The sequence below is a fragment of the Hakea prostrata genome, chromosome 3 (assembly GCF_041222555.1).
Source record: "Hakea prostrata isolate BN-2017 chromosome 3, UWA_Hpros_2, whole genome shotgun sequence".
NCBI lineage: Eukaryota > Viridiplantae > Streptophyta > Magnoliopsida > Proteales > Proteaceae > Hakea > Hakea prostrata.
In genome coordinates, this window is record NC_142602.1 from 24,986,411 (window position 1) to 25,097,907 (window position 111,497).

At 37.7% G+C, this 111,497-nt stretch overlaps 7 protein-coding genes and 1 pseudogene across 8 annotated transcripts; 6 read left to right on the forward strand and 2 right to left on the reverse strand.

Moving 5' to 3' along the window:
• Positions 1 to 4,032: 4,032 nt before the first annotated feature.
• On the reverse strand, positions 4,033 to 5,875 carry LOC149021837 (uncharacterized). The gene is made up of 3 exons (XM_089147198.1): positions 5,617 to 5,875; positions 5,350 to 5,479; positions 4,033 to 5,137 (listed from the first exon to the last, which is right to left on the reverse strand). The coding sequence occupies exons 1-3, from the start codon at positions 5,750 to 5,752 to the stop codon at positions 4,315 to 4,317; spliced, it is 1,089 nt and encodes a 362-aa protein (XP_089003324.1). The 5' UTR covers positions 5,753 to 5,875; the 3' UTR covers positions 4,033 to 4,314.
• Positions 5,876 to 30,627: 24,752 nt separating this feature from the next.
• On the forward strand, positions 30,628 to 49,811 carry LOC149021838 (5'-AMP-activated protein kinase-like protein). Its single transcript, XM_089150015.1, has 13 exons — positions 30,628 to 30,987; positions 31,078 to 31,197; positions 32,988 to 33,130; positions 33,219 to 33,410; positions 34,454 to 34,685; positions 35,484 to 35,535; positions 35,744 to 35,821; positions 35,931 to 35,984; positions 42,564 to 42,683; positions 44,667 to 44,791; positions 46,981 to 47,032; positions 49,029 to 49,173; positions 49,335 to 49,811. The coding sequence occupies exons 1-12, from the start codon at positions 30,809 to 30,811 to the stop codon at positions 49,125 to 49,127; spliced, it is 1,446 nt and encodes a 481-aa protein (XP_089006141.1). The 5' UTR covers positions 30,628 to 30,808; the 3' UTR covers positions 49,128 to 49,173; positions 49,335 to 49,811.
• A 1,210-nt stretch (positions 49,812 to 51,021) lies between these two features.
• On the forward strand, positions 51,022 to 54,961 carry FLD (protein FLOWERING locus D-like protein). Its single transcript, XM_089150016.1, has 4 exons — positions 51,022 to 53,140; positions 53,223 to 53,981; positions 54,081 to 54,126; positions 54,231 to 54,961. Exons 1-4 carry the CDS (start codon positions 51,334 to 51,336, stop codon positions 54,877 to 54,879), a joined length of 3,261 nt encoding a protein of 1,086 aa, XP_089006142.1. The 5' UTR covers positions 51,022 to 51,333; the 3' UTR covers positions 54,880 to 54,961.
• Positions 54,962 to 55,496: 535 nt separating this feature from the next.
• Positions 55,497 to 60,102, forward strand: LOC149021840 (homeobox-leucine zipper protein GLABRA 2-like). Its single transcript, XM_089150017.1, has 4 exons — positions 55,497 to 56,255; positions 56,379 to 56,679; positions 59,118 to 59,204; positions 59,302 to 60,102. The coding sequence occupies exons 2-4, from the start codon at positions 56,632 to 56,634 to the stop codon at positions 59,605 to 59,607; spliced, it is 441 nt and encodes a 146-aa protein (XP_089006143.1). The 5' UTR covers positions 55,497 to 56,255; positions 56,379 to 56,631; the 3' UTR covers positions 59,608 to 60,102.
• Positions 60,103 to 61,449: 1,347 nt separating this feature from the next.
• Positions 61,450 to 68,224, reverse strand: LOC149021841 (S-adenosyl-L-methionine-dependent methyltransferases superfamily protein). 2 transcript variants are annotated; one of them, XM_089150019.1, is made up of 9 exons: positions 68,110 to 68,224; positions 67,879 to 67,945; positions 67,233 to 67,298; positions 66,796 to 66,889; positions 66,462 to 66,578; positions 66,050 to 66,150; positions 62,423 to 62,497; positions 62,243 to 62,335; positions 61,452 to 62,156 (listed from the first exon to the last, which is right to left on the reverse strand). In XM_089150019.1, exons 1-9 carry the CDS (start codon positions 68,121 to 68,123, stop codon positions 61,842 to 61,844), a joined length of 942 nt encoding a protein of 313 aa, XP_089006145.1. In that variant the 5' UTR covers positions 68,124 to 68,224; the 3' UTR covers positions 61,452 to 61,841. The 2 variants fall into 2 exon arrangements, with proteins under 2 accessions (XP_089006144.1, XP_089006145.1); XM_089150018.1 differs by lacking the exon at positions 68,110 to 68,224 and having other exon boundaries at positions 61,450 to 62,156; positions 67,879 to 68,102.
• Positions 68,225 to 75,412: 7,188 nt separating this feature from the next.
• LOC149021842 (S-adenosylmethionine synthase 1-like) lies at positions 75,413 to 77,712 on the forward strand. Its single transcript, XM_089150020.1, has 2 exons — positions 75,413 to 75,529; positions 76,215 to 77,712. The coding sequence occupies exon 2, from the start codon at positions 76,217 to 76,219 to the stop codon at positions 77,390 to 77,392; it is 1,176 nt and encodes a 391-aa protein (XP_089006146.1). The 5' UTR covers positions 75,413 to 75,529; positions 76,215 to 76,216; the 3' UTR covers positions 77,393 to 77,712.
• Positions 77,713 to 80,376: 2,664 nt separating this feature from the next.
• LOC149021843 (1,4-dihydroxy-2-naphthoyl-CoA thioesterase 1-like) lies at positions 80,377 to 91,959 on the forward strand. The gene is made up of 3 exons (XM_089150021.1): positions 80,377 to 80,810; positions 80,905 to 81,096; positions 91,300 to 91,959. Exons 1-3 carry the CDS (start codon positions 80,670 to 80,672, stop codon positions 91,453 to 91,455), a joined length of 489 nt encoding a protein of 162 aa, XP_089006147.1. The 5' UTR covers positions 80,377 to 80,669; the 3' UTR covers positions 91,456 to 91,959.
• Positions 91,960 to 98,816: 6,857 nt separating this feature from the next.
• LOC149021844 (S-adenosylmethionine synthase 3-like) lies at positions 98,817 to 107,417 on the forward strand (annotated as a pseudogene).
• Positions 107,418 to 111,497: the final 4,080 nt, after the last annotated feature.

The window sequence follows — 111,497 nt, forward strand, 5'->3', positions numbered from 1 at the left end:
TCGCACACTATGAATTTGTCCTCTTTACCTGTTAATTCAAATCTTATTTGTTTGAATTCTGGAAACACTCAAACCTGTAAAGTTGTAGATTGTTTTTTTATCTTTCCATAGCATCTTGAATCACCTCAGCTTGAGTTCAAACAAGAGAGTTATGCTCAAAATACTCAAGGTGAGTCTAGTTGCAAGATTTTCAAATCTTGCTACCAATTTTCTTCATTGGACCTTCACCTATTTTCAATTTGGCTAATATTCGTGCTCTCCTTACATTAATTAAATTGGATATCAGTATTCACAATTTCTTGGGCAGCAAGAATTGAATCCCGTGATTTTATTTTGATTAAAATCTTCCAATATCTAATATATTTGTCAATATATTTATCTGTAATAACTAAAATTGCCTTATTCCTGAAAAAGACATAAAGATATTTAATTGACTCTCTTCTATTTAAATAAGTATGAGAAATTAAATCAAATAAATAATGATAAATACATGTTTATTAAAACCGTGTTCCATTAAAAAGGTGAAAAGCGGTTGATTTTATTCTTGATATTCTTTTAAGTTTCTTTTAAATGCAAAGGTGGTAATATCTTGGTTGATGCAATTTCACCTACAAGGTGGGAGAGTCCTGCAAACTATGATTCCTTGGTGAATGCATATTACTTTTATCATTATGGGTTCTGTGATCAAATTGTTATCATTCATACAAGTCAACCCATTGATTCTCTTGGGTTGGGGGAGGTGGGGAACTGTAGATCCACATAAGGAGAAATGAAGATTAAATAATAAAATGATATGAGAAATGATAAACTAAATAATAAATTTAAAAAAAAAAAAAAAAATCTGCCATATAGTGTCAACAACATGGATAATTGTCGTCCAACAGTTCCAATGGAGGACATACTTAGTAGAAGACCTAGACTATGATTGTTGTTCCTAGCTTCTTCATAAGAACTGGACCCAAGGATGGCTTGACCAGTTCAATTATGGCAAAATGTAGTCCTCTAGAACGAACCAAACACCTCATTGGAACTTGTTCCTTGATTTTCTGGTTCAGTCAGTCTCACTGACAAGGATACATACATTAGTGATGATCAAAGCATTTGTCAAACTGGAAGACACCAGGCTCAGACGAGATGAATGTACTGCTCCAGTGCTCCTCACTCCTAGATCAATTATGGGTCAAGAAATTCAAAATGATCTGAAAGTACCAAATCTGTCCTCTTGGTTCAGAAGTTGTCAAGTTCATTCCAATTCTCAACTCTCAAGACACTAAAATCAAAACATAAACCCATTACTAGTACTGTAACCTGAATGTAGAACCGTCAAAATTCAGAACCATTTCAGAAAAAAGTCTCAACCTTTTGCATAAAATAATAAAATGATAAAAACTTGCAAAGGAAAATTCAGCCTTTTGACCTTTGCTCTCTGTTAGAAAAGACATTCCTACAAGTTACCTTTCCCAATGACTGATGCCCTTGCACCAAAAAAAACAATGAGTGATGCCCTGGAGACCTCTTAAGTTAATGTTCTTTCTGTTTCTTCAGGGAAAAAAAAGAGTAAAAAAAACTCTTTTCCCATGCCCCTCCCCTCTCCATGGTGTTTTGTTTATATCCACTAGTATATTGTAATAGATGGCAAAGCATATTCATTTAAGTCTTCATTTGGTGAAGCTGGTTTGGAAATTGGGAAGGGAGGGACCAGTAACACATACAATAATAAAACCCAAAAAATCAGTGCCCGTTCTTTGAGGCACAAAATCCTGTGTTCATACACCTTCCATTTCCTTCCATTTTTTTTTCTTTCATATTTTGCAACCCAAGTGGGATTCTGGGAACAGTTCTCCAATCATTTTCAGGAAAAAAAACTAGAGTATCTCTTACGCTTAAATAGGGTGAAATCATTACCTACCTTTTATCCAAAATAAAAATGCTATTCACACCAATGCTCCTGTGTGTTTCCACTAGCCCATGTTGATGCAAAAGCAATTTTAAACGGGGAAAACTTCTCCCTTGGACTTTATAACAAATTAATTTTCAACCCAACTTTATGCTGCAACTTTCAATGTTCAGCAATAAAATCCATACTTCGAATTATAAAATCTATTTGTCTATGTGATTAAGGTTTTCTTTAATCATATGCTTAATGAAAAATGCTTTATTGTTTATCCTTCAAAGTACCAAAGTTAGTCTATCAGATTGATGACTAGAGAAGCTTGTCATTGGTACAATTTCATCATGAAATGATTAAAAAAATATTCACGGAAACCACAATGGTTCTTCTCTAGATGCAACAACAGGGACCTTGCACACGGCATTTCTAGTATTATAAAAGGCATAGTTTCCAAAAAAAAAACCAATATATAATAAGTTTTGCCCGAACTAAATGGGGTTAGTCATATAAATTTTAGCCCTCCAATCAGTTCTGTCTGAGGCCATACTACATACTAAGGCTTCGCTATACCTATCTTTTCTCACCACTTTCCTTAAGGTTATCTTAGGTTTCCCCTTAATTCTCCAATTCCTTCAATGTAAATTAAATCACTTCTCTGTACAAGGGTATTTACAAGCTTCCGTTAAACGTTGTCGTGCTACCTCGAATGACTTTTTCGTAGCTTATTGCTCGTAGAAGTTACTCCCATTCATTCTAACATCATCATTCTTATCTTATCATTCCTCTTTTTGCTACTCATACATCTTAACATATGCATTTCGGTTACGCTGAGTTTATCAATATGAAGTTTTTTTACAGCACAACACTCTGCACTATGAATCATAACGAATCATATGACGATCTTAAAGACATAATGACACCTAAATGACCTAGGAAAATAGTTTTCATTTGAGTGTGTCTTTTTCTCCTCCTCAAAACAAAGATGTTTTCTCATATTCAAAAGAAAGAGGGACTAATATTATGTCCATTTCTGACAAGGAAATAGATGTGTGACATATGTTCCAACATTACATCAAAAGGTTGAATTCCATTTACAAGTCACATCATTTTTTTTTTCAATCATAACTCTGTGATGTGACTTATAAATGGATTTCAACCATTTGATGTGATGTTGGGACAAATGTCATACATCTAAAAAAAAAATAGCAAAGTATACCGTCACCCCAAAATGAAGGCCTTAAAACACTGATACCCCACTTTATGTTTAAAAAAATACAAATACCCAAAATTAGATTTTTATTGGATATATTTGTCCAATTTTATCACTGAAAGCAGTTGAATCAGTGTTTATTTTGTTTCAATTCTAAAAATATCCATATGATAAACCGTTTCTGGACTGTTTCTGTGATAAATTAAATAAATATATCCAATGAAAATTCAATTTTGGGGTCTTTGTGATTTTTAAACATAAAATGGAATGTCCATGCTTTAAGACTTCCATTTTGGGGTACTATTGCAATTTGTTCAAAAATAAATGATTCATTTCTAACAAGGAAATGAACTAGATAAATTTCCAAGAAACATATGCATACGCGGATTATGGTAACCCACCCTCATAAAGAGGATTGTCTTTCCCTTGAAATTATTAGATTTAATTTTCAAACATATATAAATTATAGTAACCTTTTATCTCATGCATGACATCATAGGCTCTCTCTTTCCTCTTTGACAACACAGTTAACATTCTTTCTCCTCTGCCTCCTACCGACGAAGCCAATATTGTGCCACCTATTTTTGAAACCTTCCCTAAACTATGGTAGTAAAGAAGACTGCGATAAGGATTCACATTTAAATATAAAACTGATGGATTGTCAATTAAGGAAATCTCTTTTAAACAATATTTAATTTTTTTTTAATTAATATTTAATATAATAAAGAAAATTCATTTTTTAAATTTGAAGTTCCACCAAGTCCAAAACTTCCAGCAATACCAGACAGCTTGGCTAGCTAGATCCATAAAATAATGTTGATCATAACAGAGAGGGAGAGAGAGAGATTAAATAACAAAATGAGATATATGGAAAATAAATGAGAAACAGTAGCAAGGTTGGATTTGATTCTTGAATTGAATGGTAATGCATTCTCCAGTTTCCAGGACTAATAATTTCTGAATTCTGATAGATGGTTCAGAGAAACCATACTAACACACAAGACTTCTCCAAAAAGAAATGCACAAAGGAAGTTTTTACCAATGTGCCGTAAAGAAGTGTCTGATAGAAAAACCAAAGAGGAACCTTCTTCCCTCTTCTCTTTCTAGTCAATATATCTCCAGTTCCCACTTGCTCAATCTGGCCAGTTGAAATCAATCCAGATCATTTTTTCCTTGCCTGATTTTACATTACAGTCAATGTCAGTTTCAACTTTCAATAGTAGTACATGGTGGCCCTCCCTGCTTGTGTCTTGTTTTCATCAACATAGAAGCTGTTACAACCACCATTAATGTTCATCAGATGCTTGATCTCCTCTAATCCGTACTCTAATGGAACTCCCTCCCACAGCCCATTTGGCTTCTCAGTCCACCCGTCAATCAGATGACCTCCATTGTTTCCATCCAACAAGAATTTCTGCTTGTTCTCTTCAACATCATTATAGAGATGACTCCCCAGACCCATTTGCTGCTGCGGCTGCAGCTGCTGCTGTGCACCATTGACAGCACCACCTCCTCCTCCTTCACCACCACCACCACCACCACCATATTCAAATTCAATCTCTTTGCCATAGCTGATATGATTGCTGCAGCTCCCATCAGAAGAGCTGCAGCTTGGTTCTGTGCCTCCAAACATGAGGAGATTGTCTTTAACTTGGAAGTTGTACAAGGGACTAACTAAGCTCTCGTGGGCTTGGAGAAGAGAAGGAGCGGTGACAAAAGAAATGTTGGTGCTGCCCGGAAGATTTGTCATTGGGATCGAAATGGGCTCTGCAGGGCTCGTGAATGACTCAGTCGGAGTACTGTAGTAGTAAGTGGTACGACTATTACCTTTATATGATGACGAAGATGAGAGAGTAGTTTCAAGATGATGATTGTGAAATAGGAAGGATTGTTGCTGAGAGGGTTTTCTCTGATGATGAGATGAAGTAGAAGTTGGAGAAACAAAACCCATGAGTTTCTTCTTGAGTTTGGTGTTCCAGTAGTTCTTTATATCGTTGTCTGTCCTGCCTGGCAACTGTGAAGCTATTATTGACCACCTGCACTTGTTTGAAATAAGAAATTTCATTAAGACAAAACCCAACAAAAGCTGAAAAAGGAAGATAAATTTCTCAGAACTCTCTGATCAAGTACTGAAAGATCTAAAATTGTCTTGGTATGCAGAAGAGTTATCCAAAAATGCCAGATTAATTATAAAGGTTAGGCAGGTTTATCCTATCTTCATCAGCTGAGATACATTATTGAAGGTTACCTGCTTCCAATGCTAGCAAAGAGACTACAGATTATCCTATCTTCATCAGCTGAGAATTCTCCATGCTTTATGTTGGGCCTTAGATAGTTAAGCCATCTCAATCTGCAACTCTTCCCACATCTCTTCAGACCTGAGAGAACCAACCCATTCAGATTTACAAACAGGAACACACAAACAAGATCGGAAGACGGAAGATTTTTCCCAAAATGGAGAAAAGAGAAGGAAGAAAAAGAAAGAGAACCCAGAAATCAAAATATGTTCTTGTACCTGCTTTGTGTGGAAGAGCAATCCAATTGCCACCAGTCCCATACTTCTCGATGAACTCCTTGAGCTTGGTATCTTCTTCTGGTGACCATGGTCCCTTCTTCACGTTGGCCTTGTCACAACAAGGAGCCCTCCCCATTTCCTAACACTTTTCCTTTGATCTTTTTCTTCTTCTTCGAAATTCTTGGAAAGACTAGAACCCTTTTAAAAGAAGCTATCAATCTCTCTCTAGTCTTCAAACGGGCTAGGGTGTTGTGGTGGTGAAGCCTTTACTAAGACTTGTGGGTTCTGGAGTTTGGAAAGCCATAGATATATTTATTGAGAGATACAAAAGTCAAAGCATAGTTTCTCCCTTATTGCAATCACTTCTGCTTCTTCTGACTTCCTTTTGTATGGATTAGCTAACAGCTAGCCAATATTGGAACTTCTTCCCATCATGAATAAGCCCGTTCTATAAATCAATCAAAACTTCAAGAGTCACAAGTAGCTATATACTGTAACACAACGTGGTGAAATGAAATGAGAAATTGACAAAGAAGGCTTTGTGGGCCTCCCAAGAATGACTTGTCCAAATGAAAAACTACATAGACCAAGTCATAGGAAAACTGTTCTTGATTTTCTTTCCCATGAGAACAACAACCAGATAACTATGGACCTGCCTACATCCATTACAATCACAAGTACTAACATAGTTACAGTCAAAGCAAAATATTCAACAGTAATAATCCACGCATATCAAGTATCAATACAGTTATCAAGAATTGCTATGAAATTTGCATGAAATGTATCCAGAGGTTTTGATCTAATGTTTTGGTACCCAACTTCCAGAAAGGCTTGAGTCATTTACCTTTGTATTGTGTAAGCTAACATCAATCTCCTTCCTTAACAACAAGACCTCCTTGAACTTCTTTCCAGACCATGAAATATGGACCACAGGAGGACCACTATATATGTAATTTGATTTTCTGTGTCTTTTGCATGGATAAAACTGAATCTAATGAAAATATTTAGATGTTTCCTATCGGTGGATCACTGTATGTCACATCAATTCTTGTATACAAGAAGGATAACCAATGAACCTAAGCAGCCATTCATGGTCCTTGTACATTGTATTTTCTCTTTCTCTTCTCTAGTTGGCTCTTTCCTTCCTTTTTTCTTTTCTTTTTTTTTTTTTTTTTTAACTTGGTACATTAATACATTACTTATCAGAACAAACCCAAGTTGTCCCAAAACAAAAAATAAAATAAAAAGTAGTCTTCCACAGGACTAATTAATTAGATCAACACTGGAAATAGTGAGAAAGTGTTTTTACTTAGAAAACCCATCTTTCACTGCAACCACCTAGATGTGGTGATGGTATGTGTGTTCGGAATATATTCTGGATATAGAACACAATCTGAAGTGAGAAACAAAGAAGTAAGTTTTAAAATATATCATAGACACAATCTATACTAAGACATGCCATGTTAGGACCGAATCCTAGAAGCAATCACACAATGGGAGAGAAGAAGAAAACATGAACATAGAGATTCAAGATTTTTACTGGATAAACTCCTCGAGGGGAAGAAAACTGATGGCCGCCAACAAACCACTACTCTAAATTATCAAAAATCAATTGTAGAGAGAGAAGAGTTACATATTTATATAAAAATCCTAATTCAAGATATAATCAATGGCGTCATACATCTCTCTGGGTAATGTAGGTCGCTAGATAATGAATCTAAATGCAATGTTGGCTCCGTTCCCACAAGAAGCTACCACCCCTACATTCAAGCAGAATCAGGCCCACATATATAACATGTTAAACAGACAGTCTCCATACTTGATGGCCAAAAGCTTTCTCCAAACTTGAGAAATAAAGAGAAAACTTGAAATGCGTTTAGACTTGGGATGAGACACATCATTCATTATTAAACAAATGTTATGGAAATAAATATTCAGACCTTGATTTGGTTAAGCTTGTGAATATCATTTTGTGATTTAAAGTAAATGTTGAAACTTCTAGGTTAGGTCATATCCTTAAACATAGAAGAATCCTTCATATAATATAATTGATATTTTAATTATATAATTAGTCTACTAATTAATTATATTTACTTGTGAGTTAGGGTAAAGAGAATTATGTAGAGATATTATAAGCTTAAAAACAATTGATAAATTTGGATACTAAATTGGAATCAATTAAATTAAATATTATGTATGTTTATTCTCTCATTTCAGTTATAAGGGTTCAATTTATGGGGTTTTGTTTACCCAAAAAAAAGTCTGGGGTTTGAACATCATTTAATTGCTTGAAAGGGAAAACCAATCAATCAGAATTCGTGATGGATTCCTCCTATCACTGTTGATGATGAAAGATTTAAACGGATTCCTCCTATTACTGTTGATGATGAAAGATTTCATTGGGGTTTAATTAATTAATGTATGGTGGGGCTTAAGTTTTTGCTATTTCTCTGGCCAAAGCAATTACCATGATAGGGAGATCATGAGAGAGAGAGAGAGAGAGGGTCCATTAATCTCGGGTTGTATCCAATAACTTGAACATACATTAAAGAATGGAGAAGCTGATGGACCTAGAGCTTAACTTGTGATTATGATACAGAAAAGACATCACTTTGAATAAGAAATTAGAAGAAATTAGTCACAAAGTTTGTCTTGCCATAAGACTTTTAATGTATATAAATTATATATAAAATATGAGAATTAATATTCAATTTCTATCCCAAGACATGTCTGGTACCTACGAACACATAGAGTTGCACTATTGACAGTATATTTTAGTATATTCCTGTGGTTGATGGGTTGCTCCGTTGCTATTAAAAAATGACTCTCTCTTGTTTAACCCTGAAAATAATTGGTTGCTAGTCATATTTCTAAAGCAAAGTTTGATACTTAGATCTTGACAATCAAGAAGGCCTATGCTTGAGTGGAAATTCACTCTTCCCTTTTCCCTCAAAATCTTCTTGAAAGAGAGTGCATGGTGCCTTCAAGAAAACATACATAGACAGTGCATGGTAGTGTACAGTTCGTTTCGTGTCATAAAAAATTGTTAAACCCTGCGATGAACTCAACCTTCGTATTTAATTACCATTGTTGAGTTTGGAAACCCTAAAGATAAACTGCTGATGGTAAGATGATCAAATTCCTCTATTTCATGTAGCTTTCAATGATTACGGGCTTCTATCATTGCCAATTTCCAGGAGATACGGAATCTGATGCTAACCCTAATGCTAATTATGCTTTGTCAACTCTTGCTTCATTTTCTCTCTCCTCAAATGAATGAAAAGAAAGGTGATGATATTGCCCAGATACACTATATAATACACATTAAAGATGAATAAAATAAAAATTGTCTTCTCAACCACTAATGATTTACGTGGCGTTTTAAGAACCAGAATTTTTGGAAAGGTTTCTTTTTCATTGAGATCAGGAGAGATGCTCATAAGAGTGATTAATAAAGTGTTAATGGATCACAGGTAAGCAAAGAAGGAAATCTAAAGGAAGAAGAGAAAGCGAGCCCTTGACAATTAGGATTCAGAAAATATAAATAAGAAAATAGTGAAAGACCATTGACCTCCAAAATCTAAGATGAGAAGAAATTAAGATTACGTAAAACTACTCTTTAAGTGTTGATTTGAAGGAATTAGGTTTCATGATTCAAGAAATTCGAACCTGTATCTTGTCTCTTCTCCCACCACCCTCAACCAAGTTCCAATTTATGTCTCATTCACATGGTACGTGATGCCAGGAATAGAAGCTAAACTCTATACAGTTCATGTGTTCTACTATTCAAGTGGGGTTCAGATTTATAGCTCTTTCTTTGTTTTTTCCATGGCGATGAAGGAAAACTTTCTTAAAGAAGACAAAGGTTAGAAAACAGTAAAAAGGTTTTGTTTAAATACATTATGAAGAAACGTAACAAACAAACATGGCTTTTAAGTCAGGTTTCTTTGACTTACAGGATTATAAATTGAAGTTGAATGATCATGAGGCTTTGTTTTGATCAACTCATTTGTACTCAAAGGGTATATGTTTGGTTTTTTGTTGTAGACAAGTTTCAATAAGTTGTAGGAAGAAGATTGGTGAAAAGAATCTCATTACCTACTTAAATATTGGATAAAATGTAAAGTTAATTTAATAATTTAACATTAAAATGGTAATTTGATCATTTTATATTAAGAGTTAACCGGAAAGTAACTGAAACTGTTAAATTATGGTGTTGGCGTAATTTATACGACAGAAAAGAGGCAACTAGAATTTTGTTTCATCTCTAGTGAAAATAATCTCTAAAGAAAAAACTTGGGTCATGCGCATGACTGTTAAGCCGAGATTTTGGCCATCGAATCTAAAATCTCGGTCGAGATTTTGATCTCAGCCTTTAAATTTCGACCGAAATCTCGTTCTGAGTGTCTCAAATGCATGGCTTGACGAATGCGCAGTGCAGTGTCCAAGCAAGACCCCTACTATTACCATGTCATATCAGGGATTCACGTGAGTTGGGCCCACGGATCTGGCTAGATTTGCCAGCTTGACTCCCACGTCAGCTTCTAGCATTAAAAGCCTTGAATGACCGAATCAATCAATCAATCAACACTGAACTACAACGTCATCAACACCACGGGAGTGTGGCTGTAGCCTGTAGTGTTGAAATCTACTTCTACATTTTTTTACCCCTTTTTTAAGTAATTACATTTGTGTTTTTACTTTTTTACCGCGTGACAATACCTAATAGATACTATATTACATATTTATATTTTGGGTAAATACTAACACTACATATCAGTAAGTTTACAAAAATGGCGTCATGAACTACGTAACAGAGGCCGGCCAAGACTGTGACAGGCATGAAAGGAGAAATAGAGACAAGATTTTTAGTGTTTGCTTGAGGTTTATTTGCTGAGTTCTTGGGGACCCTTGAACCCTTCTTAACATAACTTTTAACCAAAATAAAGAAAAATTCAATGTTTGATTGCTTGAAAGTAAAGACTTCACTAATGCATGATTAAAAAAAAAAAAAAACTAGAAATTCGTTTGTGCTTAGTATAGTAACAGCGTGTAACTCATAGCAGGGGGACCGCCCGGGCCGATTTCCGATGGGGGTGGGGGGCTGCCTCCCTTTGCCCTCGTTCCCGGTGTCTGGTCCTTGGGCCTGGCGGTCCCCCCCCCCTCGGCCGGCGGGGCCGTCCGGGGTTGCCGCGCCCCCTTGCCCGCCCCCCAGGGGTTTGTGTGTTGTGTTGTTGTTGTATAGTAATACGTCCATCGCCAACGCAGAGTTGTTCTAGTGGTTGAAACCAACACCTTTTAGTTGATTCATACCACTAGAACAGCTCTGCGTTGGCTTATCTTTTGCTGCATTTTTATTTGTTTTGAGTCAATTTTCATAGACTCAGTGCTACCTAGTTTAGTTGTATCTTATGTATTTCCAACACCGTGTTATTAAGTATATTCAAACTCTCACACCTCTCAAAGAAGGAGAAAAATGACAAAATTCTGAAGTTGGTGATCCATTTTCTTACAAGCACCATAATTAAGGAGAAAAACTCATACTCCTAATGAGTTACATGCTAAATTTGGTGGTCCAAGTTCATACTATATATAAATACATGAGTGATCGATGTGGTGACCTTCTAATGAGTTATTCTGATCAGCCTCTATTATTCTATTTAGTGTCATATAGAGTAATTAAATATCTGAATGTAATTCTAATTATAACTTATAGTTTGATTTTTTTTATTACATACACGAAGAATATGTATATATTTTTATGCTAAACAAATATAAATACATGTATTTAGCTTAATTAAGATTATAATTTTCAACATCCAATTGTTAATTAGACAAATGAGAGTTGTTTCAATCAATACGACAAAGACATTTTTTGAATTTAATATATATGAAGAATTCATAAATATGTATTATAATGTTAAATTTATTATATTAGCATGAATTTTGGAATTTGTAGGGACTTTGTTCCCCAATCTTTGGATATTAAATAGATTTTTTGATAAAGAAAAATGGACTCAAAGACAAATGCTATGGTTTTAAGATCTAATATGTTTTTAATTACGTTTTAGGTATTTTATCTAATAATCAAAATAAATGCATAACCACCTACATCTGCCCACGATCAATATTTTTATTATCCTATAACCATTTTTATTTTTGCCTTCTTGCTTCTTTTTTTTCAACAATTTTATTGTATTAATTCTATTTTGTTTATTTACCGAATAAATTTTAGTTTTCATTAGAAAACATTTTTGATATTGATTTCTTTTCATGTAGCGAAAATGAAAACGAAATTTGATATAAAAAATAGCCTTAGTTATGCAACTCTAGAATAAGATAATTGATTAATTTCACTATTATTTTCTAAAAAATAAAATAATAATTAGAACAACTACTTGTTATCAATTAGTGCTCTCTAACTATTTATATTCTCACATGAAATATATGGAAGGCATATTGATTAATTATTTATATAATAATGGTAGTAATGATGATAATAGTAATATTATAAAAAAATATTTAAAAATGCATGCTATATAATAAAAGCACGCCTAAATATGAAAGCGTCCTTCTGTGACTAAGACAGAAAAAAGAGAACAATCATTGCATTATGAATAAATTTTACCACTCGAAACTAAGTGGTCTTGTTAATAAATGAATTCACTATTACAACTGTAAAACAAATTACAATCCAACTGCCTCTAGACCTTTGTTTCACACTTTACTTAGACAATTGAAGTCAACTAGTCTCAAGATTTCGAAAAATACAAAAATATATAAGCATACATGATAAGAAATATGAGTGAACCAATTACTTCAATCTTTTTACGCTCATGACTTTAATTATAACCAAATTGGTGGCATTTAGTGCATTTTTCCATCAAATGTGAACAACAAATTTGTCGGTGGTTTTCTATCAATTAGTTCAACAATTACATTTTGATCTGGCATTTTAACATGTAACGGGACAAATCCTACCTTAATGGTACAAGTTGTTGAACAAGACATATTGAAAGTTAGAAGAAAAGCAAAAAAGAGAGATCATTTTCCTCACCTTAATCCTTTTACATGACATTTTCTCTAGGGTACTTCACTGATATAGATAGGATTGACTTTTCTCTAACACTTGTTTTCATGAAATGTTTTGGTCTTCGTTAGAGATCAAACACATGATTATTTTATTAGTTATCTTCTTTGTCACTGTAACTAGTTAAATATGATACGGCACGTCATTATTTTTTGAACTTTAGAAATAATATTAAAAAAGAGCATTACACCCCTATCTTAATTTACTTATTACATTTACACCCCTTGTGTTTTTGAATTATATAATAATTGTAACCATATTGTTATAATAATAGAGAAGTGATGAGTACCAGTATATTCAAATCATAGAACTTTAAAGATTTTCATATTTAAACACGACATTTTGAATCCTTGATAAAAACAATTTTCTTTTAAAACAGTTTCATAAAAGATCTCCTAAAAAAATTGAATGACATTTACATATACTTTAAAAAAAGAGAGAAAAACTTAGGTTAACACTCAATAGGGATACAAATGTTTTTTTATGTTTACAACTAATAGTATTAGCATAAAATGATATCATAAGCATAACATTTCCCAATAGAGGAGATATAAATGTAATTTTCTCTGAAAAAAAAATGAACTTTTACTACATATAGATTAGAGAGGTGTCTTGGATTGACTTTCTGCATTTAACATCTCAAAAGTGATGAATATTTTTGAAATATATAGTTTTTCCTTATGGAAGGAAAGTTCCAAATAAGTCTTATGATCTTAATTTAATACATAATTAATCATGATAATGTTTCAAATCGAATGTGTGTCACATTTTGTTGTTAGGTGCTGATTTTTCAAACTATCATTCAAACTACACTCGTCTACATTTGTCAACTATAGAGTAGATGAACTAAATAAGAAATCCTTACAAAGAAATTTCCCACTTCTCAAAGTAATTTGTAAAACAGATGTTATTTTGGTAATTTTATATAAATTTTATTCATTTTTTTTCTTTTTTAACTTTGAATTAAAATTTAATCATTCAGATGGATTTGGGGTTTTGTCATCTGTTTAACATCTTCAAAGGTTGTAGATGGTGAACTAATATACTTCATTAACTATAACGACACTTGGAATGACCCAAAAGATTAATTCAAACTTCATGCAAAGTTCTTAAGTCTTGATTTTGTCTGAAGATGCAAAGGATCATGCATAGCTTATTGGTATGATTGATTCAAAACACTTCTAAAACTTGAAAGTATTTTAACACATAAATACAAGAGAGAAAAAACACCGATAAGTTGATCAACTATGCAAATATATTTTGGTGCAAGAGTTCTAAGGTGACAACAACCATAAAAAAAATTAAAAATTACTTAGAAAACCTCTAACAAATTTGATTATTAATAATTTTTCAATTCCAGAGGCATGGGTGTGGGATATACTGATCTTGATTCGTATATGGTGGTTTGTTTAGAGCAAGGTGTGAATTTTGTGATCTAATTTTTGCTCCCACGTCTTTTTTTTTTTTTTTTTTTTTTTCTCAAAATATAAAATAAATTCAAGATTTTCTAATATAAAATCAAAACAAAAGTGTAGATGTTGGGTAAGCATTATTCATAAATGCAATGCAAAATACTAAACAATCATATAATTCTAAATTTTAAAAAACATATATAATTTTAATTTAAAATACAATGTTATCTTGATCATAGTTACACTGAGTGCCCATTGAGGATTCCACCTCTATTGTATAGGTGTCTTACCATCTTACAACTCTATGTTTAAACATGTTTCCTTGTCATGTCCTAGAAAAAGACAAATGAAAATTTCTAAATAATAATTATCTCTTAAGAAACTATTCTTAATAGACCTCAAAGTAGTTTAAGATAATGAAAGTAATCAAGCTTTGAGTTCATAATTCATTCCATTAGAAGAAAAAAAATCATTTTCACAATGAGGGTGAATTCTCTTTGTATATTAAAGAATTGAAATATTAATTTTTTATGTCAAAACAAAGAAAGTAGAAGAATAATTATTGCTGCCTGTGAAGTGTTATTAAATAAACTTTTTTTGATAAACCTACAAAAATACTAATCTTCATTACTTTAACTTCTTAATGAAAAAGAGTGAACAAAATTTTAGTTTTCTTTTTAAATTATGATATAGAACTACGTGTAACTATGTAAGTATAAATTTTATGTCATTTCGCTATCCATGTGGCAGATACAGAAGCTGTCTTACAAGCATTGGTGGCATTATTAATCGTGCAATCCATCTCCATATGAAATATTTATTTATTTTATAAAAAAAATTCAAAAGTATAAAATGTTAAGAATTTTGAATTTGAGAAAAAAAAAATCCTTTGGATTCTCACACTAGCATAACAATGTTGTGGAGAAATTTATAATTCTTCAAATATAAGAGAAATGAAGATTTATACTATTATTATTATTTTTTTATTATTGTTACTATTATTTGTATTAAAATAAAAAAAATCTAAAAATAATTGAAAAAAAAGTGGTCACACACACCACATACCAATCCCAAAGATTAGTTAGTTTTTATTCATTCATGCATTGTAATGTCTGATGTCACTATGCTATTTTAACAATTTTAACAAGGCATGTTTTAATTGCAAATTTGTTTAGAAATATGAAAACTTGTAAATTGCAAACATAGGCACTATAAGTGGGAATCATTTAAAAATATCACTCTTATATTGGTTTCCTTACTAGGAGACATGGCTCGAAGTTGAATAACAAAACTAGTATATTTGTAATTGATCCTTTTGGTTGGTGAAAAAATCTATTTATATATACCTCTATAAATAGAAATAAGGTTTACTTTACTTTTGGGTATTTTAGTCATAAAATAATTCATAAAATAATTTGAGATATTTTGATCCCTCTAGATTTGAATTTTGAATATACTTAATGGCAACTAATGGCGTTAGTTTGGTTGGGACCCACATGCAATATATTGCACCAAAGGGACCCACACATAAAAAACTCTAAATGTAATTATAATCATGGTACAACATTTCGGCAAATGTTGCCCTCTTCAGTGAGTAGTGAACTGAAAGACTTTCTAAAAAATCGAATTAATCAATGTCCTCGAAAAATTGCAAAAAATAGCCCAACTTGAGAAATTTTGTGGGAGACGATACAAGATACACCCTTAATTTTGCAGAAATCATTACAAAAATATTAACGACTTACTATGCAACATGACATCCATCATACAAAGCAACCAGCACTCAAAATTTCAAATTCCGAAAATGCAACCAAGAATCAAAAGGGGAAAAATGATCTTTATTTCAATCACTTGACGGTTCTGCTTCTTGCAATCACATTACCAAGAGATGACAATCACATTACCAAGAGATGACAATCTTGAATGGTGATTTAAGAACATATTTGCTCACCGTCGCCAGAGAGGAAGTTTGCGAAAATACTAGTTTACTATTTGAAGGCAAGACATCGATTGAGTGTTCCAACACTCCCCGACTTTTTGATTTTGAAAATAGGATTATAAAGGTAAATATGATAGATTAAACTTTAAAGGTACTTCAAGTTGTAAATTGAATAATTCTAAGTAGAGCATATACAATTGCATTTTCTCTCCAAGCTAGCAAGTGACCCAGATCTGTTGTGTTACGTGTTTGTCTTTGCCTATTCGGTTCGATCGACCAAGACATAGAATAGAACTTATGTGTTCTTGAAGCAGCTCATCTCTGTGTTGAGCTCGATGGTGAAGTCCAAATCGTTAGCTTTAAAGTTTGAAGAACAAAATGAGTGCCATCAAGAGTCTCTCATAATCGTCTCTAATGATCTAAAAAATAAATGACTCTTCTCACCTATCATTACCCAAGTGAAAAAGATGAGTTAGGTTTGGCATTTCTGAAAAGGATGGGTTATGTTTGGCATCTGTTGTCATACACGTGGTACTGGTAGAATTGTAGAACTGTAGAACAAAAAAAAAAAAAAAAAAAAAAGGTAAAAAATGACTTTGACATTTAACAATAACTTGACTATTATCTTAATGTTTTTTTCAACTTTGGACGAAATTTTACAAGATATGTCGGTGAAATCTCGCCGAGACTTGGTACCTTGATTATAATTAGATTCCGGTTTCACGGTATATCTAACAATGTCTTCAGTTTTTTGAGAAAGTAACTTGTATTAATATAAGAATAAATAAAAAGAATTTATAATTTGTAACATAATTTTTAATACGATTTATTTTGAATTTGCAAATGGAGGGAACCTCAGATGTCCAATTTCTGTAGCAAACACTGTGTGAAAATAATTGACTTGAAAGTTGAAATGACATAAAACAGTTTTACTTGTCTACTTTTAAGCACTTGGATAGGAGTCCGGATCAGCTACCCGTCTTTGTGCTCCCCGACAACTTTACCACCATAAATATAGGAGGACCCAGGGGTTGGGTGATGGGAGGGTTTTTTTATTTATTTATTTTATTATTTTTTACCGGTAGGTCCCACCAAATTTGTGGTGGTAAACTCGTCGGGAAGCACAAAGTGCTCCCCGTCGGGGTGATGATCCGGATTCCTTGGATAGGATCTATGCTTGGGTGGAACTCTATCCCAAGTCTCTAACTCCCAAATTGCAATTCAAGTTTCAACATATCAAGTGGAAGGAAGAAATGATTTTCACATTGATTTTTGAAATGTAAGACTATAAAAGAAAATAATTAGAGTATCATAAGAATCAATGGACATAAAGATTGTTTCAGTGTGTAAATAATCTTTATGTGAAAATAGGGTAAGAAGGACCCACAAATGTAAAGAGGACAGAGATATAGAAAAGATTCTAGATGTAATGTGTTTATTGATTAAGAATCTTTCTTTAAAAAAAATTGAGTTTTTAATTTTATAATATGAAAAAAGATTACATTTTTGCATACATTTTCTTGTATCTAGAGTTCTAGACTTCTAGTGTGGTCCTCCCCCTGTCTTTTCTTATTAAAAGCCCTACTGTTGAACGATTTGATCTCTCACCACCTCATGAGAGAAAAATTCCACTCTAACCTAATACAAATCTTTGTCCATTCTTTAAATTAATATAAATTGCACTCTATATCATATCCATTGCAATATTCTAAATCTTGTGACTAAAATAGTTCGATCCAATGTCAACTAAAATATAACTGTCCACAGTGGAGAAGTCATCGGTTCGACCCTTGCAGATAGCGTCTCTCCCCCGAGGATATAATCAAGGTATGCGCAAGCTAACCCAAATGAACCTCAGCTTTCAAAAGAAAAGAAAAACCTCTTCAGTTTCTTTAGGGTTGAACTCGATGAAGCCCAACTAGAGTTAAAGAGGCCCACAACTAAATTAGAACCTGATTAAGAGTTGATTAAGATAAGCAATTAAAGCCCAAGAGCAACTGAAACCTGTGAGTTGATACTCCTGCCTACAACAGTACAACCCAGCTGCATCACAATTAATTTTGCTGCAGCTGTTGGGAGAAGACGAAACAGAATGCTGCTGTAATGAGTTGGTTTGCTAACCCACCCGTGAGAACTGAAGTACGGGTTTGCTAAACGTTTTCATTATGGGAGACAAGTTCATGTGTAAATCCATCTTTGCTTGTTTTTCTACTTAAAGGACTATTTCTTGTTTGAAAAGAAACATTTGATAAACTCGTATTGGCAATATTTCTCAGTTAGGCCCATAATATGAAAATTCTTGTTTTTAGCAAAGGTGCAAGTTAGGGGATTTTTATTTGCGTCACATCAGCGAACTTTAAATGTATGGTTGAGATTATTTATAAATGTTAATTTTTTCTTTCACATTTTAAGATTAAATTTTCTTAATTTACAAACCAAGTCCCTCGATCACCGATTACCCAAAACCCTCTCTCTCTCATTGTGTCTTTAACCTCCAAAGCTTTCAGCTGTCCAGTCCCTTTATCCATCGTTCTTTAGCTCTGCAAAAAAATTCTGAGATATCTCACACCAACACTCACCCAAGAAAGGAATCAAGTAAAGGAACAATCAGTTAAGCGAAGATGATGAACGCTCTGGCTTTGGTTTCTTGTTCTGTCATCGCTTACAACAGCTATCATATGGTCGAAACCACCTGCGGCATTGGAAACAGAGAGAAAGAAAACAAGAGAAGAAGAATCGGTTGTCAAAGAAGGGCATCGGTTAATCGTGGTTGAGTACGAGAAAGAAATTCCTTTACACCCCAAAGCTTCATCCCAAGAATCAGGTCTTTCTCATAAACTTCCAGGTGGCGACAATTTTTCCAATGAGGCAGAGGAGGAGCCCGAAGAAGAAAAAGAAGGACGAGGTGGTTCAGATTAGAGCGTTGGAGATAAGTTGAAGGAGAAGGCAAAAGAAGCCGCCTCCGTTCTTCCAAATCTCGGCCAAGGTCTTTCCACGCCAACACAATCGCCACCAGAAGCACCACCGTGCTGATGCTTGGGCCAGGCCAAACCACAGACGTTCTCATCACCGCCGACCAACCCGCCGCCCGCTACTACACCGCCGCTCGTGCTTACAACAGTGCTCAAGGTGCACCATTCGACAACACCACCACCACCACCGTCATTCTTCAATACAAATCTGCGCCATGTTGCTCCACTTCACCAGTCTTGCCTTCCTTACCTGCTTACAACAACACCAACACCGCCACCAATTTTGCCATCAATTTCAGAAGCCGCATCAAGGTCAATGTTCCCATCGACATCGGTTCCTCCTCTTCTCTCCCATCTCTTTTCCCCTTTTTAGTTAGGGTAAATACATGAGTGTTTCTCACCGTCATCACCCACCTTCGAAGCTCAGGCATTCCGGTGACGGGGTTATGTCACCGGAGTGCCTGATTTCTCGTGAGAATGACAAAATGAGAGAGAGAGGGGGTTTTGGGTAATCGATGAATGAGGGACTTGGTTTGTAAATTAAGAAAATTTAATCTTAAAATGTAAAAGAAAAAAATTAATATTTACATATAAATATTCCTTGTTTGAATCTCAATCATACATTTAAAATTAGCTGACGTGGTGAAATCACAGCCGTTGGCAGCTGCTGCAGCACTGCTGCCGCAAATAAAAATCCCAAGTTAGGAGAACAAGGTGGATGAGGGTTTGTGAACATAACTAGGAGTGGTCTCAGAGACCTTCACCATGAAGACCATTTTCTCAAGTTTTTTTTTCCTCGAAAGAATAACTCCCAATACCACCTCCCTCAAGAGAGAGAGAGGAAGAAAAAAAAAAAAAAAAACCTAACTAATTCTCTACATGCATTCTCAAAATCATAGATCCTATACATATATCTCATACTAATGCCATAGTCATTGTATTGGTATCAATAAGTTTAACATAAAAAGTGCAAAATCTAATTGCACAAGTGCTCTCATTTTTTTTGGCACAAGTGCTCTCATTGGCTCCTACATATATATATACCATCACTTGTTGTGGACGTGTTTTCGGTATAGTGTTATCAATTTCTTATATAGAAGCAGTAAGACCAAGAAGGTCTTGCGTTTGAACCTTTGTCCCTCCAAAATGTTTCTCACCCCTCCATCCCTAGGCCTATTGGATCCCCAGTTCTTGTGACTAGTTTGATGATGACCAATGGAGTAGCTTGGTATGGAGGACCTTATCTATGCAAACATATGCATTAAGAGAGAAATTAGTAGCAGATTGGATAGTAGTATAGAAGAAAGTTGCTCTTAAAGGATAAGAAGGACTTCAAACCGTTGGTTACCTGATGCAATTTCCTATGTTGGCACTCGTGAAAAGGGTGAATCGAAGCGTGGTTTAATAGGATCACCACTTCACCAATGGAATTGTACAAAGAGCTTGCCGCATGTGGATGGAATTCTTGAATGTAACTAACCTAGCCCTTAATAGTTACCAACTTTCCTCAAATCAACAGTCTGCAGAAGAGCAATGGAGTAGGCCAACCCCCGTCCATTAAACTAAATATTGATGCCTCTTGGATTCAAGGAAGATAAATAAAGGGGGTGGGCTATATTTTTAGTAACTCAGATGGAGAGATCTTAGTTATTGTGTTGAAGCCCATGCTATTTACATTACTTCTACAAGAAGAAGCTTTGACAGTGTGATAAGGGTTTATGCAAGCGACTGTGGAAAGACTAGAGAGACTCCAATTCCCAAGTGACAAACCCAAAATACATTAGGAGGGCAATGTCAATTGAATGTAAGACATGGCCCATATTTTTGTCTTTGCTTGTATTGAAGTAATATGTGCCCAGAAACCATTTTTGTATAATAAGATGGAGTTGACACTCTTTTCCTCTCGTCCTTTCCTACTCATCCTTATCTCTATCTTAATTGCTCTCTCTTGCCTTTTCTTTTTCCAAATAAGTTTGTTGTCTTCTTCTTTTCTCTTGCAGGTTAAGGATCCCATTGGGGGGCATGAGGACGTGATAAGTCATCAATGTTTTGATAATGGAATCTTTGGTTTTACGATAGTTTTGAGAATAATATCACAAGTGTGGGACTGCAACCACATTTTCTTCCCATATTTATTTACACCTCAACCAACTCTTTACCCAAGTTGAATATGACAACACTGAACATGCCTCTTTGTCCCACATCCTTTTTACCTTACCCCTCTTCCTCTCCTATCATTTTCAGTATCTCCACTTGCTTTTCTCCCTTTTTCAGCATGAGAAGGCAATATCTACGTGCTCCCTCTCATCCTCGATCTCTGCCCTCGACCCGGTGGTTTCTTAGGATCACAAAACTCAAGCATCTCTAAACACCAGACAAAAACGATTGATCCTCGTCGAGGTGCTAGCTGTGACTCCTAGAAGGCAGTGGAACCTTCAGGAGTCCCTAGTCGTTCAATTGGCTTGCTCTTTCAAGATGATGCATCTATAGATAGGGTGTTGCAGGGTTTGCTCTTGGCTTCCCAAGAGAACTTGTCACCACCACCTGCAAAAGAATGACAGAGGACTGGTCACACCTTGGGGCCACCTCTATAACCGGTGTTGGGAGGAGAAAATTTCAAGGTTGTTTTCATCTCTGAGTTCCATTGGAATACTATCCTCTCAATGTCTCCATGGTGGATAGGAGACTACATCCTCCACTTGGCTTTGAACCCATTACCTGAAAACAAAGAAGAAAACCAAGCTTCCACCGATCTAGATCTAGATTCAACTATGGGGCATTCTCTTTAACAACATTTCATATGAAGGAATCCTTATGGCTGCATCTAAGATGGGCAAGGTGATTGACATTCAGATGAATCCCAAAGAAATAGGGATCCCAAATCCCAAGTGACATTGCAAGAATCAAAATCATTTTTGACATCAATAAACTAGTGCTTCGTCAAACCTTCATAAAAAATCTGAAAAATGAATGGTGCCCCATTAATGTTAAGTATGAAGTTAATGTTCTTAGTGTCAAATGCGGGAAGATAATGAGTTGGATGATCCTTTGCATATCAATAGTGATGCGTCTCAGTTAAACTTCTGGATTGACTGAGCCTCCTCTCGTATTCGGGATGATGAGTCTTACAAGAAAGGTTAGATGCGGGCCGGCTCGTGTGCCGGGCAGCCGCCTCCGATGGCTAAGTTAGATGATGAGCAAGAAGAATTCTTATGTAAAAGCAACACAAGATAATGCTCAGAGTGTATTCGATCCTTACCGGAGGGGTATGTCCCTCTTTTTATACTATAAGTATTACCTTTTACGTACTTTGTAAGTTTACCCGACGGAGGCTGTCGTTTCTCCTAAGATTATGCCTCCATGTCGTTGGTCCTACTCAATCAGTGATTGAGTTGACCTTCCCAATTGAGAACGGTTGCTATATACGTTACGCCTTGGTCGAGGTCGTCGGCATATGTCCCGACTAACTAGCATGTGGAGCCCCATCCGCGTTAGACCCGGTCGGGTAGGAATCTTTCGTATCATAAGGCCCCTATCCCAGACGTTGTTTACATCGTGCGGGATAGCAAGGAAGATTAAAAAAGTGCAAGACCTTAAGGAAGGTGCAAGATGACCGGGATTGACCCGAATCAAATTATTGCCTTAAAAAATTGCAAGACCTTAAGGAAGGTGCAAGATGACTGGGATTGACCCGATTCAAATTATTGCCTCAAAAAAGTGCAAGACCTTAAGGAAGGTGCAAGATGACCGGATTGACCCAATCAAATTATTGCCTAAAAAGTGCAGACTTAGGGGTGCAGATGACGCCCGATTCAAATTATTGCCTCAAAAAAGTGCAAGACCTTAAGGAAGGTGCAAGATGACTGGGATTGACCCGATTCAAATTATTGCCTCAAAAAAAGTGCAAGGTCTTAAGGAAGGTGCAAGATGACCGAGATTGACCCGATTCAAATTATTGCCTAAAAAAAGTGCAAGACCTTAAGGAAGGTGCAAGTTGACCAAGATTGACCCGATCCAAATTATTGCCTTAAAAAAATGCAAGACCTTAAGGAAGGTGCAAGATGACCGGGATTGACCCGATTCAAATTATTGCCTTAAAAAAGTGCAAGACCTTAAGGAAGGTGCAAGTTGACCGGGATTGACCCGATTCAAATTATTGCCCTAAAAAAGTGCAAGACCTTAAGGAAGGTGCAAGTTGACCGGGATTGACCCGATTCAAATTATTGCCTTAAAAACACTGGCTTCGTAAACACTGGGCTTGTTTTTGGCACTTACGTAACAGTGTCCCGTATGTCTTGGGCTTATCTGTTAGTAAGACTTCCAAAAGTCTCTGGTGTGTAATGCCACTCCAAAGTGCGTTGTACGCCACCTGATCATCAAGATCCTCGATCTCAATGGTTACTTCATCGAAACGTTTCAGGAAATCCCAAATGGACTCATTCCGCCCTTGCCTTATAGCAAATAAGCTATCAGACGTTTTCTTGCTTCCAATCGCACTTCTGAATCGGGCTATGAACTTTGGGGCAAGTTCCCTGAAGTTGTGGATGGATCCCGGCTGCAGGCTGCTAAACCACTTAATGGCCGGGTCTTTTAATGAAGTCGGGAACGTTCTGCAGAGTAATTCGTCTTCTCGTCCAAGGATAGTCATCACCAATTTGAAGTAGCTTATGTGGTCCTTTGGGTTTGTCTTTCCTTCGAATGGAGTGAGAGTTGGCATGATGAAATTTTGGGGAAGAGGTATGTCCATGATTTCATTCAAGAATGGTTCCCGATCAACCACATCTAGATCTTCATCATGGTCTCGATCCTCCAACTTGCACTCGACCTCAACCATCCTTCTTCTAAGGCGATTTTGCCTAACTCCATTCCCGCCTGACTCAGGTCTTCCTTTCGGGATCCTCCCTCTTGGCCGGGATCTTCTTGCATTTTGGAAGGCTCTCAGTAGCCTTCCCATCTGAGTGTTACGCCTTGGTCCTTGCTCAACTCCAACTTGATGGACCAAGCCCCGCAACACCCCCTGTATCTCAATCATTCCCTTGCGGAGCTCATCCATATCTGCTGCCGTAGCATACCCCTGAGGGCCTCGGGATGTGCCTTGCCCGTTTGGATTTTCAACTACTAGGTTCCCCTCGGGAGGATCCTATTCCACTCGGGTTGAGTGGACTCCATCGTCTTGATGTGTTTGATCTTTGGGAATTTGATTCCCGCCAGCATTTTCTATTTGAGAACGTCCATTATTTCCTCCTCGTCTTGCCATGACTTGAAGATTTGTCGTTCCCACAGACGGCGCCAAACTGATGCGTCTCAGTTAAAATTCTGGATTGACTGAGCCTCCTCTCGTATTCGGGACGATGAGTCCTGCAAGAAAGGTTAGATGTGGGCCGACTCGTGTGGCAGGCAACCGCCTCCGATGGCTAAGTCATATGATGAGCAAGAAGAATTCTTATGTAAAAGCAACACAAGATAATGCTCAGAGTGTATTCGATCCTTACCGGAGGGGTATGTCCCTCTTTTTATACTGTAAGTATTACCTTTTACGTACTTGGTAAGTTTACCCGACGGAGGCAGTTGTTTCTCCTAAGATTATGCCTCCATGTCGTTGGTCCTGCTCAATCAGTGATTGAGTTGACCTTCCCCATTGAGAACGGTTGCTATATACGTTACGCCTTGGTCGGGGGGGGGTCGGCATATGTCCCAACTAACTAGCATGTGGAGCCCCATCCGCGTCAGACCCGGTCGGGTAGGAATCTTCCATATCAAACAGCACTTTGCAATCCTTTGACAATTTAACAGTAGATCACTTACCTATTGGATTCTAAGGACTTCCCCTACTAGTGAGCTATGAACATTGTTGTCCTTCCCTTTGACAACCAATTCAAGTCAAGCAAATCAAGCAAATGAAGAGGAAGAAGAGGGCGAATTCTTAGATGCTCAACTAAAATCAGGTCTCAAAGACATTGAAGATTTTGCAATTTTATTCCTAGGGGCTGAATCAAATAGAAGGAATGTTCTTGAAGTAAAAAATCCGTCTGAAAAATATGCCGAAGGAAGAGAAAGCTTCTCAAGCAATCCGCAATGCACGAATGCAACAACAGAAAAAGAAAAGGAAAAGCATAAAGAAAAAAGATAAAGGAAAGAAGGTTTTAGAGGCTGCTAATGATGATGCTACTCATACAAATTTCAAGGAACTTCTAGATAGACAACTACATCTTGAAGATTTGATGAAGCAACAACATTACACTACTCAACAATGATTGCAGGAAGTAAAGGATTTCCCAAAATCTAGAGTCTCCAAAGATGTAATCACAAAAATCCTTGATCACATTGAAAAACTAGAGGATATTGCTCATCGTTCTTTACCTGATCCAACTCGTGGTGTTTCAAATTGCCTAGATGATGATTCAATTCCTGAACAAGTAGGGATGGCGGTAGGAGGAGCAGGGGCTAGTGATGCCGGACTTCAACTAAAGAAAAGAAGGAGGATTGCTGAACCGAACCTCAATCTCACCCCATTGGCCTCACTAATTCTCAATCTTGATGCTATTCTCAATGCTTGTGTTGAACTGCTCATTGTTTTCTTCCTTTTCTTTAACAAAATGGAAGCTTGTAAAGGCATATACCTTTATCTTCTCAACCTCCATTACAACAACAACCTTGCCATGGTTGAAGGTGAACACGCTTATGATGCATCTCCAATCACTCAAGTTGCCACACAACCATCTTCCACTAATCCTGCAGAGATGACAAACAAAGATCTGAATGCCCCCTAAGTACCCCTCCATACTTTAAATCTGAAGTTATTTTCTGTTTTCTTCTACTATTGTATTATCATTGGATAGATCTTTTGTATTTTCTTTAGAATATCTAAAAATCCCAAATCTTACAATCACTTCTCTACATGACCGAATTTCTAATTAACCTTGTACTTGTCTATGCTTTGCTTCTCAGCTTTTTCTTTCTTGCTTGATATATTTTTTTTCATTGCCTTTACATTCCATAAATTTGTATATTACAAACTTTACTTTTTCTCTCTTTCAATTTCCAATCTTTTTAGCATTTTGTCCTTTATCCTGTTATATTCTATGTGCTGCAACACCATCAAAAGGGACAGGGTTTTTGACCTTGTTTGACAACAAATTATGAAATTTCTATCTTGGAATGTTAGAGGGTTAAATGGGAATTTCACCTTGCAATGCATTGCTAAAATCCTCAAGAAACATAAACCTGATCTAGTTTTTTTTGTGAGATGAAATGCTTTTCTTATCCCTCACTCTTTAAAGAGAAGAAATTGATTTTTAAGGGGTATGAAACTGTTGCATTAGTGGATAGTCAAGGATCCTGAGGTCTTAAAGGTGGCTTATGGGCCCTAAAATCAACTGAGTAAAATCAATTTTGACCTGCTTAATCTTGATCACCAATTCATGGCTATCAATTGTCTCCTGATGGGAAATAATGGGTCTCAATCTTAATCTATGCCCCCCTATGGTTATAGAAAGGAAAGAATTTTGGGGTTGTCTTCAGAATTTTCTCCTAACCCTATCCAAACCATTTGTAATTGTAGGGGATTTTAATGAGGTTATTTCACAGGAGGAGAAATTGGGAGGCCCCTTTAAACCTTCCACGGCTCTACCCCTGCTTCGATCCCTTTGCTTTAGCCTTGGCCTCCAAAAAATTACTTTGCCCTCTTGATCTTTCACTCGGTCTAATAGGCATAAACCACCAACCCTGGTAAAAGAAAAACTTGATAGAGCCTTTGCTTGTCCATCCTGGATAACCCTCTTCCCAAATGCAACCTTAAAAAACTACTTGCTACTGGATCTGATCACAATCCTATTCTTCTCACCCCATAAATCACACCAATGCATGGCTATAAACTCTTTCATTTTCAAAATGCCTGGCAATTCCATTTGCAATATTTGTCCGCTGTAAAATTAGCATGGGTAAGTGAAGGTAATGTATCTTTTAATTGCAAGCTCTCTAATCTCTCTTGATTCCTTCAACATTGGAATAGATCAACATTTGGCAATATTGATAATTTATTCCATAATACATCCATTGAAATTGAGTATCTAGAAAGCTTGCCTGATCTGAATTGGGATCTCATCGCTTCCAAGAAGCAAATCCTATCATGGCCTTTGATGGCAGAAGAGCAGTTTTGGCTTCAAAAATCTTAAAGCCAATACATTGCTAACGGGACAAAAATGCAAGGTTCTATCATTTATCCTCTAAAATCCACATCCACAAGAGAAAAATAAAATCTTTGGAGTATAATGGGAAGTCTATCTCTTCCTCCTTTGAAATTGCTTATGTTTTCTCTAAATTCATGCAAAATTTATTTTCCTCCTCTAACCCATTAGATCCCTCTTTTATTGAATGCTTGTTTCCACGTTTACCCACAAGTGAACTGTTGGCAGGGATCTCTATTCCCCCATCCATGGAGGAACTAAAAAAAGTGGTTTTCTCACTTGGACCGCATAAAGCTCCTGGCTTTGATGACTTTACTGCTTGGTTATATAAAAAACATTGGGACCTAATCAATAATGATCTCTATGAATTTTATTCTCTCTTTTTCTCCACCTGTACACTACCCTTTGAAGTCAACCACACCCTTCTATGTTTTATTCCAAAAAAAGATCAACCCAAGAATGTGACTGATTTTAGGGCAATTAGCTTATGCAATGTCAATTACAAAATTGTGGCCAAACTTTTGGCCTCTAGATTGAAACCCCTACTAAGAGACTTCATCTCTCCTTGCCTAGGAGCTTTTGTGCCCAATAGACAAATTTCTGATAACATTTTGTTGGCACAAGAGATTTTCCATTTTATGGGGAAAACTAGAGGTAAAACTAGCTACAGTAGCTTTTAAACTTGACATGTCAAAGACTTTTAATAGGGTTGAATGGGGAGTTTTAATCAAATTGTTCCAATTTTTAGGCTTCAACAAAAAATGGTGCGATCTTATCCACTCCCTAATCTCGACTTTTTCTTTCTCTATTGAGCTCAACGGCAGCCCATACCTTTGATTCTCTGGCTCACGTGGTCTACGACAAGGCTACCCTCTCAGCCCATACATTTTCCTCATGATAATGAAATCCCATCAAGGTTGTTGAATGAGTACAAAACCTTTAACCACTTTACAGGGATTAAGGTAGCTAGAAGGGCCTTTGAAATTTCCCATCTTTTCTTCACTGACAACACTTTCCTATTCTGTTGTGCAGAGAAAGAAGATATGCTGACTTTAAAAGCGATTTTAGATTTATTCTTTGATATTATAGGGTAGGAAATAAACTTTGACAAAAGTAAAGCTTTCTTCAATAAAAATGTTTCACAGCAAAACAAATAATCAATCCTATCCTCTGTTGGCATCAAGGAGATGAAGAAAGATGCGATCTACTTAGGAACGAATATTTTTCATGGAAGAGTAAAAATGAAAACTTTGCAATTCATTCTTCACAAAATGAGAAAGAAGATGGCATCTTGAAAAGTGACGAATTTGTCATATGCTGAAAGGGGAGTGTTAATTCAATTAGTTCTCCACACACAATCCTTCTATCATATGCAAAATTTCAAATTCCCAATTACTTTTTGCAAGAAAATTGACTCCCTAATCCAAAAATTTTGGCTCGGGAATCTTGACAAGCATAAACAACTTATTCTTATATCTTGGAATAAATGTTGCCTCCAAAGAATATAGTGGTTTGGGTTTTAAAAAAATGGAGGATGTCAATACGGCGCTTCTTCTGAAACAAGGATGGAGAATGCTCACAAATTCTGAAGCTTTTGGGTCCAAACTCTTTAAGGCAAGATATTCCCAATACTACCCCTTTTGATTCGAAGGTTCAGCTAAAGAAGGGGTCATGGACATGGAACATCATTTCCAGTATCATCCCCATACTAAGGAAAATGGTGGCAAGGAAAATAAGCAATGGAAGAGAAACATCTTTCTAGCTCGACCCATGGATACAACTTCATGGCAACCGGCAAACTTTTACTCAAATCTAGGAATCACATAACTATAAAGTTTGGACGAGAAATGCCACGATAACAAAAGTAGCAAACTCGAACATGCTAGGGAGTATATTCTCATCCACAATCAATATCACATTGATTTTCTCAACAACTCTATATCTTTCCTTGAGCAATGACTCTTGGCAATCTCTAATATCCAATAATGGAAGTTTCACAGTCAAACTAGCAGCACAAGAGCTGTTAAAGTCAAGAATTCATGTACGAGATGCCACTCATTGTTCATGGTGGAAGTACTTCTAAAAGTTACCACTTCATCCTAAATTCAAAACTTTCTTTTGGCGACTCTTACATGAAGGACTTCCAATCAATACAATATTTGCACAATGGACAACATCACAACCCGAATTTTCTCTTTGTGAAAATGATGTAGAGTCAGTCATCTTGGCACATCTTCATTTCTTGTGAATGGACCAAAAGAATTTGGGCTACAAACCCATTAGGATTGCAAATGGATGAATTTACACCAGAGTCCTTTTTACAATTATGCACCACCTTCCTATCTCTTCCCACCATTGATAAGACTTCAAAACAATGGTTGATTTTCTATGTTCATATCTAGTTACATGTTATTATGCGTGGCAGGAGAGAAATAAAAAACTTTTCAATAATCACACACCCAACCCCTTAAAAATCATACATTGCATCTCCTACTGGAGTGGCATCCTTTACCAAGTGACAAGAAGAACTATTGAGCCCCCCACAACCCATAATGACACAATGGATGTTATGACCACCACATCCATTTGTTTTTGTCAAAATATGTGTTTCACAAATGTATTTCAATCTCCCATCTTATTATGTGGAAGGGTACTTAACTCACAACTAAGCTTTGTAGATGGAGTGTGGGTTTATTTTTGGGGAGGACAACTGCAATATAATAGCATGGGTAGCTTAGAGAACGGTGACATCATCGAAGCTGCTATCATTAGACTTCGTATATGAATAGATCAAGCCCACTTCTCTAGTCAACTTAGCAAACATCTGGTGCAACTTGCAAGAAATCGTTGACATTTTTCGACACTCGAAGCACAATCAATGGTCAATGGCAATTGCTTATGTCCTTGTTTTGGCACATCTCGCTTTTTGTATAAACCATATAAACATTTGTGTTTTTTTGAACCCCAACTTGCAATTGTGGTTCTTTTTTTTTTTTTTTTATCAATCCTCAATCAGTTCATAAAAAAAGAGTGTAAGCTTGGACTCATAATAGACCATCAACCATGAATAAAGGTGGAGATTGTCCTTCCTAGTAATATAGTTTTTATTTCTCTAAAAAAACATTGCAATTGTGCCGTTACACTTCTTAGGACATCAATCCATCAATAGCTCGAAATTAAAATACTTGGACTATAATAGACCTGACCTAACTAAATTATGTAATTGTCCTTCCTAGTAATATAGCTTTTATATTAGGTTTTTATTTATCGGAATGGTTTGAATTGCCCTAATTGGGATGGACCGGACTAGGGGAGCGAAACCCAAATTGGACCAAGTAAATAGAAGCTTGCGGTTTTGGATTCTTCCGGTTCATCCTTCAGATTTGTTGCCTCTAGTGCGAAAGGAAGTCAAGAACAGTTCATGGGGAATTCACGGACACGAGCTTGCGGTTTGCGGCCTCGTTAGCAAATAACTAAGCAATTTTGTCTGAAGCGTCTGCTTATAAGGGAACTCCAATTCCCAAGAGACAAACTCGAAATCTACGAGAAGATTCTGGAAACCTCAATGCTGCAAATTCTCTCTGAGAGCTCTGATGGCTACTCTTTGCCATCTGTCTAGCTTCTTTGCTTGCAATCCTCTTAAGCACCGCGCTTCTCATCGTTCCCTCTCGTTTCAGCTACATGATCCATTTCTTGAACTGCAAACTCGTCAATGCTCATCTTCTTTCCCGAATAAATCACTTGTCTCTGCTTGTTCTGTCAAGAAACCAAGGTTTTTGTCCTCCCGGTTTTCTACTTCTTCTTCTTTGTTTCACTGCAAGTTTTTGTTGTTTGTTTTGTTTGATTTCTTTTGTTAATGCAGGATAAGAAAGAAGGCGAAGAGCAATGAAGAAATCTGCAACGAAATTCGGGAGTTTATTTCTATGGTTGGATTTCCCCAAGGTCACGTGCCGTCTTTCAAGGAGCTTTCACAGCATGGAAGGTTAATTGATCACTCTTTTTCTTTGCTTCTACTTTTCCTTTCTTTACTTCTTCCTTTTTTTTTCTCTTCGAGCAATCTTTCTTGTTATTTTTACTGGATTGTTTTCTAATCTTTTCTTTGAAGAATTTGTGCTTAGAAGATTGTATACCGAATGAGAACTAGATTCTACTGTACCAGTTCTTGTGCATTTAGATTCATTCTTCTTTATGCATGAGACATTTTTTTCAACTTTTGTTTATGACAGAACGTTCTCACATTTCCTGCTAATCAGTTGTGGATGGATCCAAAATAGTGACTCAGTGTACGATAGCATAGGGTTTAAAGTTCTTAGTCTGAAGTACGTGGTATTGGTGGTGGGAAGATAGAATAAGACAACTGGACAAGTCAGGTTATGGGAATTGGGAATATTGACAATGCTGTAGCACATTTGGTTCTGGAATTTTATCTAACGGTAATGGGTTCAATTGAACTGAGAATCTAAGTTACAGCATCATTGTGTTTGTCTAAAAATTGACTTAAATAAAAGATTAATGGACGGGGATTTGAATGTCAGAATTGAATTAAGATTAGAATGTAAGAAGGTAATTCGGATGGATGACTATTGGTGGGAATATGAATAGGGGGCTTGGGGCTGAGATTGGGTTTTCTGGAATGCTATTCTATTTCTGACCCCATCTTAATCTCCTAAAAAGGCAGACATGGATCACTCCCTGCCTGTCATGGTTTTGAAAATAAACACCCATTACAGAACATCCACCCAGTCCCCACCCTATTTCCTTCCATGGTACTGTGCAGTGTAGTGACTGTAGCACATCCATGTCAGATGCTACTTAGATAAAGGAAAGGAGGGTCGTGAAACACAATTAAGGATTTCTAATTATAATAGTGTTGTGACTTGTGTGAAACACAAAAATGGGTTTGTAATTCTACCTCTTTCAAATAATAAAGCTTTTGGTTTTGTCCCTTTTCTGTTCCAAACGAAAACAGGGAAGTATGTTAATTTTTGGGACATAACGAAAACAATGAAGTATGTTAGTTTTTGGGACATCGAAACAGCCTTTTAGCAAAAATTGCTGGGGTAAGGCTGCAGAAAAAAACTGCCCCCCCCCCCCCCCCCCAAAAAAAAAAAAAAAAAAAAATCTGCTTGTGTGGATGCCTTCGGGACTGGTTTTGCCCTTCATGTTTAGTTTTTGGAAATTCAACTATGTAGCAATGGGTTTGAGTGTTTTTGTTGCTTTTTTCACAAGATGTTGTAATTCCAGCCTAATCTGAACTAGCCTGATCAAACTAATCAGCTTCAGTAAGGAAATCTGTGTACTAAACTCAGTTAGGCTGATCATTCATTTCATCACAGCGCCTAGGTTGTGGATTTGTGACAATGTCCCAGTTAATAAAATAGACACTAGGTTCCTTGTTTTACCTGATTTGTGAGAGTATTCTGATCAAATGAAAAATGTAGCAGAAAAGATATCTTGTACTGGGAGCAACAATTAACCCATGTTGTTACTTATTGAGTTGGAACAATATCATACCTTCATTAGAGAGTTTAATATTGCATTGTACTTTTATCTGTAGAGCAATAACATGTTAATTATCCACCTTCTTTGGACTATGGTTGGTAGCTGAAAGCAATTTCAGGAAATGCCTACCATCTATTGGAATCCAATTATGAATTGACTTTTGTATATTTCTTGAGAGCCAAGTCATTGTCAGTTGACATTCAATTAAAAATATCTTTTCTTTTTATGCACTACGTTTCTCTCAATAGTTGTTTTTTACAATTTTTGTAGGCAAGACCTTGCATACATTGTTAGGCGGAGAGGGTATAAGCTAATTAAAGAACTTCTCATGTACTCATCAAATGTAGAATCCAACATGGAGATTAGTTCATGTGAAAATCAGAATGATACTGATCTATGTGAAAGTGAAACAGGTCCAGATTTTTTTATGGTTATAAATAAATTGAAATTTGATTTTGCCATGGCCTTCACTTCTCTGACAGCCATATATACTTCTACTAGGTCTGTGTGAGAAAGTGAATGAGTCAGATGCAGGTGGGCCACTTTTGGAAAGTCGGGATGAAAATCAAAATTGTGTTCCAGTTGTCAATGCTGCTGTACAAATTTGGGGATCTGGGGAATCTTCAACAGTATCATCTTTGCAGGAAAAGGCAGCAAACTTTATCCAGAATGGGGAGCTGGATACAATAGAAAGTAAGTTTGTAATACACAATATTGCATTCATTTTAGCGGTCATTACCATTTCTCTGTATTTTGGGTACAATTTTTAGTTTCAATCATGGATGCTGTCAGCACTCATATAATCAATAATTTATAAACAAGTTATATCAGGCACCCAATATATTGAGACTACTAGTTTGTTCTATGGTTTCCAACACGCATTTTATGGCATTTGTTTGATAATATTTGAGGAAAGATATTTTTAGATGTCGTATGTCAAGAACAAGAAAGCCACCATCTATCCACCAATTTGGACAGATGGGCCTAATCAATTTTGATAACTAGTCTTTGATCGATTGTCCTACATTACTTCTCAAGTTATTAAATATTGACGAAAAAAATGTGTTGTATCCGTCATTCACTTATTATCTTCCGAAGTTGTGAATGTTTTCATATGTCCGATTGTCCTACGTTACTTCTCAAGTTATTGAATAATGAAGGGAAAAAAAAATGGGCTGTATTTGTCATTTACTTATTATCAGTTTTCTGAAGTTGTGAATGTTTTCTTATGTTTGACTGTTTTGTTATCCTCAACTCTGTTTCCAACTTCCAAGGATGGTGTTGCATGGTTGATGTTCTTTTGTTATTATCTTTCTAATTTCTAGCAGTTCGTACAAAATAGTGAAAAGGGATGGGCAATTGTTATCTAATGTTTCAGGTCCAAATTCCTTCTCAGTATCATGACACAAATAAAAAAGTTTGTCTGGATTGGACCACATCTGATTGTGTGGGTGATGTTTGGAGTGTATCAGGCAGAGGTCTGGAGCTGAAATGCATCAAGAGATTGTACTGCTACTCTTATTTGCCAGGGTTGCATTAGGCTTGTACAGAAAACATAATATCTAGGGTTCAATCCCCACTTTCATTCTTATACAGAGACCTTGATATCTGGGATCCAATCCCAAATTCCCAACTTATAAACCTTGCAATATTTTATGGTCACTTTGTGTAATTACTCTATTAGGCTTGATATGTTTTTGGACTGATGTTGGAATTTCTTTATGGTGCTTCTGAAGTTGAAGATATGGAGCTGCTTACTGAGTCTCATATGGGACACAACATCTTGAGCAGGAGCGCTACTGATAAAGGAAAAACATGTGGAATGGAAAACAACTTGGGTGTTCAACCAACTGCCTCAATTGAGGAAAGTTCTGAAAAGGCTAATGGAAGTAGTGTCACATCAGTATCAAGTGGAAGTACCATGAAATCTCAGGGTGCTCCTCCCACAGCAGAAACAGATCTACACAGGTCAGTGCTTTCATGGCAAGTTTAAGCTAATAGTTCTGATTGAAAGTTCGAAGCTTTTTGAATGTTGAAAAACCATTTGGTTGTTTTTTAAAAATTACAATGGATATTGTGGCAGTTTCCATTATTTTGATCCTATCTGAAGCTGATATTTGCTTTGAAACAAGAGCAAGACTGAAAGTCAAACATGAATAGTTTCTGCTATTTTTTTTTATATTCTTATAAATGAGGCCTTAAACCTGCTCATTTATTTTCTCAAAATAGTAAGGTTCTTATTTGATTCATTTGTTTCAATATATTTACAATTTTCCTCTGTTTCTAATGTCCATGTCACTTCAGTTACTTTCTCCAATGTTTTTGGTTCCTTTCTTCATTTTTTCTAGTTTTACCATGCATCCACCTCAACATCCTTGTCTCAGTTACTCTCTCTCTTTTTTTTTTTATATATATTTTTATGTCATTTCTTTATTGCCCAACATTCTGGTTCATACATCATTTCCCGATCAAAAGAGTCGTAACTATCCTATTACATTTTCATTTCAGTTAAAGTGAATTTATTTATCATATTACACTCTGGACACACCTCTCTATGTCTTCCATCCTATTTTAATTATTTGTTTAACAGCATTCTCTATTTCATCTCCTTAATTTAAGTTCAGGTACCTGAAATATTAACTTTATGGTATCTTCCTTTCATTTCATGTTAGGATTGCACTCATTTTACTCTTAGATAGCATATTATTAGGATTGCACTTTTTCTAATTTAAATTGATTTCTTTTATTTCTTGGAATCATTTGTAGGACTGATCTTTTGCCAACTGAAGGACTGAAAGACTCAGGCTTGGATGTTGAGGTCATTTTCTCATCATTGTACTAAAAACAGATTGTGCTAAATTAGATGGGTGGTGATTCGAAATTAGCCAGTTGTTCTTGGGTGTGTGTGTGTGTGTGTGTGTATATATATAATTATATATTTCTTTTTTCTTTTTCTTTTCCCTTTTGAGTTCAAGGCATACAAAATGGACAATGAAGTTGCTATCAACCGCTTGAATGTATTGCAGGACAATGAGGTTGAAATCAACGGCTTAAATGTATTGCGAGACGATGAAGCTGAAGTCAACAGCTTGAATGTATTCCTGGTACAAAATTGTACTACATATCCAAGTCAACCCCCTTTTGGTTCTGCCTGTTCATGGGATATCTATTTTTTGAGCTGAACTTTTTGTTTGATGATCTGAATGTTCTTAGCATCAGAAGCAGTTGGAATTGACTCTATTGAAAGAGCAGATTGAGAAGGACCAGGTATTTGAACAACTCATATTCCATTCATTCTTTTCTGAACCATTACTCGTAAGTTATATTTGAACACTTCTTCAAGGTTAGTTAGACTGGTCTTCATCTCCACTAATTTTGCATACTATATATTTTAATGATTGAAAAGACATGATATTTGTTGGGGGGTTTTTTAGAGAATCATGACTAATCTTTAATGACACACTGTTAGGCAGTTCTCTGTCTTATTTCTATCAGTATTTTAACCAATTTGATGTGCACTTATTTAATATGGATGTTCTCGGATTGAGCTTCAGAACCATGAGGAACAAGAAAATGCTAGTAACTGAAATTAGGGCTGGGACATTTAACTAGTTGAACCACCGGTGGCTCATGAATCAATTCCAAGTTTCCTATCCATCCTCTTCCATAGATAAGAAAAAGAATGTATCCGTCATGTTGTGGGCACCTGAGTTCAGGGTTACTGAAAATATCCAGGTTTTTTACCAGGCTCATTCACCTTCAACCAGCCAAAATGGTTCAAGAACTAGGTTGAGTCCTACAGAGCATAGATAAATAACCTGTTAATTGGAGATCAGAGAACAAGAGGAAGAAGGGTTAAAAAAATTGGGGGAGAAAAGATTAGCGGAGGCTGCCAAAGATTGAGCAGAGTTGATTATCAATGGCAGTCTAATTGTATGTTAAATAGAAAATTATTACACAGCTAGAAGCTTCCCTAGTCCTAGATGTAGGTGAATTCTAACTAGGAAACAAAAGATACAAGTAATCAATTGACTAAACTTACTGCTAGAGACATAAGTTCAACATGGTGATAACCCAAACATGGGAAAACTAGGAATTCAACAGGTAACAAATACAGCAAGCAGAAAACTGAGAGATCAGTGTTAAAGGAAATCGTAGGATTTATTGGGTAAATAATAGGCAATAAATTGAATTACACTGCATCTGGTTTACATGATTCTTTATGATTTTTCAGAATCATGATTCTCCAATTAAAAATCATTTGGTTAAAGTCTGTTTCTTTAACCGACAGCTGATTCATCATGTACACAAAAATCATGATCCTCTGATCTCCATGTACACAAAAATCATGATCCTCTGATCTCCAGAGAATCGTATTCTTAAACATACTGAAATTGGAGAAGTTATAAATATTAAAAGTGGAAAAATAAATTTATAAACCAAAACCGGGAAAGGAATTTAATTTTTTTTGGAAAAATACTTTTAAAAATCAAAATTGGAAAAATAATTAAAAACTAAATTAAAGAAACAAAAACATAAATTTAAAATGTTAAAATTAGAGAATTAGATTAAAAATAATGAAGTTGGAAGTTGGAAATTTATTTTAAAACCAAATAACAAAAATCAAACATTAAAAATCAAAATTGAAAAAAATAAACTTAAAATATTGAAATTGAATAGAGTAGAATAACATAATTACATGCAATATCTTATGGAAATCTAGAGTTGATTACATATCTGTATCAAGTATCTTAACTAAAGTTTAATAAAGTCAATTACATATCCGTGCCAAGCATCTCAAATAAAGTTCAATTACATGACCCAAATACGTATAAAAGGACTACTGCCCACGCATGTATAACAGCCATGCTCTAGATGCAAGCCATATGAGCAAGAGTAAAATGCACACAATGCGTTGTGCTCAGTATCTGGAGGCTTGGTGGTCTCTATGTCACCGGTATTCTCATATATGTGTGCCTCCTGTCCCTTGGGGACCCCTATACTTGTCCCATCATCTAAAAAGGAGAACCTTCATGGGATGAGTCCCACCGAACTTGTGAGAGAACACAGTCAAAGTAATGAATGATTACTTACAACCTACATACCACACGAGATGCACATGTAATAAGTACATAGGTCCTCTAGCTGCTTGTCGTGTAAGCAATGTTGTGAGCCAATGCTCACAGATCCTGCCTCGGCTTTGGGGCTAGCCCCATCTTATTAATCCTACCAAACCATTGGACACCCCTCATTGATTTGGCCTTTGCTTTGGACCATGTAATGCCTCAGTTCAGTGAATGACATATTGTTGTTGGCTTGTGGCTCTCACAAATTGGTCCTCGCTTTGGATACCCACAACCAATAAGACAAGTGTCTTCACCCTAACACTTAGCACTCAATCACCATGGATTACCCACCTCCTCTGCCCCAGCTGGGTAGGGCCATGCCATGGGTAATACCTAGCCATGCAAGTCCTATACTCATCATGCTATTCAAGCTGTGGGACACTAGCCTGTATGGGTTCGGCCTTCACTTTGGGGCTAGCACCCCCCACAAGCCCTATTAGAGTGCCTCAGGGCCATTCAAGTCTTGCTTTGGGGATCCCACAATTAACACTGTACTCATCATCTCCCATCACTTAAACAAAAACAGAAATCTATACCATTGGTTGACCAATCCATAACCCCAGTTGATAGGGCTGTAGCATGTCTGAGATCACCTAACCATGCATTCTAAGTGATGCCATGCATGCAATATGTCATCTATGTGAAACATACTAGCACCATACCCCCACTATTTGCATACAGCCCTCCATGTGAATACATATCTCTTATGATCTCGCCAGATTTATATTTCAAATTTACTGCCATAATCATATACATAAATTAATTTCTGAATTTAATAATTACAAGGATGCAATGCAATATTTATACTCAAGGACCCCTTCATGACCTCCCCTTTGACAGAACCATTTGGCTCCCCTCTGGTACTTTCTCTACAGTCTCCACCTAGAACCTAGACTGCATCCCCAACCATAATGTCCCTTGGTTTGGTTTAAAGGTCACATCCCTCACTAGTCCCCTACCCTGTGGAGGTCCCTCAACCTTTGCGTTCCCACCCAAACTTTCCTTATTCACCGCCATATCCCCACCAATCCAACTGTATCCTTTGTTGTAACAGCATTGAAAACCTGAATCATCTCTTCTTCACTCTTGTCCCTTCTCTGCTCTCTTTAGGAGAAAGCCTATAGCTTCCATTTGGTCCCACTCATTTGGATTTACTTGGGATAGGGTTTGGATTTTGAGATCCTTCTTTAGCCCTTCTATTTGTGATCTTGTTGGTGAGCTAGTTTTCGAAGCCATTGTGTATCAATTGTTGTGGGAACGTAATCTTAGGAGTGGACTTCCAACTCCAGGTCCTTGGACTCGATTTGGAAAGCCATCTATTTGGACGTTTCCTCTAAGCTTTAGTTTGTCCCCCACCCCAGTGGACTCCCCAAGTAACAAGCTTATTGTTGTTACTTGGGGATTAAGCTGCACTATAGAACCTAGTAATTAAAAGTTGTCCCTCCCTATCCCCTCCTATGTACATTCTTCTTCTCCCCTTTGGGGCTTTTGGTACTGATTATTTTCATCCCCCGCCCCCCCCTCCCGCAAAAGAAAAAAAAGAAAAAAAAAAATCATAGTCAAGGTCATACCCCAAACCATGACCCAAATCTCACAATCATGGTCCCAATGGAATGCATGACATGTAAATGATGAATAGTGATGCACAATCATTCAAGTCATGTATACATTTCAACATAATGAGATAAGAAGTGCAATTCTTAGGACGTAGCTTACAATCCCCTCACCTTAGTATCGGGATGAACTTACTTGATTTGATGTGTAGCTCCTTGTAAGGTCCCTCCAATCTAGTGTGCCAACCCCTAGACATGGTATCAAAGAGTTAGAAAACATGTTAGAGCCCTTCCCCCTGCCCTACACATTATATTTCTATGACTGATTGACAGCAATAGCCGGTTGATTGCTTGGGGGATTTGACTGACCAATCAGCCACCTTGCTTGCTGTCCAGATTTGAATCCGGAAGTTGGGGGGTTTTGCTCTCCAAGCTCCAATGTGGTTTCCTTTGATCTATACAACATTTTTCCTGGTTCCTAAGCATATTTACCATCGCCAATAAATAAAAATCTATAGATTTAGATAATTTACAATTTCTAGCAATTCACCACCTTATTTGAGTTGAGACTCAAGTCTACCAACCTATAATATCTGGGGCTAGATTCCATAGCTAGAATCATCCTAATGTTAGAAAATTGGTATGGGGTTTTAGAGGACAGCTAGGATTACCTAAATCCAATGGTTGTTGGTTGGTTTCCAGCAGACCTTGATGCTCCTCCAGCAAAGTTCCAGCTTACCTGGTCTCTAGCCTCCCCTTTCCCCTCTTTTTGCTTCCATATGTCTAATTAGAATGTGGGTTTAGGTGGGTGTAGAGTAGTCAATAAAGGGCACTTTAGGATATTCAAAATCCACCTTTCAAGCAATATTCCCAATCAACTTGTTAAGTGGGGTGGTCGATTGGCAATTGACTGGTTGGGGTCCAATTGACCACCCCCTATTTTGCCAGCAGCTGGAATTGACCCATGCTCACTCGTTGGGTCATAACTCAACTCAATACAAAACCAAATGGCCTGATTTTTTGCATTGTTTTCTAAACTTAGAGGGCTTCATTCCTTAAGGACACAAGACTCAATTCTGACTCCAGCCTGCCCTAATCTGCCTTGGAACTTGGCTGAACTGCAGTCAGCAGTATACTGAGCATATTACATTACCTGATCATGAGCCTCATTGGTTTGCGTTCCTTGTAAGTATGCAGCCCACCTTCCCAAGCCCATTGTGTTGGAGTTGGGACCCTTCCTCCTCTCTGATTCAACCACAGCCGCATCAGAGGAGTCCCCTCCACTCTCCGGAGATCTAGATTACAGTACGTTGATGTCCACCCGGATGGACTACAACATATTCACGCTTGACCTCTCGGGCTTGGGTCCAACAACATGCTAGTAGGTTTGGGATCTGGGGGGGAATTACAAAGAAAGTAATAAATGAAACTTCTATTTATTGGTAATGATGAATTTAATATTATTCTGGAAAAAATAAAAACAGAAGCCATAGTTAAGATGCAAATGGGTTCCATGGGACTGGTCTTCTGGGATAATCTTACATTCTTACCCTGTTGATATGTGCAGAATTATGGGTGGGTTTACCTTAAGGTTATGGGAGTTCATTTAGAGTGCAATGGACTGAAGGAGTTATAGAAGTGTGGCTAGAAAATCTTTGTTCACAATGATGGGGAAATTGCAGAGATTGCTGGATCCAAGGTTAAAAGATGAAAGGTAAGGGCATTTAGGGGTTCAACTTAGTATAGGGTTATAAGGGAGGGCATTTTGAGGTTTTTCTTAAAATATAACCAGATTTCGTATCACTTAAAGTGGGGAGGAATATGTCATAAGCATATTAAAAGAAAAGGGGTTGGGGTGGTGGTTGTGTGGGGCGATGTCTTTTGGCCTATGAAGGGAAAAGTACTTGCCAAATATCCAATTTAGCCCTTTATTTTATTATTAGTCATTCTCCCTACTTGCTTACGACTTTTTATCTGTATGCTGTTTTTTATGGTCTCTCACGAGATCTTCTCTTTAATCTCCTACTTAATTTCTCAATTTTAATTACACTGTCCATCTCTTATTTAATCTTCTTTCCTGCATTTTTTTCTCCTACCACTCCTCTCTTATTCTTTCATGACTCATAACTTCTAACTCGTCTTACACTCTCTCATGACTTCTAATTCTTCTGCTAGAGTCTCTCATGTTTTTGACTTATAATCTATCCCATATTACCTTGAACCTCTTGATAATTTAGTCTTGAGTCTCAGCTACTAGGCTAGGTACACTTCCAGTTTTGTTTATTAAGGGTCTTTTTGGTATCAATTCTCATTCTCTATTATGCCTATTTAAAAGAAATAAGTACAAGAATTCATTATTGGTCAAGAATGAAAAATGATTTGGTGAATTTTGTCGAAAATAAATTATGGAATGAAAAATACAAAATTTGGTGTCAAAATAAAAATTGTTTGAAAATGATAGTGAACAAGTGAGAAAAGAAGAAAAAAGTATTATAAAAAAATGTGTATTGACTATTTTACCCTCATCTTAACTATAACATGTTAACTAAACATGCACATAAATGAAGAGAATGAAATTCTCACCATAATCCAAAATAGACAAAAAGTCTATTATGAATTTTGGAGGTTTTTCTATTATTTAAATAAAAATAAAACTGATAATGGATGGCAAACAATTTAAAATAATGAAAAGTTCTCATAATTGAGAATGATAATTGATACCAAAAAGAGCCTAAGTTCACCCATACTATTTAAATAAATGGACTAAGATACACTCTAATTTATAAGTATCTATTTATCATTATAACCCCAAGTACTCCCTCCTAATGGTATCAAGGAAAATCATTTAAGAAATTACAGATCTACCACAGTGGTGTCAAAATTACAAAAATACCCTGTGATGTAAATTGCAAAGATACCCCTATGGTGTATAATTACAAAAATGCCCTTGATTTGTAAAATTTTGACAATGCCCCTAAGTTTTGGAATTAAAAAATACCCTAAGGTGAAAAATTAATTATATTACAAAACATTTTCCAACTGGGGCATTACAAATGCCATAATACGTAACATGTTGTAAGAGTCATTATGCTGTTATTTCATCTTTAGCATGTTGCAAAAAATTCAAAGCTAACTCTTCATTTATCCTTCTACCTTTTGGTTTTCAGAGAGCCTTGTCCATTTTGCAGATCAAGGCTAATACAGATATCAGCAAAGCTCAAAAATTTGTTTCAGAGAAAGAAGCAGAGTTACAAGCTGCTGAGGAAAGCTTGTTGGGTCTGAAAGAGGTGTTAACTTGCTTCTGTCATCAGAAACGTTTCATGCAAATGATCAACTAACCCTTCTCTGTTATTCTTATGCATTTCCTTTCCTTATCCTCTCTTCCCTTCCCCCCCCCCCCCCCTAAAAAAAAAACTTTTTCATGGAAGTAGATCTAGATGATTCAACGATATCCCAATCTGACTTAAAAAAATGTCAGATTCTGGAAATTTTAAATTGGATTTTGAATCTCTATTCACTTCAAATATTATATCCCTTTAGCTATGGCAATGGGATCTCTTGCTATCATATTTTTCCACTTTTGGTGAAGAGTCACTATGGGGGGAAAAGACAAGCACAAGTCCAACTGAAAAATTAAAATAATTCTAAAGAAAAGAAGTTACCAATCTGAGAAATGAAACAGATATCTGAAGTGGGGGAAAAGAGAAAATACTTTGATACATAAACAATCAGCACATAGAATTGATTCCTTGGTAATAAAAGGGGGTAAGTTGCTTTTAGAGGCTTCAAGTGACAGTAACCATTGTTGGAGCTTCTTTGTTCTCCCCCCCCCCTTTTGGTGGGGAGTGAGGGATGAGAGTAGCATGTGAGAACTGAGAATTGAGATAACTGGCATCAATTTATGCATCTGCATTGTAATTTACGTTTGGATTATAGACATAGGAAATGCTAATCAAGGAGGAAGATTTGAGTTCAAATCACCTGTTTCCAATGAATACAAAGATTAACTGATTTGTACTTGGATTGGTAAATAAGAAACTCTCCCCCCATCCCAAGTGTTTTTCCTGCTTTTCCCCCTGATATCAACATCCCCCAACTTGAAAGCACAGTATTGATTAGGATCTTTCTGTGGTAAGAGGTTATTATTTGGTTCACTTGGATAAGAAAACCCCCTCTGATGGTTTAAATATTGCAACCTAATCAAGCAATTTAGCAAAAGGCTAGTAATTTGGAAGATTTCGGTGTGTAGTCTATGCTTCATTGTTTGCCTGATAATCCTATCAAAAGGCTAATGCTTACCAGACCTGCAATTCTGCAAACTCATTTGAAAACATGAAAACAAGCACAGTGAAAAATGCAAAGGAGAAGGGAAAACCCAACAGAACCCTGTGTCTAGATTTACAAAATAAACCAAAAGTAAATAAATGTGCCATTGGGACCTTGCCAGTCAAAGGGGGAGGAGAGGGAGATGATCCTTGCTGCTGGTGTGGCAGATTCTGTGCCTTGAAGAGGAACATGCCTTGCCAGAGGCTCAATTTGGTGGTTGTTGTGTGTTTCCGTTTGTGAGCGAACACTATTGGGTATTGACAGTATCTATACTTCCGCCATGTGGAGAGGAGACTGAAGAGGGCCTTGGTGTCATATTGTTTTGTCTTTGTCCATCTCTGGATGAGGGAAAGGTGATAAGAGACGAAGGGGAGGGTGTTTTTTGAAGGTGAGGCAGGAAGAAATTCAGGAGGGTGTTTTTTGGGTGGTGGACTAACTGAATCATTTTGAGTATGAAGCTGTTTTCCTTATAGTCAGCAATAAAAGGCCCTGCGACATATGTCACAGCTTATTTGAATTCTGTTGGATTCTATTAGGAGTTCAATTAGAGTTTGTATATGAGTTAAATTAGAGTTGGTATTCATGTAAAATTTTATTCCTTGTAATAGTGTACTTTCCACTTAATTATAAATAGAGGGCTTGAGATCATGGATCGATAAGCCATTCTACCAATTCTGTGTTTATCAACAAATTCCTTATACAATTAATATTCACCTCAAACAAGTCATTTCTAGCTGTAATTGCTGTACAGATCATAGTAAACCAGAGCTTAGTTTGATTGATAAGGCAGATCTTAACTGTTGAATTGCATGATTACCATATCTATTTATAACTTGATCCTCTTTAATCTTGTCAGTTTGGGATCATGATTCAACTTATTAACTGGGCATGTGTGGGTGTTGCAAGTAAACATTTATACTAACTGGAGTTACTTGATTTAATAGGTTGAGGTTGAGTACTGGGTGTTTGGAGACACTGTGGAGATGGCAGGTAGTTTCAATGGGTGGGATCATCGAATCACAATGGAACTACATTCTTCATCTAGTCTGTTATACTCCCCCAAATCAAGGTTCTTGAAATTTCATTACTTACTTCCAGTATGTCGTAAAGTTGCCTTTCCTTTTTGTTTATTCATCTCTTAGTTTCTGTTTTCTCCATTATGCCTGATAGGTATTATGGATATCAAGCAGAATCCCTTAAGCCTCTTTTGTGGTATGGAAATTCAACAGCATCCAAATGAAATTTAGCCATTTAGGCAGTGCCCATGTGTTCTGTGCTTGATCATGTTGAAGTGGCTTACTTAATTTGTTTCTACCCCCCAAAAAAAATTCTGACTTAATTTGTTTTTTTTATGTATACACTTATGGGAGCACTTTAAGCACTTTACTGGGAGTGCAAAGCTTGGAATTAGGGCTGTAAATGGAAGATACAAGCCAGATGTTGCTGTATGCCTGTATCTATATCTTTATCTGGCCTAAGAATTGTATGAGATGTCTGCTAAATATGCCATGAAAATTTAACACATGATCAATATATAATTTGAAAAAGTGTATCATATAGATATTATTAACCATTAAACAAAAAGAATGCAAATTACTTAATTTAGAAGAAAATCTAAAGAATATAATGTATTAACTCTGCAAAAATCAAAACAAAAATATCTAAATTGAATAGTCTAAAATATTATATACCCCAAATGCCCTTACATGCATTCGGCTGTCTTTTAGTTCACATGTATTTAAATCATATATTTATGTATTGAAAAGATTTGGGTCTTGCCAGGTTTGGTAATGCTAGTTTCAATATTTAATCTGATTATTAGTCAATACCTCCCCCCCTCCTCCTCCCATTTAATGTATATTATTGTCTGTATTGGAATATCAGAAAATTGGGGGGGGGGTTCTGTGGCCCGGGGAGGGAGGGGGAGGAATTTGGGGTTTCTGGGGGGAGGACAGGCTGCAATTCACAATAAATTCACCTTAGGCTGTCAGGGTAATTTGATCCACATTTGGTAGTTTCTGATGGTTGAATTGTGCAATAGAGACTTTATCTTTGTTTGGGGGGGGGGGGGGGGGGTGGGGGGGGCTCGTTGGTTTCTTTTTTTTTTTTTTTTTTTTTTTTTGGGGGGGATCCCAAGAAGAAACGGCATAGGAATTAATGTCCTGTATGTCGAAATTTTACTGTAATTGTATGCTTCCCACCCAAACATACCTTATCTTTTTGTCGTTCGTTCTCAACCAAAAAAAGCACACAAACTCAGTGAGATCTTGATCCAACTTGTTTTTGACTGACTGAGTTGGTCTCTGAAACTTGTTTTTCAACTTATTATTGTTGAAGATCTTAAATAGTGTGAACGATCAAAGATGCTTTTGGGAGGAATAAAACAGAAGAAAATACATCTGGTTTGGGATATCAACCACATATGCATTGCTCAAGAACACCAAAACTCTTAAAAGAAAGTCAATACTCTTTACTTAATTCATGTCTAACTGATGGGGATTTATTATATGTATTTCCTAAAATTTTTAATTTTTACTCTTAAAAAAGGATTATTACTGAATGAGCCAAAAAAGAACTAGTACTCAAACTCAAGCTAGGACCCCTAACCAGGATTTACTGAATCACTGTCAAATCCTAATTAAGATTTGGACCGCAAAATATGATTTAGAACAAAAGACTAAGTAAATTCCCTTCTGCTCCTGACCCAGGCACAGGACCCTCACGACTAAGCAGTGACCTTTTTACCTTAGGTATATTAACTTTATGCACTCACACCTGATATCTGGATTTAGAAGTAGTTTTAGCCTTTCTGGCACAATTTGGTAAATTCAAGATTTTTCCAAAGCTGCCCTACCACTTATCCTATGACATGCATAATAGGCATCCCTAGTACATGAGGGTATGCTTGTGAATCAGATATCCATTTCTTAAGTAATCATGTTTGAAGGGAGCATTAATATGCAACCATTCTGTGGTATATCTCTTACACTGCCTGTCTGATTAGGGACGAAGATTTGAAATGATCATATGACTGCATATAGGTCATTGTATACAGGGCATGCTTAGTAATTCTGAGTCTTAAACAGTGTTTTTTTTTGCTCATTTGCCCTATGTTTTCAATTTTTCTGTCATGAATTGGATTCTGCATACTTAGATTTTGTGGCCTTTTCTTCGTTCCAACCCCTTTCTTTTTGCAGTTATTAAACATATTATTTATTAGAATTTCTAACTCTTTTTTCTTTCTTTACGTGCTCTCAGGCAATCCAGACTATGGTCAACAGTGTTATGGCTTTATCCTGGGGTTTATGAGGTGTGGACATCAATCCTCAATGTTGTGCATTCATAATTTTATCAAAATTTATGTCTAAGCAAACATTAGCAATAACTGTATTTTCATTTTTCTCTGTGAAACTTTCCTGAATAGAATTGCTGCATTTCTTTAGACCTCTGGCTTTCATCTCACATAAGATTCAGCTAAGTTATATGTGGCGACATGATAAAACAAAGAATGGAAAATCCAGGCCTACCAAGAGAGTGCATGGGGCTGGAGGGGTTGCATGGATATATAAGGGAGATGTGCCATAGAAAACTAAATGATTGAATGATTGAATTTGAGGATGAAATTTGGCATGTGATCAGTTCAGACCATTTCCTATATATCCAATGGTCAGAATCATCACATCACCCTTCAATTTGCAGCAGGAAAAATCGCACCCACTCCCAATTGTTTTTTTGGATTGCTGAGCACATTGTGTGGAGTTTATGTTTTGAGTTATTTTATGAGTGATTTTATCATCACTTTGTTTCTGTCCCCCCCCCCCCTTCTCTTTTCTTTTTTCCTTTGCTCCCCCTGCACCTTACATCCTGGTGATACCCCTCTTCGTCATCGTAATTAGTGCCCTTTGACTTTTGACAGAGATTGCTGTTGGGTTTGTGACAGCTTTTAAGTGGGTCGACTATCGGTGGCATCTTAGGGAAGCTGGTCTTCAAAGCCACCATGTCCCACATCTGGTCTGAGCACAATCTTTGCAGATGGACTACCAATTTCCATTCTATAGGTTTGATTTGGCAATCCATCTGTAAGGACGTTAACAACAAGCTCTTCTTGCTCTCCCCAAAACCCCTAGTTGATATCCCTATGAACAGATTCATTGGTGTAACCTAGGGCCTAAGACTTCTTTGTGCGCCCCCACAATAACTTAAATCTCTAGTCCATCCGGACCTTTTTCCTTTTTCTTTGTGCCTCTTGTGTCTGTTCGGGTCCTGCCCTTTGGAGGGTGCTTCTGTGTGTGTGTATATATGTATACATACATATACATACATACATATAGACGTATATACTTTATTGCCCTATATATCTCCTGCTCCAGCTTTTGGTTATTTCCTGGAGTGTCGAACCAGTGGACCAATAATCCATGTTCCTGGTGGGTACTTATTGGATGAAAGCTAGGAAGCAATCAACAGGCTATTCATTATTTCATGGAATTCCAAGGAAACACAGTGCTTGCTCTCTTTAAGCCCCAGTTCAACTGACCAATAGTTGTTTCATACCTAAGTTACCAGTGGATAGGCTACTAAAAAAGTCCTAACTCACTAGTTGGGTTAGAAACCGCAGGAGCAGCTTTCCCATCCCGTCTAGTATAGTATCTGCTGTCCCTATACCATTTTGGAGAAAAAGTGGGTCCCCTATATCAATTTTGATGATTGATGCGCTCTAAGTCCCTCTTATCTGTAGGCCATGACATTTCCATTGCTGGACCCCTTTAGATTGTCAGTTAAAAGGATGTCCACTTCATCATGATGTGTAAAATGGTTGTCTTCTTATTATCTTCTGTACCATCACTGGTCCAATTATGTGTAATGGTTATCAATTTCCTAGGTCCAGTACCACACTTAGGTAGGTACTTGCTCATCTGTATATGTTAAACCATTCAGCAGTACTGAGAAAAGCTTTTCCAGGTTGCATGTAAAAGTTTTCTTGTCGGTACTTGAAGTCTATGTTTAGGTGATGAATGGGAATAAGATTTTTGGTGATGAATCAAAATGAGATATTGTTACTTGGATTCAGGACATGGAACCTGGAATCGGACAATAAAAAGCTTGCTGTTTGGGCTCTGATTTTCCCATGATTCACCCCTCAAAAACCTTTGATTTCAATAGCTCCTAGATTTGGTGAACATGAGAGATTAAATTCTGTATTCGGTTCATTACTTTCTCAAATTTAGGTGATAAATTCTTTTATTGATTGAGATTGTTGCCAATGCAGATAAGCTTTTGATTATGAAGAATTTATTGTGGTACTGCAGATAAAATTCATTGTTGATGGCTATTGGATGATTGATCCAGGGAGAGAGTGCACTACCGTAGGTAACATTACAAACAACATCCTTAGAGTTGATAGATAATAAACAGATAGATGGATACTCGCAATGATACGTTCCTTCATATGAGGTAATTCCTGTTTGTCTGAGCAAACACCTTCACTTTTTCCTGGCAACTTTTCTTTTCATACTTTGCAGTTAAATGCTTGGCATGTTTGTAAAAGTGGGTAGTCTAAATAATCACACGCCACAGGCACACATTCAAATTATTTGTGGAATTTCTGTAAACAGGTTAGAAGAATGGATATGCTCTGTGCTGCTGATATTCAAAAGATGAAGCTCAATTTCCGAGATGCATGAACACATCATCCATTGTGTAGTGTGAAGACGGTCACCACGACTGCAGGACCTTGTACAGACCACAGAAAATGGATCCGAAATAAGCTTGCCCTGTACACAGAAGAAAATGAATTTGAGAATGAGTTTGTCCCCTTTTAGTGGAAACATTTCATTTGCATGTTTCATTTCCATGCTCTCTTCTGTGTATTCTATTGCATTATTTCCCACTCCTTGGGTAGTAATGTACAGTTTTTCTCACAGTCCTAAGCTGTGGTTACTCAATTGTAAATCTTAGTGCACGATGTTTTCTGTTCTTACATTTGATATTTTGAGTATAAGTGGGCAATTTTCAGTTTACATCGAAACCAACCAATGAAATTCTCATACAAGAAAATTCCTCAAAGTGCTGATTCAGATTGTACGTGGCCATAATTAAATGTAAGTGGGGAGTTCAATACTTCAACAAGCCTACGGGCTACAACAGGATGTTGTATCTACAACACTACCAACACGAGTTGACGAGTGCCCTTCAACAATTTTTGGCTGGGAAAATCAGGTGAAATGTGAGTACAGTCCGGTAGAGGGTTCAGTTAAACAGGAATTACCCACAAAAGGAACCATCCTACGCTCCTTGACCACAAATATCAGTGGGGCCTACGGTGAAAAACACTTTTTATCAAATGCACAAAGCTTTAATCACTTGCTTTTATTCAAAATATAAGGAAAACCCGACGCGAGAATCCGCATCTTATCCCCTCGCCTAGCTTATGATCCTTATCTGCACAGGCTTATCCTTCTTTTATTCAAAATATAAGGAAAAAACACATCAGCCATTATCCCCTCGCCTTGCTTTGTCGTAAGCTTATGTTTTTCTTGTTCACTTAAGGGTTAATGGATGGTACAATGTACTCTTGTATCATCATTAACATGTACAATTTAAGTTATCTTTTACTAGGTTTTCTTTTCCTGACATGTAAAATTCCCATGGAGCACATCATGTAAGAACAAATACCAAAGAAATCACAATCAACAATATTGGCGATATAGTTTTAACATGTTACACACATCGAACGCAAATTGTACAACTAAAACAAAACTTTAGGACTATGTCTTAGAACCCTAGTTGTCAACTGATTCTATGAATTCTACCAAAAAAAAAAAAAAAAAAACTGATTCTATGAATTTAATGGGCGTAACCGATGACCATGTGATATAAGTGTTCCTATGACACCACCTTGACTAATCTTTGGGAAAACTTATATACATTTGCCTCAAGGAGGCATGAGACCTTGACCTCTTAATAAGGTGCTTGCCTTTGCTAGTTGAACCAACCCCTTGAGGTTTTGTCTTAGAGTTTTTTTGTCATCAACTAAAGCTGCAACATAGTTGATTGGGTCTAGCTGTTTAAAAGAGTCCAAATCATCTGGAAGTGTTGTTCAGCCGTCGGGGTGGGAGAGGTAATATACACTTAAAACCCTGATACTAAATCTTGACAAGCATAAAAACCTGAGTGTGGACCATGTACTCCCTTCACATCATTTTTTTTTTTTTTTTTTTTTTTTGGGCTTTTGAGCAAAGCCCAAGTCAATTTAAGAAAGGTCAGATTGGATTTGGGCCCATGTCTCTGGCATGGGCAAAAATTAAACTCGGCCAAGAACAGATCGAAGCCTGGGACGATTGAACCCACGCCAACAGGGAGAGAATACATCCCGTAATTTAACAAAAGGCCAGCGAGAACCGTCGTTCCCACTGCAAGTCTGCAACTAGATTCCTCCACAAAAACTCTGTCACCGCCGGTCTACCGGCAACACACCCCCTCCACCGTCACTACCACCACCACCACCACCACCACCACCATTGTCAACTTTTATTTTCTGCATTTCTTAAAACTGGATCAGATGTGTCTTCAATAAGCAATCGTTGCAGGGGAAGCATAGAAAAGAAGAGAAAGATGAAGCCATCAAGTTCGAATCAGATGTCGGAGCAGTTTCAGTCAGTTCTTCCCGCTCCGGTGGAAAACAGTTTCCAGATCATCGGTTCACAACCAAACCCTAATCATCATAATTCGGATCCGTTTCCTGCTTCCACCCCAAACCCTAATTTGGGTCTACCAGACTCACTTTCAATCCCCAGAAAGCGAAAGCGAGGTAGGGTTACTCGGAAGCCTTCCTCTCTCGTCTTCCATAACCCTGCGTTCCCGCCATTTTCCCTTCTCAATGGCAACAACTTCAACGGTAATAACGAACTCGTTTCTTATTCTTCTTCTTCTTCTTCATCTGCTAACGTCAAACCCTTGCCCACTGCTGTGGTGGAGAACTCGACGGCTTCTCAAGCGCCTTCTGTCGCTCCAGATATCTCGGAGGAGATCATCTTCATTAACAAAGAAGCGACCGCTGAAGCTCTCATCGCTCTTTCCGCGGGTTTCCCCGCCGATTCGCTGACCGACGAGGAAATCGAAGCTGGCGTCGTCTCTGTCATCGGAGGGATTGAACAGGTTAATTACATACTAATCCGGAACCATATCCTTGCTAGATGGAGAGAAAACGTGACTAATTGGCTCACTAAAGAGTCCCTCTCCGGTGCTATACCTCAGCACTGTGATACCCTTCTAAATTCTGCTTATAACTACTTGCTTTCTCATGGATATATCAATTTTGGGGTCGCTCCGACCATCAAAGAGAAGATTCCGGCAGCTGCGACCAAGCCAAATGTGATTGTCATTGGAGCTGGGCTGGCTGGTTTGGCCGCTGCTAGGCAGTTAATGGCGTTTGGGTTTAAGGTGATTATCTTGGAGGGCAGGAAACGAGCGGGTGGCCGTGTCTACACCAAGAAAATGGAGGGCAGTAACAGAAGCGCCGCTGCAGAATTAGGGGGTAGTGTATTGACTGGTACACTTGGGAACCCACTTGGGATTTTAGCGAAACAGCTTTCGTACCCGATGCATAAGGTGAGGGATAAGTGCCCGCTTTATAGTCCAGATGGAAAACCAGTTGATCCTGACATTGATTCCAAGGTGGAGACAGCATTCAATAGGCTCTTGGACCATGCAAGCAAACTTAGGCAGTTGATGGGGGAGGTTTCCGTGGATGTCTCCTTGGGTGCAGCGTTGGATATCTTTCAGGAGGTCTATGGTGATACAGTGAATGCAGAAGAGATGAATTTGTTCCATTGGCATCTTGCGAACCTGGAGTATGCCAATGCTGGTTTGCTCTCAAAGCTCTCATTCGCTTTTTGGGACCAAGACGACCCTTATGATATGGGAGGAGATCACTGTTTCTTGCCAGGAGGAAACGGGAGGCTGGTTCAGGCATTGGTTGAGAACTTGAACATTCTTTACGAGAAAACGGTCCATACGATCCGATATGGAAGCGAAGGTGTGCAGGTCGTCGCAGGGCCCCAGGTGTTTGAAGGAGATATGGCGCTTTGCACGGTTCCGCTGGGGGTGCTTAAGAATGGTTCAATCAAGTTCATTCCTGAACTGCCTCAGAGGAAGCTTGACGGGATAAAGAGGTTAGGATTTGGGTTGTTAAACAAGGTGGCAATGTTGTTTCCCCATGTGTTTTGGGGTAATGATCTTGATACGTTTGGGCATCTTTCGGAGGATCCCAGTCGTCGGGGAGAATTTTTTCTGTTCTACAGCTATGCCACTGTGGCTGGTGGTCCTGTCTTGATTGCTTTAGTTGCTGGAGAAGCCGCTCTCAAGTTTGAAAGCATGGCCCCAACCGATGCTGTAACCCGTGTTCTTCAAATCCTCAAGGGTATGCGTCTTATTTTATCTTCAACTCAGGAATGATTATGATGGATTAGTATTGACACTTGAATGGAATGTGATGCATACAGGTATTTACGAGCCTCAGGGAATTGATGTGCCAGAGCCCATTCAAACTGTCTGCACAAGGTGGGGTAGCGATCCCTTCAGTTTAGGCTCATATTCAAATGTAGCAGTGGGAGCCTCAGGAGATGACTATGACATCTTGGCAGAAAATGTTGGAGATGGGAGGCTCTTCTTTGCAGGGGAGGCCACAACTAGGCGATACCCTGCGACCATGCATGGGGCATTCCTTAGCGGTTTAAGGGAAGCTGCAAGTATGGCCAACCATGCCAATGCTCGATCCTTGCAAATCAAAATTGAGAGGAGCCCTTCTAAGGACGCTCAGTCTTGTGCCAGCTTACTTGCTGATTTATTCAGAGAACCTGATTTAGAATTTGGAAGCTTTGCTGTTATTTTTGGACCCATATCTGATATCAAATCCATGGCCATAATGAGAGTCATGTTTAGTGGACCTAGGAAGAAGAACAATGAAGGATCAAAGCCTGATCAACAGCACTCGAACAAGCTGCTTTTTCAGCAGCTTCAGTCACATTTTAATCAACAGCAACAGCTTCATGTATACACATTGTTATCAACTCAGCAGGTGCTTGAACTGAGAGAAGTGAGGGGAGGAGATGAGGCGAGATTAAATTTCCTAAGTGAAAAACTTGGAGTGAAATTGGTGGGCAGGAGAGGTTTGGGATCGGCTGCAGATTCTGTTATTGCTGCTATAAAGGCTGAGAGGGGAAACCGTAGACCCCCTTCAACTTCTCGAGCTCTCAAATCAGGTGGGTTTGTTACTAACTTATCTGAACTGTTAAGGGTTGTTTTGACAAATATTTGTATGGATGAAGGCCTGAAATAATATTCATTGGCTCCTTCTGTAGGAACACCAAAGCAGAAAGCCAGTTCTTCCAAGCTTGCATTGGTCAGGTGCGAATAGAAAATTTTCTTTTTTTGGTAGAAAGAAAATTTTCTCATAGGGGTCAATTAATTGATATCATCTTGTACTGATTAATTATATTGTATCATCTCAGAAGGGCTAAAGTAGTGACTGGTAGCAGTAACTCAGCTCGACCTCCGGCTCGACCTCCACTTCCAGCTCTAGTTCGAATGCCAGCTCCAGCTCCGGCCCCATCTCAGGCCACAGCTATAGCCTCGTCCCCATCCACAGCCATGGCCATTGTCTCGGTCCCAGCTCCGGCCCCATCCCTGTCCCTAGCTCCAGCACCGGCTCGACCTCCAGTTCCAACACCAGCTCGAATGCCTGCTCCAGCCCAGTCTACTGCTCCAGTGCTGGCCCCATTCCAGGCCACAGCTGTGGCCTCAGCCTCATCCATGGCCACGGCCCCAGCTCCGGTCCTTTCCCGGTCCCCGGCTCTAGCACTGACTCAACCTCCAGTTCCAATTTCAGCTTTATCACCAGCTCTAGCTCCAGCCCTGGCCTCAGCTCCAGCTCCAGCCCCATCCCAGGCCACAACTACAGCCTTGTCCCCAGCCCCGTCCCTGGCCACAGCTCCGGCTCTGTCCCGGGCCCCATCCCTGGCCACAGCTCCGGCTCTGTCCCGGGCCCCATCCCTGGCCACAGCTCCGGCTCTGTCCCGGGCCCCATCCCTGGCCTCATCCCTGGCTCTGTCCCAGGCGCTGCCCCTAACCCTGTCCCCAGCTCCTTCCCCATCCGTATAGCCACAGCTCCAGCCCTATCCCAAGCTTCGTCCCCTAACCCTGTACCCAGCTCCTTCCCCATCCCTAGCCACAGCTCCAGCCCCGCCCCTAGCCCATCCCCACCCCTAGCCACGGCTCCTGCCCTGTCCCCAGCTCCTTCCCCACCCCTAGCCACGGGTCCAGCCCTGTCCCCAGCTCCTTCCCCACCCCTAGCCACGGCTCCAGCCCTGTCCCCAGCTCCTTCCCCATCCCTAGCCATGGCCTCAGACCCGTCCCCATCCCCGGCCACGGCCTCAGACCCGTATCCATCCCCAGCCACGGCCTTAGACCCATCCCCATCCCTGGCCATGTCTCTGGCCCCAGAACCAGCTCCAGTTCTGGCTCCAACTCCAGCTCAAGCTTCCACAGCTCCAGCCCTGTCCCAGGATTTGGTTTTGGCCCCACCTCCGGCTTCGGTATCAGTTCCAGCTCCACCTGAAGCTTCCAGCTGAAACATGGTAGATGGTAATCATAAATCAAACAATTACGTAACTACATTTATCTGGGTATGAGCAACTTTGATCTGAATTGAATCTTAAGTGTTTTATGTTTCTTTATATACTTTGGTTTTAAATCAAAATTTTTTCTTTCCAGAAGGCAAGACTATATTGCTACTAAAGTTTTGAGGTTGGACTCTGCTATTTTCAAATTGAATTGCAAAGATGAGGCGGCTGTGCAGTTGGTTGGAACAGTGTACATGGTAGCAAAGTTGCAGAGGGCTTAGGTTGTTGTAGGGTAAAAGTAATACTGGAACTGTGTAGATGTGTGTTAAAGAAGGTTTAAGTTCTTATAGGGTGAACTAATAAGCATCTTACTGATGCTTAAAATTAGATAGGCATTTGTACATTTAATTAATCTTCATTTTGTGTTTCTTAAGTAATATGAAATGTAATACCTTCTGATTTTACTCACCAAATACATATTATCAGTCTTTGTTAGTATGAAATTGATTAAATTGTACAGAAAAAATTGCATGGGCTGATGGGCACGATACAGAGGGGAATTGGGGTTGTATGGTAATTTGCTCATTTCTTGTTTCTGGTGTTTTTTTCTTTTTTCTTTTTTTAATTTTTGGAACAGAAACAGGTGAAATCTTGCATCACAATCCCCCTTTTTTCTCTCTTTCTTTTGAAGCAGACAAGGCATTGGGCATACTTTTGAACCCCATTTGTGTTTCTCCAGAAATGGCATGTTTCTCATGGAAACGCAGAGGAACAGCAGCGCAAATTGGGGGCAATCGAGTCTTTCGACTCTTAAAATATAACCTCTCAAGTTTCATTCCCTTGCTCTCGACCTTTCTCCCACGAAGACGACAACCTGCAAAGGTGTGCCTCGATTGGACCTGTAAAGCTGTGAAGGTATGATGTTTTGCTCCCTCCCTCTCTTCTTTTTCCAGTCTTTAGTAGCCTGCTACTGTTAAAGACTTGATTTCGAGGTTTCTAGGGGCTGCTTCAGTCTTTCGTCATTTCTTTCTTTTTCAGAAATTTGTTAGTTCTCAGACAAATTGAACAGAGATATGAACTCAAAGTTATTCGATCTGTCAATCCTGTCATTTTGACTGGCTCTGTGGTGGATTCTTGAGGGATTTGTCCTTTGTTGGTCTTGACTGTCGTCAGGAGTCATGCTTCCCAACATGGTCTCCAAGGCAACCACTGTTGATGTTATTTGCAGTGGTGAAGGCATTAACAGTGATGGTTTTGTACAACTAGAGGACATAGACAACCCTACTGGCCAATGGGATTGTACGGCCCTGATGCTCCTTCTCCCTACAATCCTCTGCAGGTCCGTCAACTATCTATGATGTCCTTTTTGCTTTCCATCGATCACTCAATTGAATTGCAGTTTTATGGTATTATGATTTGCATCTATTAGAATGATTCAATTGAGTTGCAGCTTTATGGTATTCTGGTTTGCATGTGTTAGAATGATACAATCTGGAAGTCCTTTTCTTATGTTTCTTAGTCTAGCCTAGTGAATTTGTGTGAAATTGGAATTGCAAACCAAGTTCTTTGAGATATTTGCATCTCCTTTTACAAGGAGGGGCTCATTGCTTAAGGTCTTGATACTTATTAATAGAATTACTGCTACTACAACAACAACAACAATAAGCTTTGTCCCAACTAAATGGGGCTGACTACATGGATTCTTGCCTTCCAATCAGTTTTGTTTGAAGCCATGTTAGATATAAGGCCTAGACTATGCATATCCTTTCTCACCACTTCTTTTAAGGTTATTTGGTTATCTTAGGTTTGCCCTAGCTCTTCTAGTTCCTTTAATTTGGATTATATCATTTCTCTATACATGGGCATTTATAAGTTTGCGTTGAACGTGGTCGTACCACCTTAAACGACTTTCTTGAAGTTTATCACTTATGGGAGCAATTCCAAGACTAACTTTAATAGGACCATTCTTTATTTTATCCTTTTTAGTTTTACCACTCATCAATCTTAGCATCCCGATTTCTGCTACACTGAGTTTTATCTATATGATTCTTTTTAACAACCCAACACTCTGCACCGTACATCATAGTTGGTTGAATGACGGTCCTATAGAAACATTGATGGAATACATTGATCACACAAGACCCCCTCTACTTCATCCACCCTAACATCATCCTCTATATCACCTTATGATTGAACTTAGGTACCTAAAATAATCACTTTGAGGAATATCTTTATTATCAAATTTCACCACCTCATCGTCTGTCTAATCATGACTAAAGTTACATACTAGATATTCTGTCTTTGTTCTACTTAGTTTAAAAGCCTCTTGATTCCAAAGCTGCTCACCATGATTCTAACTTGGTATTAATCCCCATTTGAGTCTCATTTATCAACACAATATTATCAGCAAAAAGCATACATCAGCAGACCTTGTCTTGAATGTCTTTGGTTAATGCATTCATTACAATTGCAAATAAATATGGGCTTAAAGTTGATCCTTGATGTATCCCAACTGAAATTGGGAATTCGTTATTTTGTCCCCCCACTTTTCTAGTTCCTTCAATCTGGATTTATTAATAGAATTACTATAATCTCTTTTTCTATTTGGGTTCAACATGTATGTATGTCCAGGATCCCTGGGACAACCTTAGACTTTCAGATTTGGGTATTCCTTTGAGTGCTATTTCGAATCTCTGATATACAAAACGCAAATGCCTACCTGTTTATCCATAGTTTGGACAAATATGTATGCTATTCCCATCCCTTCTCAACTGTATCAAAACGTAGCAATAGTTCTTTAGGTTTATGGTTTGGTGCCAATTAATCATGAATATGACCATGGCCCAGATAATTCTGTGATGAAATAACCTTAAGACCACGTTTTGGAAATTCAATTGACACTGCTGATGTTCCTTGTATTCCTGGTGAACACTTTTAATTTTCTAAGCTAGGACAAAACCCACCTAGTTAAAAGAAACACGAAAGCTAGTTTATATTTCAGTATGTTTTATGTGTTATTGATTTATTGGAAGTATTATAATTTAACAATCCTCAAGCGAGGACGTTCAAAGCTTTGCTGCATTCACTAAGGAGGACCAGAAATATTGAAGGCTTTGATATTCTCAAAAAATGGAAAGTATACAGAGGTTAGTAGCTACAAATCTCCACAGCCAATTACATATGCATAGGATACAGAAGGAAGCATCATCCAACCGGGTACAATCCACAGTAGGAATAAAACAGTAATAAATCCGATCACCGTTCAAAATCTCACTCCTTTGTGGGGTCTGAATATTTACATTGGGAATTCAAGCTCCACTCAATCTCTTTACAGATTCTCTCTCCTTACACACTTATTTCCCTATATTTCCCTCTTCTCTCACTTTCTCTATAGTTCTGTTTCAACGACGTGCAATTGGACATCTCAAGCCACCCAAATTCTCAAGCTTTTCTATGTAGGAAGGTTTCTTGTTGGTTGCAACATCAGGAAGTTTTGCTCGCAGACCTAATCATCATCATTGTCTTTACAATTTTTGTCCTGGTTCTCTGATGAATCTTTCTTGTTGCTCAGTTTCAACTTGATCCAAATGCCAACCCGTGAAGTCAATTAATGTCATTGAGGTAGGTGTCAATCCTCATGTCTCGTTTGATTTCTTAAGAGATGAAACTAGACAACATGAGGTAAGACTGCTTAATTCATCCCCTTCCCCTCTCTGTAAGTCATTCCATCTCATACTTAATTAATCAACTAGCCTTGATTTGTTGGATTAATCTCAGTGGGACATCACGTCAACTGGAGGTCCAGCTGATTCAATTGCAAACTTGGCCAATGGACAGGACCACGGTAACGCAGTGACTCTTCAGGTATGTTCTCTGTAACTACCGGCATGCTTCTAATCTTAATTAGCTGACGCAACTTGCTATGCTAAATCCTAAATTAAGCCATTTAATTTAAATCCAGGCAACAAAATCAAAAGACAATAGTATGTGGATACTCCAAGATGGTTGCACAAATGCTCTTGAATCAATGGTTGTCTATTCTCCAGTGGATGTTACAGGTGTGCATTCAGTGATGACAGGATGCCATGTTAGCAACATTGCTATTTTGCCTTCAGGTTTTTCAATTCTTCCAGATGGGCTTGAGACAGTGCCACTCGTGTTCACTTCTAAGCCAGAAGAGAAGACAACGGAAGGGGGATCATTGCTCACTGTAGCACCTCAAATCCAAGCAAAGAGCTCTCCTTCAGCCAAACTATGGAGTCGGTAGAAACTGTTACTATTATTTCATGTACATTTGTAACATGGTTCAACTTCAATGACAAATTAATCGTACATCTATTATTTCTGTTCACAATTTCTGACGTACTTTTTAAAGTTGAAGTATGACAATTCACAATTTCTGACATACTTTTTTAAGTTGAAGTGTGACAATTCTTTTTGAGATGGTTGGCTGATCTCAACAAAGGATTAAAGACTTTTGATGCCTGATGTCTTGTATTTGGCATCTGAGCCAAAGACAATCATATGATGAAATCCACAATACTTGAATATGCATGTAGTGGTCGAGCAGCTCTTCTCTTAGATGTTTTGAGTTAATAATGGTCCCTATTTGACAGATTCTACTTGTTCTTGGAACCCGAAATATATGCTAGTCCAGTCCAGTATCACATTTAAATCACCAGGGTAGTACTACTAGTTAGGGCTGGATCCGTATTGTCTGCAACTAGAAGGGTGTGAAATGAAATTTAGGTTTAAACTTAAATTTGAATTTTTAAATTATCCAATGATGTTGGATACCCAAAGGCACTTGGCATGCCATTCTTGCTTTGGTTTTAAATCGACACATCTATAGTTGTAGACGATATAATCCGCTGTGGACTTCATACAGGTTTTACGAAAAGGTATTGTTGAAGGAGAAAGTGATTTTATTTGATTAATCTTTAAATTGGATTTTACATATTGGACATTTACCAATTACACCTTGTAGCAGGTCAAACTACATACATCTTTTTATGTTACAAAATTTTATTTAATTAATTAGTGTGTAACCATATTTTATGTAATTTATAATGTGTTTATTTTTTGATTTTTAAGTCGACAAGCTGGAAACACAATTTCCAGCATGGCTCGGCAGGTGGCATTTATTGCAAGTCTGATTGGTTTATGCAGTTAAGAAGAACATGGTTGCAAAAACTCAGCCCAACCAGACCCTGTTGCAGCCCTATATCTTTACACATCTTTCTTTTCCCATAATAATAACTGTTTGTATTGCAGGTCGACAAGCTGGAAACACAATTTCCAGCATGGCTCGGCAGGTGGCAAGCAAGCAATGGTTAGCATTAAGAGACGGCAAAAAGCCCAACATTCAGTTTTTTACATAGAACTCCAATATTTCAATTTAAAATCTCAGATTTATTTTTTTTAAGTACAAGGGCACTTTTATATATATATATATATACATAAAAACATTACATATGTTGTGATAAGAGGTAAACTCATGACTTTTTCACTAAGAGGTGTAAGTCTTTCTATTAGAAGTAATTTTGCATTGACCAAAAAATTTTCTAATTAACTATGACTCTCCGACTTTTCAAAAGGACTTACCGAATTAATTTTTGAAGATAACGTTTTCTCCTATCCAATTCAAGGACTGTACATGCTCACTCGTAGTATCATACAACTTGTACCTCAATGCATTAATGTGCTTGTCATGGGTTGGTGATCTATACTATGATGGGTATTTAGAAAACACATTAATTCCATTACTCTCTTTTTTCTTTGTATTAAACAATTATAATGACTCTTGGAGATTATGATAACGAGATGTCTCTAGAAATTATGTTCTACTTGTATGGTCCTATCAAGTGCTGATAATTCATGTTATTTGGTATTAAGAATTTAATCGTGCATACGGTAATTAAGGGTGTTTTATTATCATGTTATTTGGTATTAAGAATTTAATCGTGTATACGGTAATTAAAGGTAAAAATAAAACACCAGAAACTATTTTTGCAATATAATCATTTAAATGCGTTTGTATAAGCTAAAATAGATTTCCCATGAACTTTTAGGTCTTAATCTAATGTAAAACCACCAAAAATGACACCAAAAAACATTGCAGAAAAATTCCACATTTCGACAAAATCTCTCCAGAGTTTTGCCATTTCGATCATTTTGGCAGAACCAAAATACAAAAAGAAGAAAAAAAATTTGAACCTTAATTATGAATTCAACTCTGTCAAACCTTGCTGTCTAATTAAATATTAGAAACATCAGAATGCAAAATGACACGCCGAGAGACGTTGCAAAAAGATTCCTTACTTGATCGAAATGCTGAAATTTAGGCGAGATTTTGCCCATCTTGCTAGCTGAAATACCAAAAGAAAACCAAATCTTGAACCTTAATTATGAACTCAACTCAGTCAAAACTTCTTGTCTAATTAAATATTAGAAACATACATAAGAATACAAAATGATACAGATGCAACTCTCGTGAACTTTTTAAGTTATTTTCACGTCTCGTAGAAGTCGTGCTGCCATAGATCCAAATCTCCTTGCTTCCCAGTCGCTAAGCTTTTCATTTTTGTGAACCTCAACTGTTTGCAAGTCTCCATTAGTTGCTGTAGTACTGCTATCTTCTAGTTCCTCTACCTCACTAGAGCTCTCACCCTTCTCTTCAGTTGCATCCCCGGCTTCAGTTCTAACCTCACTACTGTTCCCATGAAACAACTGGGCTGTGTTCTCTGGCGATCCTAGTCCAGGCTTAAACCCCATCATAAAAAGTTGGATACTGGCATGTTGATACTTACTATCCATCTGCAAAGACAAACTTATATATTTAAGGAAGATGAATATCTATCTGTAAATTGACCAAAAATGCATTTTGGGTTCTGGCCAACTACCTTTGCCTTTGGGATAGTTTTCACGTCAAAGTTGTTCTTCCACATCTGAAGCATTTGTTCGTGGACAGTTGTAGACCGAATCTCATATCCCAACTGAACAACAATTTCCACTGACAAATGAGTGCATCTGTTCATATGCTTCTCTAAGTTCACAAAACAAAATTTTAAACGAAGGATTACCAGGATTGTGGTTTTTGGTCCAGATAATGATAATATGGTCTTCAAAAGCGGTTCCAGCAGATGCTCAGCGTAAACCTTAAAATCCATAACTGAACAATCAATTTTTTGGCCAGGAGAACATACTAATTATCAAAAACACAATTGTACAAAGAGTACAGCCAGTGAAATTTCTGACCACAATGGGGGGGGAGAGAAGAAACATAAGACAACCTAAGTCAAAAGACAAACAACCCTAATGTCAAAGACCATCAAGGAAATGGCAAAGCAATTGTAGATCCAAGAAAGAAACTAGCAAGGAAAACTCAAACTGCTTCTAAAAGAATTAATGTAAAACACAGAAGAAACACTTATCTCCGATCGAACGGGAGACTGCGTCGGTTTAGCTGGGGCCCCTTTGGTCCACTTCCATAGTTATTCTCTAGTTTGATTATATGGCTTTGGGCCTCTTGTGTTGTGTAACCAATTTGCTATTATTGTTGCCCTTAAATAGTTGCTTGGCTGCCCTTAAATAGTTGCTTGGCTCGATGTCGTTTAGTTTACTTCTTAGTTTGGCTTTGGGCCACTTATGCTTGTGCAACTAGTTTGCTTTAATTGTTGCTATTAGATAATTGCTAGGCTCATTGCCTCTTAGGTTGTTTGTTAGTTGAGGCCTCTTTTTCGCTTTGTTTGGGCTCTGTCCCTTGTGCTCTTGTATTTTCTTTTATTCTCTTTGTTAATGAATTATTTAATCATCAAAAAAATAAAAATAAAACACCCTAAGTCAAAAGACAAGAACAACCCTAGTGTCGAAGACCATCAAGGAAATGGCAAAGCAATTGTAGATCCAAGATAGAAACTAGCAAGGACAACTCAAACTGTTTCTAAAAGAATTAATGTAAAACACAAACGAGAAGTTTACTGTCTTTCTGACCATGTGGAATACAAACATTAAAAAATATATAATATAAATAAATAGTAGTTTACTCTCTTGTGGTTTTAATTTATTTAAAATTGTGAAATGTGTGGTTCAAGGATTAGAAGAGGGGGATCCCTGAGATTTTGGGGTTAGGGTTTTGAGAATGATTTCCCTAAAATTAAGGGCTGCCCAGAATCTTCCAGAAAACAAGTCTAATTTAATGGGGGGTGTTTTGGACCTGGTTTTAAGGCTCACAAGGGTTAGGTCAAGGCCTAGAGGGATTCAGCCAGGCTTCAGGTGAACGGGCTGTGGGCTTCAGACTTAGAACCTTGCTGTAAAATAGCTTCAGATCTGGAGTTTAACAATAGGGTTTGGAAACTAGGGTATTAGGGTTCTATTAGGTGGAGAATGGGGCTGCTGTTGCTGTTTTATAATTTCAGACTTAGCCTAAGTGGCTTAGGCTTAACTAGAGGTTTCCCACTTGAATGGGGACTCTTAGGGCAGTCAACTAGGGTTAGGATTTTGAAGGGAAAGTAGAATAGGTGTAGGAGATGCTAATCCTAAGTGCAGTTGGAAGGTGATTGAGGGGTCAGGTTGAACTAGGGTTTAGGCCTAGTGGTTGAAGATGACTCGCAGAAATTTAATGAAGAAGATGAAGTGCAGAATTTTTAGAGGTGTTAGGGTGTTAGGTTTTAGATGGAATTAAGGGTAGGGATGGGATGATGTGTAATATGCGATCCAATTGGGAGGGAAAGGGAAGGCAAGTGGGTGGAAATTAGAGACCTAACAGGGGAGGGATGCTATGCTGCTGATGGGAAGAAGAGACAGAGAGGGAGGGCCAAATGGGTTGGTGAATGGAGGGGGGTGTCGCAGGGGGAGAGGGCCTAGGGAGTATCGTAGGGAGTGAGGGAGAGGTGCTGGGTGATGGGTTTTGGGGGAGGTTGCGGCCAGGTTAAGGCAGCAAGGGCGGAGGGGAAATAGGGGTGTGCAGGGACAGGGGAGGGGCTGGGGGTGAAGAGGAAGGGGGCTGGGGGTGTAAACTTACTGGATGAAGCTGCTGTTGAGGATGAATTGTTGCTGGAACTTGAAGATGTACTGCTGTAGTTGAAAGAACTAAAATCCACCGTGGCCCTCCCAAAGAGAACCACGACTTGTTTTCCCACAAGCAATAATCAAATTTTATTAATCTAGACTTCTCACTTACAAGTTACAAAGAAAGAATAGGCCTTAGTTTATAGCCCCCTAAAAGAACTTGACATTACATGGGATTCCTTTATAGATTAGGATTCCACAACATAATCTCAACCATTGAAATAAAATCTAAACATCCAAAGGTCCCCAATGGACACACACTGAAATAAAAGTTTAAATAACTTAAAAACTCTAATAAAATACATGTTAAATTCTTATTTACTTAAAACTCTAATTGTCACATGTGCTAGAGTTTTAAAGAACTAAGGACTCAACTTCTAACTCAACCATCAACTCAAAACAAAACTTCCGAACCAAACTGGAATTAACTGGAATTATATTCCAGCAACTAATTAGGGCTGAAAATGCCCAAATTACCCCTCTTAGAGGGTTCAGCCAGCCTAGGGAGGCCTCTTAGGGGCATCTTGTGGGCCCTACAAGGGTTTTGAGCAGGGGCAAAATCGTGGTCACATCAATCCCATGACCTAGTCCGGACACAACAATCCAGAGTCCTTATCAATGGGATAAATAGTAACTGCTACATGAAATTTCAGTCTAAAATAGCTCTACCATTAGCAGGATTTTTCAGCTCCATTTCAATTAGTCATAGAAAAGGAACACCAATCTCCTAAGTTAGCTCTACTGCAGTTCTTTTATCATGGACACAACAATCCATAGTCCTTATCAATGGGATAAATAGTAACTGCTACATGAAATTTCAGTCTAAAATAGCTCTACCATTAGCAGGATTTTTCAGCTCCATTCCAATTAGTCATAGAAAAGGAACAGCAATCTCCTAAGTTAGCTCTACTGCAGTTCTTTTATCATGGATTACAGGCCTAACAAAAGTCTTCAAAATGCCTCAAGATTTAGCTACTTCAACACCAAAATTAGACCTTATTAACTTCTATCTTCCTAATTTCAGATTTATAGCCCAAAGTATTGTACTTATTATTTAGGAAGTACTGACACAACCTATCTACATGCTTACTAAATAAACACCTGCAAAGTTTAATAAAAATTCAAGATGGATGCACTAATTTCACACCTAGACACGTACTAGTTTTGAATATGCTAACATATACACCAAACAATAATATGCTAACATATACACCAAACAATACCAATAACATCTGTGGATGGGTTTCAATATGCAAAGGACAAATATTTGTGCATTTATCAAGTAGCTTAACTACTATTTGAATTATAATTCTCTGGTCTAGGTGTAACTATCATCCCCAAAATGGAAAAATGAAATTCTAACAGAAATGCTGATAATTTTCTCAAGACGTCACCTCCTGACGAGCAAGTTATTGAAAGCATATATAAGACCAGTCTTAAAAGTGGGGCACTGGGCCTAGGAAGTCACGAAGATCCTGCATATTCCAGGTCATCCAAGCACAAAGCATATTGCATGACCATGCAAAACATGGTCACTGCCCGGAACAATGACATGAGACTAGGATGGAGCCAAACAATTGTATAGAACACAGTTACAGTTCAGGTAGAAAGAGGATATGGAACTCATGCAATGAACTTACAACATCAGTACCAATAACATAATCAAATGGAGGATCAACAGCCTTTATATGGTCTTTGTTTCCCCAGTCCAACTCCATAACTTGAATCGAACCAATTGATGCTACACAGCAAAAGGACTTCAATGTCAGATCAATGCCATGACATTCAGTACAAAGCATTTCCAACAGCACAGATAGCTACATACTTCCACAGTTGAATCTAGTTGTAAACTTGGCTACCCTTAAAAACCCAGTCCATGGAAAATATGAAACTATTAAGCACCGGATGAGAGAAAATTATGATTGGTCTCAAAGATTCAGTTTTGCTAAAGCTTTGCCAAAATAGTTTCAATCTCAAGCAGAATAATGGAGAAAAAGAAACTTGCACATAGAACTACAAGTTAAGATGCAGATGAAAAGCTGCATTGTACACCTATATCCGGGTTTGTCTGCATGACCCTTGAAGTGTTCCGCTGGATGTTCTTCATTAGTAAAGGCAAGACATCAACTTGATCTGTTGAAATAACATCACATCCTAGCAATGCCATGCCTGAAAAGGAAAACCACATTGTCATCCATATGGAACCATGTCAATTAAACTTGAAACTTTTTCAAGCTAAGGATATGAAAGGAATCAAACAATAGGAAGTAAATTGAACATGCTTCTGAAAAACTATTAAGTATAATGAACATACTCCAATCTGAAAACACATAGACATGATCACATGAAAGTCACTTAAAAGTAATGAAATGACAAAGAAGCTAACCAAATCCTGCCACTCCACAACCAGCTCCAAGTTCTAGAACACGTTTCCCCTTCAATTTAGCCGGGCAAAACCTACCTTTCCTGGAATTCTTTTCCTGAGTAATTGAAAGCAGATAATGGTAAGGGGAATGGTGCTAGATCACTCTACATAATTTATAATTTCAACTTCCTCAGCTCAGAAGATTTGAATGTTAGCTGATAAAGAATATTAAAAGGTAAATTTCCCAACATATGAACAGAACAAAATGAAATTGACCTAATGCTATGATAAATTACACAGCAATTACCAAAAGAACAATATTAGGTACAATCCCAGCCAGATTTCCCAACTTTAGTTAGTTTCATGAGCACAGAGGATTTTATATTCCACAATACCACAGACGAACAAAACAAGAAATTTAATATTGACTAACATCCTTAAAGAATTAGAGACAGTACCAGAAATTTGGCAAATACAACTGATGAATCCCATACTGTAGTTCCCAAATGTTTGGAATTAGGGTCCTGCCACCAATGACATCAAACATTATAAAACGCATGAAACTGATGGAGTCAGGGATAAACATATGACGTAAAGGAAGAGCAACTTAATATGCAAAAAAGATACATTCCTATTAGCAGCATCACCTGGAACTGTCATTCTAAGAGATTACATGCAGTATAATATTAAGGAGGACATAGACTATAAACAAAACACAATTTCTAACCAAAATAACATTAAAACTAATTACAGATAATAGTCACAATATCATTATCAAAGTACCTGGTTAGCTACCTGTTAAGAAGGAAGTGTTCTGCAAATATACTGCATAACACATTAAAAGAATCACATTATGGAAACTCAAGTTGAATGCATGCTATGCTTCAGAACTTAACTATATCAAAAGGGCTTCCTCCTCCACTTTGTAATAGTTTTTGATTAGTGGAGTTAGAAATTGTTTGCACTTGTGACACTCCCTCAGTGATATACAAACCCATGTTTGCTGGAACTAAGATAAGCCAATATTCGCTTTGTAGAAATTCCGCAGATCATTCATTTTGTATTTTACATACGTACGGAACAAAAAGGGAAACGAATTTGTACCTGAGAAAACTGTAATTGATGGCCCAGAATCTCAAGCATAATTGCAGAAGTAGTTGGGGAATTTAACCTAGAAAGCCATATTGAACATGTCTTCATCAAAACAATTAGAAAAACGGATAGCGGAAAGGATTTCAGGTCTGACTAAGCAAAATATAGGATGGGCGGGTTAGGATTCAGTTGAGAGATATCAAATAGATAATGTAACATTTGAAGATTCAGGAAGAATATTACCTGTCAGCATCCATTGCAAACAAATTGCAAGTTGCAGTTCTAAGTTGAGAAGACTGTGAAGGAATCTCCTAATCGACCTGGAACTCACGCTAATTCGAATTGTTAACCCCAGTTACTTTTCGTAGTTCCTTTCTGAAATCCGAAAAACCCCGAGTCGAATGTCTCGTATTTCGTGACTCGTCGGATTTCTGTGGATCACCCGAAAGGTTTCTCGTATTCGTACCGGACCCGATATGGAACGGGTTCTTTTCGCCCTTTTTCACGTAGTCCTTTTTAGGTCTATAAAATAATATTTTCTAATAAAAAAATTGCATAGTCAGTTATTCTAGACTGAAAATATGTGCCCCCTCTCAAAAGTTTAAGTTTTTTTTTTTTTTTTTTATTAGCATTTGTTAAATGCAAAAATCCCAATAAGGAGATAACGCTCATTTTGCATTTTATGATGATGGCTTGGAATCGAGTTGGCATCTTTTTCTCAATTGCAACTGGATTAATGAGTTTATGCATTGTTTTCATTTATAACTCTTGAATGGATAAACATATGTAGAGATGGGTATTGTCACTTTGTCTTTTTTTTGGTAAATAAGAAATTTATTTATTATAAGGTGAAACTTCTTTTACAGCCTAGACCTAGTAAATCAAACAAAAGAAACCAACAAAGATGTGGGGGTGGGGAAGTTATAGTGAGAAAGGCATATGGGAGAGAGCACTTTCCTAAGCTAGAGCATCTGCCACCATGTTAGCCTCATGAAGAACATGCCTGAAGGATATAGATTCGAATGAGGCCGAGAGATGTAAGATATTTGCTATAATTGGGAAGACCTTCCAAGGAGCTTCATCTTGATTGTTTTTCAAGATACTAATGAGAGCTTGGTTGTTAAACTCTACTTCAATCTTAGGCAATTTAAAATCAATAGCCCACAATATAACTTGTCTGAGTGCCAAAGCTTCATCAGTAAGGATGTCCTGAGCTTCAATTCTCCGACCAAAGCAGAAGAGCATATGTCCCCGATGATCTCTTGCAATTCCTCCATAGCCAACAACCCTTTTGTCTTTAAAAAGGGATCCATCAACATTCAATTTAATGTGGGAAGGAGTTGGAGCCACCCATTTAATATGGTTGCTAGAGTTATGACTTTGCACTTTCTTGGGATTCTAGATATAGAAATGAAGGTCTTTCCAAATCTGAAATTTCACCTGTGAAAGAAAGAGTCTCTCAGTTGAATCATATTGACTGGTATAGGCTTTCCACATTAACCATAATGCTGTTAAATTTGCAATCACTATCTCAGTAGCCATCCCTTCATGCCATTGATTCACTAACTATATCACTTTCTCCATCAAGGTCCCTTGAATGTTCATTAAGGAGTGTAAGCATCCCAAACTATGGGCCGGGCCCGAGTTGGTCGGTGTTGATTGCTCCTCTCCCGTGGGCGTGGAACATCCATCCTCTTTGATTAATAAGGGGGGCCTTTGTGCCTTCCATGAAATGACGGCTCTTGGATTGGGCCTTTCCATATCTTTTCCAAATGTTGCTGGTGTTGAGACAAGATGAGTTCTTGGCCCCTGGCTCGTTCCGGTGTGGTCCCCAATCTCGTCTTTGTCTGTGGGTGCTGTATCTTTTTATTAGATTGGTTGGCCCCCCGCGTATTTCTATTCCAGGTGTTGCGTGGGTCTGGTGGCCACTTTTTTGGGGCGTAGCATGGATAACATCCTAAGTCTGTGTTTGGTCCGTTTCGTCCATTGTCGTTTCCATCCCCCTTGCCCATGATTCCCTTTCTTTCAAATCTCGCCCAATATTTTGTCTCCAACCCCATGTCGTGGTTTGGGGAGACATCTAGGCGTTGTGCGTTTCTTCGCATCATTGCCCCCCGCGTTGCGTTTTGATATTCCCTGCCTTTCGAGACAGGGCGGGTTGCATGGTGGCGGGTTGGCCCGTTCGTTTTGGAGAGCAAATAGTATTCTAATCTATAGTGTGAACCTGTTGCTTTTCTCCATTGGACCAAAAGAAGCTTCTCATCTTTTTTTTTCTACAGAGTTCCTATTATAGATGACGGCAGTCGAAAGCAAGACATGTAATGTGAGGGTAGAGCAGTGAGAGTTGACTTTATTAAGACTGTCTTTCCAGGAGATGCTAAGTTTGTCACTTTGTCACTTGATATGATCATTTGCTACTCCATTTGGATAATGTGTAATGAGGTTATTTTCTCAAATAAAGAACCTAATCCAGCTTGAATCTTGGACTATGTGAATTCATTGTCTAGAGATATGAAGTTGACCCTCATAATTGAATGGAAATATAGACATCCAATTGGATTACGTAGCCAATACAATTTGTGTTTGTCAAGCTTTGGCAGACATTGAGGAGTCCAACAATGCAATCTTAGTGTGTGCAAGGGTGGTCTGAGCTACAAAGAATCATACAGGATGGACTTGGGGCCGATTCATTCAAGGCTCTTTTCAATTCATCTCAATGGGGTACTTGGATGGTAGTGCTTCAAAACCCTAGTCTCTCCTAAATCCGTGAAAGGCCTTAACTATGACACCCTAATTTCGCCAAGCTGGAAAGCAACACTGAGAACATTTACCGGTCCTCTCCCAAACCAAACCAAGATCAAGTTGTTGCATGCTCTCGCTCATCACAAGAACCAAGCACAACAAACCAACAAGGTTAGACCAATAATAATAACAAATATTTGAAGGCAAAAAAGAAAACTTGTTGTTTAGGAGTGCTATGTTAGCATTGTCATATCAGCCTCCATTAGTTTTGATGATAATAAACATGAATTACTAATGACTATATTTATTGAATTGTATATAGCTAATTCAATATGAGAGCAAGTGGATCAAATCTAACTCAGTGTCAAATGCCTAAGTCAAGGCCAAGACCAAGCTAAAATGGATATGAAGTCTAAGTCAACATGAACATAAAGTATAAGAAAATTCAACAATATCAACTTAAGCTCAAGCAAGAAGACTAAGCAAATCAGGACCTATGACACGTCCTTGCACATACAAATGTTATTGTACTCATTTGCATCAAAACCATGTGTATCTTTTTATTAGATAGACTTAGGACATGTTAAGAGAGTGTATGAAGACACAGGGTTAGTTAGAAAACCTTGAAAACCCTTAAATCCCTTGACTATGCCTCGAGCTTCAAACGAAGCTCCATTTGGTCACAAAAGCTAAGACGGAGATCCATCTGACCAGACGGACATCTGTCTGATTAAAAAGGCCCCAACTATATTTTAAATGAGAAGAATGTCACAAGTTACAACCTTAGTTTTCTTCCTTGATAAACCCAAGTTGTAGGTAAAGCCTATCTCATTTTTTAGGGTTTTTTTTTCTTTCATACATTGAGGTGTGTGCGTGTGTGTTTCTTTTTTTTCTTTTCTTTTTTTTTGGGTGGACGGTAGTTTCCAAAAAGGGCCAAAGGTGATTATAGTAGGGTGAAGGAAGAAGATAGGTGAATGTGAAATCTCTTCACCCACTTAATGAAGAGTTGGAACTTGGGATAAGTAAGAGTATTGTAGTCAAATTATATTTATTAAATACCTTGAGGGTGATTTTGGTCATTACGTAGCTTAAAAGCTAATTTGTCCTATTAAATTCAAAATTTGAATTATACAAACAATATTTAACTTCAAGTAATGGTTGTGACAAAACGTAATTTAAGTATATTAGGGAGAGAACACAAGTTTCAGTCCATAATAAGTGATTAAAAAGTAAAAAAATAAAATAATAATAATTAATAAATTAATAAATAAATAAATAAATAAATATATATATATATATATATATATATATATATATATATATATATATATATATATATATATTCTGTTATTTTTTTTGGTTGAAAATGTTTAACATTTTATTTATAAAAATGTCTTGGAAGAAAAACTTCTAAGGTTAAGAAAACAGTTGCATACAATGAAAGATGGTGGATTACTCCACCATCTTTGGAAAGTCGTAACTTTGTGGCTCCAAGGCCAAGGAAATCAACTAGATGATTAACATTCCTATCGTTGTGTGTGTGTGTGTTTTTCCCTTCCTATCCTTGTGTTAAATTTTATTATAACATTAATAAGACAAGCAATCCAGAGGGCAAAGTTCCATTGTAATCTTTATGTTTTGATTTCTCAATGACTTTTCTAGAGATAAGTGGAATGATGGATGAAATGACCTCACTTGATTTGTAATGGTTCTATAGACATTTATCCGATAATAAATGGAAGGAAAAAGATTTAACTAACAAATTAATTATTTTATATGTTCTATGTTTCTTGAAATGTTACATACTATCTCAGATACTAGTAGCCTAGCTAAGGTGAGTTAAGTAAATAATATTCTAAATTTCTCTATCAATTTCCGTAGTTTTTCATTATATAATTTTTTTTTGGAAAAAGGGTACGCAGGGTAAATTTTCATAAAATAGTTGGGTTAGTTCTTTTGCTTTCTAAGAATAAACTGCTGAGAAAATTGGTTTAAAAACAATTTTTGTAAAATACGAAACGCATATTCTTCTATGAGGCAATAGAAACTTGATAAATGGTCCCAATGATGAAGGCTTTCTAGGACCACCCCACCCCACTGACAAACCCTTTTTACTTTTCTCTGTTGTCTCACGATCTTGCTTTAAAATAAGATTTTTTAACTGTAAATTAATTGAAAAAATATTTTCAAAACAAATTTATCCAAAAAAATTAATTAATACATAAATATATATAAAAATAATTTGTTGTAATTTGTAAATATGTTTAAAATTTATTTTATATAAATATTTGTTTTAATTGTGTCTTTTATCCAAGGTTTTATTTAGTCCCACATCCGGTTGAGAGGATCCAATTATATGGTTTATATATAGTAAGGGCCCATGTATTATTAATTTGCTTGAATCATGTTGTGACCCTTTGTCATGATTATATTAACTTGGGACTTGGGCTTTGATCCGGAAGGTCCATTTTGTCACGGGCCCTATTCTGGGAAGCTCGTTGCTGGGTGATTACGTGGAGATACCATTAAAGAGGCACTCTCTTTCACCCCCTAGGGAGCCTTAACCTATTTCCGAGTCATTTTATAGATATCTTCTTAAAGGGAGTTGAGCTGAAATGTACCCTCACAATGAGTGGTGACCTTATACCCTTTCACCCACAGCCTTTGGAGCTCTATATAAACCTATTTCCGAGTTCATTATAAAAGCACGGACCCACTACCTCCACAAAACCCTCTTTCCTTTTCTCTCTCCTCACTTGTTGGTGTGCCCACCCCACCCCACTGCACCGGTTAAAGGTTGGGCTGACTGATCTTGGGGTGAAGACACTGTAGAACCCGTGGTGTTGCACAAATCAGGGTGTCTAAATACCTTAAAAAAAGTACTTCTGGTACATTTCAGCTTGAAAGTACTTCTAGTACATTTCAGCTCATTTGACAGTATTGTGAGATTAAACGTTCAAGTATATTTGCAGATTCCTCAACAGCGTTACAATTTTTTTTTACCAAACGCGTATTCTTGATCTTATGGATTTCTGACATTTCTAAGCTGTTTAACTTTGCTGTGAATGTTTTATTCTGATTGGTGGAATCACATTCACGAATGAGTGCTTTGACCAAACTCCTTCACATGACTGAAATCTTTATAATAAGTATAATATAATTTTCAAAAGTAAATGTTGTATGCCGGCCGAGGTGCCAACTGTGACTTTCTATTTTATTTGTTTGTATTCCTGGAAACTCAGCTTATGAATTATGATTGCATACTCAAGTTACAAGGCAAATTAAAGTTAAGTGTCGGTGGGTTCCCCACAGAACCGCGTAACAGCCAGCATTGGCTGGACACTACTGGCCGTGATCTATCTCAGTTACCATTGACCAATTAATTCATATGCGCAACACTGGCCAAAAATTAATTTAAGTTAATTACAAAGGTGGTTCGGTTCAATTGGTAAAAGATCAATACTTCCAAGTAAGAGGATAGATTCCAAATATCTTTGAAATCAAGGCCAAAGTTCCCTACGTTATATTATACCATACCTTTATCCGGAATATATAAAAAACACTTGTTCCAACAAAATGATTGATTTAAGTCAAAGTTTTTGTTCACCCATTGGTTAGGGATTTACTTTTTCAATTAATCCAAATTCTTTCAATGCCTTTTTCCTTAGTGCCTGTTTTATTTTAGGAGGTTGGTTCACAAGTACAATATTAGTAAATTCCTATTTGGAATATTGCAATCTTTTAACGATTGCATTTTCTATCGCTAATCTTTGGTCATTTCAATTATGGTCTCTGACAATGGGCGACGATGGTATTCGATGTCTGCGAAGAGAAGCGAGGATAATATTGACTTTGTCATGAGAGACTCTCTTGGCTCACTCATATCAATGGTTTTAAAGTTGAACTCTTTCTCTTTGATTGTACGATGAAGAATCAATGCGACAAGATAGACTACATAGAAAACAATTCCATCTCCAAATGAATTTCTCATATGATTCCTAGGTCAAATTTTGACCTTTAAGTCGAGCATGAATTTGCAGTTAGGTCAATAACCATTAAATGGTTATCTGGCTTGATCCATGTGGTAGGTCTGATTTTGACTTCATAATTGCATTCTTCTTCCCTTATTCCTCTTCTCTTTTGGTAAATCTTCCTTAAATTATTAATGACAAATAAGTACAAATGTTTTGTTTCTTTGTTAGAAAAAATAGGTACAAATGTAAGATGAGCAGTCATAAATAAATCAAACATCACAATTTGTATGGTTGAACCTTGAAATGGATGCAAAACGTGTGAATTCTTAGAATGCCTGCAAGGAACATGTTGTTAGGTAACGAGAATCATTATCAAATTCATCATTCTGATGGTTGGTAGGTGAAGAACTGGTCCGGACCAATTCATGGTTCGGTCCGGTTTATATCTTCATATTGGTTCGTCCTGGTCCTGTGGTTGGTGAACCTAAAAGTAAAGTAGGTAAAGAATTTTATCGAATTTTTTAAATTCGTAATTGCATGTAGTTTTTTGGGAGGGTGAATGAAAGCGACGGAAAACTCTAAAGTCTCAAGCCCTCGATAAAATCAAGACTGTGGGACCCACGTGGAAAATAGTCCAAGTAATCAATATGAAACTGCCACATCAGCCACCAGTAAACGTAGACGTTCCGCACCTACTGGACTGGACAGGAGAGAGAGAGAGAGAGAAACAGACAGAGGAGAAAAGTAAAACATGATGGGGTGAAAAAAGCCGATATTGCGTCTCTGTTCAGAAGACACCTAAGCCTTCGGATATCTCTATATAAACCCTCGGGCCATTCCTTTTATCTTCGCACTCGTTCCCTCGGCTTCTTCGTAGATCTTCTCCGCTTTTCCGGATTTGAGATCTTTCGTTTAGTCTTCTCGGTCAATCCAAGGAAGAAAGAGAGGTGCGTATGGTATTGGGTTCTTCTTCCATTTGCATCTGTTGTTTTGTTCCTATATTTCTGATTTGCGTGTAAGTCAGATCTTATTTGGTATCTGTTAGATCTAAGTACCCAGTTGCCACTAGTTTCCATTTACCCAAATTTCGAGTTTTGATCTATTTTATTTGGTTTCTTAACCGTGGATTTCGTTTGTGCTGTGATTTTGTTTGGTTTCTGAAAGAGTAAAAAGTGTTTGATCTTTTCCGTAACGAGAATATTTATTGTGGGAGGGTCTCTGTCTTGCATAATTCCCGTTAAAATTTTGCGGGTATTTTCAGACCTGATACACATTTACTTCTCTTCCTATACTTCAGATCTCATTTTGATGTGCCCTGTTTTTTAAATTTAGGCTATGGCATGCAAGAAAATTGAAAAATTTAGTGGCGTTAAAATAGATTATTAGAAACTAGTTCATGCAGATGTCTTAAGCACAATTCTTCCGAGCTTAGCTGATTCAAGATGAGTCTGATTCCGTTGCATAGATATTGGTTATGTGGTTCATTCCGGTCTGGAACCAAATTTATTGTTAGAATCATTGTCTGGATTTCACAAAATATACAGATTTGCCACTACAAGTTCATTTATATTTCTAATTGATGTAGAAGATCTAATGTCTTACTGAAGGATTTATTTTTTCTCTTTTGTGTAGAGATGGATACCTTCCTATACACCTCAGAATCCGTCAACGAGGGTCACCCTGACAAGCTCTGCGACCAGGTTTCTGATGCTATCCTTGATGCATGCCTAGAACAAGACCCAGAAAGCAAGGTTGCTTGCGAAACATGCACCAAGACCAACATGGTCATGGTCTTCGGTGAGATCACCACCAAGGCCAAGGTGGACTATGAAAAGATTGTCCGAGACACCTGCAGAGGAATTGGATTTGTTTCAGCTGATGTGGGTCTTGATGCTGACAAGTGCAATGTTCTCGTCAACATTGAACAACAGAGCCCTGACATCGCCCAGGGTGTTCACGGTCACCTGACAAAGAAGCCTGAGGAAATTGGAGCTGGAGATCAAGGTCATATGTTTGGTTATGCCACAGATGAAACCCCTGAGTTGATGCCTCTCACCCATGTCTTGGCTACAAAGCTTGGGGCTAAACTCACTGAAGTGAGGAAGAATGGAACCTGCGCGTGGCTTAGGCCCGATGGCAAGACCCAAGTGACTGTTGAGTACAAAAATGAAGGCGGTGCCATGGTCCCCCTTAGGGTGCACACCGTCCTCATTTCAACTCAACATGACGAGACTGTCACAAACGACCAGATCGCCAAGGACTTGAAGGAGTATGTGATCAAGCCCATCATCCCAGCTCAGTACCTGGATGAGAAGACCATCTTCCATCTCAACCCATCTGGTCGTTTTGTCATTGGAGGGCCTCATGGTGATGCTGGCCTCACTGGTCGCAAGATCATCATTGACACTTACGGTGGATGGGGTGCCCATGGTGGAGGTGCCTTCTCTGGCAAGGACCCAACCAAGGTGGACCGAAGTGGTGCTTACATTGTCAGGCAAGCTGCTAAAAGTGTGGTGGCTTCTGGACTTGCTCGACGTTGCCTTGTGCAAGTCTCTTACGCAATTGGTGTCCCAGAGCCTCTGTCCGTGTTTGTTGAAACATACAAGACCGGAACGATTCCAGACAGGGATATTCTTGCTCTGATCAAGGAGAATTTTGACTTCAGGCCTGGAATGATGGCCATTAACCTCGACCTGAAAAGAGGAGGCAACTTCAGGTTCCAGAAGACTGCTGCCTATGGACATTTTGGCCGTGATGACCCAGATTTCACCTGGGAGACTGTCAAGATCCTCAAGAATCAGAAAGCTTAAGAATTATAATCTCCACCACCTGCTCGTTGGCTCTTCTCTTCTTTTTTTTCTTTCTCTGGCAAGGAACATAAAAGGCATTTTACAACTGCATTGGATATGTTGACAAACATGATAAAGAAGTTGCTGAGTGGGGATGATTTGTGCTTGAAGTCTTGCAAGAAATTTTGAGTCACCATTTTTTCTTCCATAAAAGAAATGTGTAACAGCCCGCGTTTTTATAGATAAAACTACACCTCTGGTTGTATAACCCATTACAGGGAAGCTTTGTAAAAGGGTTGGTTATATTTATGGATTTTATATGTTTACTTCTTCTGTTCCAATTCCTCAAGTAAGTTTCTGATTCTACTTTTACATTCTGTATAATGATATGATTTGTCTTTTGTGTAACATGTTACAGCAATCTGTCTGGGGGTTCACACAAAAAAGGAAAAAAAAAAGAAAAGAAAAAAAAGAAAGAGAAAGATTTGGCTGGAAATACCTAAATGCAAAGATTATTTGATAAGGATGATTGTGGCCACATAAAGAGTGTCCATCAAACTAAAGGACTTGATTGAAGGAGCTCCCATTGTTAAGGACCTTCGCATTCCTTTACAATTTGTGTATGGTAGCAAAAGTGGTAGGTTGATGCAGGGAACAAATTTTTCGAGGGAGCCATGGTGCTTTACACGGTTCCACTTGGGGTGCTTAAGAATGGTTAAATCAGGTTTATACCTGAGCTGCCTCAGAAGAAGTTAGACGGATAAAGAGTTGAGGATTTGGGTTGTTAAACAAGGTGCTTGCTGTTTCCCCATGCGTTTTGGGGCAATGATCTTGATACATTCGGGGCTTCTTCAGATGATCACATTCGTGGAGGACTTTTCTGTATTATAAATATTCCAGTGGCTGGTGGTCCTTCCTTGACTGCTTTAGTTGCAGGAGAAGCTGCCCTCACGTTTGAAAGCATGGACCGCTTTGATGCTGTAACCTGTGTTCTTCGAATCTCCAGGGGTTTGTTTCTTTGTTCATTTTCTAATAAAAAATGATTATGATGAAATGGTATTGAGACTTATACGGTAATGTAAACCGTGCAGGTATTTATGTTGCCTCAGGCAATTGATGTGCCAGAGCCCATTCAAACTGTCTGCACAATTTGGGGTAGCATCACGCCAGTTCAGGTTCATATTCAGCTGTAGCACTTGAAGCATCAGGTGATGATCATGCCATGTTGGCAGATATGTTGGAGTTGGAAAGCTCTTCTTTGCAGGGAGGCCACAACCAGAGGATACCCTACAACTATGCATGGGGCATTCTTGAGTGGCCTTAGGGGAACCATGCCAATGCTTGATCCTTGCAGTCATAAAGTTGGGAGGAGCCCCTCCAAAGGATTCTCTGTAGTCATGTGCTATCTTATTTGCAGATTTGTTTCAGAGAACGTGATTTAGAATTTTGATGCTTTGCTGTTAAATTTGGACTCTCATCTGATCCCAAGTCGATTGCCATGCTAAGAATCATGTTTAGTGGACTTTGGAAGAAAGAACATTATGGATCAAAGCTTGATTGACAGCATTTTAACACTCCAATGAGTTATTTGTAGAAGCCTCAATCACATTTTAGTCAACAGCAGCAGCATCATATCTACATGTTTGCTGTCAAGGCGATACGTGCTTGAATTGAGTGGGTAAGGGAGGAGATGAGATGAGATTGAATTAGTTACATGAAAAGCTTGGAGTGAAATTGGCGTGCAGGACAGGTTTGTGATTGGCTGCAGATTCTGTTATTGCTACTATAAAGGCTGGGAAGGGCAACTACTGATCCACTTCAACTTTAATTCTTGATCCAAGTGCTTTGTTATTAACATGTATGGACTGTTAACGTTTGCTGGGATATTTATATTCATCGATATGGATGAAGGTCTGAAGTAACATTTGTTGGTTCCTTTATAGGGTCACCAAAGCAAAACTCAGTTATTGTAAGCTCAGTGGTCAGTTGTGAATTGAAAATCTTCTCACATAGCTTAATTGCCTTGGTATCCTCTCGTACTGATTCATCATACTCTGTTTCCTCAGGAGGGCTGAAGTACTGACTGGTAGCCATGACTCTGCTCCAGCTCCCAGTTGAAACGTGTTTGATGGTTCTCACAGCAAAGCATGAATTGAAGATTCATTACATAGCTACATTTGCCTGGGTACTTTAATTTAGACTCTGCTACTTTTGAATTGAATAAAGTGTGTAGTTGAAGTTTTAAGGCAAACCTGTGTGTTGGTGAAGTTTTAATTTAGACTCTGCTACTTTGAATTGAACAAAGATGAGGTAGCAGTGTGCAGTTGATCATTGGAAACATGTATTCTCTGGTGACCCTAGTTCAGGCTTCAAACGCCAATCATGAAAACTTGGGTACTGGCAGCCAAGGTTTAAAGTATCGGTATCGAGTATCGTGTCGGTCAATTGATTTTAAGAGACGTATCGTCCCGTATCGAGTATTGTATCACTTTAGCTAATGTATTTTAGTATAATTCAATGGAGAGACGTATCGAGATGTATCGTTTCGATTGGGTCAAATATCAATACGTATTGACTAGTATTGTATGATATCGTGGAATACATTAAACCTTGCTGGTAGCATGTTTAAACTTACCATTGATCTGCAAAGACAAAGTGTTGATATGCTTTTGAAAAGTCTTTCATGTCACAATTGTTCTTTCATATCTCTGAAGCATGTTTTTTCCTTGGACGGTGTTCTCGGGTCATACTTGTCCACGTTATTCACAACCTGTCAACCTCCTATTTGTCCTGAGAATGACGTAAGATCATCATCACATCTGTCCTCATATCGTCATGGTTGAGTGGGATAGATCTGAACCCTCTATCAAGCATCTACATCTCAGAATCGAAGAGGGTTGTCGACACTGTATTGGCCTATTTGAGAAGTGCGAGTTTGTCGCTGACCACTCGATCGGTGGCTGATCTCGTTTGGCATTTTCATGCGAGCCGAGCAGCCACTTCCTTGGAGAAGTAAAAGATTCGAAATTGGAATGATGGAAGATACAGTATAGTAGTTGAAAGCTGACCTGAAAAACACACACAACTAACCTAACCTACACCACCTTGAATTTTCTATTTCAGTTCACGACAAAACCCAGAGCTTCTATTCTAAATTCTAATAGCCAATTACAGCAAGTACTGACGCCAGATCTCAGAAAGTTGATTCTCCAGGAAGATTTCCTTTTCTTTATTAAGAGTCGAAGATAGTAGAGAAAGAGGCGATCAGTTCAGAACTAGTTAGGTTTTGTTATCAGGTATGGGTTCCGGGTCAGAATCGACATCGTCGTCAAAGACATCGTCTCTGGACGAATTACTCCACATGTTTGGGTTCGAGATCGAGGAAGTTTCGCCCATGAGGATTACTGGTCAGCTGAAAGTGACCGACAAGTGTTGCCAGGTGAGTCATCTGAAAGCACTCATCGGAATCATTTGATTTTTCAAAACCCTGAGCTTTTCTGTGTAATAATTATAATGATGATCGATATATCCAGAGATGGAAGGTGATGCACGGGGGTATAGCAGCACTGATCTCAGAGTCATTGGCAAGCATGGGAGCTCATATGGCCTCTGGATTCCGTCGAGTCGCCGGAATTGAACTGAGCATCAACCATTTGAACGACGCTCACCTGGGCGACACTGTCATCGCCGACGCCGCACCAGTCAACGTCGGCACAACTGTCCAGGTAAGAAACGTGAACGACTTGCATGTATTTTCCTAGAAGAAAGGATAAAAATGATAAATTGGAAAATAAGTAAATAGTAAAGTGCAGGATTCCTTGTTAAAAAAAAAAAGAGTTTGAAACTTAGTCATATCCACCGAAAAAGTATAGTCTATATTAATTTTTTAATAAAGCCAAGGAAGTGTGGTAATTATCCTTCCAATGAGTGTTTCAAAATGAGTGTCGGATAGACAAACTAAAGCCTTAGTGGGATTGGTTATCCACCATAGAGATAATTCATTTTAGTATGGAATTAACAACCGATCTTTATTGATCCACCCAGAAGCCTTGGTGGGATTGGTTATCCACCTTGCCTTTTATGCTTGGGATTATTACTTGAGATCTAAAAACCCATTCTACACAAGTTTTTAGATAAAGATCTTAAGGATGTAAAAATGGTCCTAGCCGTTCAAGCCAACATTTAGTCCAAATAGGATCTAGGTCATATTTTTTTTGAGGGCAAGTTAAGGTGAAAATTCCAAGGTCAAGTTGCATTGGATTGGGTTGAAGACTTGAAGTTGAATTCTCAAGTTGAGTCTAATTGATTTATGTTAGGTTATGCTTTATAATTTACCTTTTGAATTTTACAATTTTTGTTTACCGTCTAATTATCAATTTATTTATATAAAGAAAATTCAATCATATATAAATCAAAATATTTGAACATTTAAATTTAAGATTAAGTTTTGAGAAAATTACTGATTGCATGCTTTAGTGGGGCTTAAACTTTGGATTGCACGCTTTAATTAGTACCCTAAATTACAGATTGCACACTTTCAAAATTACAAGTTACACACTAATAACATTTCATTCAAGGTTTTGTTAATGTATGACATTTTGGTCAAAATCGCCAGTTTGCCCTTAGGTGAACCAAGCGAATTAACAAATTTCGCCGAAAATTCTAGTGAAAACTTGCCAAACTGACTTGCACTCTTGCCCAAATTTTGCAAGACCACATCACCTGGTGTAAGTTAGCATACCATCAAATATCACATGATGTAGGTTAGCATACCTCAAATGGTCGAGCAAAGCATGTGCTTTGTGTCAACACACATGAGGTTTGTTTTTTCATTTTAAGTAATAAATAATAATTAATCAAAGAACGGTCTCGAACCATCAAAAAATGGCATTCCTCCTGGTCACATCTCCAATTTGGCTTCTTCATTTATGGAAGTTGATGTCGTCATCGAGCTCTTCTCACTTGGTCTGCCATTTGACCTTAATCAGTTCCATATCATCCTCTTCTTCACCATTGCTAGTATTGATTCGAAGCTCGATTGGTTTGTTTGTGTTTCTAGATTTTTTTTTTCATCTTATATTCCAATGTTGAGAGTTTCCACTCTGGTTTTGCTCTAGTTCTGCCTTCTATGTTTGGTGTATATCCTCTTCTTCATTGCCACTAGTATAGATTTGAAGCTCGATTGGTTTGCATGTGATTCTAGATATTTTTCTTCTTCTTTTTCTTACATTCAATAGCTGACAATTCCCATGGCTTTTACTCCATTAGTTTGCTGATGTTGGGTTTCACCCTTACCTTTGAAGTTTGAAGCACCTTCAATTTTTTCTTGTAATTCTCTTTTCAAGTCCGTCAACTTCTGCGAAGTTTTCGGAATTTTCATTGGTTTGTCAGCAAATCGATGATTTACTGATGGGAATATCAATTTCGGTGAGTATTTATTTCAGTCGTATTCGAACCAATTGAAATATGACAAATTTTGGGCGAATTTTGGATAAATGTTTTACCATGGATTCTGTTAAGTCATGAGGAAAATGACCTTACCTTGTTAGACTTAAATAACATAAATACCCTTTTTAAACCCCTCATACCCAATTCTTTAGGTTCTCCCTTCACCCATCTTTTACCTTCCTACACCTTGTGAGAAACTGACCCACCTTCGTCGGACACCATCTCTTTTGCCGGAAATCTCTCCACCACCATCCCCTGCTAGAAAATCTCTCTCTTGCCGGAACGTTATCGAGAGCGGCAACAGAAATGGCTTCATCATCTTTGTTCTTCCCTTCTTTCTATCCCAAAACCCTATATGTATCTACAACCCGAAACCCTTCTATTTCTCTATTCTCTGTTGTCTCCCTAACTTCTTCTGCTAAATGTATCAACAGGGCTACTACTATGATTTCCTTCTCATTTCACTCTAAGCCTTAGAGGTGCATTAGCCTTTCGTCTTCCTGTTTTACTCCTAAAGCAAGCATTTCATATGAATTCGAGCAAGAGGAGGATTTCATTAACGAAGTAGAGTAATTTCTCTCCTGATTTGAAACTCTTCATGGGTTACCTCCCCTTTAACATTGACATCTCAGACTTCGCCGAGTTGTTCAAACATGCCGGAGAGGTTGAGATGGTCGAGGTCAGTTTTTGCTTTTGATTTCTGGTTTCCCATGTTAGAATATTAATTGAATATTCCACATAAGGTGGGCTTCATTGATTGTGTTACACTTTGATTTGGTTTCTTATTGGTCTGATATGGGTAATATACAGTTACTAGAACTCTTATATGGACTGGCTAGTGTGGGCTAATAGGAACCGTTAGATCTTGATGGACGATCTAACGGATTTGCCTATATAAAGGATGCTAGGTCCCTCCTCTAAACCCTAATCATAATCACAATCACATCTGGCTAGTCAGAAAGGATATACCATCAAGCCAGTGAATAGGGAGGAGTCTAGAGGAGAAGATCCAACATCAAGTTGATCATAGAATCAACTTCCACCTCAAGTTTGTTCCTAGTGGGAGACATAAAGAAGATATTCCGCTGCGCTTCGTCTCCAATAGAACCATAGAAAGGTATGCTCATCATCATCTTGTGTCATTATCATACTAAGGTGTTTTTAGTCGATCTATGCGATCTTGGATAGAAGTATTCTTACATGTGGTATCAGAGCCTGTATAGAATCGATTAAAAACCCATAGGATTGTTGACTGATGAACTTAGGGTTCTAGAATGGAACCTATGAAACTTGTGAATTTGTTCTCCTGATTTTTTTTCAACCAAACCGTGGGGTTTTTTGTCAATAACTTTTTTTCTAGAAAGAATTTTGAAAATCTAAAACTACCACTGTGTAGATCTTGGAAAAACGAAGAAATTGATATATTATGGGTCTCCATCGGACTTCGGACGCGCCGGCAATCGCTGCCGGAATCCGGCAGCATCTTTTTGATATTTTTTAAATTTGTGCGGTGCTGACGTGGCAGTTTGACCGAGTCAACGGGTCGGGTCAACCCGACCCATGACCCGCCAAGGCGACCCGATTTTGAACCCGTCAGGTCAAACGGGTCGACCCGGTTGACCAGTCATCGGTCCAAGCGAATGGATTAACTTGGGCGAACCGGATTTATTGTTTGAACCATTTTGGACCAAACTCGTTTTTTGACTCAGCGAGTCAACTCGCTGATTTCTGTTTAATTTATGATTTCGATTCAATTTCTGATTTCGATTCCGGTTCAATTTTGGTTCATTTCGATTTTTCGGTTCAATTTCGAATCGATTTCTAATTTAGATTCTTGGTTCAATTTTGATTCAATTCAATTGCTGATTTCGATTCGGTTCAATTTAGATTTGATTCAATTGCTTATTTCGGTTCGGTCCGGTTCGGCCTAATAAGATTCTGATTTATTAGACCGTTTTTATTTGCTGGTTGAACCAGTTTAATAAATAAATAAAAAAACCAGAATACTATATTTTTAGTATTTGTTTATTTCTGACCAAACCGTAAGAAACTTTAAAGCGTTCTTCTGGGGTTTTATATTTTGGATCATTTCGAACGCAATGGAACCATTTTCAAGACCCAATTCTACCCTTATATATGTGAAATATTATATATCATGTTTTGGTTGAGCCGATAATTGGAATGCTATTTATTTAGTATTTTTTTATTTTTGGCTAAACCGTAAGGAACTTTAAAGCATTCTTTTGGGGATTTCTGTTTTGGACCCTTCCGGACACAATGGAATTATTTTCATGACCAAATTCCACTTTTATATGTATGAAACATGATATGACATATTTATATTGTATATGTAATTTCACCGTTGGGTGAATTTTTTAATATGGATTTTTTTATCAAATGGCTTTGTATTGTAAGCATGTTTTATATGATATTATACAATTGTAAAATATATATCATGCATGCCTTATAAAGGGTTTGATTACTTCTGGTAATCCGGATTTTTATGCAAATGTATTTTCGATTGCCTTTTGGTAATCCGGAATTTTAAATGTATGATGTATTTTATACATGCTTTGATTGCCTTTTGGTAATCCGGAATTTTAAATGTATGATGTATTTTATACATGCTTCGATTGCCTTTTGGTAATCTGGATTTCTTCCAAACAATGTATTAGCATTATTTGTGGGTAACATAAAGTATATCCCAATATGAGAATTTCATGAGCTTGATTGTGAGTGACTGCCAAAGTGGCATTCATGGTTGGGTTTATGGAATGTCAGCCATATATAGTAATGGGATGTCTCTTGATGTTAATGCATTTTTATACGCCCAAAGGTGGTAATTATGTGATAGCATTAAGAGGGAGACATGTACAACATTTGGTTGGGAGTTGATTAATCTAAGAAGTTTATACACCCAAAGGTGGTAAAATTTTCGAAGGTTGGAATACTCTCATGGACGCCGACGTATAAGGGAGTATCACAACTATATGTCATGAATTCTGTCCAAAAGGTGTTTTCATGATGATATATGTGTACTCTTTAAAGTGATGCACTTATAAGTTATATGTTACCCACATTGTGATAATAAAGCGATGTACTTATAAGTTACATATTAAAGTGCTAATAAAGTGATGGAGTATCACAACTATATGTTATGAATTCTGCCAAAAAGTGTTTTCATGATAATATATGTGTGCTCTTTCTAATGATGTACTTATAAGTTACATATTAAAGTGATAATAAAGTGATTGAGTATCACAACTGTATGTCATGAATTCTGCCCAAAGGTGTTTTCATAATGATATATGTGTGCTCTTTCTAGTGATGTACTAATAAGTTACATATTAAAGTACTAATAAAGTGAGGGAGTATCACAACTGTATGTCATGAATTCTGTCCAAAGGTGTTTTCATGATTATATATGTGTGCTCTTCTGTTAGTCACATTTTCTGTCTATAACAATATGATTGTTATTGAGATTCTTAAAAAGTCAAACTTCAAGAAATTGTAGATGATGTGTTGTTAACCACACATTCTTTGTTACTGAGTAACTGATGGATATGACTCATAAGAGTATAGAAGACAAAAGTTGATTTTTTGCAGAGGTGAAAAGTAGTTATGTTCTTTTACTGCCCATTAAGAAGTCCATCAAGGAACACTTGATGAATTGTTTACCCACTGAATGCACTGTTTTGAAATTGTTGAATGCAGTAGCGTAAAGATACTAAGTCTCATCTAGTGTTGAAATAAGTATATTTCTGTAAGAGTTTTTTATCATAAGGTGTGATGGTTTTGGAGGAGTTAGGGATTATTTCATCAGGATGATTATTTTTTAAGATAAAACTCATGATTCCTAATGTTTCTTTTATTACCCTTGCTATTATCCATCAATGCCCTTTGCATCCTCTACTGAGTTTGGAATTATAAAGATCAATACCTTTTTCCGAGAAGAAACTTTGTTCTTATGAGCATCAATACTCATAAAAATGTTCAGGGTAAAGACTAAGAGTCCGGTCAGACTAACAATTTGGGACCTGTGAAAACTTCCTTATAAATAAAGATGATTGTTGTAAGTAGAAGTTGCATTGAGTATAAGGTCTGGTTAACTAAGTGCGAAAATGAAAGTTATGATTCTTTGGTTTTTGTTTGAAGATTTGATTTTCTCTTGTCTCATTCAGTCATGGTGTCTAGATAGTGGTCCTTATTCCTCCACCTTGCGTATAAATTATTATTTCATCATATTTGTTGATGACCACTCTTAATATGGTTTTTGTATTCAATTAAAGAATAATCTAAATCTCTAAGATCTTCAAGAATTTTTTAGACTGAAGTTAAGAAATTGTTAGATCTGACCGGGGAGGAGAGTATTATGGCTGATATGAGGATGCTGGACAGCTTAAGGGCCCATTCGCCAAATACTCGGAAGATTCGGATATAGTTGGTTTGTTCACTATGTTTGATAGTCCCGAGCAAAATTGTGTAACCGAAAGGCTTAATCACAATTTTGTGAACATAGTGAACAGTATGGTATGAAAACTATTTTGTCTGAATTATTTCTTATAAGGTGAAGCCCTGATAACAGCCTCTTATATCCTTGATCATGTTCCTTTCCAAATATGTTCTTTTTTTACTCCCTTTTTCCATTGCAAATTATTCATAAATCTAACTTAAACCATTTTAGCGTTTGAGTTGTTTTGCAAATCTAAGGTTGACTAATCAAGTATTGTAGAAGTTGGAACATAAAAGTTTTTCATTGTTAATTTGTTTCTTACTCAGATCTTGTTTTACCATCATTGTTAAGACAACAGAATTGTGAATTCTTAAATAGTTTTCTGGAGTTTGATATAGCCAAGAAATGTAGCTTGTTCCCAGACTACTTGATATAATGAACATGAATATAACATTGGCGTTATGGTTGACCCAGTTACTAAAAAGTTGTCTTTAATTTGATTTATGATTGGGTGCAACGAGATATATGATATAGTTGATGAGACAATATGATGTTTGGGAAGCTTGTTAAGTTGCCCAAAGGCTTTAAACCCATTTATTTTAAGTGGGTGTATAAGACTAATAAATATTCACGAAGAAAGATTGTAAGGTTTAAAACCAGACTGGCAGCTAAAGAGTTTACTCATAAAGAGGAAGTAGACTAGTGAAATTTTCTCACCTATCTCTTCTAAGGACTCTTTTAGAGTTATACCAAATAGATGTGAAGATTGCCTTTCTAATTGAAAACCTTAATAAAGAAGTCCATGTCATTTAGCCTGAGGATTTTGCGGTTGATGATTTTAATCATCTTGGTGTAGACTCAAGAAGTCTAATTTGTGGTTTTAAGTAAGCTTCCAACTATGGTGTTTAAAGATTAATAATATTGTGACTTCATTCGATTTTGTTGAGAAACTTGTAGATCAATATATATATATGGCAAGGTCAGTGGGAGAAATTTTATCTTTCTCATTATTTATGTTGATAATATTTTGCTCACTAGTAGTGACGTTGGCCTACTGCATAAAGACCGAACAATTGTTATTTGAGAATTATGATATAAAAGACCTTGGTAAGGCATCTTTGTCTTGGGCATTGAGATCCATAGGGATTGTTTATGCTATTTATTGGATCTTTCTCAGAGGGCATATATAATTTATATTTAAAGAAGTTCAAGATGCTAGATTGCATACTTGAGAATGGTTTTGATTCTCAAGGGAGATACACTGAGCTTATTACAGTTGTCCTATAAAAGATACTGAGAGAGAACAATTGAAGAAAGTATCTTATCTTGAGATACTTGAAGAGGACAATTGATGATAAGATAATCTACAAGCTTGTTCCAGACCTATAGCATTAAGGTATATATATTTGACCTTGCTAATTGTCCGAATAAAAGAAGTCTACTTGAAGTTGTTTTCCTTGATGGCATGAGGGATAATATTGTGAAAAGTGTAAAATAAGGTAAAATTACTTATTTCATCATAAAGGTTGAGTTTGCTACATGTTATGGGGCAGTTACTCAAATTGTTTGACTAAAGAATCTCATCAGATAATTGACAGTTCTATTTTAACATTCTGCATAGATCCATCCAGTTGTACTATGATCACAATTCAGTTGTGTTGTTTATTAACAACAAGAAATGTGTGATCATAGGGTCTAAATACATGATGGTCGAGTATTTGACCACTAAAGAAAAAGCTGTTTGGTTAAGGAACCTCATTAGACAGTTGACATTTTTTTTTATTGTGGATAGATCTATCCAGTTGTACTGTGATAACAATTCTGTTGTGTTGTTTGTTAACAACAATAAGGGTATCACAGGGTCTAAACACATGGAAATTAAGTATTTGACTATTAAAGAAAAGGTTAAAGAATGTGACACCACAGTAGAGCATATTTGTACAGATAATATGATTATAGATCCCCTAACTAAGGGTCCCTGCCCAGACGTCTTTGATAGACATGCGGTAACTATGGGTTTAGGAGGAACCTTAGATGCGGTTGTTTAGTGGGAGTTTGAGAACTTTGCTCTATTGTGTAATAAGGTATTCTATCTGTACTTGTCTCTTGTATGCACTGATAATTTATTTGAATTCAATAAAGTTCTTTGGTGACATATTAATCTTCACATTATTATCATGTTGCATGTTATGAAAGTCTTAAAGTATGTGTTAACTTTAAGCAAAAGCTAAGGCATTCATGTATTAGCCTTAAGGTGTGTCATGCAACACATAAAGTTAAAACTCGAGTTATAAAGATGATACAGGTTCGTGGGAACCATAATGTACATATAATCTCATTTTTGTGGCATTGAGTCACAGGTTCGAACCATAATGTACATGCTTTCGTGGCATTGAGTCACAGGTTTGTAGGAACCGTAAAGTATATTCTTTTGTGGCATTGAGTCACAGGTTTGTAGGAACCGTAAAGTATATTCTTTTGTGGCATTGAGTCACAAGTTCGTGGGAACCATAAAGTATATTCTCTCGTGGCATTGAGTCAGGTTCGTGGGAATCATAAAGTGAGAGATTTGGATTGACAATAGAATGACACATGAGGATTTCTATAAAGTGTCATTAGTTGCCACACTACCATATTGCATCCATTTTCAGTAAAGTTAAGAGTATTTGTGACCATGGATGGTCCTGTGTTGCATAAAAGATGCAGTCACTACCATGATTCGGTACTTAAGGCTCTATGTGAAGGGATTGAGCTCTAGGATTATCCTCAGACCAATATAAAGTTGTGCACATAAAGGTCAAAATGTTTTCAATGTATCTTTTTCAAATGTTTTCTTAAAACAAAGGAGATGTTTTGTTTTACTCGACTGTGTCACAATCAATATAGCCCAAGTGGGAGAATGTTAGAATATTAATTGAATATTCCACATAAGGTGGGCTTCATTGATTGTGTTACACTTTGATTTGGTTTCTTATTGGTCTGATATGGGTAATATACAGTTACTAGAACTCTTATATGGACTGGCTAGTGTGGGCTAATAGGAACCGTTAGATCTTGATGGACGATCTAACGGATTTGCCTATATAAAGGATGCTAGGTCCCTCCTCTAAACCCTAATCATAATCACAATCACATCTGCTTAGTCAGAAAGGATATACCATCAAGCCAGTGAATAGGGAGGAGTCTAGAGGAGAAGATCCAACATCAAGTTGATCATAGAATCAACTTCCACCTCAAGTTTGTTCCTAGTGGGAGACATAAAGAAGATATTCCGCTGCGCTTCGTCTCCAATAGAACCATAGAAAGGTATGCTCATCATCATCTTGTGTCATTATCATACTAAGGTCAGTTTTTGCTTTTGATTTCTGGTTTCCCATTCTTCGGGTAGCAATTTTTGAGAATTTGGAGTTGAGTTGTTGGGGTTAACTTTTAAGCCTTGTTTGAAATTGTGCTTCTTTGAGTTTGAAAGTTTGATAGGCATGGTGGAGTGAAGTAAAAGCTAGCTTTGTAGTTATTTATGACAAGACGACCGGAAGAAGCAGGGGTTTTGGGTTTGTGACTGTCTACCCTCAAGGGGAAAAAAAGGGGGAGAGAGACTTTCTGGCAGGGGATGGTGAGCAGAGAGATTTTTCGGCAGGGGTGGTTTCTGAGGAAGGTGGACAGTGTCCAACTAGGTGTAAGTAGAAAATGGGTGAAAGGAGAATTTACTCATTTACCAAAAAGGTTGGGTATGAGATTATGTCATTTGACTTTATTGAGGATAATGTGAATATTTCACACGTAAGTAAACAAAATCTTAGATGAAATGTTAGGAGTGTGCAATTTGTAATTTATGATATTAAAGCGTGCAACCCAAAGTTTTGGCCCCACTAAAGCCAGTAATTTGTAATTTTCTCTTAATTTTTTATAACTATAAGAGAAGTCTAACATTCAATGCTGTATGAAAATTGCCCCTAAGAAATCATTATTGCATTTCTTTTCAAGAATATCACTACATGATGATTTTTCCTTTTTTATCTTTGAAAAGGTATGGAGGGTTCAATTTTGGAAGATTGATGCTTCAGGCCCTGAGAGTAGAAAAGTTTTGATATCAACATCTGATGTCAGCATTATATCAAACTTGCGCGTTCCAGGGAATATGAAAAATGCTGCTGTTCCACTCATGAAGTATGCAAAGTTATAAGATGAATTTGCTCTTACTGCCCCCTTTTTTTTTTTGTTGAAAAAAAAGTAACTTGTATGATAAGAAAAACATAATTTCCAATCTATAATAAACATTTACATTATAATCATCCTCAATCATCATATCAAAATAATCACCACAACCCTTGTATCAAATGATTGATAACAATTTCTTGGTCCTCAAGTTGATGGAAAGGTCTTAGAAGCTGTTTTATTAGAGTGATATATTTCTTTAGGTGAAGGTGTCCTTTTCAGAAAGAAAGTAAATATTACTAATAAAGAATAGAGATTATATGCATGGTTATAGAAGGTAGATCTATATGTGAAGGTTTCCCAATAAATTTGTTATTCTTTCCCTACTTATTTGATATTTTGGGTACCAATTAATAATAGCATTTTGGAATTTCTTTTGACGATTCCTTCATCTGAACTATCTTTGACATGCACTCTCATTATAGAATTAGGCATGGTAAAACATTTAGCTGGAATTTGCTCGAAATTTGGCAAATTTTGGCTGGTTCGAAATACTACCGAAATAAAAACTCACCGAAATCGAATTTTCAATTTTTCTGTTGGAAAATCTTCGATTTGTCGGCAAACCGGCAAAAATTTCGAAAACTTCACAGAAGTCGATGGACTTAAAAAGAGAATTACAAGAAAATAATGAAGGTGCTTCGAACTTCAAAGGTAAGGGTAAAGCCCAAAATCAGTAAACTAGTGGAGCAAAAGCCATGGGAATTGTCGACAATGGAATGTAAGAAAAAGAAAGAAAAAAAAATCTAGAATCACACGCAAACTAGTCGAACTTCGAATCTATACTAACAATGGTGAAGAAGATAATGATATGGAACCGATTAAGTCATTAAGGTCAAATGGCGGACCAAGCGAGAAGAGATCGACGAGGACATCAACTTCCATAGATGAAGAAGCCAAATGGGAGGTGCGACCAGGAGGAATGGCGTTTTCTGATTGTTTGAGACAGTTCTTTGGTTATTTATTATTTATTTAAAATAAAAAGACAAACCCCAATGCGGGTTGACACTTAGCACATGCTTTGACCTGTAATTTGAAGTATGTTATCTTACACCATGTGATATTAATATGACTTAGCAAGAGTCGAACCGACGACATCTTCATTAAGAAGTGTTGGTTTCACTACTAGAACAGCTCTCATTGGCATAGAATACACTTTAGATTAGTGTGTTTACTAACTTCATGTCTAGGTAACCTTTGATGCTCAAGATAGTAATTTGATAAACAAATGAAAAGTGAAGAATAATTGAAAATTTAAATCTTCTTAGTTACATCCCTCTTTCCTTGAGTGTTTCTCAGCACAATTTATATAATAAATCAAGTCACTTATCTCATGTAATCATTTTTCACAAAATAATAAATAAATAAATAAAAAATAATCTACGTAAACATTCATACGTCTCTTGCAAAAAATAAAAAAAACTTTCGTAATTTCTTATTATTGAAAGAGAAAATCACATGTGACGTATGAATGCGGTGATTTACTGTTGAAGATGATTTAGAGTTTAGATTTTTTTTCTCTATTCGGATAGAGGTCTTAGTTTTCTTTACATTTCTCTACCATATATTAAAAGAAAATCTTTCTATTATGTAATCTATGAATCCTTTTATTTAGAACTGTTCGTTCAACTACTTAAAAATTAGTTGCATCTAGTCTACTGTTGTTGAATCGAACAAATGGAATTGATAATTAATTTTTAACTGGGAGATAAAATTACCTAAAGGATCAATGGAGCACTAAGGTACAACAGCTAGGGTTTTTCTACTACTATGATTTCTTTGTTTTGTTCTCTCTTTTTCCTTTTTTGTTCAACAATGAAGATGGTTGGTTTGTGTTGTATCGATACCAATAATTCTCGGTCCAATTCGAGTTCAAGTTTTGTTTTTTTCACTTGAGTGTCGGATCCACTTTAAATCCTAAAAGATCTCAAGATCAATTAAAATCTACTAAAACCAGCCCAAATTTGATTTTAGCCCACAAACCACTCCACTTTTTTCACTACGCAATGAAAGTTTGGCCCTAGTTGCAGAGTATGAGTCTCGAGAAAGAACAAGAAGAATGCTTCATTACAAAAATATATGAGAAGATAAAACGTCTCTTCTTCCTCTCCTCTAGTGGGTTCTACTCTTAATAAGAAGAAACTGGAGAGACTATTTTCTTATTCATCTTATAAATCTTATGTGCTTGATATATCTACTGGGGCTGCTATGAATACGGTTGACTGTCTAACCAAAACTGCTATACTCCCCCACCCGTTCATATCCAAATCAAACAGCAACAAAGAACCAAGAAGTCCCTTTGCTGGATATTCTGATCGATGATCAATTGCCACCAATAACAGAGTAAGAGATTTAACCTTAGACATAGATTCATTTCTCATAGGACATTGAGAAGGTGAATTGGGTGGATTGTTAAGGATATTACAAATGTATAACTATGAACGAAGAAGAACACAAGCACAAACAAATAAGAGGAATTTACGACAAAAATCCTGCCTACATCCATCAAAGAGAAAATAAGTTTCACTATATCAGAAAACCTTATACTACTCTTACATCTTTAAAGTGCTACCATTTGTTTGCCATTGTTGCCTAGGTTATCCCATAGAAACTATTTATTGGGTAACCTAAAACCGTAATCCCAATATAATTACAATTTTAGTCCAGTACTAATAATTGACCAAAACCTTGTTTTAATTACAAATACAAGAAAACTATAATTATATGGACCCATAGAATACAAGACACACAAACTCAACAATCTCCATTTTTGATTGAATTCTGCAAACCACCTTGAAGAAAATCGTTGATGATATTTCTTTGTAATCACCCATCTCCGTGTATCCACCACACCTTATCGCATAACCCACATCACCTCCAAGGTTGCTTTCCTATCTGCCATTATTAAACCAGCATGGAGCACACCCCCCACTTAAGGTGTCCTGTCCGGCTCATCGCCACTGTATGATGTGACATGGCTCCTCTCCTTCTTTCACAGTTGGCTCCGAGAGATCATTGCCATTTACCAAATCTGAAGTGAAAATCACCTGCTTCTTTCCAGATTTGCACTTGTTTGATGCCTAAATAACTTGCAAATTCTGCCTACCTATACCCTTTGCATGAGTGTCAATTAGAGCTCCACCTATTTCAACACTTCCTGCAAGCTTATACAGCTCACTAATCATATTTCCCTGCATCACAATCATGAATTTTCTTGAAACCTTGAGAACTCCATCTTCAGATGACCATTTGAAACCTTTAGAATATAGAGTACTTAAGGGCCTGTTTGGTTACGTGAATCCAGAGATTTGAAATCTCTGGATTCACAAATGGGAGATTTTTACCTGTTTGGTTGTGTGAATCCCTAGATTCATGAAATCTAGAGATTCACATTTTTACACTAAAAACGTGAATCTGTAGATTTATGGGTATGAGGTGAAATCCAGAGATTTCACCCATACTATCAAAGCGTTAAACATTTAAACCATAATTCAATAAATAATTTTTTAGGATAAATCTAGAAATTTCATTCCAAAAATTCAAACTAACCAAACAGTTAATTTTATGAACCATGACTCTAGAGATTTGAAGTCTGTAGATTTGAAATCTCTAAATTTTTGAAATCTACAGACTCAAGTGACCAAACAGGCCCTAAGGGCCTGCTGATTACATGAATCCAGAGATTTGAAATCTCTGAATTCATGAATCTGAGAATTATACCCGTTTGGTTGTAAAAATTACTAGATTCATGAAATCTAGAGATACACCTTTTTACACTAAAAACGTGAATCTGTAGTTATGGGTAATGAAATCCAGAGATTTCAAAAAAGCTATACATTTGCACATTCACAAAAATCACGTCAATCAAATAGTTTTTTAGGATGAATCCACAGATTTCATTCCACAACCAAACATCTAATTTTATAAATTATAACTGCATAGATTTGAAATCTCTAGATATTTGAAATCTCCAGACTCATGTAACCAAACAGATTCTTCCTTAGATCTGGCACATGTGTCAAAGTTCGCATAATCCCATCAAACATGGGAATCCGTATAGTCCCATCTTCAATAACCCTACTTTCCACATTATTTATCATCTTGACAGTTCCACCCTTACATGCATGATATGTAGCAAACTGATCTCTGACTGAACACATGTGAAACTAATGCCCATAGTCTAAAATCCAATATGAAGTATACAAACTTGATGATGAAATTAGAAGGACATCATCTCATTTATCATTGCTCCATTAGACAATGATAGATGATTCATCAATCACCTCATCTATGCTTTTTCTATCTTCCTTATGCCTTGGACAATTCTTCTTCATATGACCTTCTTTTTTGAAATAGTAACAATCTACTTTATGACTAACAGACTTTGAGAGACTCCTTGACTTGTTATACCCCTCTATTCTCCCACTTGATCTTCCTCTATTATGGCCACCCCTTACAACTAAAACATTACTTTCACCTGAGTCCTTATCACTGTTATTTTTCCATTGTGTTTCATTCATTAGCAATAGAATAATAACATTATTAAGTTGTTGAATGATCAATTTTAGTAAATTATAGTGGCACCGACGGCGAGAATACTCATATCCACGCGGGAGGAAATGAGGTTTGGGATCAGGTAGATTCAATGCTTAATTATTTTGTAAATTTATAAAAAATTAAATCTTGAATGTAAAAATAAAAAATTTTATTTACAATTACACCCTTACAGTTTGATTCTCTAACAACTGTTGGATCATATTGAGATGACATGGCACGAATCATCACCTTTAGCTGCTGCTGCAAATAAAAATCCAGCTGAAGATGCGATTTCGGCTTCATGCTCTGAACTGTGTTACCAGGGCATGAGATAGATGATGTTTGTCACCGGCAGTATGTATGCCTCATGTCTTCACAAACCCAAGACACGTAGGAGTAGTGAAGACACGTAGGAGGTTCCTACGGTTGAACCTAACAGGTAAGCAAGGATTTTGCTTGGCAGCAGTGCCTACGTGGCACTGCTGCAAGCAGCGTACGGTGAGGATTAAATCTGAGTTTTTTCATTAAATCCTCACCATAGATATTACCCATGTGCAACAAAAATGCTTTTAAGTGATGTTCACTCGGTTTACTTGCTTTAACTCGGACCAGGAAGGTTCAAGCCAAACCAAACCATCATCTTCTTCCCTGTGTAATTGCTCTCAACCAAAATCCAGATTGAAGTTGAAGAGTCATCACCGTACAATCCCATCGTTCTCCAAGATCCATGGATTGACTTTTCTTGTTTTCTCTCTCTTTTTTTCTTTTTTTTTTTTTCTTCCTGTTAATCTCTGCATTCCTTCTGCTTGCAGCGATTGATATCCTGCAGTAACTCTTTCTTAATATTTGTTGTGTAATTTAAATCCCATTGCAGATCTTCTCTCTTTTCTCTCTGCATTTTAAAGGTACGATCTAGGGGTCCAATGTCTTTATAATGTAGACGCTGATGAGACCCACTGCTAGGCCAAGTGTTGTACTTGTTAAGAAGAGATAAAGGAAAGTCCCGAACAGTTTTAATGCTAGGAAAGCATTGATGCTGCTGATATCAAGCTTTTGGACTGTAATGTGCAAATAGAATCTGTGGCTGACAATATGGCACCAACAGCCAGATAATCTTGTACACGCAAAGCTGCCACATCAATCCTTTTCAATAGAAAAAATGCACCCAGCATTGAAAATGATAAGAGGAAGCAAATAAATGAAGAACAACTCATCACTGAAATTAAGTATGCTCGAGCTATGGCCTTTACTGATCAACAGGACAACAGATCCAGCACATAATCCCGAAGAAGAAGCAGCAGTGGTGGACTCGTTAGCCCATCGATTCTCCTCAAGGATATGACCAATCATGATACAAGCACAGAGTAGGGTGAAAAAAACAGTGAGTGCAATAATAGTTTCCTTGCTGATGGAGGAAGAGCCCAGCTTCTGTAGGAGAGAGTGAAGGAACAGAGCAAAACCCGCCATCATCATCTAGTTTTAGATGTCTGAGTTGATTTGTGCATTTGGATTTCCAGGTCCTTCGCTTGGCATGGAAGATCAAATTTTGTGGCTCATAACTCCGGCTGGCGATGATTCCTTGCCAGAGAGCTTATAGAGAAATAGGATCTTAAAGGAAGATCAGTTCAGTAATATTATTTGCAGGGCTCGCGTGGATATGCGCATCGAGATGTCTTTCTGTTCCTTCGAAGCCTTTAAGGTCCTGGCCGAGAATTACCTGAATGTCGATGAACACCCATTGTTGAGAAAAGAGAAGCTGCAATGTTGGAGAGTTGAATCAGTTGGGGTGAAGAACGATGGGATTGTTCGGTGATGGCTCTTCAACTTCAGTCTGAATTTTGGTTGAGAGCAATTACACAGGGAAGAAGATGATGGTTTGGTTTGGTTTGAACCTTCCTGATCCGGGTTAAAGCAAGTAAACCGAGTGAACATCACTTAAAAGCATTTTTGTTACACATGGGTCATATCTATGGTGATGATTTAATGAAAAAACCCAGATTTAATCTTCACCGTACGCTGCTCGCAGCAGTGCCACGTAGGCACTGCTGCCAAGCAAAATCCGGTAAGCAAAGGCAAAACGGAAAAGTGAGAGAGGCGAAGAGAGAGAGAGGAAAAGGCTGCGTTTTCTATAGACACTCTGGAAATCTCTTCCGTCTTCGAACACGTTCTGCGTGCACATGAGGTTCTTCTTCCATCTCTGTCTCTGATTTTGTTCTTAACTTTTTCTACTGTGCATGTAGATCAGATCTTGCTTGGCATCCGCTAGAGATAGATACCCATATGCCACCACAGACAATTTAGCCGGAACGTCCAAGTTAGTTTTTTTTTGGTTAAGAGGAAGTTCGAATTTTAATCTACTCAATTAATTAATTTGGTTTCTCAACAGTTCGTTTCGTTTTTTTCCTTGATTTTGCTTGGTTTATGAATTTGTAATAAAAAAAATCCAAAAAAGAAATTTATGATTTTTTTCTTAATAAGAACATTATTTATGAGGCGGTCTCTGTTTTAAGCTATGAACAATCTACATGTAGTAAAGTAAATAAATTAATCGATTTTTAGAAACTAGTTCATGTACACGTTTCAGAAACAATCCTTTAGAGAGCTTCACTGACTCAAGGTGGGTAGGGACTAAATGATTATCGGTTTCATTCTGGTTCTGATCAAGTTTGTGTTAGAATCATGTCTGGCCTTCACAAGTCTACAGCTTTGGGCAATAGAAACTAGTTATATTTCTAAATTGATGTATAAGATCTAACATGCCTTGCTGAAATATACTTTTTCATTTATGTAGGAATGGATACCTTTCTATTCACCTCAGAATCCGTCAACGAAGGTCACCCTGACAAGCTCTGCGACCAGGTTTCTGATGCTATCCTTGATGCATGCCTAGAACAAGACGCAGAGAGCAAGGTTGCTTGCGAGACATGCACCAAGACCAACATGGTCATGGTCTTTGGTGAGATCAGCACCAAGGCCAAGGTGGACTATGAAAATATTGTCCGAGACACCTGTAGAAGTATTGGATTTGTTTCAACTTGTTGGAATTTATTGATTTGATTAATAAATTAAATGCCCAAGGGCAATATTGAAAACTCACTATTAGGGCGGTTACAAAATAGGTTATATATTTTAGTAACCACCGCATTAGTGAGCAAGTAACGGAGTAATTCATTCGCACGAGCGAATCTCTGAGAAACGGCGGCTCCATCTCTCTCTCCCTCTCTCTTAGAATCGCAGGCTTAGATTTTCTTCTTTGCTAGTATTTGATCTTCATTCCATTAATCCACGGCATTTGGGTTGTGGATATTATTCCCTTTTCCTGTGATTGAGGAATCTCGCCGATAAACCTTTGGTGGTGGAACGAGAACGTGGATCTAGACTTCCGCTGCGAATACTTCAAGTAAGGGAAAGCGAATTCAGGTAAGGAATTTTTTCCCCATCAATTAATTGAATTGAATTACTTTTGATGTATTACCTACATTGGCATCAGAGCCATTGGTTCCCACGGTTCTTTGTTCCTCCCCATTGTTTAATTTTATTGTATGGATCCAATAGGAGGATCAAGGGTTTAATACGAAACCCATGGGAGAATTGATAGGGTTTTTGGAAACCTTTATTTTTGATTTGGATCCGAGTGGGAGGATCCCTGTGAATTTTCCTAATGAAGATTTGCATGAATTGATAATCCATGATGATAATTTTTGTTAATAATTATTGTTGGATTTTTTTTCATGTGTTTTTGGATGAATTTTTGTAAAGAAAAAAAAAACGTGATTTTCCGTTTTTTTTGAAAAAAATTCCGTTCAAAGAAGGAAAAAAAATCGTTAAATGGGGAATTGACGTCTGTGTACCAGACGGATGCTGAGAAGGTGAGCCATCTCAGAATCCGTTTGGTCACGAAAGCTTGACGGACTCTCGAGACGGGCGCGGCTCGCCCTCGGAATCCGTCTGGTCACGAAATGCCGGAAGGGTCTCGTCCGCGGTGAGGCGGCGATCCGTGTCGGGGCTGATGGATTCCGGATGGAGAGCCGTCTTAGAATCCGTATCGGACGGATTGTCGGACGGTGATCCGTCTCGAGAATCCGTCTGAATTTTTTTGTCCAATTTTGAATGTGTTTCTATTTATTGGACATCTATGGCTCACAATCTATGTGATGTTTGAGCATTAAGGGCCTAATGGGGCCTAGTGGGAGCTAATGAGGTAGAAGTGTTACTGTGTGAACCACCTCATAGCTTTAACATGATTGCATGTTTTATTTTGATAAAACTATTTTTTTATTTATGGGTCTATCAATCATGTTTCTTGCACGAATGAAGTTAGTGTATAAGTCTATGTGGGTTTGCATGAGAATTTGATTGAATGTTTTTTTAGCATCTCTTTTGGTTTAAGTGCTTATCCCATAGGTTGACTATGCTAGTGTGATTTTTGTTGCATGAGTTGTATTTTATGCTAGATTTATTGAACTCATTCTTGTATGTAATATCTCTAGAAAAATGGCTGCTACCAAGAGCATTGTTGCTTGACCTCACTAAAGGAGATAAGCTGAATGAGAGGAATTATGACCTCTGGCACCGAAAGGTGCAATATCTCTGGAAGAGCGGGGATATGCTAGAGACCATAAACCGGACCATGAACCCACCCGAGGAAGGTACCACTGCACGACATCGCGAGGACCTTGATATATACAATGCTTGGAAGAGGAAAGACCGGGTAGCCGGGATTACAATCCACGAGCTCCATGAGGGATGATCCGATGCTTCGTTATGAGAAGCATAGGACTGCAAAGTCTTTGTGGGAGGCTGTGAAGTTCCAGTATGGAGGGACTTCCACCACAAGAGGCCGCCAGCTCGGACTCACTTTTGACGGTTATAAGATGCGCCAGGGTCACACCATGAGGCAGCATATAACCATCATGTCTAACATGATTAGTGAGTTGAGCGCATGTGGGCGCCGAAGAAGGCGATGAGGAGTAAGTCTCCGCAGTCATCGAGTCATTGCCAAAGACTTGGGAGCATATGAAGATCTTCTTGACTCATGCTTGATGAGGTCAAGACTTTCGATCAAGCTGCCAAGCACCTTGAGCTTGATGAGGATCGGATGTTGGCCGATACCCCTCAAACTGATGTGTTTGCTGCTGAAGCTAGCACTAGTAAGGGTGTAGGCTTCAAGCGCAAGAGAGAGAAAGCTCAACCTCGGCGGTCCAAGCAAAGTAACCGGGGTGGGAACAAAAACAAGAGTGGGCCCAAGCGTTCAAGGGGGACTAGTGCTTGGCAAGAAGAAATCGGCTTTGATTTGCTTCAAGTGCCGAAAGCTTTGGTCATTTTGCTCGTGATTGCACCGAGCAAGAGGTATGTCTTGTGTGTTATACCTCATCTTGTTATGTAACAAGTTCTACTATGCTTGCTTTGAACTAAATCCTTTGTGGATTGTTGATTCGAGTGCGACAGAACACATAACAAGGGAACGCTCGAGCTTCGTGGAATACCGTCGTATTCCAAGAGGAAGCAAAAGGATAACGATGGGGAACAGCTCAAGCGTGGAGGTTCATGGCATAGGCACATGCAAATTAGTTTTGCGAGGTGGCCGGACGCTGTTACTCCATGATGTGTTGTATGCTCCAGGACATTCGGCGAAATCTTGTTTCTGTTATTTATCTTTTAAGACATGGTTTTAGAATTGTATTTGAAAACAATTCTTTGGTTTTGTATCTCGGGTGATACGGTTTATGGTTATGGTTTTCTTGATAATGGTTTCATTGTATTGGATACAATTGATTATTCATTTAATTCTAGTAATGCTTTTGTTTGCCAAAATACTTGTGTGTATTGATTCTAATTTGTGGCATGCTAGACTAGGACATATTGGCTTAGATAGGATGAACAGGTTGGCAAGAGAAGGTCTCTTAGGCCAAGGTTCACTATCCGATTTGCCAACTTTGTGAGTCATGTCTAGCGGGGAAAAGCAACTAGAAAACCATTTAAAAAGGCTTTGAGAGCCTCTCTTCCTTTAGAACTTATCCATTCGGATGTGTGTGGACCCATGAATGTGCATACTAGAAAAGGACAGTCATATTTCATCACATTCATAGATGACTATATAAGGTATGGTCACATTTATCTAATTTCTCATAAGTCGAAGCTACGGAATGTTTTAAGAAATTCATGAGCTTGGTTGAGAATCGGTTAGATAAAAGGATTAAAACTCTTAGAACGGATAGAGGTAGAGAGTATCTCTCCGATATGTTCAAAGGGTTATGTGATGAAAAGGGGATATCTAGACAACTCACTATTCCGGGGACTCCACACAAAAATGGGGTTGCTTGAGAGGAGGAATAGAACCTTGCTAGACATGGTGAGATCCATGATGGCGCGAGGCAAATCTACCCATCTCTTATTGGGGAGATGCTTTGCTTGACTGCGGCCTATATCCTCAACGAGTTCCAACCAAATCGGTTCCTTCCACACCATATGAGTTGTGGACCGGAAGGAAGCCAGATTTGAGTTACTTGCGCGCATGGGGATGTGCAGCATATGTTCACTCTACTTCTCACCAATATGGAAAGCTTGGACCCCGGAGGAAGAAAGTGTATCTTTGTGAGATATTCCGAACCCTCAAAGGGCCATGTCTTCATTGGACTAGATGAGAGTGAGAGGAGAACGGAACTTGAGTCTAGGGATGCAACATTCTTGGAGAATGATTTTCCATCTCTTTCGAGGAGTTAACAAAGAATCATCGGAATTCTTTGAGATACAAGATAGTGGTCTTGTCACTCCAGGGAATCGGATTCTGGATAATGAACACTGGGGTTCATCCGGAAGATCCTAGTGGGAGTGGGAGTGCAGATGTGATAGCTACCTTAGACGGTGAGCAATCGACATGCACTTGCGCCGTAGTAGGCGCGGGCTAGTTCCTCGTCGACGTTTCGACATAGAGGATGAAGCCTACATGGTAACTCCTGAAGAGATCGATTGTGAGATGATTTCGGTCGATGAGCATGAACCAAAGAGCGTGCGGGAAGCTCTTGCGGGGTCAAGCTCAAAGGAATGGTTAAAAGCAATAAAGGAAGAGTTGGAGTCGATGAAAGTTAATCATGTCTGGGACTTGGTTGACTTACCGCCGAGCCGAAAAGCGATTGGGAACAAGTGGGTTCTCAAGATCAAAAGAAAGGCGGATGGATCTATTGAGAGATTCAAGGCTCGTTTAGTGGCTAAGGGCTACACCCAACGAGAGGGCGTTGATTATGAGGAAACTTTTTCCCCTGTGGTTAGGTTTGCCTCAATTCGCCTCATACTAGCCATTGTTGCTCGGTTGGACTTGGAGCTTTATCAGATGGATGTAAAAACTGCTTTTCTCAATGGAGAACTTGAGGAAGAGATCTATATGGATCAACCTCAAGGCTTTGAAGCACATGGACTTGAGCGCAAAGTGTGCAAGCTTAAGAAGTCCATATATGGCTTAAAGCAAGCATCTAGACAGTGGAATGTGCGCTTCCACCAAGCTATGATGGAAAATGGTTTTTCCATGCTTGAGGAAGACCACTGTGTTTACACCAAGAGATCCGATAATAATTATGTCATTCGACAACTGTACGTAGATGACATACTTATGGCTAGCAATAGCAAGGAGCTATTGGAAACCATTCAGAAATGGTTGTCCTCCGTATTTGATATGAAGGACATGGGTGAAGCAAGCTATGTGCTTGGTGTCAAGATTGTCAGAAATAGGCAAAAGAGATTCTTGGGTTTATCTCAAGAGACCTATATTGACAATGTCTTGACGAGATACCAAATGCTGTCTCCGCAAACCAATTGATACTCCGGTGGAGAAGGGTTTGCATTTGAGCCTTGATATGGGTCCTAAGACTCCAGAGGAGAAAACCAAGATGGAAAGAGTTCCATATTCCGGTGCGGTGGGTAGCCTTATGTACGCTATGATGTGTACTAGGCCGGATATTTGTTATGCGGTGGGTTTGGTTAGTCGATACCAATCAAACCCGGGCATAGAGCCTTTGGAAAGTAGTCAAGAGGATATTGAGATATCTCGGAGGAACGAGTAACTACATGTTGTGTTACCAAGGATCGGATTTGCGGTTAGTTGGCTATAGTGATGCCAACTGGCTGGAGACATCAATGAGCGCAAATCAACCTCTGGATATGCTTTCTTGCTGAATGGCGGGGCCATTTCGTGGTGTAGCAAGAAGCGGGCTTGTATATCCCTCTCGACCATGGAAGCGAGTATGTGGCATGCTCCGCTGCGGTTCAAGAGGCTGTTTGGTTGAGGAGATTCCTTCGACATCTTGGGATTGTGATGACATCCAAAGAGGCTGCCCTTGTCGCTTGTGATAGTACGGCAGCTCTTAGCTATGTCAAGGACCCCAAGTATCATGGGAAGACCAAACATATACAATTGAGATATCACTTTGTTAGAGACATTACATCAAGAAAGAAAGTTGTACTTAAGCACATATCTACTAGTTTGATGGTAGCTGACCCTCTTACCAAACCTATAGCCAAGGATGTTTTTATTTCTCATGTAAAATCCTTGGGCTTGCGTAGATTGTGACTTATTTTTGTCTTGAGACTTTCTTATTAATGAATAATATGAGTTCATTCCAGCATTTTTATTATTCACTTTACTGTGTGATTGTGTTTCTTCTAGCATAAAACAACATATGTCAATAGGCAAGAGAATGGCTCACTCACACGAGCATTCGCCTCTGGCGCCTTGGAGGCGACGAGAGATGAGACGGATTGTGAATGACTTTGTGTAGGTCAATTCATAATCATGATGTCGCCTTGATTTGGAATCAAGATGAGTTTCTCTATTGTGAAGAGAATCGACATGAATGTTCCCACTATTCATGTTGCCTATATGAGCCAGGTGCGAGTACTTTATGTGGCGCTAGGGTGGCGACAATAAAGTAACTCGGGTTAGGCGCAAGGGGTTGCGACTGGACTAAGACCTGTATGGTGTTGAGATGGACATACTTTCTATTGTATATAGAATGCTCCACCATAGCACATATATCATACTATGTGTGCTTAGCGATCATTGGAAATGAGAGGATGGATCCCTGCTCCTCTCATTGTGTGAGTCCTGGACCTTATGGTCCATTAGTGTTCTTAGTGACTTTCGACGACATCATGAAACGAAGGGTTGATGTGGCTACTTTGGGGTGTTACCTATGGTCATGATAGATTCGACCTAAAGGGGCACTACCGGGAAAGGAGTCAATCCCGAGTGTAGTGATGGTCTGCGAAGGAAAGGAAAGGTTTGATTCAACTGCACCCTAAAAAGTGTTTGCTTTGGCGCCAAGCTGTATGTGTTACGGTAGTGAACATTTTAAGGACAAGAAGGTGATCTCTCGGAGGGATCGAGATACCTTTAGTCTGGGTGAGTTTGAATAAACCTAGGACAACTGTGTTATACTAATGCTTATTTGATTTGTTTCTATGAGTGATGTGCCATTACGGCCTTCAGGAAGGTTTCTAGTTTGGGGCTCACGCGTGTGGTATATCACCGGTCGCACAACCCATTTTGCCGTATGATTGTGGATATTAGTGTCCGGGACACGGGTGGTCTATGTATCTCGGGATACATAGTGAAGAGATCAATATATATGTATATCCGGGATATGCATGTGTGTGCAGGACACAAGAGGTCTATGTATCTGGGATACATAGCAGAGAGATTGAATGTGTATATCTAGGATATACAAGTGTGTCTAGGACACATTGAAAGATTAACACTTGCCCTTGTGCAAGTGGGAGCTGTTGGAATTTATTGATTTGATTAATAAATTAAATGCCCAAGGGCAATATTGGAAACTCACTATTAGGGCGGTTACAAAATAGGTTATATATTTTAGTAACCACCACATTAGTGAGCAAGTAACGGAGTAATTCATTCGCACGAGCGAATCTCTGAGAAACGGCGGCTCCATCTCTCTCTCCCTCTCTCTTAGAATCGCAGGCTTAGATTTTCTTCTTTGCTAGTATTTGATCTTCATTCCATTAATCCACGGCATTTGGGTTGTGGATATTATTCCCTTTCCCTGTGATTGAGGAATCTCGCCGGTAAACCTTTGGTGGTGGAACGAGAACGTGGATCTAGACTTCCGCTGCGAATACTTCAAGTAAGGGAAAGCGAATTCAGGTAAGGAATTTTTTCCCCATCAATTAATTGAATTGAATTACTTTTGATGTATTACCTACCCACCCCCCCATTTGTGTCTTTTTCTCATAAAAACCACTTTTTTCCCCTCCTTTAACCAGCAAAGTCCTGACATCGCCCAGGGTGTTCATGGTCACCTCACAAAGAAGCCTGAGGAAATTGGAGCTGGAGACCAAGGTCATATGTTTGGTTATGCCACAGATGAAACCCTGAGCTGATGCCTCTCACCCATGTCCTGGCTACACAACTTGGGGCTAAACTAACAGAAGTGAGGAAGAATGGAACCTGCGCGTGGCTTAGGCCCGATGGCAAGACCCAAGTGACTGTTGAGTACAGAAATGAAGGCGGTGCCCTAGTTCCTCTGAGGGTGCACACCGTGCTCATTTCAACTCAACATGACGAGACTGTCACGAACAATCAGATTGCCAAGGACCTGAAGGAATATGTGATCAAGCCAGTCATCCCAGCACAATACCTGGATGAGAAGACCATCTTCTTTCTCAACCCATCTGGTCGTTTTGTCATTGGTGGACCTCGTGGTGATGCTGGTCTCACTGGTCGCAAGATCATCGTCGACACTTATGGTGGGTGGGGAGCCCACGGTGGAGGTGCCTTCTCCGGCAAGGACCCAACCAAGGTGGACAGGAGTGGCGCTTACATAGTCAGGCAAGCTGCTAAAAGTGTGGTGGCATCTGGACTTGCTCGACGCTGCATTGTGCAGGTCTCTTACGGAATCTGTGTTCCTGAGCCTTTGTCCCTGTTTCTTGATACATACAAGACAGGAAAGATCCCAGACAATGACATTCTTGCTTTGATCAAGGAGAACTTCGACTTCAGGCGAGGAATAATTGCCATTAACCTCGACCTGAAAAGAGGAGGCAACTTCAGGTACCAGAAGACTGCAGCTTATGGACATTTCGGCCGTGATGACCCTGATTTCACCTGGGAGACTGTCAAGATCCTCAAGAATTAGAAGGCTCTAGCCTATGTTTGGTTCAGCAATTCCCTGGAATCGGATTCCAGGAAATCATGATGAATGGTTAAATGGATTCCAGAGTTTTTAATTTTGTAAATTCAGAAAATTCTGAAAATGCCAGTGGTAGTAATTTGAACAAGAGGGGATACTTTCTTTAAATTTGATTTACGGGGAGAACTTGGAGTCTACATGAATTCTGTTGTTCCATTGGCTTAAAATGAAGGTGTTGTCATTGTTGGCAACTTAAGTGGGTTTTGATATGGTACAGCAACATACAAAAAGGTTCCGAGAGAAAGAATCCAATTCAAATAAAGAAAACTCAAGAACCCCGTTTTTGAGGGTCTCTGTCCAGTTTTGATCAACCTCTTCATCGGACGGTCATCCAGTGTCCGATTGAGCCAATTTTTGGAGGAGAGCTTCATGACTTCTTGATCTTCAAATCCAACGGTGGGATTGTTCATTGGAGATCTCGAAGTTAGTCCGATTTGTACGTTAAAACACTCCTTGTTTAAGTCAGATAGGAACTCTGAGTTTGATTCAAACTCTGAGTTAAATTAATCTATAAAAGGAGAGCAAACTCCAGCAGAAGATGAGGACGTTTTGAGGAGCTTGGGAATATCGTGGAGGTCGAACCAGAAGACGTTGGTTGGCTATGGAGATCTGAAGCTTGGGAATAAGAAGTCTTTTGTTTTGCTGAACAAGAAAGAAAGTGAAAGAGAAGAAAAAAGAAGCAGCAGAAGAAAAGAAGGGAACATGATTGTATGGCTTTTTTAAAGAGAGAAAACTGAAAAAGATTGAAAAGAGGAAAAAAAAAAGAGTTGGAGAAAAAGAGAAACAAGTATTGTTACCATTCATCTTACACAAGTTGAGGTAACCCGTATTCACAAGTGATTGTCTATTATTTTCTAGGTTATGTTTAGTGATGAAGAATCTAGCTCATGAATGTAATTTGGGGAACTTGAATTATTGGTTTACATTGTGACCTAGCAAGTTGGAGCTTGTCTAGGGGTTGGGGTTGGTGCCCTTGTTTGAATTGCATTTTAGACTAAAGCAGGGATTGGTGTTCCTGGACTGTTGTAGCAGTCAAAATATCTAAGAGTGTATTGAGTAATATACGAAACCCTAGGTTGGGTATTATTCCGTGGATGTAGGCAATTTGGCCGAACCACGTAAACTCTGGTGCATTGCGTTTTTGTTTATTTTTCTTTGTTGCACATATTGGAGTGCCTTGATTGCAGAGTGGTGGTACACTGTCTGGTAGACCCAACCACATTGTGGTGAATTTTTAAAGACACTGATTCACCCCCCCTCTCAGTGTCAATCTGAGAATAACAATTTCAATTGAGAAGGCCCACGTGGTAAATTGGACATTGTTCTATGTGACGAGATGGAAACTAATTCCAGGGAGGAAGTGTAGTTGGTTCCGTCCGCTAATGATAAAGTGTCTTAAGATTTAGGGGTTGATCCAACGGTTCAGTTGGGTGTTGCAATAAGGCCAAGACATTCATGAATTATGGAATTAACTGGTAGGGGATTGTTATGGTCATTATGGTTCAAGCCAATGAACCATAGCAGACTATTCGAATCGGACCAAAGGTTCAAATCTGGTCCAAAGTGATTCACCTGGTATTTCTCAGACTTGGCACTTTTCGAAAGAGATACTAGCTGAGAAGCTCCAAAGGAGACCATGCAGTGACACATAGCTGTCACCATGCGACTTCTTGACAAAAGTAGCGCGGATAAGAGATTCGACGTATCCTTATTAAGACGTTAATCACTATATTTAATTCAGCATTGAATATACTAATAATCATTAAATGCTCTTTGCTGGTAAGGAAACTTCTTATTCGTCCAAAGCCTACCTCTGCTGCATCAACACCTCTTGTCCCCCCAACAGTGGACTGGGGTCACATCAAGTTCAACCTGATGCTGTCCTCTTGATTCACCAACCTTAATTTGCCATGTTGGATATTTTTCTTATCAGAAGACCCTTCCATGTTTATCAAAATTTTAATTCTTTTTTCTCTACCGATTGTAACTAATGTTTCTTACATGTTTGTGTCTTACCACCATACGTTGGATATGACCAAATGATTAACGATAACCTTGTTTGAACATTTATTTATGAGTTCGTATCCAATTTGATGTTAGACAACTTTATCTTTGAGCTTTTAAACAATTTGATCTCTAAATCTTTCTACTTTAATTTACATGAACATACATTTATCTTGTAGGTTTGCCTAGAGTCTCAGTAGATTCTCCCTACTTATCCTGAGTTAAAACATTGTTGGACCTGGATAATTGACTATGAAGTTGTTTAAGGGTTAATCAATTTGACATAAATATCCACATAGTTACCATTCTAACGTCTCTACAATTAGATCTATAAATTAATTTGATCTAACCATTCTGTTTGACTATTAAAGTCATTGAATCAGTTAATTTTGCACATCTCTTGATAGATCATGGGACTTTATGCATAGCTTTTTCCTTGAGAGGCTTATAGGTGCATATTGCAAAATGCAGCTACAAAAACTAACATTTGGCTCCTATGAATTGCATTCCTTTGGAATTTTTTTGTTATACTGCATAATTACTTTGATTTATATACGTGAACCAATGAAATAAATATTATGGGTGCTATTTTCTATAGCCTTATAACAGATATCGTTGTTGATAAAGAAATTTACAAAGGCATCCTATACCTTTCTATTCTATCTCAAGTTATATCTTGAACTCTTTGACATTTCATTGTTTAGTTCATTTTCAGCATTCAAATGAAATAAATGGGTGCTATTTTCTATAGCCTTATAACAGATATTATGCTTGTATGAGTTATATATTGCTCTTTCTAGATAAGATATGTAGTGTTTTCAGTAGTGTGTAAGAGCTCAAATCTTTGATTTTTTGAAGGGACCATCCTTAACTTGGTTTTCATATTCTGCTAGGATTGTGATGTTGCTTGTTTTTTTCCTTTTCTCTCTCTCTTTTTATAGGAGTTTGCCCTTTAGCTTTGACACTTATCTATGAGTATCCCTAATGGTAGCCTTGACTGGCTTGCACTCTCCCTTTCAAGGCTTCTGTTCAAATAAAATTGATTACTACGTCTCCTTGAGCTTCGTTGGCAAATCTAATTGGAGTCCATTCTTCTCTTCTGGAAATTTATTACTTCTAGGAATCCAAACAAATGTTCGTTTGCTTCGGAAATTGGAGTTTTTTTTTTTATTTCTTTCTTTTTCTAACTAAACGGCAGTCTTGGTACGCCTCCATTAAACGACCTTTCTTAGGGTCTCAGAAACATAGTTGCCTTTTTATAATCTGGGTGAACTTTGGATGTGTTTCTTTAGAAAGTTGCTTCATATGCTGTAAGGCCTTGAACGCGTCACTACCTCAGCCGTGTGTCGATCTTCTCAAGATTACCCAACTTAATTTTTCTAGTCTCCTTATCTGATGGATCAAATAATCAATTCAAAAGGTCTCATTCAAACTTCTAGTATTCTGATTCATCAGTTCAGCCCCCGCAGTTTCCAAACTTCTATTTTTCTGTTTTTAAGGGTGGCATCACTGTTTTTCAATTGCAGTAATATCTGTTTTTTTTTTTTGGTTAAAAAATCACCTGGTTTTGGGTACTGCACTTTGAAAGTTTGGGATGATAAATTATTATTATTATTTTTTTTGGATTAATAGCTTCTTATTTCGGGATGAAAATGAGAATATTATGCCGTCGAATGGGTGCAAACCCAAGACCTTCTCGTGAGAGATTGGGCCTTCAATCACTTTACTAACCCACCAGTGGCATAAAATTCAATTGTTGTACCATATATTCATTCTTTTTTTTTTTTTTGGGTAGAAATACCGTATATTCATTTCATATCCACTTCAACCCGACTTCCTAGATTAAGTAATCTATCAATCTTGTACCTATCCCCATCCCCGGCTTAATAAAGTTCCTTTGTACAAAAAAAATTATAATGGTTTATTTTGTTGTGGTGGCATTTGGCATGGTTTATTTAGAAGATAAAAATAGATGAAAAAATTAAATATATGGGACTTACTTGTAGTGGGGGTAAAGAAATACTAAATAGGAAATGAAAGGAAAGAATTTTATAAAAAAAGATTATAAATATGGGTCTTATATTTATTAAATTATTTATTTTTTTTACAAAATCTCATTAAATATGTGAAATTTTTAAAAGAGACACGATGAGAAAAATGAGATGCCAAATCAGAGGTTTTCTTAATTTAAAGATGTTTGTCTGCCCTTTTTTTTTACCTCCATTGAACTAAACAATTTAGATTTTGAAATTTTGTGGAAAAATTAACT

Excerpts from the sequence above, each read along its gene's own strand:
- LOC149021837 (XM_089147198.1), bottom strand. The coding sequence starts at position 5,752 with ATGGGGAGGGCTCCTTGTTGTGACAAGGCCAACGTGAAGAAGGGACCA. Across the intron at positions 5,480-5,616 it reads TGCTCTTCCACACAAAGCAG|GTCTGAAGAGATGTGGGAAG; the intron begins GTACAAGAACAT and ends TGGTTCTCTCAG. Across the intron at positions 5,138-5,349 it reads TTTGCTAGCATTGGAAGCAG|GTGGTCAATAATAGCTTCAC; the intron begins GTAACCTTCAAT and ends AAACAAGTGCAG.
- LOC149021838 (XM_089150015.1), top strand. The coding sequence starts at position 30,809 with ATGGCTACTCTTTGCCATCTGTCTAGCTTCTTTGCTTGCAATCCTCTT. Across the intron at positions 33,131-33,218 it reads TCTATGTGAAAGTGAAACAG|GTCTGTGTGAGAAAGTGAAT; the intron begins GTCCAGATTTTT and ends TACTTCTACTAG. Across the intron at positions 33,411-34,453 it reads GGAGCTGGATACAATAGAAA|TTGAAGATATGGAGCTGCTT; the intron begins GTAAGTTTGTAA and ends GTGCTTCTGAAG.
- LOC149021840 (XM_089150017.1), top strand. The coding sequence starts at position 56,632 with ATGGGATTGTACGGCCCTGATGCTCCTTCTCCCTACAATCCTCTGCAG. Across the intron at positions 56,680-59,117 it reads CTCCCTACAATCCTCTGCAG|TGGGACATCACGTCAACTGG; the intron begins GTCCGTCAACTA and ends GATTAATCTCAG. Across the intron at positions 59,205-59,301 it reads GTAACGCAGTGACTCTTCAG|GCAACAAAATCAAAAGACAA; the intron begins GTATGTTCTCTG and ends ATTTAAATCCAG.
- LOC149021841 (XM_089150018.1), bottom strand. The coding sequence starts at position 67,974 with ATGAAGACATGTTCAATATGGCTTTCTAGGTTAAATTCCCCAACTACT. Across the intron at positions 66,890-67,232 it reads TTGTATTTGCCAAATTTCTG|GAAAAGAATTCCAGGAAAGG; the intron begins GTACTGTCTCTA and ends TCAATTACTCAG. Across the intron at positions 62,336-62,422 it reads GACCAAAAACCACAATCCTG|TTGGGATATGAGATTCGGTC; the intron begins GTAATCCTTCGT and ends ATTGTTGTTCAG.
- FLD (XM_089150016.1), top strand. The coding sequence starts at position 51,334 with ATGAAGCCATCAAGTTCGAATCAGATGTCGGAGCAGTTTCAGTCAGTT. Across the intron at positions 53,141-53,222 it reads TGTTCTTCAAATCCTCAAGG|GTATTTACGAGCCTCAGGGA; the intron begins GTATGCGTCTTA and ends TGATGCATACAG. Across the intron at positions 54,127-54,230 it reads TCCAAGCTTGCATTGGTCAG|AAGGGCTAAAGTAGTGACTG; the intron begins GTGCGAATAGAA and ends GTATCATCTCAG.
- LOC149021842 (XM_089150020.1), top strand. The coding sequence starts at position 76,217 with ATGGATACCTTCCTATACACCTCAGAATCCGTCAACGAGGGTCACCCT.
- LOC149021843 (XM_089150021.1), top strand. The coding sequence starts at position 80,670 with ATGGGTTCCGGGTCAGAATCGACATCGTCGTCAAAGACATCGTCTCTG. Across the intron at positions 80,811-80,904 it reads TGACCGACAAGTGTTGCCAG|AGATGGAAGGTGATGCACGG; the intron begins GTGAGTCATCTG and ends CGATATATCCAG. Across the intron at positions 81,097-91,299 it reads ACGTCGGCACAACTGTCCAG|GTATGGAGGGTTCAATTTTG; the intron begins GTAAGAAACGTG and ends ATCTTTGAAAAG.